Source organism: Punica granatum, chromosome 7 (assembly GCF_007655135.1).
Source record: "Punica granatum isolate Tunisia-2019 chromosome 7, ASM765513v2, whole genome shotgun sequence".
Classification (NCBI taxonomy): domain Eukaryota; kingdom Viridiplantae; phylum Streptophyta; class Magnoliopsida; order Myrtales; family Lythraceae; genus Punica; species Punica granatum.
The window spans coordinates 6183759-6322645 of NC_045133.1; the positions used below are offsets into that span (position 1 = coordinate 6183759).

Here is a 138887-nt window from a genome sequence, read left to right on the forward strand (position 1 = left end):
GTGTCTACTGACATTAGTTTCTGGCTAGAGATCGATTAAGGATATATATATATATATATATATATATATATATATTAGTGTAGTCTACATGATCGATTTCAAGTCATGCTCGCGATAGCCTTTTTGTTTAATAATTCTGACCTTCCTTTGTTTTATCTGCTCTGTTCTGCACGTCTTGGTGCTTTTCAGGGGAAGAGCCAATTATTCATCATCCTCATCTTCTATTCTTTCGGATGGAAGACTGGATGAGGATTGTATTACTATTATAATACAAGAAACTCGTCTATCCGCTTGATTGATTAGTTATTAATTTTTATTAGTAATTATGTAACCGATATAGTCATCCTTTTTCCTCTTTTTTTTTTTCCCTTCCCAAAAAATTACTTCCTCTACAGAGTGTCACTTTTTAATGGTCCTACTGCTATAGTATGCTTGGAACATCACTGTAACCATCATCATATATACATATACAATCAATTCCTAGCTACCTGATGGCTTGAAGACTAGTCCATTTCTATATCTTTAATTTGCCCCAGCATGCACCATTATTCCACGGGGTAATGTAATTTCAAATAAGACAAGGTTTATTTTTAGTACGCGCATTACTCTTCGGACGATTCATGAATGGATGTTTCGTTTTGATGTGATGGGAGAGCTGGGTAGTGCTAGAATGGTGACTCTAGACTTGTGGAGATGAATTGGAGTACAGTCGAATTAGCATTTCATCCGGGGCACGAAGGAATTGACAACTAAGAAAATTTTACGTTCTTGACCCTTAGTGTTTGTTCAATTTAGAGTGTAGACTACGGCAGAAGAGGCCGAAACTTTTGAATGAGGAGGAGGCCCCAGTTGGCGAAGGTTTGACTAGTCGTTATACATTGTCGAGGCATTGTAAGAGACAAAGTGCAAAGCAAAAAAAAAAAAAATCAAATTGAGAAAGCCATGACAGGACACGGCAATTGTCTGCCAAGGCCTTCTTTCTTTTCCTTATCGGGCCCACCAAAACTCACAAAGTTAGATTGTTTGTCTTTACACGGAAATAAATTGAGTTGAGCCGAACCATTTTTGGTTGCCAAACACAAATCGCGGAACTGTTTGTCAGACTAACTGTTAATGTAAAAGCACATGAATCCATTCCTAATTGAAGACATATGTCAAATTTGAACCCACACTATAGAATATCACTCGCAATAAGGAGGAATCTAATAGTCAGTTGCCTTAGCGTACACTTCAAATTGAACCGACCTCTACGGCGAAATGTCTTAGTCTAAACTCCAAATTGAACTGACCTGCACGGCAAAAAGTCTAGCGTCTCTGTTCATTAACTCTAATGCCAGTCGATAGTCGCCTCCCCCATTACATCCAAACATCCATTCCTTCATCATCAACTAAGATGCCTCCAAAAAGCATTGCATTTACTAAAAACCCACCATTTCTTATCCAAAAATGATCTCCTGGAATAATGGAGCCTCTCTTAACTGATTGAATGCTTCCATGACTTCATATAGAGACAGACATTTATTCTGTTAGCGAAGAAGACGTCATCTCAAAAGCCAGAGGGCATCATCTGATGCTTGGATCCTTGTGCGCTTGATCATAAGTTTACGATTCTCTCTCGTTTACTTTTCCCGTTTCAAGTTTAACTTGGAAAATGGTCTAGTAGCTCGATTTCCGCTGCACGATACATTGGCGTACGTAAGTTTTGACATGAGAAGAGGAGAAACAAAAGGAAAAAAAATATGAAGAATGTATCATGTGGAAGTTCCTCGATGATAAAGACAATGAATCCATATCAAAGCCAAGGATGGCTTCGCAGATCCTGCAGAATGTAGTATATGGCCTAATTACAGGATTATGAACATTCCAAAAAACTGTATGTCAAAGATTATGTAATAAGTGCTCTGAATTTTTCTTTTGAGTATCTGATGGTGGGTGGTGGAATCGGGAGTGGTCCTTCAAAATTATTATTAGCTAAGGCAATGAAGATGATGATGATGAAGAAGAACAATTCTTGGCTCCTCCCCTCCCACTTCCACTTCCTCCTCTCTTTCCAGATGATCTTACGCCTTACTGTGATTGCCGTTGCTGCTCCCAGCAATACTACATACTAAATGCACTAATTAAGACAAGATCCCTTGCGAAATTGAAGAGGTATGTCATAAAACTATATTTTGGATGTATCCATTTTTAATGGAGAAATTTCTTTCTATGATCTTCAAGGCTGCAAACAATAAGGATGGAGCATCCATTTCGTTTTATGACTCTACTGATTATGTATTTCCGATTGACCTTTTTAAAATGTTATCAACCATTACTTCTATGAATCTGTTTAAGACAGGAGGAAGCATATGGTAAAGGCTCAAGAAGAATTGAACGAACTTCGAGGAATTCTATCTTACTCTTTTTTTTTTTTTTTTCTGTCTCCCTTTTTCTCTTTCTCAATTTGAGTTGGTTGCATTATGACTTTTAATTAATTTCTTTCTTCGGTGCATTTACAGAACAAATGTCACCTTGGCGTTTAAGTGTGTGTAATTGATAACGACAATGTATTATTTTTAAATTATATAGTCCAACGGAATTAAGATTCCTCATTACCATATTTATATCGAAATTTAGATGTGCAAAAAAGATTGAGGTTGATGAATAAATTAATTGCTTGGACTTAATGAATTTAAAGTTAAAGGTCACGGCATGAGTGAGCAGTTATTCTTTATTGTGTACATTACCAGTAAGATGGATCAGTATTCTAAATGCCAAATTTTATAGCGTAACACTAGGAACGTGTCAATCAATGATTGAGTATGCTCCCAGCGCGAACGCAATCGCGCATGTGCGAAGTGCGTGTGTGAGGGCGAATGTTACTAATACATTTTAGATAATGTTTTGTTGTTTCACTTTCATAATTAAAAAATATTTTCATTACCTTCCATAAAGCTAATAATGAAATATTTTTTTCTCTCGGAATTTTATTTGTAATGCTCAACCATGAACAAATGGGTGCAATTAAAGAAAAATTTAATCTGAAAAACTTTTTTCTGAATATAGAGAGAAAAAAAAAAAAGAAAAAGGAATAGACATGAGGGAGAATGAAACGGATAGAGAGACTGGAAGAAGTGGAAATCAGACATGTGAAGGGAAGATTTGTTTTCTGAGATGATTTCATAAATTTGCCCTACATTTATTGTATTCTTCAATTCTTTTTGTGATTAGAATTTATAAGAGTAACTCAGTAAAATTAAATTAAAAGAACTGCAAGAGGGACAATACTTTGAATTGATTGTCATCACCCGAAATTTCAGCGGCATTTCCCTCATGTTTGTCAATATCCCATTTAAGAAAATTAATCTGCTAAATAATTCCATCATTCTAATCAAATAGACAACTATTCAGCAAAATCAATTCACAACTATATCCCAAGAAAAATAATTCATCCAAACGACCTTCTAGTATAATTCTAACATCCCACTAAAGGCTAATAAAAAAATTTCATATCGTAATATACTACTAGCAATCTATACATAACCTTAATACCTGTAAGATATAAGGTGTTCGCTATAAGTCCTCCAAGCTGATCCCGATATCAAAATGGTTCTCCACATGCAGCCTCTAGCTTAGTCGAATACCCAAAAGTATCTCATTGGGTCGATCCTTCGAGGTACAAAACTCAATTTCCATAATCCCTCAGGCTCACTCTCTGTTTTCTCTGTTTGCTCATTCCTCTCGATCGTCCGCTCTCATTCCTCCCTATGTTTCAATTCTTCAACCTCTCACCTTACCCTTTTCCCACCATCCTCGTCTTCTTCCTCTACCGTGAGCTTCGACCAAAACCTCCCCAACCTCTATCCCAAAAGCAAAATGAAACTATTAGAAAAGTCAAAGGAATGAGGAAGGCGGTGGGAAGCTCATTTGGGCTGAGTGAGATCATGGATTGGGCTCAAGACCCACTCCAACAAATCAGGCCTAAATGATTTATTTAGTTATTATTTATCTGTTCATTTATTTCGTCGATGCACCTAATTGAATATATCGATATACTATATACGTGTGTCTGTGTGTGAATGCCATCAATAAATTATGCACACTATATATATACATACATATATATATGTGTGTAATTGTATGCATGTGTGTAAAAGGCCGGGTCTCACATTGATTTAAACAGTTTACGCACTTGTTTTCCTAAGCAATTATTTGGGTTCAAGTCATATAAATAAAAAATATATATAATTTGAAAGAATTTTATCTTTTTAATGGATCAAATTGAATTAAACAGTCTAATTGAGTTACGGATATTAAGATGTCAATAATAAAAAAAAAAAGTAATGGTTTCTTCTTGATGTAAAACTGTTGGGGGTGTCGTTGATTTTTTAAACATATAGAAAAGGGGAGGAGTGGGGGGACATAATGGAGTCAACCCTAAGTCCACTCTTTGTTTCATAATTTCTCATTACAATAGTTAAAATTAAGAATATAGATGTGGTCCGGTGTGAAGTGAGTTCCACATTAATGAACTTTTATATGTGAAAGGTTATGAAACCCGTACTAATGGATAGAATTAAATAGATGGCAGGACAAGAATCAGTCTCACCTATAGCTTCGAAAATATGGATACAAATTTTGTAATAAGTTATTTTGACCAACAAAGGGAATACGCTATAAAAAAATGATTGAAATCATTTATGTGCGAATGTAATTATTATTTTTATGGATGAAATTACAATATATTTTTAACTCGTTGATTTAGACTGATTTTGATTCGGACAACGATGACAATGAATAAAGTGCTTCCAAGGATTTTAAAAACTACATTACATGTAAAATTCACATAAAAGTGCAATTTACTAAGGGCACTGCATCTCATGGTTTCTGCACGACAGTTGTTAAAATCTTTTTATGAACTAACTTTACTAAACAATATTGGGTAAATTGCACTGGTAGTCCAAAATATTTTACAAATGTTTCATTATGGTTCAAAAAGCTTTTTTCGCTACATGATGGTACAAAATGTTTCAAAGTTGTTTTATGATGGTACAAACCGTTAATTGGCCCTAACAACGTTATTATTTTGCTGACGTGGCGTGTCCTATGTGTCACTTTTGTTACGTGGAACCAATCATAATGCGCCATGTCATTTAAGAGAAAATAAAATTTTAAAAAGTCCAAAAAATACAAAAAATAATTAAAAAAATACAAAAAAGAGTAAAAATTTTGAAAAAAATAAAATAAATTTAAAATTTTAAAAATTTTAAAAATTATTTTTAAAAAATTTTAAAAATTTAAATTTTTTAAAAAAATACAAAAAATAATTAAAACATACAAAAAAAGAGTAAAAATTTAGAAAAAATAAAAAAAAATTATTTTAAAATTTTGAAAATTTTAAAATTATTTTTAAAAATTTAAATTTTTTAAATTTTTTTAAATTTTTTTAAATAATTTTTTTTTAATTTTTTAAAATAATTTTAAATAAATTTATAAAAAATTTAAAATTTAATATTAAAATTATTTTTAATTTAATATTAAAATTATTTTTAATTTAAAATAATAAAAATTATTTTAAATTTTAAATTAAAAGTTTAAAATTATTTTTAAAAGTTTTTAAAATTTAAAATTATTTTTAAAATTTTAAAATTTTAAAATTTTGAGAATTATTTTAAATTTTTTGGCTACGTCAGCGAGGAGATGACACGTAGTAGCCACGTCAGCGTCGGCTTGACGGCGTCAAGCTCGAGTTGACGGTTTGTACCATTATGAAATAACTTTGAAATATTTTGTACCATTATGTAGCGAAAAAATTTTTTTGGACCATAATAAAACATTTGTAAAATATTTTGGATCACCAGTACAATTTACCCAAACAATATTATAGTTTTGAGATTATATAATTACTAAAAAAAACTATCCAAATATTTTCAGAGAGAATTTAACTTCAATTCGGAGGTTGCTTGCGAAGAGGGATATTTGGAACCTGATTGGGGAAGCGCCACATACCAATTTTTTATGTGAATCCCATATCCGAAATTTCAATTGAATTCCGACTAATCTGATCCAACCAGATCGACCCAAAAAAACTTTGGCAGCGTGAATTTCCGATCAGGAAGCCGTACAGAGAAACTCCCTAACAGTGGAGCCGAGGACTGGACTGGAGCAAGAGAGCTCCGTCACAGCCACAGGATGATAAACTCACTGGCCTTTCTTCCTCCTCCTTCCATCTCTTCTCTCCCTCTCCCTCTCGTCAAACCCGCAAATCCCCACCTCCGAAAATTCAAGTTCTCAGTCACCCGCTCCTCTTCCTGCCCCAAATCCGTAAGCTTCTCCAGAATTCCCGTCGTTTCCGCTGCTGTTCTCTTCTGCTCTGCTCGATGTCGGTTCAAGTTGGGAACAAGAGAGCTTGCTGTGTTCAATTCAACCGATGATGAGTTCATCGTTTTCCACAGGTCGAATCCGATGGGATTGCTGAGAGAACTGAGTGCAAGCCCGGCCCCCTCGATGACTTGTTCCTCAATTTGTTCCGCAGGAAAATGGTCCGGGTGAGCTTTAGTTCACTATCCCTTCATAAGGGTCTCCGTTTTATATTTATGTATGTATGTATGTATATATATATAAAGTTGCTACCTTTTGGAGCAATGATTGGGCTGTGATGAGATGATGTCATGCTGATAGTTGTTTGCTTTTAAGGGATAGAACAGGAGGTTGGATGGGATTCGGCGAAGCCCGGGTATGATGGTCTAATCGAGGTTGCGAATCGGCTTATGATGAAGGGCAGGAACAATTCCGATACAAGAGATGCTGCGGTATCAGTTTATATTTGTCGTTGCCACTCGCTTTGTAGTAAGAATTATCAAATGGATTGGCATTTGTTTAGGAGGAGGTTAGTGACTGATTTCCGCACAATGATGTTTTATCGGGACATTGCCTGTTAAATTCTAGGGTGATGTCAATCGATCCTCTTTTACATGTTAATAGAGAGATTCAGAATATGCTGTTAGAGATGGTTGGAAGCTGCTGGACGGAATATTAATCTATACATGGGAGACTGATATCGGAGATTACATTTATCGGCTGAGTCACAGAATATTAGATGACGTTGTTTTGTATGGATTGCAGGTTCGGATATTGAGATCACTTTTTCCTCCTTTTCTGCTAGAGCTTTACCAATTGCTCATAGCACCTCTTGAAGGGGGAAAAGTGGCTGCAATGATGGTTGGTAAGTTTTAGTATTCTTACGTTTGCTTCTCGAAAGTTTTGACTTTTGTGTGCCCTGCTGAATGCACTGTCTCTCCGCAACTGATCAATATCGTTATATATGTCTAATTCTGAAGCAAGGGTGACTGCACTCACTTGCCAATGGCTCATGGGTACTTGCAAGATCAACTCTGTCGATCTTCCCGATGGAACTTCCTGCGAAAGCGGGGTAACCTTATTATTGGATATTCAAGTCCTCTCTTGTATGTCTTACTTTTGAATGGCCAATCAAGCAATGATTTGAGGGACTGTTTTTCTTTTTACGTTATGGCTTATGCAGGTATTCGTAGAAAGATGCAAGTATTTGGAGGAAAGCAAGTGTGTAGGGATATGCATCAATACTTGTAAGCTTCCAACACAGGTTAGTGATCCCCATTTACCTTTTGTCTAGTATTTGCAGTATGATAAGGCTTTGTGATGATATCTTGATTTTCTCTTTCACATATCATAATTTTCGAACATCAGGTTGGGGTTTAAGTCAGAATTAGAGGGAACAATAATCCCTCTTTCTCGGCCAAAAGCACGAATGATCCCTCAGCTGCAAACCTTTTTTATGGCTCCTTTCAGTTCTACCTAGTCAATTCCCCCAGCTTTACAGGAACGTCCCATTTCAACCCATAGCACACTTGGCCATAGGCTGCCCCCGTTGGCCGAACATCGATTGCGTAACCCAGCCATTTGTAGCAACCTTAACGGCCTTTCCTGAGGTTTCCCTGCCATTTGTAGCAACCTTAACTGCCTGCTATTTGAACTTCTTTCTTTCTGACAAAAAGGCTTGTTGGCAATGTTATTAGACCTTCTTCAAGAATTATATGGGGGTCCCTCTGCTCATGGAGCCAAACTTCGAAGATTATAGCTGTCAGGTCAGTTAGTTACACTGCTGCAATTATGTTCAAATCAAATGCCGAAATTTTGATGTACTCTTGCTACATTCTCGATATGGATGGGCTGATGAGCATGATTTGTCTCGACTATGGCAGTTCAAGTTTGGTGTGCTTCCGCCTCTGCCTGAAGATGATGCAGCTCTCAGAGAGCCATGCTTGGAGATATGCCCAAACGCAACCCAACGAAGAGAAGTTGCACAGGAGACAGAAATTGCGCAGTGCCCTAAGGCATAATATATAGATCATGCAAACCAACATTCATCCAGCAAAAGTTTTAGGAGAAGTTAAAGATTTTTATTCTTCAAGCAGCAGAGAATAAAAGTTTTCCCATCAGTACATCAACCTGTTGATATAGGTTCGCTTGCTATATCATTCAACCAGAAAATTTGACAACGAATCCCAACTCGAATCCCATGAAATTGCAATTTTTCTACTCGAGGAAGAACCATTATATGATCCTTTTACTGTACGGACAAATATTGCATTGAACTTCGTAGCACGATGAGAAGGCACAATCCCTGACCAAAGAAAGGCATCTTTAAGTGGTCTTTTGTATCATATCCTACACCGAAACAGCACCTACAATTCTTCACAAAACAGGTTGAACTGAACTCTACTCGCAATTGAAAATAATAAAACCAAAAAATTTGCTCGTCTGATCTCTGGTGGAGACCCTCCTTTATTGCAATTGAGTTGTCAACTGAAACGCTATGCCTCTTCTCAAACTTAAACACCAAAGAGCTTGGTCCTAAGAGGCTCCAGGAAAAGCGAGATTTGACAAGGTGTCAAGTCTCGACGAGAACTGTAGGAACAAGATGAATAAAGACAGATGCCATGGCTCTTCTCTACCTCGACTTCTGCTGGGTGTATCTAAGTATCCCATGTACATCTACAATGCCTGGAGGGAACACGGGGTCCGTCGCAGCTCTAACTGCCACCTTTGAAACAGCAGTGACATTGACAGGGGTAGTGAATAGGGGCCCGACGAGTGGGATCTGGGTAAGTGGCTTAGCATGTTGAAGGACCTGGAAAAAAAATATATAGATAAATTTACTTCAGATAGGGACACCGTATCATATATGGAAAACATCTTCAGTTTAGTGAAGTTCGATTTTAGGTCTTCTTCCGCAAGCAAAAATGTCATTCACCCATCCATTTAATTCAGAAGTTGGGGGACTCTTTCTTTTCCCTCATTTCTTGCCTTTCAAAGCATATTAAAGGAAGAAACATATTGAAAGAGCGGAGAATGTACCATTTCCATAGGTGAACCAATGACGCCAAGAGGTATCTTCATGCTTCCAACAGTACGAGTTCCATAAATGAATCCAGGTCTCAATATTACTCCTGCATGGATTTGATAGGTAGAACAGAATCATCAGATTTTCAGCGTAGATCAAGGACAGCTGGATCAGGATTTCTTTCCTTCGAGTTTACAATCTTAAATGTTATCTTACAAAAATTGTGAATGAAAAATTGCTACTTGAAAATATCATAAACAGAACAGAACGAGAATGAATCACCTCCATAAGGAAATTTAGTAAGCAACTCTGTCTCTGCAGCCCTCTGCATCAACAACATTTGACAGGTAGAGCATGAGACATCCGGGACAAGGGAAGACCATAAATATCGTACAAATTACTCCTTGAACAGAAAGATGTCCTCATGCTATCATCTACTCCTAAGCCAAGGAATTGTTCAAATTCTCTACGAGGTGATGAACAGGTTAATAAACAAACACTAGAATGAAATATTCCCAGTCCCATGTCAGTACCTTTCCCTCATAGTATCCCTGTAGTAAATAATTTGCTACACCAAAGTCAGCAGCGGAGATATACACGAATCTTTTGACACCTAGAGGCACAGCAGAAAGTCAATCAGAAAATATACGATCTTCCAAAAAGAAGCATAACCATCCAACAAAAATAAAAAAAACCCAGAGTTTCACTACATTATAAACTAGATAGCATTGCTAGAAGAGTAAAGCAAAGCAAAACTCTTTGGTATAAATATTGCCTTAAGGATTTTAGGAGAAATACAAGCCAAAAAGGCTTTATCGGTCAAATAAAATTCAAAAAGTGCAAACATCAGTAAGAAGGATGCTTTCAAGCACAATAAGTTCGATAAAATTATTAATGACAGTTAAAGAATTCAACGCCAAAAATTCTGCATTTAATAATCACATCAACTAGCTTAAGCGGAGATTTTGAAAACCATTCAAATGAAACTATCTCTCAGTGATTATCATGGAATCAATTGTCACAGGGAACTGTAGCTTACCCTACTAAATCTAAATTGAGCCAAACTTAAGGGCAAAAATGTCCAACAAGAATATTCATTCAAGTAGCACACAAGCTAATTGACTAGCAATGGCAGAAGGGATGCTCCAAACGATCGAGATGTCGTTTCGCCCCGTCCCCGAAGATGGGTAATTTATATACATAACCATATAAAACACAAATGACATAATGTATCTGATGTTTACTGACATTATACTCAACAATTTTGATAATAAACACACAGAGTCCGTGAAGATGCAATAGACTAACCTTGTTCTGAAGCAACTCTAATGGCATTTATATTTGCAGTTCCATTAATTTTGTACATGTAGGCATTGGATCCGAACCCACCGACACATGAGATCTAACCAAAATATCAGGGTAGAAAGTCAATCTTTCACAATGCAAGGGAAAAGATATAATATACAAAATCCTAGAACAAATCGTTTTTATTTTCTTTTTCTTTTAAATTTTTTGAGGTTGGCCAGTATGCTTTTCATGGATGAGCACCCAACTTATACAATTTCCCCATTAGTCAAAAATCAACAGACAAGCAATAGCATGGAATAGGATTGCAAGGTTCTACTGGCACTATTTACTTTAGTCCATGTTAATATTTTTTTTTTCTCCCTGTCATCCTCGTAAACAAAATAACGCATCAACAAAATATCGCAATTAAGTAGTTCAAATACAGCAAAGTGCTACAAACAGGACTCTCACTCTCCCTATGTACACACAAATATTCTGCCAACCATGTGTTATGGCACTTGAAAGTGCAAAAATTTAGCAAGATCATAATGTCTTTTATTTGCCACTCTCTTCCTATAAACAGGATTTAGAACTTAACTATCTCAAAGGCCTATATATTAGATACACAAGCCTTAATCTCCACAAAGGTTTATAGAAATAAAAATATTGCATCATGCACAATATATAAGTTCCTTGATTATTAACAAAGAAAAATCACAAAAGTAGTATTTGCAAGAAAGTTAACCTTACAATAGTTTACAATTTAAGCTAGAATTAGAAACGTTCACATCATGGATCGGAAAGATGTCTATAACCATAAGAAGGAATAGAAAAGAACATACAACTGCAGTGACCCCAGACAATGCATCCTTTAGTGACTCAGGTTCAAGAAGGTTTCCTGAAAAATACAATTCAAAAATTAGATATATAATAGTAGTACTCAGACTATGCCAGAACCCAAGCACGGATTTCTAGTAGCAAACCTTGATACCAGGTCACACTGTTGGCCCAAGAATCATGCAATTTCGACCTCCCAGACCTGAAATACATAAGCCCCCATAACAGTGAATGTAGCCTAATCCAACTATATGTTCCATGTGGTGAATGTATAGCGACTGATGCCACACGATCCCAATCACAACAAACAAGTGGAGCCTTGAAGAAGCACTAACATGATTGAACATTAATGCAATCAGGCAAGAAGTCGTGTCACATAGTTCAAAACACATGGAATTCCTACCTGCTGAGGCTTGCAACAGCCACTCCACGATTTAGGGCTTCTCTGCATATATGTGATCCGACAAATCCATTCCCGCCCAGCACCAGCAACTAATCATAATTCACATAAAACCAATCAATGAGTGAAACTGAACTTATGCATGAAATTGACTACCCACAACCACAAGGGGAAAAATACCTTCTCTGTGGGAGGTGGAGGGGCGTCGACAGTCTCTGCTTCCTCGACTTTAAAAGGTTCATCAACCTTATTAGATTCTGTGCACAGGTATCTTCCATTTCTACCAGCAACTCTACACATTTATAGGACCAAGAAACAGTAAGGCAAACATATAGGAAAGAGGAACGATGAGTTCGTCCAGAGAAAATTCACGGGAACTCATCTCTTCCATAAACATATCATACTATCTGTACAAAGAGAGAGCAGTTCTTCCACTGGCAGAACTAATCTATTTCGGACTCATAAAAGACATGGCAGGGCATCTTATGTACTTGTAACAAGAGCCAAAAGAACAGCAAGAAAATGCTCGGGCGACCAATAAATTCTACGATGTAGCATGGTATACCAGGCTGCCGCGATATCCTAATTCATTGCAAATCTTTAGCCTAAACATTTCACATCATATCTGAGATTATCCGATGATTGAGCATCACTCTTGCGCAAAACCCGGAACGAAATCAACACCCCGAGGGCTTCTTTACCTCGCCACAGGTCACTCATGGTATACGCGTATATACATATCTTCCATGCTTGTATGGGCACCAAGCAACCAACAGGGTGAAAATAATGAAGGGCTAGCGCAAGAAATGACGGGAAACCCAAATTCAAGCTCCACCAGAAGAGCTTGTCATCAATGAAAAGCTTACAACTTTGAACGAATGAAATATATCAGCGTCATCACACACATTACAGCAAACAACAGCCCGCATGAAATGATCGGGGGAAACTCACTGGAATTGGACCGCCAATGAGTTCGAGCGGATCAGCCGCGAAACAACCGCCCTCATTGGAAACCTTTACCCCTTTAATCGCGACGGAATGCTGGCGCTTCGAGGCCTATTCAGAACTGCGTCAGTCGGAGCTCGGAAGGAGAAGAAGCGAAAGGAAGGAATAATAGCCTGAGTGAGAGAGAGAGAGAGAGAGAAGGGGCTGGAGGAAGGAAAGAGGAACGCGTGGCGTGTAGAGAGGGTAGACAGCTCTGGAAGCACTACGTGGTGCTTTCTCGGCCTCGCTCGCCCGATCGAACGCTCCCACAATTGGAACTCCAGCGGCGCTTCCTCCTCCCTGAAACTATTTCATCGTCCCTGGCAGGATCAGCCCGTCTGACCCTTAAAGTGAAGTCTCAAATTCTAGTCCCCATGAAAAATTGGATAGCTTTCGACCCATCTCGACTATATTAATATAATCGGGACCCAACTCGATATAAGGTTCACCCCGAAAAAAGAAAAATAATTTTCTTTTAGTGTTTTGCTGCTCAGTTATCTTATTTTGGGTTTAATCACAAAGAGATGGCTGAACTATGTTCGGCTCTGCAAATCTGCCCCTTGGCCTCCGAACGCGCAATACTGTTACGAATAAGCATCAGCGTATTCCATTGCACAAACTTCACTCTATCCAACCTTCGGCTGGAAAAAGTTCGTATTCCAGACATGGATTTGCTTTGCTTTGTACCATAAATAGATTCGTTTGGAGGGGGCTTGCAACGTTTCTGAGGATGAGAAATTCTCGGGACCTTACAACCCGCAACAGCACATGATAGCAAGGCCAATACTTAACCTGATAGCAGTGCCCCCCTTCAGTATGAACCCCTGCACCAACCCGACTCAGAACGGAACCAGAGATGCTCGAAGAGAGAATATAAACTCATCTCCGGTAATAAAGCTAGCTGAGAAGCAATCAGAGGCACTTCATATCATAAGAGAATGAATGCCAGGGGAGGAGATAAATGAGGAATGGGGGCAAATTTCATGTGCTCTTTCAAATGCTCAAAACAAATTTGTAAAAGTTCTGTACATGGATAAGACTTATTAGGGAAGAAAAGAAAATGATGAACTACAAGACAACAAACAAGAGTCAAGCTCGTAAGACATCCCTTCAATTTGGACTTAACATGAAATTATGTATCTTAACTCAGCTTTTGGTACAGAGGCGACAGAATTCATGTCAGTGCACGAGCTCTCGCGAGTGTAAGTAAAACTACCCACCTAAAATGTTGAACACAAACAGGTCTTCAGACCATGAAAAAGTACACGCTGAATCCAGTTCTCACCGGTCCCAGGCAGATGGCCTACGCCTTTCTCTGGGTCTGTCCCTATTGCTGCAGAAAGGAGAACAAAGAGAAACGAATGAATCAATACAGAACTCAAGCCAAGAAGGCATGAATTGATGGAAGTACGCCAAACAAAGAAGTCAAGCACCTATCTTCTTGCAGCCAAATGTTCCGAAAATTTTCTCAGATTTTTCTCCTTTTCAATTCTATTAAGGATTCCTAAGATTGTGCTTTAAAGGAAACCGGAAGCCATTGCCTTCCAACTCTAATCATATACCAGATGGGCCATTTAGCTTGTAATCTTTCTCATCCTCTTTCCTTTTCTTCCAAGCATTAAGATTGTACAAGCAGAAACTTCAAAAACATCTCGTGATAGATCGTAACCTTAAAGTAGGGATGAGGAGTTACTAGGAAGAATGAACTTATATAAATGTGTGCTAACCTCTCCGAAGTCCTCTGGCTCGAATTTACACCCGAAGCTTGTCCGCTTGGATTTACTCCAGAAGTGGGAGTATTCGACGAACTAGTGGTCTGACTTCTCTGTACGTCTCCTCCAATAATACCACCAGATACAAACCCGGACGAACTGGTGGTCTGGCTTCTCTGTACGTCTCCTCCAATAGTACCACCAGATACAAACCCAGACAAAGCTGATCTCTTATTTGCAAACATACTCGAACTGCTATTCACGCCTTGGTTCTGAGAATTCGAAGAAGCAGCGACAAAGCTGCTTTTGAACTGCGCCATCATTCCTGTCCTCAACGAGTTCACAGCTGCAGACCGACTCTGACCGGAGTGAGAAGAGGTGCTATTGGCTTCAGGAGTATACCCTATGCCCAGACCAAAATCCACCCCACGGACACCTCGCCCTCCACCTCCCCTTCCCTTACCCTTCTTCCCACCTACATATAAACCCCCAAAAGAGAAGACGTTAATCCCACGGGAAAGCTCTTAGAATGGGAGAAGCATCTTCAGAATCTTAAGTACAGAAAATTCAGCATATATGAAAACCGTAGACAAGTACATGCAAGCCAAAGCAGTCATACCTCTTCTTGACTCGCGTTTGGATCTGAATCTCCCATCCTGTTTGATTCAGATGCAAAATTTATCATTTAGAAATATGTGGCACAAGTCAAATGTGTGCTGAAATTGTCTTCATGCGTGCAGAACAATACCAGCATTTTCTAAATCAACAGTAGAAAGCCATAAAGGTTGCAGAAATACAAATTTGAATTACACACACACAGTGCAAAAATTTCAGAAGTCGTTCTGAAAGATCCAACATATATTTAACCTTAAAGACTGTCGAACAAAACATGGCCAAAAACCAAGACATTTGCTTCCATCAAGAAAAGGAAGAAGTAGTACGAAGTGGACCAGCATAGTCTACAACTAACAACCATTCCATTTTCCAGCCGATGATTCTTGTTCAAGCGCTACAAAGAATGTCACAAGCTAGTAATACTTGCATTTTTGGTGATGGCAACTGACATAAAAGCTCTCTCCTGTTGAGTAAATACTATTGAACATGTAAACCAAAGTGATACTAAAGCACGACACCAGAAGTTCTGCATGCCAAATACAGTAAATAACTTCTATGTGAAACGGTACTAATGATATCCTACTTGTAACGTGTTGGCAAACTAGTCAGAATTACCACGTCCCGTAGAACAAATGATTTAATGCATAAAAGGAATACATTCAGAGTCACACATGTTCATGGAAAATAGATGAAATCGCAGCACATAATCATGCAATCATGTGCTCAACTGGCATAATCCGGAGGGTCTTCAGATTCATTATTACCTTCATTGCGAGATCCATCAGCTCCATGGAGACATTCTGACCAGCAGCAATCAAACTGTTGACTAGTTCCCCTGCAAAGCGGGCTTCCTTGTGGGTTACTAGAGTGTATGCAGTGCCATCCTTGTCACCCGCACGACCTGTTCTACCAATTCGATGCACATGCATGTCCATGTCTTTCGCAATGTCAAAGTTCACAACTGATTTAATAGACTTGATGTCAAGGCCTCGAGCAGCCACATCAGTTGCAATAAGAACATGGTAGATGCCGGACTTAAACTTCTGCAAGATCTCCATCCTAGAAGCTTGGTCCTTGTCACCGTGAAGAGCTGCAACCTTGAATCCTTTTTGAGCCAACTGTTTTTCAATCTCGTCCACAGCAGCCTTCTTCGAAGCAAACACTAGAACATCACCCTCATCAATCATTGGAGGTAGCTTATCAACAAGCCAAGGCAGTTTCTCAGCATCAGAAGGGATCACATGGACAACCTGTGTGATATCTTCATTGGCCATTCCAACCTCCCCCACGGTGACTCTAATGGGATCAGAGAGAATTTCTCTTGCCAACTTCTCGACCTTGCGAGGCATTGTTGCTGAAAACAGCAACGTCTGGCGGTCTGGCCTAATCTGACCGACAATGGACCGGATTTGTGGCTCAAAACCAAGGTCAAACATCCTATCAGCTTCATCAAGAACCAAATAAGTTGCCCTCAACATCGTCAAAGCCTTCATCTTCACCATGTCTATAAGTCTACCTGGAGTAGCAACGACTATCTCACATCCCGCCTTCAGTTCTTTGAACTGATCTAATTTCGACATTCCACCATAAACAGCAGAAACACGAATCCCGTGTGACTTTGCGAATTTCTTGCACTCCAAATATATCTGATGGGCCAATTCTCTGGTGGGTGCACAAATGACTCCAATAGGACCCTCTTCTTTTGCAAGTTCAGGTTGGTCCATAATATGGACAATCATGGGAAGCACAAAAGCCGCAGTTTTCCCGGAACCAGTTTTGGCTATACCAATGATATCCATCCCAGAAAGTACGATCGGCAAAGCTTGGCACTGTATTGACGTGGGCTTTTCATACCCTTGTTTTGCAATGGCATTCTTTAGCTGTGGAGAAAAGCTGCAGTCATCAAATGTCTTGATAGGCCTCGGAACGTCAAAACCCGAGACGCGGATGGCCAAACTCTTCCTATACTCGGTGACTTCCTGCTCGGTCATCCCTGGAAAGAAAAAACCAATATCAGAATAGCTCAGCATTCTAGTTATAATTCATCAATCACTACAAAGCTAATACATCAACTTCAGCGCAGAAACCTTACCTGAAATGGACTCCTTCTCTTCATAGAAATCCTTATTGAAGGGTTCGTACTCGACTTCACTATGATCGAGAGCTGGAATTGGCTCAATCTTCCGCTTGTCGAGGACGACAGGGTTATCGTCCGAATCATAATCCAGCATCCCGGCATCCACGGCTTTCGCCGCAGCATAAACCTCCTCGTCGGAGTCATACCCGGCGTTCAGAGCGTCGGAAGCAAGCGCGAGCCCCACGTCCTTCTTAGCCCGAAGAAAGCTCTCCACCGGGTCGTCCTCTTCATCATCGTCCCTAAACCTCTCGGCCTTCTCCGTCGGCTTCGGAGGCGGCGCCGCCTTCATCTCCTCGTGGATCCCCGCCATGAAGGCATCAAGGGGGTCGACCTCGTCATCGTCCGGGGCGGTGGAGCCGCCGGGAGCTGCGTCGGCGGCGGCGGATTCCTCGTACTCGATGTTGTCGAGGTCGGTGTCCTCGTAGTTGTCGTGGCCGCGGTTGCTGCGGGAGGAAGGTGGGACGTAGAGCCGCTGAGGAGCCCGCGACTGCTCGAAGTTGTAGGTCGGCTGTCGGTTGATGCCGAAGCCCTCGAAGCCGAATTTCCTCTTCGACATGGCTGCAACAGATTGCACTTGCAGAGTTTCGTCAGGCCAAAAACCCTAATCAACCGACGAGCTCAGCTCCTCCGTCGCGACCGATTATCGAACAGAAGGTCGTTCGCTTTACCTGACAGTGCGAGAGGAAGAAGACTACCGACCGAGACGATGGTTTATGAGATTATCGGGTTCGGGTTTCAAAACGGGTTGACGGGCGGGCCGATTCGAGCTTTGGAGATGGGCCCTGCACGGCCCAAACAAATAGTTTTGGATAAAGGTTTCGTGCTTTGAATTATCTGCTCTCATGAATCCGGAATCTCTTAGATATCGGGCGACGGCATGCGTCACTGCGACTTTTGAGTGGGGAGTATTCCTTGGTAACCTCTTGTTTAGCATGGCACGAGTAATCCTTCGTTAAAGCTAGACGCCACTCTACGATTTCCGAGTTATAGATTGACGGTAAATTATATATGTTGCTGGTCTGATTTGAACGAGTGAGTTTAATCTTCAGGGTCAAGGAGACTACAGGGCGAAACTCGGCATGCATGACAGATTTTCTTAGTGCTTAACTACTTACTTTTAACCATTTGTTAACTTATAAACTCACAAGGCATGTCATGCCATGGCTTCTTAATCTCATCAAGCTGTGGAAATCTTGTTTATTGATCAGGTGAGGCCGTGACAGTTGACGACGAGGTGGTCACGATCGACAACATGCAGCATTGTCCTCCCGAACGAAACTCTCAACGTCAGCGTCCAGGAGGAGATAAATCCTATCAGTAACTCTCACTGTCCGTCTCTCCAACGAGTATTATTGCCTTTACCGATTTTATGCTGCCGAGAAGATATGCATCTTCACTTATTAGAATCCCTTGCAGATGAAAAATATGATCGACGAACTTTGAGTTCAGAAGCAGGGAGGGTTCTCTTCTCATCATCCACTGAGCTGAGCTTCACATATGTTAGTCATCCTTAGCTGTTCGAAAGCCTTAAGTGACCAACTTTATGGAGAGGTTTAATGTGGTTTAATCAAAAACAATTACTCTGGTATATTCTTCTTTAACGATTTTTTATATTACCACGGATGGCGCACATGTATTATCCTATATACGTATAAAAAGAGGAGAAAATACATAAATAAACACTTAAGAATATGAGAAAAGTAGCAAAAACAATGATGAAAAATATGTATAGAGTACGTTCTAAATTATGCAAGATAATACCCCCTATTAGGTACCTTGTACGTATATGTGGCCAAATTACAGTATGTCCCAGAATGCAATCGAACAATATGTCTCATAAAGTTGTAGGGTATTCATGAGAGTCGTAGGTAATAATCTGCCGAAATTTGGAAATATTTCGTTGTTACTTATTCTACAAATCGTGATATTGAAGACATACTTCTTGTTGTTCCAATTGCAGATGATCCTAGCTACCGCTTTAGGATGCAAGGGAAATCAATGTAAATAATCTCAATAATACACGTACATTTGTTTCCTAACTAGCTGATGACTCGAGACTATAGATGAATCTATATAGAAAATATTTTCATATAGATTGTCCTAATTGAATATATTAATAATATTTTCTTATTTAATTTGTAGAATATATAACGCAAAGGAATATATATATACATTATACACAAGGCAAGAATATACAATAGAATATATACATTATATATACATCACCTAGTATAGAGATTATATGCAATAGAATATAGCTCAAGGCATTATAATTTGTATTGGCCATGTGCATATATATAGATGCCATTTGCATGACCCTTCTGTTCTTTATATATATATATATACTCCATGAAGTATCAAAATTAAACATAATGCTTGAATCTATTATTTTAAAAAAGAACAATCTGGAGTGCAACGTAAGCAAAGGTAATTATGACCAGTCATAAAATCATAATGCGACAAAGTGTGATTATACTGGTACAATGGAAAATCTCAACTTTAAATTGAAACAATTGTTTCCTAGTAAAAATTGAAAAAGTAAAAAAATAAATATAATTTGTATTTATATATAATTTTAAAATAATAGAGAAGAAAATTTTCTAAGAAAAATTATTTCATTTTAATGTATAAGTATACATTTTTCTTAGCTCTCCATATTTTATAACTTTTTTAAAAAATTTGAAGAATTCTCTAAACAGATTTCCATGTCTATATATTATATTATATAATTTAGATTCATCTCATGACAACTCATGAGAGCTCTTCATTTGATTGTTGAGGAGTTTCATTTCGTAACTCTGCTCTTGGACAATCAACCATTCACATCCCTGAACATTAATATATACCTAGATTTTTTCATATTTTCATGATTAATTTTTTTTTGAACTTTCACAATGTATTTATATTAGATACTTTCGAGAAGATTATTTATTTCATTTTTTTGTTAAAATAAAGTTTATAAATACAATAATATCAATATAAAATAAAAACCGTAAAAGAATTCGCGTAACGTGCATATCAGATGACTAGTTATAACCATTATCGTTCTTTCGATTAGGTATAGGCAAAGATTAAAACAAGAACTTTGGCCCACCCCCAAAAAAAAATCTGTTATTCACCAAAAAAAGAAAAGAAGAAAAAAGCTCCGCTTACCCGAAAAAACAGAAAACAAAAATCTTCCTAAATCTACGCAAAAACTCTTTTTCTGTTTTTCTGTTTTTCTTTTTTTTTTTTGGTAGGTTTACGATAAAACTGAATAACTGCCCATAACCTTTGCTATTTACGTGCCCGAGAGCCCTCCCGCACTCCCAAAGCCATCTCTCGTCCATTCTCCCCGGCAAAGTTCTTTTTCCTCTCTTTTTCGACCTCCAAGAGATTTGATCTCAGCCGACTTGAACAATGGGGCCCAAGACTCTCATCCTTCTGCTCGCCGTCTCCGCCTCCGCCCTCTTCCTCCAATCGGAAGCCGTTGTCATCGCCATCCCCCGAAAGGTCGGACCCATCGCCCGCTTGGGTAAGCCTTCCTCTCATCCCCCCATGCTGGGTTCTCTCTACCCATCAGGGAATTGCTATATATGAGCATGATCTGAGGGAGCGACTTTAAAATCTATCACGACATCGATCAACAAAGCTTGTTTTGCAAAATGCCGTTGAATTTCGGGATTCCAAGATTTTACGTGCCAGTTATCTGGCCTAGTAATATATATATCAGTCGGCGCTATGTCTCTAATAACTTGTCTGAGCCCTCGAATTATGATATCGATTGCTTGCAGGGCGGCTTAGAGAGAACCCTACCCTGAACAGCATTTGCAAGAAGACTGATTACTTCGTCGAGTGCTTCTCGACCATCGCTCCGCTGCTGAAGGGCCGCCCGATCAACGCGATGGTGGCGCTCAAGGCTGAGATCCAGGCTGCCAACATGAAGTTCAGGGAGGCGAAGCGGCTGGTGGAGAAGCTCACCGCCAGCCCCACCACCTCCAAGACGACGAAGGAGTGCCTCTCCGTCTGCACGGAGAATTTCGACTCTGCCCTCGAGAGCCTGCAGGACTCCCTCCAGGCCATTGCCCAACGGGACCGTGGCAGCCTCAGCAGTCAGCTCAGCGCTGTGACCACATACGTCGAGACCTGCAACGATGCTTTTACCGATTTCAACGGGCATTCCCCCATTTCCGTCGCCAACTTGCACCTCGCCAAGATCGGCAGCAACTGCTTGGCCATCGCGCAACAAGTCCGCCTGTAAATAGTAATGCCCCCGATATCAAATCAACTCCTTGGATTAATCAGGGCTCAATTGAACTTCTGAATATCATGGATCACACTAAAAAAATGCTGGGAGAGGAGAGGACAAAATTGGATGTATACTTTTTTTTTCCTTTTTTTTTCTTTTTTTTTTCTATATGTAATTAGGGTGGAAAAGGCGATGGAGTTAATCGTTATTTCCCCTAAGGATTATAGAAAAACTGAAATTCATATGTGTTTCTCATTATACGAAATGGGAAATTGAGTCCATTGTTATATATAATTGGAGGGAGGACTAAGCTGGACATACTTGCATCCATCTCATATAATTATCACGACGGTTAATTACGTTCATCGTCACGACCAGAATGTCATTAGGGAGCACCAGATTGTGTTATCTATATGAGTGTGGATTGTCTTTAGATCTACAGCTATCTAATTACTCACTATTATTCGTAAACAATTAACTAGCACAATCATCTACATGTCATTGTTGTATTGTAGATAGGGGTGTGCAGGTCTAAGTACCTTGTATTTTTCATGGTATTCGGATTGTACCTTATAGGTAACTAATTCTAAGATTTTGGAATCGAATCTTATCATGCTAAGACCTAGAACCGAATCCTACATAGAACTTGTATTATACCACAGGTTTCAGATACTTTATAAGAATCGATATATATATATATATATATATATATATATTTGTTTTCAAAAACAATAACTAAAATATATAAAACCGAAAGACTTCATCCATATTATCCACAATAGCAAAATAAAAGTATACATCTACAATAAAACTAGTCCGGGCTAGTGGAAAAGACCAAAGGGAAAGAGCAAGAGAAGAGGAAGAAGAGCTAGGCCGACATTAGAGAATCATGGTTTAGACATATGACTTGACTTGAATTTTTTTTTAAATTCTGAATTTATTATATTTATTAAATATGAAATACAAATTTACTATAACATATAAAATGAAAAAAGAAACAAGGTCTCGGTACATGTTCCGATTCAGATTTTGGGTACCTTGTGTAGAGCAACCAGAATCGAAACCTGTTTTTACCGATTCCTTAAATTGTTATCCGGATCCTATCTTGTTTTTAGTTGGATCTACATAGACCCTACCATAACAAGTAGATTCCAACAAGTTCCCGGTCTACTTGATACTTGTGCACACTCCTAATTGTAGAGTCATTCTTTGGATAATAAACATAGAACGAGGTGTTCATATTTATATTGGTATCCGAAATCCCCCCGCACATCTAATGTCTGAGGGATTTTTAGGCAATTCATATCCATATGTCATATTGATTACTTTTAATAAGACACAACACCTCATAGCATAAATAAGGGCGTTACTTGGAGGAGAAAATTCACAGAGAAAATGCTGAGGAGGTGGAAGGCCAAGAAAATGCTTCTAGCTCTGTAGACGAATGGGCAAATGCATCTACAAAGGAAGTTCAGCTGGGGGGAAAACGCCTTCCAAGAAGTGCATCGAAGGGAGTCGCTCAGGTAGTCTTGAAAGTGCAGGGCACAAGGAAGTCAAGGTCGAGTAAAGGAGGTAAACCTCCAAAATAAATTAATGTTTGTAGCTTCATGGAATGTTAGAGGGCTAAACGATCCTCTCAAACAGAAAATGGCATATAAATTTGTCCAGGAGTATGATTTAGGAATTTTTGCTATTATTGAAACACGTGTTAAGGAGATAAATTGTAAAAAAATAGTTGATGGATGGAAAGGTTGGTCTCTTTTTGAAAATTACCAGTTTGCTAGTAATGGAAGACTTTGGATAACGGTACGGGAGGATTTACAAGTGCAATTACTCGGTAAATCCAACCAATTTATTCACCTCCTTTTTAATGTGCCCAAAGGAGTTGGTTGGACTGCAATAACCTTTGTTTATGCTTCAAACGATATACTGGAGAGACGGGTGCTATGGCAGGATTTGCAAGCATTGGCTGTAAACATGAGACACAGCTGGGTATTGATGGGGGATTTCAATGCGGTCAAGGGCACTGAGGAGGTTAAAGCTGTTGGGAGAGAGGTGGTCATCGACCAAAGCATGAGGGATTTCTCTGATTTCATGAATGCAGCTGAGCTCATAGACCACACTTCTATTGGTTGTTACGTTACGTGGAGTAATAAACGACAAGAGGGATTCCAAGCTAGGAAGATCGACAGAGTCTTCGTAAATGAAAAATGGTTTCAAGGGGACACAGCTTCAACTGTAGAATTCCTTCCCCCTGGTATCTCCGACCACTGCCCAGCTTTGTTGAAATTTGGAGAAAAGGAGAATGCAGGTCCTAAGCCATTCAAATTTTTTCACTTCTGGATTGAACACCCGGGGTATATGGCACTAGTTGAGAGAGTCTGGTCCAAGACTCAAGAGGGTACCCCAATGGTTGTGCTTTACAAGAAGTTGAGATTCCTCAAGATGCAACTCAAGGATTTCAACAGATCTGAATTTGGGAATGTGCACACACAGGTCACGGACCTACAGAATGAACTTGCTCAGGCTCAAGCTACATTGATGGAAAGCGCTTGCGAATCTCCAGAATCTATCAAGAAGGAAATGGACTTGAGGGTAAAGCTACTAGCAGCACTTGACAAGGAGGAGAAGCTCCTGAAACAGAAATCTCGGGTGGCATGGCTAAAAGCTGGAGATCAAAACACCTCATTCTTTCACAAAGCAGTAAAAGGCAGAAATGCAAAATCCACTATACGAGTCCTATACTCCACTTCGGGTGCCAAATTAGAAGGAGTGCAGGCAATTAAAGCTGAAGCAGTGAATTTCTATGAGGGTCTTATTGGGAGGAAGGATGACTGTATCAGGGAGTCTCGGCCTCTATGCTTTCCTCCATCTTCAAGAGGAAAGTTCCCGCTTCCAAATATCAGATGCTCCTGTCTCCTATAGCGGATGCTGAGATCAAAGAAGCCTTATTCTCGATGGGTAATGACAAGTCATCGGGCCCGGATGGTTTCACAGCTTTTTTCTTTAAGCATGCCTGGCACATCGTTCAACATGACTTCACTAAAGCTGTGCAGTACTTCTTCTCCTCAGGAAAGCTTCGAAGGGAGGTAAACTCAACTATTATTGCCTTAGTTCCAAAGAAGGAGAAAGCTGATTGCATGAAAGATTTTCGGCCTATATCGTGCTGTAATGTAGTTTACAAATGCATTACTAAGGTGCTTGCCAATAGATTGAAAGAAGTACTCCCTGATATTATCAGCTTAAATCAAATAGCTTTTGTGCAAGGAAGGAGAATTTCGGATAATGTTTTACTTGCCCATGAGCTTGTGAGAAACTACCACAGGCAAGGAGTATCCCCTCGATGTGCTATAAAGATAGATCTTATGAAGGCCTTTGACTCTTTAAGTTGGGATTTCATTCTCAACAGTTTGGAAGCCATGGGATTTCTTCCCATTTTTCTCTGGTGGATTAAAGGCTGCATCACCTCGCCTTATTTTTCTGTGGCTATTAACGGATCCTTAGCAGGATACTTCCCAGGCCAGCGAGGAGTTAGACAGGGTGACCCACTATCCCCATTTCTTTTCGTCATTGCCATAGAGGTATTTTCACAGCTTATGGATTCAGCTGCAGCTGAAGGTAAAGTTGGCTATCATCCGAGATGTAAGTCACTTCAATTAACCCATCTATGCTTTGCGGATGATTTGCTGCTATTCACAAATGGTTCTAAGACGTCCATTGCTGCCATTCTTGATCTGTTGAACACATTTTATCATTGGTCTGGCTTGAAGTTGAACCCTGAAAAGTCTGAAATATTTACGGGAGGCATCTCTGGGGAATCTGTGCTTGATCTGATGACTTGGTCTGGTTTTAAAAGAGGTGTGCTCCCTGTGCGTTATTTAGGTCTCCCCCTTATATCTGGGAAACTCTCTTCAAGGAATTGTGAAGCCCTAACTGAGAGAATTGTGAAAAGAATCAAGAGTTGGTCTGTGAAGCACCTGTCTTATGCAGGTAGATTGCAATTGATCAACTCTGTCCTCTTTAGTATGGCCAGTTACTGGTGCTCCCACTTCATTCTTCCGAAACAAGTTGTAAAGCTAGTGCATCAGAAATGTCGATCATTCCTCTGGAAAGGTCTCGAACAACACACAGGTGGGGGCAAAATCAGTTGGGAGACCGTTTGTCTTCCCAAAGCTGAGGGAGGCCTCGGCATCAAAGATTTAAGTTTATGGAACAAGGTTTGTGTGCTGAAAAACTTATGGTCTTTCCTAGCGAGTTCAGGGTCCCTTTGGGTTGCGTGGGCCAAGAAGCACTTAACAAAAGGCCGAAGTCTTTGGTCTTTACGTATACCTGGAGATTGCTCATGGAATTAGAGGAAACTAATGCAACTTAGACCTCTGATGTTTCCTTATGTTACTTGTGAAGTTGGCTCTGGTACAACAGTCTCATTTTGGCATGATACTTGGCTTCCAGTCGGTCCTTTGATCAAATTTTGCTGCAGAGGACTTCAATGCTTCCCTTCTCTTAGTGAGCATGTAAATATTAGCGCTGTCCTAACGGAAGGCCATTGGCATTGGCCGAGGAGCTCTGACCCACAAGCCTCTTTGATCCGAGACATGGCCGCTAATCTCGAACCTTCCAACCAGGATAGAGTTTTATGGTCTCTTCACAAATCGGGGCAATATTCTCTTGCTAATGCATGGAAGTGTTTAAGGCCCAGCAGTCCAAGAATTGAATGGAGCAATGCAATTTGGTTTGATGGGCACTTTCCTCGTTCTTCTTTTATTAGTTGGCTCTGTATTCATAACAGATTAGCGACGAAGGATCGTCTTTTCAAATGGAGGATTCAGCTTCAAGCAACTGAATGTGATTTCTGTCATATGCAGTGGGAGACTCGTGACCATCTCTTTTTTGATTGTCCAGTTACCCAAGGAATTTGGAGAAGTTTGTTGGCTCGAATCGGCTTACACCGAACACAAGTATGCTGGAGTACGGAATTTCGTTGGATATCCTCTCTTCGAGGCAAGAAACTTGATGTGATTTGCTTAAAGTTACTTTGGACACACTACATTTACAGCATATGGCGAGAGAGGAACGCTAGAATCTATCAAGGACAAACCTCATCTACAGCGGCTATGGTTCGAAAGATCTTTGCAAACGTAAAAGCAAAGTTATATGTACTCCCCCGATTCTCTCACAAAATTGTAAACTCTGTCATAGTCCATCACATCTTTTACCCTCTTGATAATGCTAATAGTTAATCAATTTTTTTTTGGGGTGTAGACTGGGAGTCCTTTGATGTTGGTGATGATGTACAGGGTAAATGGTCTCTTGATGTAAATCCTTTTGATTAATGAAACTCTCTACCATTTATCCAAAAAAATTCACAGAGAAACTATTGATTTCTCTGTACCCGACTCTCCACTCGAATGGGAAAATTTGCATCCATATTGAAGAAGATGAAAAGGTTTAGCTAAAAGATATGCCAATTTTAACAACTCTTTCTCGTGTCCTTAGCTCTAAAGGAAGCTGTAGGATGTCATTGAAAAGAAGGTAAAAGTAGAGGGACCATATTATAGGAAGTATAAGGATGAGCAACCAAAGTCAATCAATCAATGACTTTCGGGTTTCAACGGTCCGACCCGCAATCGAAACGGGTCACACCGGCGAGTAGAAGAGGAGATAGAGAGAGGGAGAGAGAGATTCCCAATAGCAGCTAGCAGGCAGTCGCTGTAGCTTCGTTCCTTCTCGCCTCTTCTCTTATCCCGTCCTCTCTCAGCCGTAGCCGTCGTCGTCTCATTCTCCTCCTCCTCCTCAATCCCGAGCTCGTCGGAGAAGAAGGCGCTGGAAAATTTCGCTGCTTCAGCTTCAGAGTTGTAATTTGTTCGTCGAAGTTGGAATGGCGCATACTTGTGTGTCCACCGCGGCTTCCTCGCTCCGGTTCAAATCGCTCGCTCTCTCCGGAAACCCTAGCTCGTCTCTCGATTATCAGAAGCTTTCCCTTCCCTTCGAGCCCCTTCGTTCGAGGTACGTACGCGCTTGGTGAATTTTGTTTTGGTATAGTTGAAGTTTGAGCGAAGAAATTAATTTAGAGCCGCGGACGGGTGAAATTTGTTGCCGTGGAGTTCGGATTTGGAGCTTGAGCATGCTTTGATTGAGAATACTGTGGATGTTGCTTAATGGAGGCGCTCAATTGAGAATAGAGCTGTAAAAGACTGAGGTTTTAGTTGAACTGGGTCAAATGGATAACTCGGGTATCGAATTATAACAGCAGTGGAATTGTGTGTGCGTTCTTGGTCTGTTTTGAATGACGAAAGCTCGAACCTTGAAGTAAGGAGCATTGGTTTTGACATTCTTTAGTTAGTTTCGTAGTTTTTCTTTTTCGGAAATTAACTTGTAGTCGTACTATATCGAGAAGATTTAATCATTGGAAATTGCCTGATATTTCAGCATAAACTGATAGTTAGGTTGAAAATTATATTCCTTTCTATAGCCATGAGGGATGTTCGTTTATCTTCATGATAGTCACATTACATGGACTTGATGGGAGTCCAGCATCTCTAAAAAAGTACAATATCTCGAGCCTTGTTAGCTCTGAGAATGAGTATTGCTGCTAAAAGTTGCATCTTTGCATCATTTTAATTTTCTCAGGAAACTTAAGAAGTTAGTCACCAATAGAAAGAGCAGTCAGCACACTCCAGCGAAGGCCATATACTCTGGTGATTCTTGGTCTCCTGAGAGGAGTTCTCGACAGGGCATTTGGTCCATCAGGTGAGATATATTTTTAATTTGTCACCTATTGACACCAGCCCCTACTGACCCTTCTAACTGCTGCATTTCATGGTTTTGTTTTTCTAGAGATGATTTGCAAATGCCATCTTCGCCCTACTTCCCCACATATGCACAGGGACAGGGGCCGCCACCGATGGTACAAGAGCGTTTTCAGAGCGTTATTAGCCAGCTTTTTCAATATGTAAGGATTGCTACTAAGATAGGTTTCTACTTTTGTGTGGCTCGTATTGTTGTTACCTCTTTCATGATTATGGTGCTTTAATATGAATGGCAGAGAATAATACGCTGTGGAGGTGCTGTCGACGATGATATGGCCAACATTATTGTTGCTCAGCTGCTTTACCTTGATGCAGTTGATCCTACTAAGGTGTGATTTTGGTGGCTTGATAAAGTGAACAGTTTTACATTCATAGCTATTGGCTCATTACTAAACTTTTAAACATGAATAGTTGAAGAAGTTAATAGATCTAACATAATTCCCATGAAATACTACTTTTCACAGTGTTGTACATACTCCATGACAGTCTGCTCCCTTTATTTAACAAGCACTTCAAATTTGCCAAAACTTGTTGCAAGACTAACAAGTTTGCTGTATATACCTTTAATAGGATATTGTCATGTATGTCAACTCTCCTGGTGGATCTGTTACTGCTGGTATATCACACCACAAACATATATATTCATTCATTTTTTATTTTCCCTATGGAGTGGTTTGCCTGAGTTGTTCGTTTACTCAGGTATGGCTATATTTGACACGATGAGGCACATTCGACCTGATGTTTCAACAGTGTGTGTTGGTCTCGCTGCTAGGTAATGGTGATATGGATTATTCTGCTGTGGCAATTAATCTCTGAACTCTTTTATTGGTTCATAGGAAGAGAGAAATGACATCATTTTTTGCATTACATTGTTGAGGAACCACTGGTTGAGATTTAGATGTCATCTAATTCTTTTAAATTTCTTGGGCAGTATGGGTGCTTTCTTGCTCAGTGCTGGAACTAAAGGTAAATAGTCGTCTATTATCTCCTGTCAATCTCTCCATGAATATTTTGTTCTCCGACGCTTTTGTATATCGTTCTCTCTGATGCAACTGCAGGGAAAAGATTCAGCCTGCCAAACTCGAGGATAATGATCCATCAACCACTTGGTGGAGCTCAAGGTGGACAAACCGATATAGATATTCAGGTTTGTCTATCTTTGTATCACATGGATCTTTTTTCATATCCTTGCTTTCTGCAGTCTTTACTGCTACTGAATCTTCAATTTAACTGCGTACTTTCAAAAATTCGTAGATTAGTTAGTAAACAGAAGTCAATCTTTACACTTTTGCATCTTTTGATCCCAGTTTATTTGTTGCCAACCTCGAACTAGTCCATTTGACTCCTAAGATGACTTCTATAGGATGATTGTAGTGAGAGTTCGAAACTGAATATACGGATTGATAATGGAACTCTTATTTGTTACGTTAGTCAATCGAGCGATGGCTGGGCATATTTTCCAATTGAATGGTTTTAACCGATGCTTCTAATCAACCCAGGCCAATGAAATGCTGCACCACAAGGCCAACCTCAACGGGTACCTATCCTACCACACGGGACAGAGCCTCGAGAAGATCAATCAGGACACGGACCGCGATTTCTTCATGAGCGCGAAAGAGGCCAAGGAGTACGGACTAATAGACGGTGTGATTATGAACCCCCTCAAAGCTCTCCAGCCTCTGGCAGAAGCTGCAGGACAGTGAAAGATCAACCCGGTGTGTTCGTTAAACCCTTCAGTCCATGTATGTTTTTTATCTATAGATCCTCAATTTTGATGCTGAATTATCGGTAGTTACTTTGCATCATCTTTATTGAAGCGGCTTGGAGCATTTCCTTGCTTGTTGCTGTTGCTAATGCTGCCTGCTTTTTTTTTTCTTTTTCACAGAGAAAATGACATATTCTGAGCTAAAATGCTAATTAATCTATAATCTATAATAAATACGTATTTGAGGGTGCCGATTGCTCGTTAATGCGTAATTGTGATGTTTAATTTAGCATCCATGGGCCCCATTCCATTCAGTGGGAGTGGAATCACTCTCACATGTTTTTCCAAAAAATAAAAATCTGAGTATTTCTCTAACAGGTATATCCATAACACTTTTTTTTCAAGGATAAAAGGAAAATTTCCGTTTACCATCTCTTTACATAACAAATAGCATAACCCCAAATATTCTCTTAGAACTTCTCTTCTGTCAGTGGAACAATGTGTTTGGTAATGTGCTTGTCATGTTCTACATGGAGCGGTATCTTTGTACCGAAACATCATTTGGGACAATAAGAGCCTCTTGAGCCGAGTACCGTCAAGTGCTGCTGTGGCAACTTGACATAGAATCTCGACTCAAGCTAAAAGAGCCAAGAGTTTCGATTTCAAGCAGATTTTGAGATGAGCTTAAAGTATTCCTCGGAGTAGCTTGTCTCATCATTTATGTGCTGAAATATCACAAAAAGAAAGGGAGATTTGTAATCTTTGTTTCGGTGGGCGGTTGTTCTTGTTGTGCCTCCTCTCGTTCTATCCTCGGTTTACGGTTATTATCGGATGCATCGATGTGTTTCTTGAAAGATGTAATAAACTTTTTAATGTGCAATAATATTTGCACTTTTTGGAAGATAATTGTCCTAATCTAATCAAAGCCTAGATAATGAGTAGGAAGTGGAACAATCTCCTCTTCCACCAAACTTTAACCACTTTGTACCTTTTCACCTCCACAAAAAGATACTTTTGTTTCCATTCCCCGTGAACCTCGCGCCCGCTTTTCGCAGGTACAAAGAGCCATCGGCAAATATCTCTAGCTCTCTCCACCATCCAAAAATAATCCACGGTAGATTCGACTAAATATCGCTAATTCGCATCATAGATCGATCGAGTACTATCATTATCTTCAGAAGTGACCAAAGTTATTTCTTTGTACAATGACGGCCCTAGTCAATATAAGAGTCAGCATTCAAGGATCGGCATTCAAGGATCGGGATCGATTTAACGCCATATTTCTATCGGCCTTTCATATCAGATGAGTCGGGAATAATGAAAGAGGGACATGATGACATGTCCCATTTTCATGCACATATTGTAAGCCTGTCCCGCTGATTATAAGGTAAGAGTGACACTCATCCGCGTGAATGTGACCAACAATCGCCCGCTAATGCACGTTACCTTAAGGTTTTGCTAAATATCTCACCTTTCTTTTAGGTTTCTCGAGTCGCGTATCATTCGAGTTCGGGTTGAACCATTACGGGATTGGTTCGAGTGACTTCAAACCGCGATCTACCTTCTCCACCAATACAGTCCAGTGGGTCCTCGTGATCTTGTTAAGAGAGAGCATCAAAGGCCTCCCAAATCCCTCCATATCAGCAAAATGATGAAAGAATTATCTCTAACCCACTAACTTCGTTTAGGCCAAAAAGCAGAGCCAAAGTCATCACCTCATCTGTGTTCGTCCTTAACCGCGCCGAGCTAAGTTTTTCTACCATTGGGTTATTCCTACATCGAAGATCAGTTTCATACGAGGTAGAACTCATCGCAGTAGGCTTTCGAGTAATACGAAAACAGGATCCAGGATGGTGAAGAAGAAGAAGAAGAGAAAACTACTATTAGTGCGCCGTCCATGCCTTTACACTTCAAAATATTCGCAGAGAAAATCCACCCTTCCATCCTTATAATTTTACACATTTCCTAGAAAGCCAAAACCCCACTATTTTCGCAGGAACCAAGAAAAAGGCAAAAGACAAGAGGCATCATCCCCTTCCCCTTCACCGCACGAGCTGCTGCTGATGATGACGACCATGGTACCCCTCTCGAGAGAAGAGACTGACTGTCGGATACAGCTCCTCAAGCTCGTCAAAGAACCCATAGTATTCGTCTTCTTCAAGCTCTGATCTTGCTGGTCCTAGCGTCGTTGCAGTCAGGCTGTCCGTGGAAGAAGGAACACGAACGTGCCCTGATTCTTCTTCCAGCAAGACCAGACCTGAGCTAACGTTATTACCTGTCGTGTCCAGTTGGCACAGTGTGAAGAGCTCTCCTCCTCCCTCCTGCAGGTACTGCGAGTAGTGGAACTCCTCTGCTTCCATGGCGGGTCTGTATGTGCCCTGCTGAGCTTCTTGATCTTGTGACGATGATTCCTCCGGTTCTCGTCCGCTGGGGGACTTCTGTAGCTGCTGCCCTGCCTGTTTCGGTTTCCGGGGGTTGCAGCCGAGTCTCTCCGGGTGGTTGTGGGAGGTCGTGTAAGTGACGACGAGGACCGAGGCGTCAGATTTGCACCTCTCCACCTGTTTCTTGGCTGAGCAGCCCTTCGCGGTGCTGCACCTGTAGTAGCCCCTGCTCAAGAACTCGGCCGGTCAGCGATGTAACCGGGATCCCGAAAACATAAAACCGAAACTTGAAATATAAAAGAGACTTGGATGAGAAGTTATCAGAAATTCGAAAATTTAGGACGAATGACTTGTCATGAAACATCAACCTAGGAGGAAGCTACTAATTATAGTTAATGTACTGAAAAATGATGTCCCTGGTAAATGGGCATCTTTTTTTTTTTCAATAATAAAGGAGATCCATAGACCTGATCTGATACGGTAAATGGGTAAATGGGCATCCTTCAAAATCAAGAATTGTCTTACCAAAATAAGAAAAGAAACAAAGAAATAAATAAGACATGAAATGGTTATCTCAAGATTGAAGACACATGGAAGGAAAAGGCAGAGATACTTCTGCAGAAAGTTGGGATGGGAAATGTTTCGACTAACCTTGGGTAAGGGGAGCCTTTGATGGGCTTCTGGCCGTACTTCCTCCAAGACCAGGAATCAGAAGGTGGGCCCTCATTCTTCTCCCTATTCCCAATCCTCACTCTCACCACTGTCTTCTCCACAACCTTCCTGCCATGCATATATCATCAAGAGAGTACAACAATCAAAATCCCGTCACAGATCCATCGCGTCGGGACAGCGTCCCGCAGCCTCGCCTCGACCCATGTATCGAGTGAGGAGTTAATGCATGGAAGAGGGGATAAAAATTTATGGGCAATTCACCTCTTCTTAGCAGGGGGTGTTTGTGGTTTGAGTTCATCTGCAGCTGCAGCATCCTCGTTCATTGTAGTAGACAAGGAAGCTTCCATGATTACTATGTACTTACCCTCCTCCTCCTCCTCCTCCTCCTTCTTCAAGTAGGGAAGCTGGGAGGTTATTATAAAGAGGAGATATGGATCCAAAAGGAGGCAGGGGAGCTTTAAATTTTGATGGAAGAATGAGTGTGTGAGAGAGAGAGAGAGAGAGAGAGAGAGAGAGAGGGTGGGGGGAAGTGAAGTGGGGGGTTGGGGGGAGAGAAATGACAAAGCTTTTCTCCTCCAAGTGGCTCCCCTCTATTTTATTTTCACTCGTTTAATACAAAAGCTATCAACAACACCAACACCAACACCAACAATCACGCATGTAATGCAATGTAATGTCACCACTCAGCCCACCTCCACTCCCTTGCTCCCTTACATGCTTCCCAATCCATATCCATATTTGATAAATGAACCTTCTCTTAGAATCTGGATGTCTCATGAGCTGTTCGATCGATGTATTCGCATCCGATGGTTCATTAGTCGACTATCGTGACTATTAGCGGTTCTTGATATTTTAATATGAGCCGACTATCGTTAGAGTAAAGGTCTGATTTAGTTTTACACACCATTAGTTACAAAATCATGTTGTATGTATACTATGGTTACAATTGGTTGGCGTCATACCACTCATGTCGGTCGGGGTTACTCGGAACTTGGGGTATCATTTTGGGAAGTATTTGTTGACATTATACTCTCCTCTCCACATTTCTTGATTCAAGCAAATAAGTCAGTCTATTTAAAATCTGACAATGCGTTTGTTTTCGGAGTTAAAGTCACGAATTTGTGATTGTGATTGTGATTGTAGAAGAAGACAAAAATATATGGGGCCTACCAGTTTGACTTTTGAAATATAAAATGAATGGAAGGTAGAGATAATTAATTATAATGAGATTGTATTTTAATAATATATGGGGCCCACCAATTTGACTTTGAAATGTGTGTTTTGTTGTGTAGTGTTTTGAGTTAAAGTAAAAGTTAAAATCTTAAATCACGACTTTAAAAACAAACGGAGCGTGAATGTCTCATTAGTTGCTTAGCTGTATTCAGTACTTCTAATTTCGCATCTAGTGACTTTTATAATTCCGCTGTAGACCATTGTTACAATCAACTGTTATCAATCTTGTAATATGAGCCGACTATTGTTAAGACAAAGGCGTGTTCTACGAGCCACTAAATTACTTTGATGTCATGGCACATGCTATACGGCTGCAAATGGTCCGTGTTTGCACCAATCATGGCTCACATTGCGGTACATATACTCAATTGTTCAGGAGTTATGGACCAAATTAGAGAGAGGAAGTGAAATCGAGAGGAGTAGCGAGTCAATTCTTAATTTTCCAAGTTTTTTTGACAATTTTTATGCGTGTTCTTGGGTTCTCGAAACATTTTGCACGTAATAATGTAGTCGTTCTCAGTCAAACCGTGTGCTCGCAGACCCCTCAACTTGTCCCTTGTCTTAAATTTCATCTCGACATCAGGAGCCCATTTGTGTACCCGCTGAGACCGGCATGTACGCTGAACATTTATGAATGGATGAATTGTACCGGATAAGAGATATTTTCTTCATCAGACATATGGTCATTAATTATTCAAGAAAACTCCGACGGAGCTCGATCCTGACCAAATGGGCCGGCCCCCGGTGCCAGATGTGTGGCCCCCCGCAATCCCCGCTTGCCACGTGGACATCAGACTTCCGTCTGCCAACTTAGACTTTTCTCAAATCATTAAATCCACTTCAGATAACTCGGGAAGTACCATGAATTTTAATAAAAGGGAGATTCACGAATCTAAAAGAATAAAATATAAATTTTAATAGTGAATAAAGGATATAGGTAATCCTATTACGAGATTATCGAGCTATTATTTTTTTTTACCTCTACGCTACACTCTCTTTTTAATTCGAGAACTCACTTTTAGTGCACCAATCAAACTTGAAGTAGAATTAATTGGAAGTCGTTAAACTTGTAGATTGAGGTAGCGCACGTTCAGAAAAAAGGAAAAAAAAAATTCAAATCCAGCCAGCCTGAAGCAAAATCTAAGAGTATGTTAGGATTGAGGGATTGAGAGGGATTGAGAGGGATAGAGTGGGATGGGAAAGAGTAGGATTACGTAACTCATGTTTGGATATTTATTTTAGAATGAGGGGAAGGGCTAGGAGGATTTAACTATGCCTCCAAACCCCACAAAAGTTCATTCCACAATAGAATGGTGGAATTAAGAGGGACATGATTTTTAAAATATTTTATATATGAAAAAGATTAATTATCAAATAAGATACAACATAGTGGCTCACTTTCTTGTTTAATGATCAATAAATTTCAAGTTCGATACTTAGATGAAACTACACGTGTCCTATTATTAGATAGATTTGAGATTTTCATTTCATTATACTAGACTCATAACATCCCCTGTAATAAATAAATAAAAAAGATTATCTACCCTACTCCACCCACCTTATAATAATGTAAGGGCAAAAATGTATTTTCATAAAGAAACCCCTTGCAATTTTAAGTTTTTATTCAAATAGGAGGTGGCTTATCTTATTCCACCTCTTCTTAGTCACATTATACTTTCTTTTTTTTTTTTTAAATCCAAACATGGGATCAAGTATATTGCTCTTCCTTTCCTTTCCCTTCCCCTCACCTCCTTATCCTTATCCTTATCTTCCCCTCCCCACCCCACCCCTTCACCCTTTTATATCCAAACGAGCTGTAAGACATGCTCTATCAACTGCCAAATGGAAGGGGATTAGCCACAGCGAGAACGAAACTATATCAATCCTCTAAAATATATATTTTGTACAAGTGTTAAATTATTGGGTAAAATGCAAAGATCTCCCTTAAAAATTGAGTTAGCACTTATTAACCCCATTTGTTTAAAAGATGTGGACTGCAACTGACCGATTTGAGCAAATGTTTACTTTTTGCAAAAATAACGATTGAAGTCATAATTTTTGGGTTTCTCTTTTCATAAGGCCATTCAATTATTTATTGCTGAATAAGATCACCATTTTACATAAAATTTTCATATGAACCCTTCATATATTTTAAATATTTTCTTTAATATGAGACATTAAAAAGAATAAAAATAAATACACAAAAACAGAAGTTGAGAGCATTGAACAAGAAAGAGAAGTAAAGAGAGGAAACGCGGCGGTGGTCCGCTGCCAGCCAACATAATCCCAGGGGATGTCAGCGAAGGGTGCCGAAGACCTCGCCTAGCGTGAAGGTGGCCTAGCCCATTTCTTTCTTTGAAGAGAGAGAGGCATAGAGTAAGGGAGGGCAGCCCCAAGCGAGGTCATCAACAACCTTAGAAGCCAACGACTACCTCATCTGGTTTGACAGTGGTCGGCAACAACACTCCATTGTACCTCTCTCTCTTTCAAGAGAAAGAAAAGGGGGGTGTTGGTGGCTCGTCGTGAGCCACCACTTGTCCACACAGCGCTTGACTTTTCTCCTCTCTCTTCAACCTTTTTTAATATTTTTATTTTTATTTTTTCTTCTCAAATTAAAGAAAATATTTACAACTAATAAGAAAGGTTTTCTACGAAAATTTTATGTAAAGTAGTGACCTTATTAAGTAATAAATAATTGTATGTTCTTAAGAAGGAAAAAATCAAAAAATTATGACCTAAATTGTTATTTTTGGAAAAAATAAAGATTTGGTCATACCAATTAATTGAGATTATGTGTATATTTTTCATATAAATGGGATTGAGGGTCATTTCCTCAAATTTCAAGTAATATCTTTGAAAATTTTTACCCTAAATTATTTTATTTGCTTGATCAGAAGAATCGCTTTTGCAGCCAAGTCTGCAATCAATTGGAAAGTCCTTCTGAGGCATAAAAGTCGAGTGTCTCAAAATCCACCTTTGAAAATGAGCTAGTGAATATTGCCTTGGTTCGTTCACTCAATATGGAAGTTATTCACTAGTGTTACTTCGAGGGAATTATCCCGGTGCTTCATGACCAATTTCATCCACACTACCTCTCCATTATGATCTTGCGAATTATACAATTTGCCCCCATGCTAAGACTAACTCGGTGTTAAATACTGGATTGGCTTTGAACATAAAGTACTTTCAATAAATTTCTAATATCTTCAATTATAGGTAACACTCATATGCCGAAAGCTCAATTTGTTATTGAATTACATTTTTGTGATTAGCAATATATTACGGTTTTGGTTGAATGTCCTAGTCGACTTAGCCCAGCAGGTATGACTATCAAAAAAATTTTCTTTTGTTTACTGAGCTTCGGCTCCAATTAGCCTACCAAAAAAAAGAAATTATTTTGACAGGATTTAGGTTTGCCCAAAAAATTTACAAGAAATCCTAAGTGGAATTTCCATTTACCTCTAGAGAATTTCTCAACTATAATAACAATAAAACAATAATGGCTCTCTTCTAAAGTCTAACATTATCCTTTTTCGGTAGAAAAGTCTAATGTCATTAATGCCTGTGCCGTTTAATTGATGCCAGATATCTTATGCCAAAAAAAGAAAAAAGAAATGATGTGAAACACACGAGCCACAGTTTTATCCAAAAGAATATGTATTCCATTGTTTCATGCCTCCACGCCCTCACAATCAATTCACCAACCCCCACTGCTATCTCTATGATCGATCTGTGTGCTTAATTTTTATATGCCATCTAATTGTCTATTATAATCAATAAACTATATAGAAATTGAGAAAATAGACAATGTATGTTTTAAATTATTATAAATATATACACACACACACAGACATTACTTGGCTGATTATAAAGAGAATAAGAAGGACCATGAAGCATGTTCCCCGTCTCTGGCCTTGGAAAAAATGAACAATTAATGGACGTGGCCAGCACTTGTTATATAATTTCTGCCCATTGACTAAACATCCATACTTATACATATACGCGCGCACATATATATATATATATATATATATATATATATATATACACACAAAAATTCTCTTCTGAACATTCTCTTCCTCATCTTCACGCAAAATTCTTAGAGAGGACACAAATTTTGTTTGGAAACTCTAAGAATGAGACTTGATTGGGAAGCAATATTCTCTTCAACCCTTAGGAGGCCATTCCATGTCCTCACCATAACTCTCCTTAGCCTCTTGCTTCCCCTCTCCTTCCTCCTCCTTGCTAGGCTCTCATATGCCAACTTCTCCTCCTCTCTGTACTCTTACCAGCCCCCACAAGTCACCTTCCCCCTCTCCCTTTTCTTCCATCCCAGAAACCTGAACCCCATCCATGCCGCCGTCACCTTCATTAGCCTCTCCACCCTTCTGCACGGCCTGACTGGCCGGAACTCTATCCTGGCAGAGTCGCCTGCCAGTGGCGTGCAGTCGTCCAAGTTGTACCTAGCTTGGGCCCTGCTATGCATGCTGCAGGTCTCGGTCGGGCTTGGAGTCGAGGGCAGCATAGCATCAGGGATCGGGGGCTTCCCCAGCCTCGACCCCGGGAGGAGCCTGATGAGCAGGATGTTCTTCTTCCTAGGGCTACATGGTACGATGATGCACTGGTGCTCGGCAGTGGTCAGGCCGGTTGTGGATGACACGGTCTACGGGGCGCCCGAGGGCCAGCAATGGCCGGAGAAGTTGGCTGTGGCGGCTGCATATGGGGCGCTGTGGTGGTGTACGCTGAGAGATGAGGTGGAGGCCATGGTCATTGTGCCTCAGGTCAAGAAGGAGCTACTGATGGGAGTTGGGATGGTTGACTTTGTGGGGTGGTGGCTCTATTACTTGGTTGTCACCATTGGGATGGTTAGGGTTGTGAAGGGGATGATGTGGGCTGCCACCCTTTTGCTTTGTTGGAGGGTAAGACACAAGTTTGGTGCCTCCAATGATGAGCAAGACATGGTCTAATTTGATTTTTATTTTTTAATTTTGTTGGAAATGGTCTAAATTAAATTGACCTTTCTAATTTTGTTATGTCGTTTATGTAATCAATGCAAAGTCAAGGAGATCGAATTATTTCCCCTTGTATTATTTCTTGGATCGTAAGTTCATGTTTTCAATTGTAATTATGTTGTAACTTACACTGTCAGAGGACATTTATTCTTGTGGTCAACTGCATTTCATTCCTTGCTCCAAGCCCACCCCTTTTCTTCCTATTTTTTTTTTAACATGAATTTTGTATAAGAATTATTGTCCATATAATACAAATTCAGAAGTATCATATCTACGATAAGATTGAAGGAAATAGTAGAAAAACGACAATGCTAATCAAATAAGACTGCCAACAACCTGGAGATCAGCCAAAAGATAAAAGGAATCCAAATTCCATTTCTGACGGCCATTATGACAAAGAATCTCAATTCCATAGGGAATCAGTCTGGAAGATAAAGCTGGTTTGCTAGAGCGGGCAAGTCATTGCACAAATTATTTTGTCATTATTTTTTAAGAAGAAGCAGTGTTTTTTTATCGGAAACCTCAGACCGACAAATTCTCTGGTCCAAACTCTAAAACCACGAAATTAGTTCAATAGATTGAGAGCAAACCTATGTGAGAGCGGTCAAATGGTTGAGGGTCAGTTACAAGTTGAAAACTTACATGTACTATTGCAGATATTATTATTTAATTATTAGTATTATAATGTTTTGTATTTGATGAAAAATTAATGGTAAATTTTTAAAAAAAATTGAGGACGTGGATTTTTGGAAATTAAATTTAGTGTACCATAAGAAGACCATTTAATGGGTTTAAAACAAACAAGATTTTGTAGTCACTAACATTTTCCACGAAGAAATATTATAGGACTGAACTAGTCGAAACTCATTGGATTTTCGAATATCAAAATATACACTAAAAAATATTATATGCAATAGCTAATGCATTTCCATCAATTGCTATAGACATATAACATTGTAGCCACAACGATGATATCATCATAGTTATAATTGCTATGGTTACTAGCTTCGATTATACATTTCGTGCAGAGCTTTATCACGGAGGCGCCGAATAAGTCTCAGATTACCGCGTCAAAAAAGTCTTTTCATTTACCACAATTTTTCTTTGGCAGAACGTTTATAAAAAATTAGAAACCTATATCTATTCTCTGGGCAATTCTATTTATCGAGCTACTGTAATTTTTCTGGATCATCATCAATTAGTGGTCGGACAGTGATCTTCTTCTAACTGGAGTGAATTATTAGCCCGTTCAACATTTAGCCCAAGTAGAAGGGAAAAAGGGAGATGGTAAAATATCATCTGCCACAGCTCATAACACTCGCCAACGGGTTGCCAACATTATTCACAGTGGACAGATTCCAATATCCCTTTAGAAGTATTTCGTGGTACGTTCGAGTTGGGGTAAATTTCAGCTAAATAAGCTGAATACGGGGTAAATTTCAGCTAAATAAACTGAATGCACTTCGTAATCTCACCGTAAAAAAAATGATAATCTCAGTAAAGAAAAATGAAATGCCTGTTTCATTCGCCTCAACATTTTCTTAAAAAAGAAAAGTACGTAAAAACAAATGTTCTCGATGAGTGCAATTTATAAATAAACACAACTTTACAAAACTGTCAAAATCATCATATATATACAATGCAAGACTGCAAAAAATTAATTTTTCATCATATCTCTCAAACAAAATTGATTGGTTACAGAATAATTACTAATTTTGATAACTAAATTTATACAAGCTAGGATGGTGCCTTAAGTCGTCTTCTATATCTACAATCAAATGTAACAACGCTTCCTCTTACAATCCCTTGTTGCTGAAGAGTCTTGAATACCTTTACTTGTAGATGTAAAAACATGCTGCCGCACCAAAGGTCCCCATTCGACTTGGTTATAAGACATTCAAAGAACAAACGGTCTCTTGATTCATCGTCCGAGTGATAGAACTCACATGATGCTAAGCATTGAACACATACCCAAGCTTGTACTCTAGACTTAGTAGCCAACCGATTCAGCACAGCAAGTCATGATGTGAATGAAAGCTTTAGGAATATGTTATGAAAACCAAACAAGTTTGAGCCATAATACTTTAGGTTTCTTAGACTTCAGATCTTGCCAGTTAAACTTCAAATGCAATGAACCAGGGCCTAAAATTCCAGAATATTTTATATGTGTCGGCATATGGAACAAATTATGAATAACCAAGCCTTTAACTTCCTCAACTTTGGACATTAGAACTTCTAAGCCAGTTCCACTCAGCATCCTACATAAAATATCTTCGTTTTGTCAGAGGTTTTCACTCTTATTCAAGATTTCTCTTTCATTATACTAGGTCTTGTATCTCTTTTGTAATCGAAAAATAGACAACAAATACAAGAAGATCATCTACAAAACTCAGGTATATCAACTGAACAGCTTTACATTTAGGATAAATATTTTGATTTTTGCTAGTTTATTATATTAAGGTTGTACTATATATTCTGTACAATAGTTTGCTAAAATTCTTTGTATTTTATCGTAGGAAATCATATGTGAGAAAAGTTTATCCCTACTCTCTGTACATATGCTCGTGTTCTCCATTGAATACAGAATTAGAAGATGCTTATCTATCAATAATTTGAATTTACTTGTAAGATCACATGATAATGTACCTCCTTAAAAGTTACGCACTTAATTATTATATATGTCGTGTGCTTACGCTCAACAACAAATGCTATATATTTTAAGCAAAAATTAGTGTTAAGCGGATAAACTTTTCAATTAACTAGCAATAATTAATCCAATTAACGCGTACGTACGTAGTACGTGACGATCACTTGGCAGGTAGTATGCTATGTTCGACAGGAATAAGGACTCATTTATATATATATATTATCATTTTTTTTTATATTTATCTATATCTATATATAGATATATTTATAGAAACGTTATATACATACGTAGTGCATGCGTAGTATGATATATTAATGAAATAAGAATTAAAATTTATTCTATTATTAATCAATTCATATAGAAATGTTGAACATTGTTTGAAATAAGAATTAAAATTTATTCTATTATTATGCATGATTGTGATTAATAAATTATATCAATTCATACAGAAATATTTGACATTGTTTTAGTGGCAAGTGTATTCTCTTCTTCTTCGTAGATTTCATATATATATTTTTTAGATATTCCATTGGATATCTCCACTTCTTTTCTCTTGAAAATCTTTCTGATAATTATTTTTCAAACATAAAATTTTCATCAAAAGTTCATAAAATAAAATAAAAAGAATTTTTACCTTTTTGGCAAAATATTTGGTTTTCTTAATTTGAAAATTTTGTGAGGTCAAATCAAATTTGAATTTTGTTAGAAGTTATATTTAAAAAAAATATAATGAAATAAATCAGACCAGACGGTGGTCCTGTACCAAATAACATGATGGCAAGGCACCTTATTCCAAGAAATTAATTTTCTGCAAGAAAAATACAAATTCATGAGCTCTATTTTTGCCTATTTTTCTTTCAACAGACCCTAATACGAAGGGTCATGTTGTATTTTAAATGAAAAAATAGAAAATATATCTTCATTCGTTGAATGAGTGATGGAGTCTAGGAAGATGACCACGTACATTGAATCAATAAAATATGAATTAAGATAAGTGTCCACATACATGGAAAGAAATTTTGAAATGTGAAGAAACAAAATAATGAACTCCAAACTTTTATATATGTATGTAATAATAGATTATATCTTTTATTATTGAGGATGGCATATCGTAATATTTTAGTCCCCTTTTCTCCTTCCCAATCCATTTTCTACATGCATGCTTACATACGTAGTGCAAGTGGTTTGGCACTAATTCCATTTAGATAAGATCGCAGATTTGAGTTTTGTGAAGGAAAAAAATCTATTTTGAAGAAAATTTTACCTTCTAATAGACAAACCTGACTCAAACTGCATTAGCTGATATCCATTGGGCTATTATCTAGATAATAGGATATACATCAGAAAAATATTATACATGTCTATTGCATGAAGTTAGAATATTTATATATAGCATGTATATATATATATATATATATATGTACATGTAGATGTGTATAAACTATTAAAGTATATTTTAATTCCTTCGTGTTCCTTTCACCCCGTTTGATATTAGCTGGCCGAGTTTCTAAGGAAAACCTTATTATATATAGCGGAATCAACAATTTTCCTCTTGTCTCGCCCAAAAGGACATCAAAAGATAATTGTGTAGCTTTCATGTCAATAAAACTAATTAATAATTAACGCCTAGTTGGACATACCTACCCATGTGTAAATTTGAAAGTATCGAAACTCGATGTATTAATATTAATCAACTTGAATGTACGCGTCATCGATTACCCCACGGTCCCACCAAGGTCATCGATTACAAATGATCGTCGTTGGGACAAAGCTGGTGATGCATATTTTAATACCCTATATATAACCGATTGGGAAACATCAATTTCTTAACCAAACCAAGAGCAATGGCGCCCCCAAATGTATGTTTCTCCTTCCCACCATTTGATTACAATGGAGCCTATGATGATGATGATGATGATGCCATTGAAGACGTAGAGAGGGAAGATCAAAGAGTGGTCAAAGGGAAGCAAATTGAGACTAATTCTCCATTGTTGGATTTCCAAGTCTTCAGTCCCTTCTTCCCTGATTTTGGAATCTGTCACCAAAACCCACCAAACCAGACATCATCCGAGGTTGTTTCCAAGGTCCATCCCCAGACATTCCATGAGAATCGCAAGCCACAGAACTCCCTAGACCTCCTCACCAACTACTGGACCAGCATGGTCAAGAAGACGAAGCCCTGGAAGCCGCCTGAGAAGGCCCGCGATGAGTTCAAAGCCCCGCACGGGAAGTTATCGACCCTGGAGATCATCCAGGTCGCGGGTACTAGGTATGTACAGTTCCCAGACCAGAGCGAGAACCACTTCTCCATCCTCATGCACCCTTTCGGGTCGGCTTTCTCTGGGCTATGCGAAGAGGACACAAAGGAGATCGAGCTCGTGCAGTTCCTGCTGGCCGCCACAGAGAAGGTCGGGGACCAGCAGTTCGATCGGGCCAGCCGGCTGCTCTCGTACTGCGAGCTCTTGGCATCGAAGGGGGCCAGCCCGGCCCAGCGGGTTGTGCTGTACTTTGCAGAGGCCCTGAGGGATAGGATTGATATGGAAACGGGGAGAGTGGATTTGAAAGGTGGAGGCACAGAATGGTCAAAGAGGGATGAGAGCCATGACGTCAAGCAAGGTCTGGGCAGGAGCTTAGCTTCACTGACTTGCCACAAGCAGACCCCTTTCACCCAGGTGACGCAGTTCGTGGCCATACAGTCGATAATGGAGCACACCTCGACAGCGAGGAGGATTCACATAATCGACCTCGAGATACTGAGCGGGATCCAGTGGATCGTCCTGATGGAGGCGCTAGCCGAGAGAGCCAGGAATAATAACGATAACAGGGACGAGACGGTCGAGCTCCTGAGGATAACCGCAGTCGTGTCAAACTTGGAGTTCCAGAACCAGGTCGAGGAGACGGGGTCGAGGCTGGCCAAAGTGGCGGATTCAATGAACCTCCCGTTCTCTTTTAAACTCGTCCTAGCCCCCGGCATGGAAGGCGTCCTGGGGGACACATTCGGGACCGAGCATGGGGAAACGGTGGTGGTGTACGCCTCGCTGGTCCTGAGGACGATGATAGCGAGGCCTAACAGGCTAGAGGGCCTGATGAGGGCAGTTAAGGGCACGCACCCGGCGCTGATGCTCGTCACGGAGGTGGAGGCAAACCACAACTCGCCGTCCTTCATGACGAGGTTCATCGAGGCGCTATTCTTCTGCAGCGCGTACATCGACTGCCTCGACGAGTGCATGGGGGAGGGACGAGACAGGCATTACAGGAGGGCGATAGAGGGGATGCTCAGGGAAGGGATAAGGAACATGGCAGGGAAGGAAGGGGAGGAGAGGGTGGCGAGGAGTGTTAAGGTTGAGGTGTGGAGGGCTTTCTTTAGGAGGTTCGGGATGGCGGAGGTTGGCTTAAGCGAGAGCTCACTCTATCAGGCAAGCCTTGTGGCCAAGTCCAAGCAGCAGTTTGAGAGGTCTTGCAGCCTCGAGGCCAGTGGGAAGGCGCTGCTTGTTGGGTGGAAGGGCACCCCCATCCTCTCCCTCTCCGCCTGGAAGTTCAGCCAGTGAAAGTACTTCCCTGGCACCGGCCGGCGTAAGATTGTGTAGCATGTGACGAGAAGTGCATTCGACCGATACGCAAGGCATTTCTCGGTCGATTGACATCGCAGGACATTGATGAAAGAAGGGAAAAGGTAGAGGATGGACTTTAGAATCAGATGTAGCCCGAATTTATTCAGCGGTCCCAAACCGAGGAACGGCGGCTCGATTCATTTGGTTCGTTAGAAGTACGACACAGAAGAGGGACCGCGGGGCAGGAGAGGCTCTACGGAGGAGATTTGTTTGGAAGATAAGGCTATATATGATCTTTGTGTCTAATACATACATTAGTATTGTAATTTGCTACCCCGGGGATATATTGATAGTATCTTGGACATCAACTGTATAATATACACATTCATATATGCATACATAAGTATGCATTAACAAGGGTTGTTCTTCAAGAATGTATTGCGCGGCGCAAATGAAATGTCGTGCAAAATCAATAAAAGAAAATGCCTGTACGTTTGCTTTGATTCATTTTTAATCAATAATTACATGATTTGATATTTGTCAGCCGTGGTACGAGTTGGTGCCTAGTTTGTAAAAAGGAGGAGGAGGAAAGTTTTGCATAAGCATGACGTCAGGGCTGAGGCAATGCCTGGGGAAGATCCATAGAAGCAGGTCCATGAAAGCCCGAGCTCACGGAGACGGTCACTAGCCTCTGGGCGATCATGCACCTGGTCCATGCAAATATTCCATCTGGAAGAGATCTTTACTTTAAGTCACGTCACTGTTCATGACACGTGTCGACACGACGTCTAACAATGACACTTGAAACGATTCCTCCTCGCCTTTTCCTTCTCCCTTCCTCTCCGACGAGTCTGGTCATCGGAGCAAAGCAGAAGCGAAGCAGAGCGGCGGAGAGGGCTACTATGGTGTCGAGGGCGGCCGACGACGCTCCCTCCAAATTCAGCGTCAGTCTCTCTCTCTCTCTGTCTCTCTTCTCCCCTCTCTCTGTGTAATTTCCGATCATCGCCTTTCGCTGACTTAGCCGATGAGACCTTCCAGTTACTGTTGATAGACATAATTCGCGAATTTTAACGTCCTCACATACTTTGAAGTTCCGAGCGATATGATGTTTCAGGCAAGCTGCTTGTTTGAATATGACTGAGTGAACTTGCGCTTGGCGATCACGCAATCATGTCGGGCAAATAGGGGAGCGTTCGGCTCAATTTTGATCGTGATTTCTGGTTCGTGAGCTCGGTTTGTAAATTTAACTGTTGAATTTGATCGTGGCTTAGCAGAAATGGCCGGGCGAGAAGTCGAGCGAGTGTCTGGGGAACTTTGCATATAGGATAAGCCAGCTCCACAAGGAAATTCAGGCCGAAAGAATCGGCTTCGTCAGAGTAAGTCGCTTTTTCGAAGGTAAATTATGTGGCAACGCCATTATCAAAATAGTTTTTTTTTTAAATTATTTTCCCGAAGTAATTATAGGAGACAGTAGTTCGAAAATGAAGAAGGACAATGCGAGGGCTTTTTCCTTTTTCCCCTTACAATTTCTTTGGAAGGCAATGCATATACGTGACTGAGAGTTAGGGCAGTTAGGTTCTGTTGTTGTGAGAAATGTTTATCATGAAACTTCGGTATCAGGATAGTCTTGTCTTGTAAGGCATTGAAGTTTCTTGAGGTTTGAGGTTGTTTTGAACCTTCTCATAAAATTTTGGGCAGACACAAATGCAATTGCTCTTTTTCGATTTTTCCCCTTTTTTTGAGGTTCTAGTATTGTTGTTGTCGTTTGAGTATTCATGTTTTGCATCTCATACAGGAAAGTGTTGAAAGAAATGGAAAGAAAGTGCAGAGTTATGCTTGTCAGCTCTTATTAGCAGCATCCAGAAATGGTGGGATTGCAAGAAGTCTTTCCACAAGAATAGATGATCCTTTGTGCAAATACGTTGGACTCGCTCAAGGATTGGGAGATAAAGATGGCATTGGAAGTCATGAAGTTGTGCCCTCCAAAAATATCAAACTGCCATATGTTGAGAAGTTGCCGCCTTATACTGCATGGATATTTTTGGACAGGTATGATAAAGTGGTGGCACTGCTTTGTGTCCGTTATAGGTTTCAGTTAGTTTGTCTAACTTTTTAAGCAGTCACTTATTACCTTAAGAAACAGCAAATTGCCAGGATTTTCTTATCCCGCTCTGTTTCATATATGTAGATAAGTTGTCATCATCTGATCAGAAATTATCTCACACGGCACAGAAATCAGAGAATGGCCGAAGACCAGTCAGTGGTTGGAAGGAGGCGAATATACTATGACCAGCACGGCAGTGAAACCCTGATTTGTAGTGACAGTGAAGAAGAGATCGCTGAGCTTGAGGAAGACAGGCATGACTATTCTGAGGGTGAGGATAGAATAATATGGTAGGTTACCAATCTCATGTTACTTTTATTGTACCAGATTCCTAGTTTGTAAAATGCCTAATAGCGACCTCATCACTAGAGTTATGCAGAATTCACGTGAGAGAGCTTAGATGGATATATTTTTGTCAGTCATTGATAGTTTCAACTGGGAAGGATTGGCATACAAGTGGAATGATAAAATCAAAAATTTGAAACATTGAACATAGCTCTTGCAGTATATTTTCAACGAATATGTAGTGGAAAGGATATGTTTACTTGTGCAATTTATATCTTGATGGCCAGCTTGTCCAGTTGACATATTCCATGTTTACCAAGAATCACTATTACGATCTAAAATTCGCTGCTAATATTTCAGGACGGCATTTGAGGAGTATGGCTGTACTGAGGATGTGCAAAATATTTTGAGCCAGTTTGTTGGCGGCACTGCTCTAGAGATTCAGGTAATTTCAATTGAGTGTGTTCTGTGGAGATTTTTGAGCTCTTTGATATCTCCATTTAGAATTGGTACGGTTAGGATTTGTGTGTTCCAATTTTCTTTCTTCTGCAGCTGAGAAATGTACTTCTTTTGGACTTTTACAGGACCGATACAAATTGCTACAGCAGCAGTCCCATGAAGATCACAATCTAAATGTGAAACATCCTGCTGCCATCAACCATGATAAGGGAATATCTTTGGAGAAGACTCTTAGTGCTACTCTGGATTCTTTCGACAACATCTTTTGTCGCCGTTGTTTGGTATGTGTTGAGGTTCTGTGTTCATATATGACTGGTTTTCATATATTCACGGTGTTGCTTTATAACATGTCTGTTAACTTTCGTATTCCAACAGGTTTTTGATTGCCGTCTTCATGGCTGTTCCCAGAATGTTATTTATCCAGTGAGTTGGGCTGCATCTTTTGTTTATAATGTTATGTGAGGTTTATTTTAATCTAACTAAGATGAGACGTTGTGCAACAGAACGAGAAGCAGCCATACTTCTATGAGCATGATAATGATTGGACACCTTGCAGTGATCACTGTTACTTACATGTACCTCTCTCTCTCTCCCTCTCTTCTCTAGTTGTTTTGTTGTGTCTGTTTTTCTGCAGCTAAGTGTAATAAGGTTTTGCCTGCTCATCTGGCTAAATTAGCTCGATCATATCCTTCCATATAAAATAGGCATTGATGCACAGATAGCAACTCAAGCTATAGATAATTCTCAGCCCAACTGGCTTCTGATATTTGTTATTGTGCTTACTTCAGTGTTTCTATTTTGGCTAATATGAAGTTGATTGTTTCCGTTCATGCTCGTCATTTGCAGCTAAGAGCTGCCAGAAAGTCAACAGAAAGTTCTGCTATTAGTTCCATCTATAGGAGGAAAGGTAAAAGTTCGCAGGGGAAAGAGGAAGTTGCAGCATCCTCTAGTGCGGAAGAGTTAGATCTAGACATCGTCTCAGATCAAGGATGCATTTCTGTTAATATAGCACCTGTACCACATATTTCAACAAGGGACACCTCTGGAACTGTTGCACACCACCTTGAAAAGCAGAAGGATGTAGAGGACAACATTACAGCACTAGATGATCCAAATCTTATAGGCGACAATATTTCTCAAGGTTATCCTGTGAAAAGACTGAAGAAATTATCATCTGATGAAGATGAACTTCAGAAGTGCACCCATTTTGAATTGCGTAAACGTTCCTCTGAGAAGATTGGGTGTTCTGATGAAACATCCAATGAGAAGTGTGAGGATGTGGTCATGGCTGGAGCAAATGATGCCAAAGATCTGCCTCATGAGGCACCTAGTACTTCTGGCAGTCAGAACACCATGAGGGATGAAACAGAAGTTGTCGTAGAGCTACCCAAACCGGAGCAACCTTCTATTATGCAGCAAAGTCAAGGGAAGTCATGCAGCTCAGAGTGGAAACCTATTGAAAAAGAACTCTATCTTAAAGGTGTTGAAATATTTGGGAGAAACAGGTACTTAAATTCATCTACTTCTGCTTTGGGGAAATTAACATTTTCTTGTATAAGCCACTATTTACATTGCAAAAGTCGAGCATAATTTTTCTTTATTGCTTATAGTCAGTCACATGATGTCCTTTCTTTCCTGATTCATCCCTCACTGAGTGACAATATCAGTTGTTTATGGGAACTTTTGTCACAAGAGAGAACATAAATGGTGATTGATGAACTTTCTAATCGTGATTATTGAACAATAAAGAAAGACTGAGGATCAAATAAACAAAATGTGAAAAGCTGAACACATTGATATTGTTGAGCAAGACTTGCATTAGTGGCCTCTCCCATTTAAGAGCGATGCAATTGACAGTCTAATTGGAGGCCTTTTAGTGTGTGTGTTTGGGTGGGGCTGGGATGCGATCTTTATGTTTACTATAGAATAGTGGCATAGCTGCATCAGTAAGTTATGTAGCATGACTATTGTTGGAAGAACAAAATTTGTTAAATTGCTGCAATGTTAGAAGAATGTCTCTGATGAAGCAGATTGGTGGTGTGGAAGATTCATAGGGTGACAACCATATGGTATGTGGTGTTTTGTAAAAGTGATGTTAAAACTGCAAGCGTGAATTCATTTATCCTTTTGGCATTCAGGTGGAACTCTGAAGTACGGTAAAATACCTATTTGCTGCTTTGATATTAATGGGAATCTTTTATGCAGTTGCCTAATAGCAAGAAACATGCTTTCTGGCTTGAAAACATGCACTGAAGTATCTAATTACATGCACAATGGTGGATCTTCAGTGCCGCATAGATCAATTGCTGCCCCAACTTCACTTACAGAAGACAGTGGGGATGCTGATATGACATCTACAGTAAGTATTGAACCTCCTAATTGCAAATTTCAGACAGAAGGAACTCATAGTATTTGTGTTGTAATTGGTATATGCTTAGTTCTGAAGAATGCTATAATGATTTGAATAAATGTTTCTTAGGACTTGAATTTGAGTTACATGCACCGCTGGATTTGCGACTTGACTTTTAGTTTAGTTGATGATCTTGGCTATTCAGTCGTGATGTGACATTGGTTTTGACTTTTAAAATTTCATAGTTCACATGAAGATATCAGGTTCAGCAATCCTTTGTGGCATTCCCTGGCTTTCCTGGAGGGTTTCAGTTGTTATTTTGAATTATTTATATATATATTCATATATATGTATGTATGCATAGACATGGTTTCATTGTCTCAGGAGCAAGAGAATCCTATAAGAACTCGTTTGATACGTAAAAGAGGAAGAGCACGGAAGCTTAAATATTCATGGAAGTCTGCTGGTCATCCATCAATTTGGAAACGAATTGCGGATGGGAAAAATCAATCTTGTAAGCAGTATGTGCCATGTGGATGCCAGTCTTTGTGTGGGAAAGAATGCCCATGTCTAGATAATGGAACTTGCTGTGAGAAGTACTGTGGGTATGTCCAATCCTAACCTACATAATAATGCTCCTAGTAAGTTTGCATATGCATGCAGATTTATTGATCAACTACACATGCAGTTTTTGAATTGTTAAGTGGATATTTCTATTTGAGTTTTTTTTTTAGTTAACTTCTAGTTATCTAGTTAGAAGTTATAGAAGGTCCAGCCCACTCTAAGGAAAGGATAAAAAGAAATAAAAATTATCGGTATTTGAATTGTTAAAGTGTACATTCTCTTTGGAAACTTTTGATGTTAACTTATATAAAATCTAAGCTAAATTGCCAATGTCCAATTCCAGAAAGCATCCCTTAATGAGTGCCCCAGTCACTAGTTAAGATTTTTCCAAGATTTATTGCCTGCAGTGTCGATTGTGATGTCAAAGAACCCTCTTCTCTAGGAGATGAAAATTTCTTGGCTTTCTTGGCTTTCTTTTTTTTTTTTTGGGTTTGAAAATGAAATAACCTCATGGGCCTATGAAAGTGTCAGTTGTCAAATTTTAGTCCGAGAAAGTGAAGGCTGAAAAATATGCAAGATTGATTCCATGGCTTCCTCTAGAGAAATGATCTTTGGTTCTGATGTTGTTTTCTTCCGCCATTCAATTGAGTATGTGTGTAATCTTGTGATATAGAGAATGAAGAATATAGTTTCAATCGCATAATTTATTATTGACTCTTCAGATGCTCAAAGAGCTGTAAGAATAGATTCAGGGGATGCCACTGTGCAAAGAGTCAATGCAGAAGCCGGCAATGCCCGTGCTTTGCTGCCGGACGGGAATGTGATCCCGATGTTTGCCGAAACTGCTGGGTCAGGTAACTAACTTTTCTAAACTCTGAATATTTTCACATGCTTTCGCTCTGATTAATTTGGCAACCGTATAAGTAATGTTCCAATGCTTGTCACATGCAGTTGTGGAGATGGATCTTTAGGTGAGCCTCCTCGACGGGGAGATGGCCAATGTGGAAACATGAGGCTCCTACTGAGGCAGCAGCAGAGGGTGAGCATTATATAACTTTTCACACCTCAGTCAAAGTCGTAGAAAAGATTGCCTTCAGTTTTAAAATTTTTACCTTGCTTCTTCACTTCAGATCCTTTTGGCAAAATCCGACGTGGCGGGTTGGGGAGCTTTTCTGAAGGTTGGAAGAAACATAGCCTTATTTCTTTGTTTCTGATAAATAAATGCGTTATTGTTACTGATCGCGGCACAATTTAGAGAAAGTCCGACTAGTTCTTCCTGCTTCCAATTGGCTACTCTCTAGTTAGTGACGACTCACTTCTGCGTTGTATTTGGATTCTCAGAACTCTGTCAACAAGAATGATTATCTCGGAGAATATACTGGTGAACTGATCTCTCATAGAGAAGCCGATAAACGTGGGAAGATCTATGACCGTGCTAATTCCTCGTTTCTTTTCGATTTGAATGATCAGGTAAGTGACATCATTCTCTCTCGACAAATAAATTGCTTGGGGTGGAAAATAAATAGTTGTAGACATCGACTGAAAGCTTCCTCGACTTAATATGTTATTCGTTGCAGTATGTCCTAGATGCATACCGCAAGGGAGACAAGCTGAAGTTTGCAAACCACTCCTCAAATCCGAACTGCTACGCAAAAGTAACCAGCAAAGTCCTGGTTTTACTTGGTTACTTCATCAATCTAGTTGGACATTTAGTCTAAGCCCATGCACTTTGGCTTGCCAGGTGATGCTGGTGGCAGGAGATCATCGGGTGGGAATATTTGCTAAGGAGCGCATTGAAGCTAGCGAAGAGCTCTTCTACGATTACCGCTACGGGCCTGATCAGGCACCTGCATGGGCCCGGAAGCCCGAGGGTTCCAAGAGGGATGACTCTTTAGTCTCTCAGGGTCGAGCTAAGAAGCACCAATCTCATTAATGAATGAAGCTCATCAAACTTGTATAGTCACCTTTCCCGCATAGGGTATACATCCAAAGTTCAGAGATAGCCTACACATCTATAAATTAAGTTGCTGCATACAGAGTTCTCAAAGATAGCAAGCTTATGATGGGTCGAGTTACATTTTGGGGATCGATCCAATAAGTTTAAAATGTGTTCGGGAGTCCTGAATGGAGATCAGAACTGATTATTGATGTTATAAGAAGATGCATCATAATCCCGGGAATAAGTTTGAAGAGATGCATACACATCGTCAACTCTCCGGCAAATATATGTAATTTGCAGTATGGTTGATGCTCGGCTAAGCATGCTGATCTTGATTTTTGAATACCTTCCATTTTGTTTTATATTATACCTGGTGAGGGGCCTATTTGCGCGACTTTATAGCCCAGGGTTGACGCCCTCGCCGCCGAAGCCATGCCATGAAATGCAGCTCGCTTGCGCTCATTAGGTAAGGTCCGGCAGTCGCGGGATTTCTGCACGGACCTTAGGGCATTCTGTGATTGGATGAGAGATTCGGTTTCCATAGGGGATCAAGAATTCATTGGGTCAGAATCCATGGAAAATGAAGTATCATGAATTTGGAACAAAGCTAAAAATACGTTCTACATATGGTAACTCAATAATACGTTACAGGCATTTAAATAATCAACATTACAATCTCGATTCCTTTTAGAACATAAGTTAACGATTTTGATCACAAGCTTCCGAGGAGGACCCGAGGATCCAATGAGGTACGCTGCCTTCGCTGAGGATCCAATGAGCACTGTATCTTCATGAAGAAAAGACCGCTTCAACAATGGCGTGCTTCTTCTTCGGGTAACCGATCCCGAACATGTGGTTAAGATAAACTATCCCATCCTTCACTGTGGCAGCAGTGGCCAGCCTGTGTGCTGGTCCTTTGAACTTTGCCACCACAGAGGCGCTCTTCCACCCATCGGAGCTTTCCACCAACCTCCCCGAAGGGTTCCCCGCAACAACTAGCCTAGTTGGAGAAACCAATTCCAGACCGTCTCCGAATGACAATGAGCCTCCCGTAACATCTATCAACTTAACCGTGTTTCCGTTTGCTAAATCGATCTTGAACAGGTTCCCCGTGAAAGTGTGGATCACAATCAAGTACCCATCAGGGTGGTAGACAATCCCGTTCAGCCCCACTAGGGCCTTGTACCATTCCTTCGGAGTGAAGAGCGGGTCCCTGATGATCGACAGGAACTCGCCCTCGGGACTTACCTTCCAGATTTTGCTCGCCTTTCCATCGGTTACATATATGTAACCTTCTGCATCTACTGCAACATCGTCCGCAAAGGATTTCTCGTCACCTGCAGAATTCAGATCATACCGTGTTAAGGAGATGTGAAACAAAAGATAATCTACAGCTCGGTTTACCGTTTTACAAATTTATGATTGACAGCGAATTTCGAATTACAAATCGTTTTCCAGAAACAATTCTCTGAAGGCATTGTTTTCCAGGAAAATGCTCCTAATTTTCCACTATTCAAGAGTGTGGGGAACGTTCCATCAATTCAACATTTTCTGTTGTTTAAGGGACAGCCAAATTGGAAAACCATCAATGAGATGTTCCCAAGAAATGGAGAAATCAAAACCGTTGGGTTTTGGTGAGCAGTGGGCCCACTACATGTCCGTCCCATACTTTAAATATTGCAATGAATGCCTACAAAGTTCAGTCAGGCAAACAGTTTTCCAAATGCACTCTAAACGGAAAACATAACAGAAAAAGGAGGCAGTTCAATGTAAAGTAAAAACGGAAACGGTGTTCCCAAGATCAATTAGCGCTGCCGAATTCGGTTGACACGGATAACCATCTAATGAAGACTGCTCCTTTAACGATGTTGGCCACTTCAGATAAGTCGTAACGGTTCGAATTCCATCAGACGGGATGTTAGCAGGAAAACGACTTTCCTTTTTGCTAAAACCGTTGATGAAACACATTTTTCTATCAGAGGGTGGACCAAACGCGCAATCGAGGTCTGTTCATTGATCTGCAACAGTGTGTCCAAGAGCTGCCCATCACCGGTACCAAACCGGGATTCGAGTCTTGAATCCAAATACTGAAAAGAGTCCCCAAGTCCTCTCCTTGGAAGTATTTGAACTTCCCAACTACTTTGCTCAATGATATGACACCAGAGTCCCAATTTGCTGGGAACTTTGTGGTAACGGTAAAATCGTCAAACCGGACATCTAACGTTAAATGGAAGTATCATCTGACTTTTACCAATTTCATCACTGATGGAGTTCTTGTCCTTAAAATCGACAATCAACCCTCAGTTCAAATCCCGAGCTCAAATCCCAGTTTAACGCAAATTCTCGATCAGTTCCAATTAAACTTAAAAACACAAAAATTACGAAAACGAATAGATAAAATTTCAATTTTTTAAGCATTTGGGCTAAGAAGACAGGGCATAAACATACGACGTGAAATGATTCAATCATTTCGTCTTGGGATTTGACTTACTCGGGCCGCTGAGTTTGGTGAGGAACAGCCGCTGCCACGTGGACAAGTCATACGCCGCCACGGCGGAGTAACGGTTCCCGATCACGTCGGCGACGGCCACGAGTAGCCGGTTCCTGGGGTGGTCGATGGTGAGGCCGAGGGACGCGTTCCCGGCGACGTCGGGGTCCCTGACCACCACGGACTCGTCGAGGACGGCTCCCGGGGAGTGGCCCTCCGGGACGGAGACGGCGCCGACGCCCCCCTCGAGGAAGGAGACGAGGAAGCGGCGGTTGGGGGCGTCCCACTTGGCGCACTCGCGGAGGAAGCCGGAGCTGTGGTAGTGGAAGACGTGGGTTGCCGGCGGGGCGATCTCGAGGGAGATGATGTAGGCGACGGGGACGGCGGAGAGGAGGAGGAGGACGGCCAACGTCCTCGCCGAGCAGATCGCCATTAGAGAGAGAGTAGTGAAGTGAGAGTCGGGAGGGAATCCGTGGGAGGGTGGGAAGTGGGAGGGAGAAATATTCTGATTTTTTTTTTGTCTATTTATTCTGTTATTATTTTTATTTATCAAATCTAATTATTTTATTTATAAAGTATTATTGGTTCAATTAATTTTATTTATTTTTGTTCTTGGTCTAGTCTGGTGGGAGCTGATTCCAATATCATGGGTTGTTGGACTAACGTTTGTCCTTGTCCCTTTTGTTTCTTTACATTTGAAATTTGAATGTATTAGTATTACTAATCCTATTTAATAAAAGAAAAATTTATGGAAATTGGAGAAAATTATCACTAGAAAATACTACTAAATTGTCAAAAGGAACTGCAAAGTCTTATCTGATATAGCCACCCAACTACGATAAGAGGCCAAACTTCGACGAGGATACGACGAACTTGATATGAACTTAGCCTATGAGAAACTATGAATCTTCTGACCATAGAGGGTTGGGATCAATGGGGGTGTAGCCGATGACAGGCGATTCCGATGGTCCATGTAGCTCAAGACAAACTGTTGGGTTGCCATCACTGAAGGATCTGAATTCAGCAAATGGGCATGGCAGAAGTGACTTATCGGCACCTTTTGAAGGTCAAGATGGCAACCCAAATCGAGATAAAGTGCATAGGAGTAAGGACTGATATGAGATATAGAGAAGAAACAAATGACACGTGAGTGTCTGGCTTGGTCGACGTATGGTTACATAAAAAATTTGTGAGGTGAAATCATGAGGAGAAAATGCATATTTGAGTCGATTTTTATGTCTCATAACTTGCATTGGATCTTCTTTTTAATTTCTAACTAACACGCATCTTGATCCCACATCGAATACAAGGGTCTGCATATCAATTATTGTCATTCCAAGTTGTTCGATGCGGGTAAACCGAGTAGTATGAATTACTTGTAGAAAGGGAAAAAAGTGGAACTACAATTATCTTCCATTAGACGCTTCATCATGAGCTAAGAGAATATGAAAAACACCTACATGGGAGGATTTCGTGGAAGTAGTTTAAATTACATTATATATGGTTTGAACATTATTGAGATTGTAGGCAATTAAACTATTGCAAATTAAGACTGTTAGAGGGAAGAAAAAGTCTCAATGAGGTTGGCGAGATTATACATATTTATCAGAAAAAAAAAATAAAGGGATTAAACAAACTCTAAGGGTTTGGTATAGTAATTAAGGAGGAGCTCATGTATCCATCTGATTCGGGATTCGAAACCCCTTTGAGCAAATGAAGCGTCTTTGGCGTGATTACCTACCCTGTGCATCGTCGGGAGTTCACGGAACCTCGAAAATTAGTCGGGCGAAGCCTGGACTCCCCCAGTTAGGAAAAAAAGGGACTTAAACGAGCAATATCTATATATATATATATATATATATATATGAAAGCAAGATACGAGATGGGCCTGGTCAGATGGCCAGATGGCCGCTCCATTTCTGAATTGAATTTTCTCGATTTTTTGAGTTTTTAAAATTTTAAAATATCTATTATTATGAAATTAGTAACAAAATCTTCTGTAATTATTTTCAATTATAATATTCCATTTAAAAAGATTGAAAAGATCATAAAATCTTTTGGATATTATGGTGATCTCCAATTAAAGAGAATATGAATTTTATGAATGGAAATTTCTAGGTTTTATTTTTTATTTTCGGAATTCTTTTTAATAAAAAATATTTTTAAAGATATCTCATCTTAAAATACAATTTCTTGATTTCTTTAATTTTTATAATTTGTACAACATAATGTAATTGAAAGAAATGATAAGATTTTATTATATGCATAGATATTATTTAAAAATTGATATTCAATTACATAAATATTAGTAGAAAAATAAGATTATATTAGTATAAATTCATACATAATATAAATATATTATATATGATCTTAGAACGCTCGGTTTCTGAATGGAATCCAATAAGTAATATTAGTATATATTTTCTAAAAGGAATTTTCCAGTTTCTTATTTATTTATTTTTATTTTCGGAATTATTTTTAATAAAAAATATATTTTAAGATATCTCATCATACAATTCGATTTATAGATTTTTTTAACTTTTATCATTTATGTATATAACATAATGTATTTGAAATAAATGACAAAATTTATAATATGTATAGATATTATTTAATAATTTTGAATTTTTAAAATAAAAATTAATATTTCATCACATAATTATTAACATCAAAATAAGTATATATTCATACATGGTATCAACATATTAATAGATGGATGAAACTTTCTCGATTTTTTGAGTATTTAAAATTTTAAAATTATCTTTTATTATGAAATTAGCAACAAAATCTACCGGAACTATTTTCAGTTATAATATTTCGTTTAAAAAAACTGAAAATATCATAAAATCATTTGGATATTGTGGTGATCTCCAATTGAATTTAATAATCTTGAATTTATCTGTAGATATTATTTGATAATCTTGAATTTTTTAAAATAAAAAGTAATATTTCATCACATAAATATTAACAGTAAAATAAGTATTCATTAGTATATATTCTTACATAAATATTAACATCAAAATAAGTATTTATTAGTATATATTCATACATAATATAAATATATTAATATATGCTTACATGTACAACATTTAGTATATAGTAAAAAAAAGTATATATGAATTATATGTTTTTGCAGATATTTATTTTTAAAATAGATTACATAATATTTTATAGATATATACAAATTATATTTTCTTTTCAAAATAAATCAAATTTGTTCACAAAAAAAATTAGGTTATATTTTTTTTCTGAATTTTGTACGATAGTTATAAATAGGGATTATCATACACATAAACACGGGCATATTTAGGTCTTAAAGAATACGTCTACAACTAGATGCAAGTTTTTGAAACCTATATTTATCTCTAGATGCAAGTTAGTTGATTAAGTTATATTATGATTTTTTTCTCTCATTTGTATTGTAAATTTTCATTTTTTATTTTTATGTAATTTTTTCTCATATTCTTTTTCAAGATTGGTGATGTGAGTTTCAACTCTTAAAAGGTATTGCTACCCCTATTCGCAAGCTCTTAGAAAGTAAGTTCGTCTACCACTAAACGTGAATGTTTATTTTATTCTTTTGTTTCACTTATGATTTCGAAGGAGTTTTTCTTTTTAATTTTTTATTAGGTTAGTAAAACTATCTCGTGCAACGCACAGACTTCACGACTAATATTATATAATAAGAGTAATGTTTTTTTGCTCATTGAAATGAAAGAACTATTGTTAGTTTAGATAATTCAGCGATGTTTCCTTTAAATAAATTATTGAGTTCAACCATTATGAATGGAGATATTTCTGCCCCGTTTGGATTCAGAGTTACTTGATTTTAACTTTAACTTTAACTTTAACTTTAACTTTAACTCAATACACTACACAACAAAAATACACATTTCCCAATTCAAAAATTTTAATTTTAACTTTAACTCAACACACTATACAACAAAAACACACGTTTCCCAAGTGAAATTCATAATCACATCTCATTTGTCCTTTTTCACAATCAAAATCAAAATCAAAATCAAAATAACTTTAACTTTGAATCCAAACAGCGTTTTCATGATTGGGAAAGCTTGGTTGATATTAGGTTTTCAGATAGATATTAGGTGGCGCACCCCAATAAAGGACATGAAAAAAATGATAAATAGTAGAGTTGGGAAGTTTGACCAATAGGGCTTGAGTCAACGCACTCTACCTATCGGTCGTTTGGTAATTTAGTCAGAAATGATCAGCTCCGCTTCCACTTCTCGATGAACGAAACTCGTCTTTCTGACAATTCTGACATTTTTCTTACTAGGAAAACTCTCGTGGTGGTCGTAAATCTAATACGATTTTCCGTACGATCTCGGGAGGAGACTAAAGAGTAAAAGACCACCAATCTCCGTTGAGATCCCGGGACCAGATTTCGGTATAGATCCAACGGTCGAGACCCAGGACCTGATCGCAGTGGAGATCTAATGGTCATGGGAGACGGGGTCGTGACAAGTCTAATAACAATAGTTCATTGAAACTCGTATCGTCTCAAAAAATGTAAAGATTTTTAATCTAAACTTTTGCCTAAAGAAAGAACCTTCTTGAACACCGAATATTGATTGCGGAGTAGACTGATCCGTCGTACCATACTAGAAATGTCGGTGAAGTTATGGCAACATTTAATGATAGTTTTTCTCGCATTACGTAGTTTCCATCGTTCAATCATTTAAGATGTCCGTACCGTCGGAGTAAGGATTTCAGGATTTGAAAGGATCAACAGCCTACAGAGGAGCTTCTCCAAGGAGATCCATCTATGGTAAGATCTCAAGAATGGACCACTGGAACAAGCCGGGGAAAGTCGGGCATCTTTCTCAAAAGGTCGATAAGAACGCAGCGCTTCTGTTCTGTCAGGCTCCTGTCCATCGAGCAGCGACCTATTCTTCCTAGTCACGTCCATCCCTCTCTTTAAGGTTTTCACAATCGCAACAGCAACCTAGCAGGTAAGCAAGTCGGTTTAAAAAACTCAAAAAAAAGCTCGTTCGCGATTTTCACGAAGTTGTTTCCGACAATAGATGAATCACTCACCGGGACAAGACAAGAAATGAGCACGACCCTGCGAATTCAACCTCCTTTCGGTTCTCTGCAGCTTCAACATAGTGCATGAATACAAGATTTCGTGTGCACATCATTATTCTGTAGCGGCTCAAATTTTATTGCACACAAGAGTACACTGAAGTCTTAAATTGCAAATTACAGACGCCAGGCGTTACACAGCGTAAGAGGCCACTTATCACGTAATTTTGCCGCAGTGTAAACACGGATCCAGTGGAGAACTGTCTGATCAAACAATGTGTGTGCAGCTGGATAGAAATTGATTGTGAGCCGCTCGATGGCCAATATTGTAAATTACGGACTTCGGGAGCAGTTTTGTCCCCATCATCAGCCAGAATTTGCAGGCGAGATACTCTTCATAAGAGTCAGACAACTATTGAGAGTCTCAGACTGTTCACTACGTCATTTTCAACTCTCGGTACTAATTCATCTTGATCTCACGGGGAAATTTGAAACTCTACAAAGATTAGCGATGCAAAGTTAAAACTTAGAGACCACAGTCTGAAAAGTTCTCCATACAGATTAAATGCAATCTAAGCCCATGCTTATTTACGATTTCATGACAGAAGTTACGGAGAAGTATCTATTGGACGACCAGGAAAAAGCAACTATGGCACGAGAAGTCTGTGACCCACTGAACTAGTCAAAAAGTTCTTTGAAGATCAATCAACAGCATGAATAAAGAAAAAATCCATGACAAGATTGAGATCCAGTAAAGGGCAAAGAAAAGTTACCACAACAATGACCTCTGTGTGCATTTAGATTTTTCGTGCTCAGAATCAGCCAGCTCTGGGTTCCCACCGCCGGTGGCAGCAGCTGCCTTCTTTTCTGAATCTGCAGCGTCCTTATCTGCATCATTTTCACTTTGAGCAGGATCTGCACTTACGTCAGCAGTATTCGACACACAATGCTTCTGTAACCACCGGTCAGTCTCCCACAGTACATGCATTATGCTTTCCCTGGCAGAGTAGCCATGGCTCTCAAAAGGAAGAACCACAAGGCGACATAGAGCCCCATGACCTTTTAAAGCATTGAAGAAGCGGTCTGACTGCCGAATAGGAAGCAGCAATGTAACAAGCCAGGAATAAGACAACTCCTCTTGGAACTTTAATGAAGAAAGAAATGGTAGACAAGTTGAAAGCTCAAAGACCAGAATATACAGTATCTCTGCACAGAACAAACTACTGATCAAAAAGCTTATCGGTTGGTTTACTATGCATACCTGCATGGTTAGTGTGCCGGGATTATTATCTTCTTCCCCATGGATAAGCAAGATTGGCTTCTTGATCTTATTTGCTGACATGAAAGGACTCATTTCTACGTAAGTATTAGTTGCCTCCCACAGAGTTCTGTCCTCATTCTGCAACAACGAAAATGATAGTGTAAGGGCATCATTTAGATTTAAGAAAAAAGTCATTGCAAAAGGAAAACATTATATTAATAGTTGTGTGGGCCATAAGGCAGGCTACCCTGAAGTTGCAAAATTGAATGTGTGCAAGTAAATAAGCTCAAATTTCTTCACATAGCAGCAATTCAGCAGTCTGTTACCTGAAATCCGAAAGGAGTAAGCGTTCTGTTGTAAGCTCCAGAGCGAGCAATCCCACAACAGAACAGATGAGGAGCATGTGCAAGAAGATTGGCAGTCATGAATGCCCCATATGAATGTCCTCCGATAGCGATTTTGTTAGGATGACCGACCTGGCATATGAATACCACAGGAAGGGGGAAATAGAAGCTCTTCTCAGAATTCGTTCATGTCTTCCAAGTAAAGAATCACAATTTAACTTGTAAAGGAACTTACTCCCCGTCTTATAACTTCCTCTACAGCAGCTTCTGCACTGGCAACCAGTTGCTCCACATACCTGAAAATGAAATCAGCAAGTTAATTACTTGATATTCTGAAGCTACAGAACGCTCTTCGATGAAACGTCCAACAAAAGCAAGGCAAAATAAAAATCAAAGAGAGATAAACATCGTGATCCTAAGATACTAGGTAAAACAAACTGGACAAGACAAAGTGTCCAGCTGATCTCCTGGCGAAAGTGTAGATTCCATTCAGGGGAAATTGCTGCCAGGGCCTGTTTTAGGTAGTAAAACTAGAGTAATGTTAAGGCAGCTGCTGATTCCCATGTCTGCTGGATTTTTGAAGCTATGATTCTACAATATAATCTATTCAAGACCACAATGTCTAATTATATTCTTATTTTGAAAGAATAAAGCTTTCAAATTCTCATTCATTTCCTAGTATAAAGCCAAAAGCCAAAGAAATTTTCCGCTGATAGCAAAACTATAAAAATAGTGGAAAATGCATCCCCCAAAGAAAACCGTATTTTAGTACGTCAAAATGGACTACATTCAATTTTGATCTATGTCTAACTGGTGATCATTTCAATTAGAGTGCATAAAAAGCAAAGTGCTCTGGTAAGAACTCTAATCACCTATCATTTGCTTCTTCGTCACCCTCACCAATGATTGGAATCGTTGGTCCTGACAATATTGCAAACCTGCATTATGGAAATTGAAAGTATCACGCACTGTTCCATAAAAAAATAAAAAAATAAAAGTACCATGCACTGGTTGTGTACATCTGTCAATTAACCCTACAAGGAAGATTGAAGTTATCTTCATGAAAAAAAAATTTAGGAAACCATATAGCACAGAAAACGAAAAAATGGAAAAGTTGGAAAACCATGCCTTCTTGCCAGCCAAAGCAGAGCTGATGTAGGACCTATTCCTGCAAATTCATTAGGGGAACCACGAACTTGTCCTGCAGCGTCTTTGCTCTTAAATTCTCCCGGATATGACCAGATTAGACAAGGAAGTGGACCATCTTTTGATGGATCATAGTTTGGTGGCAGATACAGTGTTGCAGTCAATTGGACTCCATCTTTTCTTTGATATCTGACCATCTCTTTTTGCAAAGAAGCTAACTGAGGATAGGGATGAGGAAAGTCGGTGATTTGGCATGCTTTTTTGTCTGGCCAACTCAAGATATAATACTGGGTGTTTTCAGTTTTTGACTCTTTTGAAGTCAAGATTTTTAATTGATTGATACATATGTCCCCCTCATTTTGATCGGACATTAAAGCAACCACCGTTTCATAATACTTTTCTTTGTCGCTCTGCCAAATTCGTTCCTTGCTGCCTGTATTTCTGAACGAATTTGAGTTAGAAACCATCCTAATTACCAAAAGGGATGCTTTGAAGGAAAAATAGTTGAATTAGAACTGCTCAAAACTGTTAAGCATAATACACTTACATCTCAAATAAATCTAGGAATGGAATGTTTCCTTCTGGAGTAGCACCGCTTCCATTGAGTAAGATATAAGTGCCTTCGTCATTTTCCTTCTTTACTTTTGCAATGATGTAAGTTCCTGCTGGAGTTCTCCTAAACATAGGAGAGCCAGGATCGGAGTACACATCCTCTGAAGACCTATCAAAAAGTATACGTGGACTAACATCCTTAGAATTGGGAGATATCACCCATGTTCTTGTTTTCCTTGTTTTGTACCAAGATTCATAAACAAGGGCCATCGAATCATCACACCATGAAATTCCCCTGCGACAGAATAAAGAAATGTTCTTCATTAACATTGCAATATAAAGCTATAGGTAGACTAGAACTGAACAGCAAGCATCCACTAAATAGATGAACTGCAGGAGTTTACTCAAAAAACTAGAATTAACCAGAAGACAAATTTCAGAAGATGCCAATGGCCACAGTCCCTAACATATGTTAGTCACACCATCTAGACATAGCCAATTGAGTGAAGTACAAATATAAGAATGAACTAGAATAGTTGATTTTCATACCCATAACGAAGATCAAGCTTGTGTAGAATTTCCGGCTCTTTCCCTTCAAGAGGCTCAGTGGGTTGCGTATAGATTATATCACGGGGAGAAACTTCAACTTTCGCATCACCACCATCTTGCGTCTCCGCCCTAAACACAATGATCACATTAAGAACCAGCTAAATAGATGCCAAAAGCAGTCATATATGAATGGGATAATTGTAGTCCCAGTCAAAAATTTAGAGGGGTATCAGTGCAAACTCATCATTCTGATTGCTGTACAAATATGGAGAAACGAGAATGTAAACTTAAAATTACCCACAGACAGAGAGCATGTTCACGCTAAAACCCAACGGTGAACAAATACGATTTCTAGATTCCTTGTATTAAACTGGGAGGCTCTTACGGTAAGGATGGTTCAGGCTAATTCTTCAGTAATTTGTTTATGCAGAAAAAAAAATGTCAGAAAAAGTGGAAGCAAAAACAAAGTGTTGCTTAGTCATGTACCAGTATAAGGTGGAAGGTTTATCTGCTCTCCAGTGGATAGAACGCATTCCTTGGCGTACACTATTGAATGCAATGGGAATGTCCTCAGCAAGGGGCAGATCGCAAAGTTCTCTGACAAACTTACCATCAGCAGTCCACACATCAACCTTCTTTGGAAATCTTCCACAAGGTACAATGAAAGAATATGGTCTATGGATAGAACTAATCATGAGGTACTTCCCATCTGGGGAGGGATCCACTGATGTATATATAGCAGGTGGACCAATTTCCTTAACACTCCCATCCAGTGAAGCCAAAACAAGTTGCGAGGTGGTGTAGTACTCAAACAAATCCTCATCGTGCTCATCCTTTAGTAAATCTTGGAATGTTCTTACTTGGACAACATTTTTCTGCTCATTGGACTGTATCTTTGGACCAGAAGGGACCAAGGGTTTCTTTGGGGGGTCTCCACGACCAGAAGGTATTGTACAAACTACAAGTGTAGAGTCATCTACCCAAACAAAATTGTCAAAAATTGCATTTAGGTGGACCTCAGTTGACTGAAACAAAGGTCTAGCTATTCCTGTTTCCACATTAGCAACCCACACCTGAAGCTTACTACTACTACTGTCCTCCTCGTCAACTCGGATACTGAATGCTAAATGCCTACCATCATTAGACCAAGTGACAAAATTTATCTTTGCACCATCAGGAAAGCCGTGTACCTCCCTCTCGGACCCAAGTTTACCATCAGGTAGTAATTGATGGATACCAATTCCGGTGTAGAACGACATCCGACTCCTGGTATTGCACTTTCCATCAATCCGGATACCAGCTAGCTTCTCCTCCGGTCTAGCGAGTTCTGCCAGTGGAGGCAAAGCTCTCCGCTTGAGAAACAGGATTTTATCACGGTGTGGGGAGAATGACAGAGCAGGAAGTGGTGGGGCATCGACAATGTCCCTGATTTCTGGTGGAGGAAGGCAGTACCCACATCCCAGTACTGAACCATCTGCATCATAAAGTTACAACTCAGCCCAACTAAGTAATAACAGTTAAGTTTCAAAACGAACATAATTACTGAGAAATAAAGGAGCCGCACAAACAGGAGAAACAAAAGGAGAAGAGACTTGACAAATGAAAAATTAGTCAAGTCCAGATAGATTCTTGTGCATGATAAGATGCATCAATAAAAATCCCAACTCTTTTTCATGGAGAAAACAGGATAGTTGACAAATTATCACGTGACCTTCACCAAAATGTTACCTTTTAGCTTCTAGAAATCGATCCATTAATGTTGAGCACTAAACTACTCTGTTTTATCACCGGTAAGCTACTTCACCAGTGGATTTACTCCATATCGACTCAACTACCAGACGTTACAAACAGCGGGAAAGATGTAATCCGATCGAATATCCAGCACTTAAGTCAACTAAAGCCATCGGCTGTTGTCTTAATACAATTCAGAAGTAGCAGTCATCTTGGACGCTATAGATTACGCTCCTAGAGTTCGTCACCGGACATCAAACCGATATCAAGCTCCCAATTCGCAAGTCCAGCAACTAAAAACCTCTAATTTCAATAAGATGAACATCCGAACATCTCCGCATAGAGCAATCAGCTTCCGATAATTCAACAAACCAAGCAGACAGCAGAACCCAAACCGAAGATAGCAAATCAACACTCCGGAACAAATGAGCTGAGCTGCCTACCTTCATCGTCAAATGAGTTGACAGCTGCCGCGGCAGAAGCAGAGCAGTTGGTGGCGCCGCCATTTTCCGCGGAGAGTGCAGCGTTGATCGGGACGAGGCTGCGTAGCCTGGAGGAGGCCATAGCGACGGAGCGAGGGACGCCGCCGCTCAGGTGCCTGATCCTCAGGCGGCCGGCGGAGAGGCGGCGGAGGCGGAGGAGGGGAGGAGGCGTGGGAGACGGAGAGGGAGGTAGAGGGAGGAAGGAGGAGAGGAGACACAGGCGATGGTAGGCTTTGGGATTGGTGGAAGGCCGCAACATCTCATCACTTCTCTTCTTTTGCTTTGAAAGTTGGATTCCTTTTCGATCGATTGGATTTTTGACAATATTCCCATTTTCTTTATGATATCAGTCTATTTCAAGCGTGGCGTGGAGCGTTGTGTTTGGATATTTTGAGGATCATTAAGCCAATGCCATTCATATCAAAAGAAGAAAGTACATTTATTCTACCTCCAAGAGAATATTTTCTTTTTCTAAAGTTATTTTCGGATAATATTTGAAGATAAAATGGTCCATTTTTACGTCCGTTATTTATTACTACGTGGAAAATGTTATGATATCCACAATGTTGCATCTCGAGTCGATGCATACGACTGTCTAGTCAGGTCACTCGGAAGTGGCCATCGCGAGAGTTGGATTCGCTTTTGTTTATCGAGTAGCCGATGATGCATGGATTTTTCACCTTCTCTTAGGGAAATAGGATTGGGTGCTCTTTTTTCTTTTTCCTTTTTTTCTTTTGGGAAGGACTGGGTGATTTGATATGGACAGGAATCACATATTAACCCGAAAACATTATTTATAGTCATTGGCCTCATGAGGAAGTCAAGTCATAATTTCCTACTTTAATAACCTTTAATAACCTAATAACAAACCAATATGAATTGGTTCAAATAATTAACTACTTACCTTCTCTTAGAGAAATAGGATTGGGTGCTCTTTTTTCTTTTTTCTTTTGGGGAGGACTGGGTGATTTGATATGGACAGGAATCACATATCAACCCGAAAACATTATTTATAGTCATTGGCTTCATGAGGAAGTCAAGTCATAATTTCCTACTTTAATAACCTTTATAATAACCTAATAACAAACCAATATGAATTGGTTCAAATAATTAGCTACTTATTTCTTTTAAATAAGTCTTGAATTCGAGTGTTTTAAATGAAAAAAATTTACAATTCTATAGTAAAAAAGCTTAATCACTTAGTGACCTGATTAGATTCGAAATGAATTGATCGAAGCCCATTAAATTTCCAGATATCAATATACACAACAAAAAAATAATCCCAATAACAAAACAGCCCATTCTCTATGCAGTCCATGGTGTCTAGCCAGTTTCCATCTGCCTCTACTAAGATTAATAAAGTATGATTGTTTGATGCATATCGAGATACTATTTAATTTATCAAGAATACATTGTATTTTTTGAAAAAGAAATTAAAATCTATGTTCACTAATGGAAAAGAGCTTTTATTTTCTAGAAATATTTGCTACTTTCAGTATAATAATTGATGTTCAAAATTTCATTAAAATCAAAGGGTTCAAAAAATTGAGATAAAATGGAGGAGTCATGGTGCTTTGGATAAGCCATTAGTAATCCAAATGGAGGTCATGAGTTCAAAACCTCTCTCTTTGGGCAAGAGAAGATTTGAACCCCTGCATTTGAAATGTAAACACCTTTTCCACGGTAGCAAGGCTCCTTCAGTTAGCCATAAATTTGTAAATTTTATCATTTATTATATAATAGTGTTCCCAACAACTTTGTCTTTCAAATTAACATTTGTTTTTATTTTTCAAAATCTTTATTTTCCTAAAGAGTTCCAATAGGATTTTTGTTGAAAATATTTTTTAGAATGTTAATGGAAAATTATTCTTTCAAAAAGGTATTTTTTACGACCAACATGAATTGATATAAGCGGTTCTGCACTTGTTCCTTTTAAATAATGTCTCGAATTCAAGTTTTTTGAATGAAAAAAATCAAAATTGGAAGAGTATCCATTAATGGACCGACCTCACTCAAACTTGATTAATTGGGGCCTATTTGGACTTCTTGATACTAAGGTGCACAATGAAAAAAAAAAGATTTTCTCTAGAGAAATATATATATATATAACAACAATATCTCAAGTTGAATTCTCACATCATCACGTGTTCAAAAATATAAAACAGAGTTTTTCCGCGTTACCACGTCATTATTATCTATATGAAGAAAATTTTATATTTTTTTATCAAGAAAATATTATCATATAGATTGTCCTTTATATTCATAATATTTACAATACTATCATATATATTGTCATTTATATTCATAATATTTTCTTATTTACTATTAAGGAAAGTGAATGTATAGTAGAATATACAATATACTATTCTAATTAAGTAGATGCCATTTTGTGTGTGTGTGTGTGTATAGGTACTATAGTAGAGTATTTTAATAAAAAAGAAAGGGAATTTTTTTTATTAATTATTAAGGAAATAATTTTGCATATATGTCTTATCTCGAAAATATAAGATTATAAGAAAATTTTGAAATATACACGAGATAATATTATTTACTAATTTGGGTTTAAAAATGAAATCATTCATATGTGGTGTTTCCTATTACGTTTTCTTAACTCATAATAATATGAATTCCTATTAATCATGTGATATAATTCCAAACTTCGTGTTTTGTTTGCTCTAACTTTTACCTCTATCTTTAGACTCTTCTCTTCTTTCATACGCTATTATTGTCAAGCTTATTTTTACACGTAATTTGTCATTTTATTTTGATGAGTAATCACACGTTTACAAACAAAAATAGTTGAATAGTTTTAATTTTTTATCAAAATTTGCATAGTTAGGTTTATATGGATTGAGAAACAATTCAATTTCGAATAGTCAATATCGGAGAAAAGATATATGACTGATTTTATTGGTATATATATATATTTATTTATTGTAACTATTCTTTTGATCATAATTTTATTAAGCGATTAATATATATATATATATCATGTTTTTTAATTTTAAATATAAGGAGATAATTTACTCGATATTAATCATCATCATCATCGTCGCCATTATTATTATTGTTGTTGTTATTATTATTATTATTATTGTTGTTGTTGTCGTTGTTCTTATCTTTGTTTAACAATTATTTTTTTCTAATTAATTCGAAAATACAATTTTTATAGATATATACTAGAATCTTATAAAATTTTTTTTTACCAATCCCGCACATCACACAGGTCATCATCTAGTTTCCATAAAATTTCATAAAAACTAATTTATATTTCAAAACAAAATTCTCGACAAAATTTCCATCCTATATTTCATAAAAAATATTCCGATGTATACCCATTAACCGGCTTATTTTTGACAGAATTTCCATCGGTATTACTTTGGAAAAGGTAATTATTCTTGCCGTACATAGGTGATTATATATATATATATATATATATATGTGAAAGCAAGAACATGACAAACTTAATTAGATGATCTCAGAACTCGATTTTTTTCTTTTTCTAATTTTTAGATATATAAATATTGATTTTTGGGAACGTTTCTTTATTTTCTCAAATGTTTAGCTTTCTTTAATTTTTTTATTTTTATTTTCAAAATTTTTAAAAGATATAAATATAGATTTGTGGACCAGTTGTTATTTTCTTAGGTTTTTAAGCTTTTCGCAAAAAAATAAAATTTTCTTTTTCTTAAACATATAGTTATGCGTGTAATATAAAGTGGAGCTATGTTGAGCTCAGCTAGGTAGCATCAAAATATTCGATTTTAAATGGAATTTTCTCGATATTTTTTATTTTTTTATTTTTATAATATTTTTTAATCAAAATGATTTTTTTAAATTTCAAAGATATCTCAAGATTCTTTTTTGAATTTTCTCTGTGTTTTTTGGATTTTTTTTCTAGATACACTTTTAATTTTTGAAAGATATTTTTGAAAGACATAATAGAATATTTTGACATTTTTTTAGAATATTTTATTATTATCTATATAATATTTAATAATCTTGAAATATTTTTATCTAAAGTAAAAATAAATATCTAATAACATGAATATTGATATTAAAAAATATTAAATATAAATATATAAATATATATTTCTTCTGATGATATATGGTTACGTGGATGACTTTTAGTATAATTTTTACCCAATATTTGAATGTTTAAAATTGAAATAATATTTTTTTTTATAATATATCGATATAACAAGATATTGAAACTTCTTGAGAAGATTTTACTATCTAAATAACATTTATAAATCTTTTATTAATATAAAAATTTGTATCTTAATTGAATCAATATTAATATTGAAATAAATATATACTAATACTTATATATTTAAACATATGATATAAATATATTAAATAAAATAACTATATATGTATTTTTTATAATATATGGTTGGAGCGGCGATCCTTAATATAGTTTTTTACTTATTTTATTGGTGAAACTCAATGAATATAAGTCATATAATAATATATTTTTATTGATCATAAATTACGATTTGAAACAGTTTTGATAAAAAAAATGAATCACATTCTACCTCATGCATCGCATGAACTCCACGACTATTATATATCTATATATTTGGTAATCATAGAGGTAATTATATGACTTATTTAGATGGGAGTTTGGTAGAAAATGCAGTGAAAGGTTTCAAGAGAAGATCATTATGTCTTCAAGTTATTCTATTGATATGGGAAATATTTTTGTCCAGTATAAATTTAATAAGCATTAAAAAAAATAAAGTTTTTTCTTCTGAATAAGGGATATGGAGCAATAACATTTACCCTCCGAATCATCACCCTCCCTTTCCCTCCAAATCCTTCTATCAACAAGTCATTTACTTCTAAATCCTTTTACTGGTACATATCTATCAAATTTGACCCGTATGCAGTCTAACTTTGATACGATTAGCGTAATTGTAACCGTAATGTGGAAAATAATTGCTCATTGTCCAAACTTAAATAATCTTACACCTTGCACTATGAAAGCTCAAATCTTGGCCCTCTATTATTTATAGTGATAAACTGTATTATCGGCCGAAACCTAGATATAGTTTTAATATCAAATATTTGAAATAGATCCACCCAAGCTCTCCAAATCCCCACCCCCAAAAGAGAGAATATTATCACTCTTTCTAATGGAGAGGATATAGCCTTCCTAATGGGGTCACTGCCATTTGCTTGTCGATATGATCTTCTAGGATTGGGCTAACCAACCAAACAATAGGGATTGGACCAATTCATCCACTCTTTTTTTTTTTTGGGTGAAACATCTATTTTATTTTTAAATTTTCTGCATTTCCCACTTGTACATAGCAGTCCTAATTAAAAAAGTCGTAACCACCTTAAACTTTTATTCATTATTTTTCATTGTTAAAATTTTTTTTTTGCCAGATATATCCACCTTAAACTTGCTAGTTATATACTTATCGCCCGAGCATTTAATAGTACTTCGTGATAGCTTGATATATAAGTCTCTCAACGAAATGACATCCATGACAATGTAACCAAATGACATCCTTGGCCAAAGGATAATGCGCTTTAACCTAAAGTTCAATTCAATATTAACTTTCACAGTCTCATAGTTCGAGTAATCTTTGTAATCTGTTACTGTTTAATCTCTTTACTTCTTATCTTTTATAAATTTTTGATTGATATGATTATCATCATCATTCTAAAAACAACAATATGTAGATGGCATGATTTATTTTTTAATACTCATCTTTGTATTTGGAAGCCCAACGGACTCCAATTAATTCAGTTCAACTCGAGTCGGTCATTAAGCGAGAAAGCTATTATAATCAAGATTTTTCTCTATTTACAGGACTCGAATCATTTAAAGCGATAGAGCTCTAATAATTAAGATTTTTCTCTATTCACAGAACTCGAATCATTTAAATCAACTCTTGTAGTTGATGGCGTGATTTAGAGAGTTTTAGATTTGTTTGTTTATCAAATCGAGATTAACTTAACTTAATTTTACTTTACTTTAATTTTTTTCCTTATTTCAACAATATAATTATTACTTTTCTATCTTTTTCTTGAAATTTTCTCATGTTTTTTCTTATCTATTATCATAATAATTTTTTTAATATTAAATTCTCTTAATTATTCAATACTTTATCATCAATTCAACTTACAATCATTAAATTCTCTCTACTATTCAATATTTTTTTTTCCATATTTCAACAACACAATTATTACTTTCTTCCCAACTACTTTTATTTTTATTTTTTCAAATCAAACTAAATAAAATAAAATTAAACTTAACTTTATTGTCAAATGCAAACTAATGTCGTGTTTGGTTTTAAAGTTGACTTTTGATTTTAATTGATTTGTAATGATTGTGTTGTTAAATTAGGAGAAAAATTGTGAAAAAATAATGAATAATTGAGGGAAAATAATGATTGTGTTGTTGAATTATGAAAAAAATAAAAAATAATTGAGAGAATTTAGTATTAAAAATTGAATTACATAATTAAAAAATTTGAAAAAAAATAAAAAATAATAATTATGTCGTTGAACATAAGTTCAGTTAAAGTGTAAAACCAAAAAAAAAAAATTTCTTTTCGGACAAGATGGGATTTTGAATTTGTGACCTATTACTTGTTGATGATAAATAATAAAATATCTCCAACCTGGCCGACGTGGAACCTTATGATTGGCCCACTGCCGATAAGAAATATGTGCTCGGAATTCCATGCGGCTCCCGATAAAGACCATCGTCCCCCAATGACCTGGAACTTCTTCAGCAACTCCTTCACTCAAAACAATCCTTCTTCTCCGATCAGCAATGGCGGCAACCCTGAATGGACTCACCCTCACCGGTGCCGCCCCCAGGGTCTCGCCCCGGTCGCAGGCCTCTCAGGCGAGGTCGCAGTCCATGGCAGTTGCGGTGAAGGCGGAGCCGTGGGGTGCCAGCTGGAGGTCGATGAGGACGGGGAGGCAGGTGGCGGCGGTGTTAAAGGCGGCGCCGGATCGCCTGGAGGACAAGGTGGCGGAGAGCATAAAGCAGGCGGAGGAAGCGTGCTCGGAGGACCCGGCGAGCGGGGAATGCGCGGCGGCGTGGGACGAGGTGGAGGAGCTGAGCGCTGCGGCTAGCCACTTGAAGGACAAGAAAAAGGCCACCTCCGACCCACTCGAGAACTACTGCAAGGACAACCCCGAGACCGACGAGTGCCGCACTTACGATAATTAATCAAATTAATCTATAATTAATTAAGATTTCACTCTAAATTAAGATTATTATTGTTAATTAACTAGGGCAGGCTTCTTTTAAAATATTTTTTATGCATAATAATAAAAAGTTTTGTTTTCTGAATTAGGTTGGTGGTGATGTGAAATTAAAACTAAAGATGAAGATGATTGTGGCGTATTTTGTTATTTTTGTACTTTATTATGCCAACTATAATATATTGTGATGGTTAAGTTTCCACTTGTATTGTCGATCCCGGTACATTTATTTTTCGGTTCCATCCGGTCGTAAGAGATGCTCGTATGATCAGAAGTAGATGGTCGCATTCGGGATGCGGAGCGTGAAGCCAAACCTATAAATTGATAGCCGGAATCATGCATATATCTGTACACTGATGATATTTTATTGTATGGGTTCATAGCATGTACAGGCACGTAATCTCGCACGATGACTTTTACTACCGGTAAGATAAGGTGGTCTCGATCCCGATCTCTGGTCCGACGAGGCTGATCAAGTAATGAACAAGATCGGTATATCCGATAGTTCTTGCTTCTTTTAGAAATATTATGTCGGGATAGCGGGGCTTCCAACTTCTGCCTTTAGATATCACTGCTTGCGGCTTACTTTTATGTCCGTGGGGCATCTGCGCATTGCTACTGTTCGCATAAAGGGCTCCCCATAATTTCTCGACGATAAATTACTGTGATAAATATTTTTTCACATTTATTTACAGTGATAAATACTAATGTTTGACGTTTGTGTCGCTGTAATAAAATTAGCGATGGATGAATTGAATAGGAAATAAGATTTTAGGTGTCTGCCCATGCGACTGAAACATGGATACTGTCTGTCGCTGTGCCATAGATATGTCACAGACAGAAGCATCCAGATGCTGGATGGCAAACTGGGATAAAGACTGAGCAGCTAACAACATCAATTATCATGCCGATAATATAAAATTAGATAAATAAATTTGTAAATATCTCCAGACGTTCATATGTGCGGATCAATTTAAAATTTTATAAATATCTTGTAATCAATGAATTACTTTCCAGAGAGTTCTGTTGCTAGGCAATACATTTTACACGTGACCTCAGAAGCAGATGTCTTTTTCATCCTCAATGGCCCAACAAAAATTTAATTAACAGTCCGAATTCACAGCCCGAAATGCAGCATTCATTGTAGAAATTACAAGGAACATAGAACATCTGATTCATTCAAAGCACAACTTGAAAGTTTATTCAGTATCATTCTGCTGAAAATTAGTCCTAAACACAACCAGACACAAGCCACGGGACACATTCGCTAACCGATAAACGACAAGGACAAGAGAGCGACTTCCAGGGGCAGGACACTCGACTGGTGATCACCAACATTGCTACGTCAATAGTCGAAGATATCGACATTCGCTAGTATTGGCTGGATCGGAAAGGGAACCTGCCACGGCTGCTTCATCAGGGGCTCGGGGATATCTGGGATATCAATGGCGAGTCTGCTCACCTCCTCCACGATCTCAAGCACCGAGTTCAGCGACCGGAGCCGGTCGGTGAGCTCCATCAACTGGGCTCTCAGGACATTGCTCTTGGACTCGAGCTCCACGTAGTTCTGCGTGGTGACATTGATCTTTGCTGTGAGCTCGCTGTTCGTGCTCCGCAGCTGGGTCGCCTGTCCGATCAGGTCCCCCAACCGCTTCTGCTTCCTCATTCGGGACCGCCGCGAGGATTCCCGGTTCGACTCCATCCTCTTCCGCATCCGCTCATCTTCGGCCACATTCCGGGGGCCCGGGTCAGAGCCCGGTCCCAAGGTTACCTGCCTTTGGGGTGAAGCCATTGTATCCGGTCTTTTTCCAAACAATCTCAACCGAAAGGACAAAACTGTGGATTGCCTAACTAAGCGTTGATCAGGGAGACACGACTGAGCTAGTAAAAATTCGAGATTGGCAGCGTTACGATCGACACTCAAGGGGCTGACTCATGAAAACACGTAGAACCAGTACAAGAAGACAACCGAAAACGAATGCAGGATTCGAACTCGGAGCATCAAGATGGAGAAATTCATAAATACTACTAAACCGGAAATTCCCACGTCTAAAACACCTAATTGATCTCCACATTCACTGATATTCGATTCTCGATTCCAAATTCAAAATTGGGACACAGAGATCTAGACAAGGGGTAGTTGGCAAACTACGAGGGTCAAACTGAGACTGGTCCTTAAAAATCTTTTGGTATTTTCTATTTTTTGGTAAATTAAAAATAGGAAGTTACGACGTAGTTGGGTCCCTGGCGGTGCGCGTTGGGACTTGGGACAATAGATATATAATCTGCAAATTTGGTTTGCAAGGTTTCTTTAGATGAAATCTAAAAAATTAAAAAAGAAAATCACACAATAGAAATTAATTTTTCTTTGTAATGTTGTTGATAATGTTCGTTTGTAGTGGAAATTTCGGTGAGTTGGGTACTTTTTTTTTTTCCCTCAATAAATGGTGAATCGATACTATTTTGTTTATAATAATATTTTCTTATTGGGACCTATAAAAAAAAATTCTTATTGAGAGTGAGGATTTTTTGAAATGACATACATTTATTCTTCACGACCCATCGCAGCTAAATTAGTTTCCAAGTTAACTGGTCGTAGCTAATTTAAAAAGTTACAAGGCACAATGTTTGGATGATGATTTGTTTAATAAAATTAGTGCTTCACCTTATTCCCTAAGAACAATTTTTGCCCCTCTAATATTAGCATAAAACATCTCATCTCTCGCTATATTCAATGTAATATATGACACCAACTTATTTTTATTTTTTTATATAACGAGTGTCGAACTTCGCATGATTAATCACATGATTCATGTAACCATCTCGCAAGCTCATGAGATATGTAAATTTGGCCACGAGATCGTGCATGTGGTTTAATAGGCTAGTCCTATTGAGTTCTAGACTTCCCTAGGTCAAAGAAAGCCATACCATTTAATTATTAGGCCAATCTTATTGAGGTAGCTCTTATTTTCATGAAACTTACGTAACAAAAAACTGATCTGATAATTATAGGAAATTCTTGGAAAAAAATCAGAGGCAATTTATTTTTATGAAAATCACGCCCATAAAAAGTTGCTCTGATAATGATAATTACATGAGATTCCTAAGGATACGAGAGAATATTCTGCCCCTGCGAAGAATTTTATACTCTAGATATATAAATATCAGTTTGACTGCGAAGTAGAAACTGGAAGGCAGCATGCCGTCTTCTTTATATTTATATTAATTATTTTTTCGTTTTTGGTTGAATTATTTTTGTAGTTTGGATTGGAAGGCTTGGCAGGTTGGGTAGGTAGGGATTAGGGACGTGCGGGTCTGGATATTCTTTTTTTCACGATACTTGAATCCTATCATATAAGAGATATATTTCAATATTTGAAACTGGATCCTATTCTGTTGAGAATTGAAATTGAAACCTATTCGGAACTTGTGTTATATCGCAGGCTTCGCGTATCCCATTGAAACATGTAAATTTTTTTGTTTAGCTAAATAAAACCAAAAATATCTCATCCATAATCAATAATTGTGCAAAACAGAATGTCATTATAGATTTAGAATTTTTTTAAAAAAAGTAGTGATTATATTTTTTAAATATAGCAATATTTGAATATATATATATATATAATGGAAGAAATTATTATCCGAATCGAGGTATAGGTTTTGGGTACCCTATATGTAAAACTGAAGTTGTAACTAGTTTTCACCGATTTCGTATTTTAATACCCGGACCCTACTCTATTTTGAATACGAGCAAATAGGTTTTGACTGGTTCCTAGTGTACCCATATCAGTGTACACCCCTGGTACTAGGCATTAGGTTTCAAGTTGGAACAAGAATCACCAAAGGAAGATTACTCTTTGGTCTTTTCCTCACCTCAATGAAACTCCCTAATCAGCATATTGCCTGTTGAACATTTTTTTTTCACTAATCCAGTGAACGCACATAAAATGTTTTCGGTTTCTCACTAATCTATTCAACACGCATAAACCGCACAGTGTGTCTCACTACATTATACTAATTCCTCTCACGCATATATATATATATATATAGATGTAAATATCTTCAAACGTTCATATATGCGGATCAATTTAAAATTTTATAATTATCTTGTAATCAATGAATTAATTTCCAGAGAGTTATGTTGCTAGGATATACATTTTACACGTGACCTCAGTAGCAGATGTCTTTTTCCATCCTCAATGCCCCAACAAAAATTTAAATAACAGTCCGAATTCAGCCCGAAATGCAGCATTCATTGTAGAAATTACAAGGAAAATAAAACATCTGATAAATTCAAAGCACCAGAGGTACGAGTTCGGAGCCGACTTGAAAGCTTATTCAGTACCACTCTGCTGAAAATTAGTCCTAAACACAACCAGACACAAGCCACAGGACACATTTGCTAACCGATAAACGACAAGGACAAGCGAGCGACTTCCGGGAGCAGGACACCTGACAGGTGATCACCAACATTGTCACATCAACACTCGAACATATTGACATTCGCTAGTATTGGCTGGATCGGAAAGGGAACCTGCCACGGCTGCCTCAGGGGCTCAGGGATCTCTGGGATATCGATGGGGAGTCCGCTCACCTCCTCCACGATCTCAAGCACCGAGTTCAGTGACTGGAGCCGGTCGGTGAGCTCCATCAACTGGGCTCTCAGGACATTGTTCTTGGAGTTGACCTCCATGTAGTTCTGCGTGGTGGCACTGATCTTTGCTGTGAGCTCGCTGTTCGAGCTCTGCAGCTGGGTCACCTGCCCGATCAGGTCCTCCAACTGCTTCTGCTTCTTCATCCGGGACCGCCGCGCGGATTCCCGGTTCGACTCCATCCTCTTCCGCTTCCGGTCACCTACGGCCACATTCTGGGGGCCCGAGTCAGAGCCCGATCCCAAGCTTGCCTGCCTTTGGGGTGAAGCCATTGTATCCGGTCTTTTTCCAAACAATCTCAACCGAAAGGACAAAACTTTGGATTGCCTAACTAAGCGTTGATAAGGGAGACACGACTGAGCTGGTAAAAATTCGAGATTGGCGACGTTATGATCGACGCTCAAGGGGCTGACTCATGAAAACACGTAGAACCAGTACAGGAAGACAACCGAAAACGAATGCAGGATTCGAACTCGGCGAATCAGGACGGAGAAATTCATAAATACTGAACCCGAAATTCCCACATCTAAAACCCCTTACTGATCTCCACCCTCACTGATATTCGATTCTCGATTCCAAATTCAAAATCGAGACACAGAGATCTAGACAAGAACCTCAGAGCGACACAAGATCGAATCAATCTAGGGCTTGGATTGGACGGATCACGAACGGGACTGGACCGAAGAGAAGGTCAGAGGGAGGCAAAGCTCCCGAACCCTAAGCTCTATGAGCAGAAAGAGAAAATGCAGAAAACGAAAGGGAAAGGGAAAGGAAAAGAGGAGAGGAAGAGAGAAGACTTAGCTGATCAGAGAGAGGCTTCCGGCAAAGGGATGGGTTTCGGCGGGAGGCGAAAGAAGGTTAGAGGCGAGGTCGAGGGGGGTATTTATAGAGGAGGCCGAGGGTTCTGATTGGCTGTCCGATGTAATAAAAAAAAAAGAAAATTCATAATAATAGCGTAATAATAAAGCGTTTTAGGTTTGGTCACGTCTGTGTTTTGATTGTCTGTTGGCTTGTCGATTTGGTTTTGGGGTTGATTTCATAGTACTAATTTGACCCCCTGTAGTTCGTGTATGTTCTCGATGAGCCTCGTATGTTTTGGCACTAGAGCTGCCTTCACTCACTTGAGCCTGCGTATGCCACTGAAGGGTCGGATGAGGTTATAGGGAGCTCGACCCCTTTACATTCCCGTTCAAGTACTGACATGATGAGTCATAAAACAAACATACCGATTCACGAAGAGATTCAAATTGGCACGTCTTTCACCGATGATGAATGAGGTTGAAATCATAGTTGGATTATGCGGTGCGGAATGGAGTCACAGAGCTATCCCTCGCCTGAAGTCACGGTAAGATTTTCACAGGTCCAAAATCTTTCGAGGTTGGACTGTGCGTGTGAAAATTAAAGGAGTGTTTTCGGGGTAGTTGGCAAACTACGAGGGTCAAATTGAGATTGGCCCTTAAAAATATTTTGGTATTTTCTATTCTTTGATGAATTAAAAAATAGGAAGTTTCGACGTGGTTGGGTCCCTCTCATGTCATTGCTGGCGTTGCGCGTTGGGACAGCTAATTGGTTTTCTACAGCCACCTTGGCGGCCACTTCTTTGCTTTTTTTCGCCTTGTAATAATATAAGTCAAATTGGTCAAAAAAAATCTATAGATGAAATCAAAAAAAAATTAAAAAGAAAATCACACAATAGGAATTAATTTTTCTTTGTAATGTTGTTGATAATGTTCGTTTATATTTGAAATTTTGGTGAGTTGGTACTCTCTTTTTTTCAATAAATGGTGAATCGATATTGTTTTGTTTATAATAATATTTTCTTATTGGGACCTATAAAAAAAAAATTCTTATTGAGAGTGAGGATTGTTTGAATGACATACATTTATTCCTCACGATCAATTCGCCGCTAAATTAATTTCCAAGCTAACTGGTCGGAGCTAATTTAAAAAGTTACAAGGCACGATGTTTGGATAATGATTTGTTTAATAAAATTAGTGCTTCACCTTATACCCTAGGAACAATTTTTTGCCCTGTAATATTAGCATAAAACGTCTTATCTCTCACTATATTCAATGAAATATATATAACACAAACTTATTTTATTTTTTTTATATACCGAGTGTCCGAACTTCGCATGACTAATCACATGCAATCACCTCGCAAGTTCATGGGGCATATAAATCTAACCACTGGCGGTGCGGGTGATTCAATAGAGATTATTTTCCTGCATAATTTTTGAAATGATTTGTATTCGAGACTTTCTCAAGTCAAAGAAAGCCGTACTATTTAACTATCGGGTCAATTCCATTGACTTGGCTCTTATTTTCATAAAACTTACGTAAGTTGATCTGATAATTATCGGAAATTCCTGAAAAAAACTGAAGGCAATTTATTTTAACGAAAACCACGCTCATAAAAAATTGATATGATAATTACATGAGATTCCTGAGGATAGGAGCGAAAATTCTGTCCCTATGAAGAATTTTATTCTAGATATAAAAATATCAGTTTGACTGCGAAGTAGAAACTGGTAGGCAGAACGCCGTCCTCTTTATATTTATATTAATTAATTTTTCGTTTTAAATTTTTTTTTGGTTGAATTATTTTTGTAGTTTGGATAGGAAGGCTTGGCAGGTTAGGTAAGTAGGCATTACGTTTCAAGTTGGAACAAGAATCACCAAAGGAATATACCTCTTTTGTCTTTTCATCTCATCAAATGAAACTCCCCAATCAGCATATTGCCTGTTGAACATTTTTTTTTTTATCACTAATCCACTGAACGCACATAAATGTTTTTTCTGTTTCTCACTAATCTATTTAACACGCATAAACTACACAGCGGGTCCCACCACATTATACTCCTTCCTCTAACACACACATCTATCTATATATATATATATAAACAATATAAATTTTATTCATAAATGCTCTGTTTATGAATAAAATTTTCTTTATTTTTGAGTAAATTTTTTTATTTTTTGTTATAAAATTATTAATAAAATCTTCTAAATAAAATCTTCGGAAATTATATTTTCTTCCTAAAGTGTCGAGTTTTATAGATCAATTAAATATATCGGAAATCCCAAGTTAAGTAATAGATATTCATAATTCTCTATATATAAATCCAACATGCTTCTTTTTAATAGAGATGTGCTGGAGGTTCATGATCAGAGGTTTGCATCATCGAGTCTCCCGTGCTTTTTGCTTCTTACTAATTTCACCGTTCTGCTTCCATAGACATGCAAAACCTACAAGAAAATCACAACTACGTCTCTTATGCACGAGAATCATGATTCATATTTGCTGAAATTCTTTTAAAATTATTTTCATTTCATGTTAATATGATTTGATCTTAGCGTAGCATGACTTAGCATTGCATGTTCTAAAATTACCATTTAATTAATTGGCATCTCATTGACTTGCATGCTAGCTATATATATATATATATATTTCTTTTGGGTAAAACCATATATATATATTAATCCTGCCATATTTAAATATTGATTGGTTTTATAATTTTCCGTTGCAAATTTCATAACTAAATTCATTTATTCTTGACTCAATATTAATTAATTGAAGTTCATTATTATTTATCTTTCCAACTCTAATTGCATATATATATATATGTATATACATATATAATAATAATTTTAGCTGCTCACCGCATGTATAGTTGAGGAAGGCAATCGAATCGAGAGATGTTTATGTTGCGTTTGGTTTCATAATAGGATTTTAAAATTAAATTTTGATTTTGAAAAAAATGGTATAAATGAGACCCACCCTTTGACTTTGTATGAGTTATGTTGTTTTGTTGTGGAAAAAAGTGGTATAAATAGGTCCCACTCTTTGATTTTGTATGAGTTATTTTGTTTTGTGGTGGGTAGAATTAAGTTAGAATTGTGATTCTAAAATAATACCCTAAAACAAAACAAGATATTATGCTCTATTAATCAAGTCTCTCTGTTTTAATGATGCATGATAGTTTTGCTTGGAAGTTAATCATCATGGCATACATATATATATATATATATACTGTAGTTGTATACTTCATCGTATTAATTGAAAAGAATAATAAAGGATGAATTAATTTTATCCTTTTGGGTGTATTAACTTTATTCAAGAACATACTTATAAAAATAATTTTTTTTCAAAAGCTCTACTATAATACAATATAACACCATATGAACATCGACAATGTTAAAGATCAAACATGTCTATTATTTTGCTAAAGTAGACATGAACTCTTCAATTTGTCATTTTTTTGACAAGAATTATTTCATAATCTTTATGATCAAAGCTATTATTTGATCTCATAAATAATAATATTAAAGAAAATATAAATTATAATGATATATATTAATATTAATATAAATAAATGTTTAAAACACTATATTATAAAATTCTTCTAAAAAAATTATCAAATTTTATTTCGTGCAACGCAATGACTTCATGACTAGTGTATATATACGTATAATCACTAAAGGAGGGAATAAAAATGACTATCTCAATAGTGAGAGGCGGTTAGATTAGAAGAATACCCCTTGACAGTGGAATAGGACCAAATTCTGGGCCTGGTTGAGAATTTACCGTTTCAGCCAAAACGTTCCATCTATGAGTAAATTTTGGCTTATCACCTTCTGTATGAGAAAAGGGGTTCCGCACACTAGTGAGGAGGATCGTGGCAAGCTACCTTTTCCCAACCATAATTTGAATCAACATTGTTAGTTTGATAGTTTCGGGAGCGACACTTGTATCTCCCGTGACAACAATAATATCGAAGCAAGAAATTCTGCAAGGAACCGTTCATTACATTGCATAACCTTGAGAAACAATCGCCAAGTACCCTCGCTTCACTATCCCAAACTTCCAGGAAGTTTGCAGGCTATAGAAACCTACATGAATGGTCTAATAATTTAAGAACTACCGAATGAATTAATGCACCTCACCTTGATTTGATACAGTTGATGGCTCCTGAATTAACATCCCCGGTGTTTTCCCGGACATTGAACTATCTATTTCTTCTTCTTAGCACCAGCAGCCTTTGACTTCTTGTTACTGGCTTCCTTAGCAGTATTCTCGGGTGTGTCCTGTCATTAGGCATATGACATATCAATAATCAGAGCTGATAATAACTGAACATGGTGAAATCAATCTTGAAGGATTATTGACTGCATGCAAAATTCTCATATAGCTTATCATAGTCCCTTGGGCATGTGACGCAGGATTAAGAAGAATAGATCGGGTTATATCAAAGGATTCTATGCCCTAATTGATCAAGAAATGCTCGTAGCAGAGACAGTTACAATGCTCGGTAGATTGCCAAAATAGAATAGCACGCGTTGGCTAGGAGGGTTCACCATGGGGTTTTCAGCTCCATGCACCTAGGAAGGCACCTCTAGCAGGAAATTGGGAGCACTTCAATCCTGAATCTATGGTTCCAACGTTAACTGGGCCAAGGATCTTGGGATGGGAAATTATACAGACTTGCAAAGAGAACACCTTAGGCTTGATTTCCGATTTGAGAGTTCGAAGAATGCACTTGCTTCCCTGGAAAGGAGTGCATGAAAGTTATGGCAGCCAGCCAGGCAGAAAAAGCCAGCAGTTAGAACCAGACCAGACTGGATCTGAACTGGCAAACCTTAAAAGTTTATATTTGTCATATTATCTTTATAACAATAATCTACAAGCACTCGGGTCTGTGAAAGGCTCTTTGGTTTAAAATCCCTTTCACAATAGGTACAAGTGGGGCCAGGCAAAAACATGAAAGTACAAAGAGAAGGCTAAAACTGAGGATCCAGAGACCCAAATGAGTCAATTATCCTTAGAATTGACCTCCGGCAGCATTTGCTTCTTATGATCTCATTAAACAACTAAATTAAGGGTCACATTTGCAGCAAACCAATTGACAGCAATGAAACATAAAAGAGGTATAGATGTTAAAAGAGGTATAAATGTTCACCAGAAAGCTTACCTTACGTTTTACAATTGAAGTTGTCTTTGCAGCGGGCTTAAAGAATGACTCTAACCTATTAAAATATTAAAAAGAAAGAAAAAATTTATGATAGACTTTAGAAAGAATACTCGCAAATTCATTTTCACTTTTTCAAGCATTACCTGCCCTGTGATGACTTGTTCTTAGCAGCTTTAATTTTCTCGATTGCCTAACAAACAGATGATAAAAGATCCCGTGTTACTATCTCTTCAAAAGATACAGAAAAGAGAAAATAACTTCCTGATAATCATCAATCTCTTGAATAAAGAAAGAGGAGGCCAGTGCCACACCTTTGTCACTCTGTCACTGTTGAACCCGTTCTCATTCACCAGAAAAGCAATCAAACCCTTTAAGAAGTAAATGTAACACATAAAACACATGTGTACGTTTCAAATCAAAGCAGTAAAAACTATCACTGAGGAGATCACTCACCTCTTCATCAGGAGCAGACCATTTGATCTCGGGTTCATCTTCTTCAGTAAAGACACAAGGTTCTTTGAAAAGCTGCCGAGCCTCCACATATGGCCAATCATCTGGTATTTGATACCTATAAGTGAAAACAAAATTCCAAAATTTTTATCAAGGGGCACTTGATCCTCAAAAGGCTATACCAAATTATTGGGGGAGCATAAGGGGGAAACGGATATGCCAAATATTTACCATAAAAATGATAGCTGCATAAGGTGATTGTGGCTTATACCACGTATATAGGGGGGAAAAGGATGAAGATATGACATAATAAATGAGATATCCATGGATAGTGAATTTCATGGAAATAAGAGGCCATGTAAAGTCGACAAACTTTCAGTTTACTGCATATCCATTAAATGATTAAAATAAACAAGATAATCTAGTCTTCTGGCGTCTCAAATAGAAAAATTAGACGGAGACCCAACCATCGAATTATAATTCAAGAATCCACATACTATAAATCTGGCTAAAGAAAAAAGAAATAAAGAGCATTTTCGTTGTGAGAGAAATCAAGCACCTCTCCCTATTAATGTTCTCTAATACACTTTCTATAGAGCCATGTTGTCTGATGAGCTTCAAAGCTGTTTGTCCCCCAATGCCTGTCGACACATACCAAAAGTACAAGCTATTGACTTCATTGATGAGCTTTTGAAACAAATACTTGGGGCAATACTACTAGGAAAAGGGAAAATAACTGAAGAGAATTGAAGATCAGGTAACTGGGAGAAAATTCCTTATACCTCGAATGCTGTCACAATAGTCACATCCGGACAGAATGCACAAGTCAACGAATTGCTCCATACTGAGATTCAACTCCTCCAGGATCTAAAACGATATCATGGATGAGACTTTTAAAAGTCAAAAGTTGGTAAAACAATGAAATGATTCTCGAGTACCTTGGAAACCTCGAATTCCATGACAGGGACTTTTCTTGAGCTAGGGTCCATTAAGTGGCGGAGAAATCTGGGAGCTCCAAAAGTAAGGGAATCCATGTCTTCAGAAGCCACTGCATAAACCTAAGAGCACAGCATGATTTTAGACATCAGTGCACTATATACCGTGGGATTAAGCTGGTGATTGCTAAAACAATATAATTTCTTTATCTTGAACTGAAATTTTAAATCCCGTCCACTTAGGGAAAATGGTTCCTGCTTTAGGAAGTTTAAAGGTACAATTCAATTCAGAAATTTCATGAACATCACACAAATTATACTACTAAGCTGAAAGTATGTTCATATCAATATCAACCAAAATAGGAGCACGAAGCTAAGTCCAAGGAAAGGCCAACCAGCTTAAATTAACAATTAATCAGGGATAGTAAACAATGAGACACATGCCTTTCCTGCTTTGCAAAGTGCAGCACACTGAGCCTCTGCCTCCGACGGAGCCTAGCATAAAAAGAAACAATAAGAATAAAACCATTTTTTGAAACTGCTACACATAAATTGATGTCTCAGAAAAAAAAAAAAGTTACCTCAACGACCGGTACACCCATGAGTCTTAAAAGTTTTTGGCAGTCTTCATTATGCTGCTTTGTCACCTATTAAGGTATGGAAAATATCAAAGTAGAAGCATGAATGGCTCGATATAATTATTTTATGCATATAGATTCCCAACTTCTTGAAATATAGCAAAGAAAGATGACATTCAGGGAAACTGTAACCAATGCTAGAGACAAAGTACAACAAAGAAAATAACAATGTTAAACTCCACCTTCACTGTTCTTTTGCTGAACTTTTCAATGTCTTCCTTGTTGCCAGTCTGCAAATATACCAAAAGGGCATCTACATGAGTTTCTTCTGCTAGTATCTTACCAGCAAAAAGGTCAAAAAGAGAACAACACAAGCACATACTTCGATTGCTGTAGCCAAATCCTCAGTGGCATCTGCTCTCTTTGAAAAACTGCATCAAACATATTTAATGAGGTAAAATCTATTTCAGCACCAAAGTGAAGAAACAAAGACAATGACAAACAGGACGAACGATCGTGGTAAGATACCGTTTGGCGAGCTCTTGCTTCTTCATTTCAGGAGGCTTCCCGTCAAATACGTAGCTGAAAACATAAAAAAACTAATAAGCTTGAAATTGCAACATCCTCCAGGAATGCAGCCACGGTGGAAAAGAAACCGAAACTCAAATTATTTGGTAAAGAAGAAAATTACACCGGCTTTATTCCAGCTTCCAAAAGCCGAATCGTCCGACTGAACATCCCTTGCAGATGACTGAGATGCACACAAGACCAATGGCCCATCAAGTTAACATTTTTCCCAAACAAAACACAAAAGCAACATCGTGAATCAAACTACAACATAGTAATTCTTTACCTGGTAACTTCACCAGCCTCATTAGTCAACATTTCCGTACCGCTTCGTCCCACCACAATCTACATCGAAATTGACAACCTTCAGCATTCAAATGACCTCCATCACTCAAATAAACCAACACATTACACGCGGAAAGAAGGAGAGAGTTCCGTTAAGAAGTAACAATAGCAATGCGGAACGGACGAGGAACTGGTAGATGCTCATGCTGGCGTCAATGGCGATCTTCCTGCCGAAGTAGCTCTCGAACTTCTGCTCCTTCATGGCCTTAGGGGCATTGTCCGCCAGCAGCTTCGTTAAACCCTAAAAAAACCCCACCACACCGCACCATTTCAAAAATGTCGGACGGATTGAAGGAAACTGCAAGAAGGACAAAGTCGAACGCCGCTACCTTAATGCCCATTTCAATGGAAGCACGGCAATTTCTGAGTGAAGGAGGATGAAATTGAGCTGAGCCTGCCTAGAGCTTCTTCCTCTCGAGATGAGAAAGGTCTCCGTGTCTCTAGGGATTAACACATAGAGAGAGAGAGAGAGAGAGCTTACAGTTCGTCTTCTCCTTCAAGTTCCCGCCTTCAATGGAGTCTGTGGCGGGTTGATGACAGAGGAAGGTAAGCCCATGGGCCGCTGTCTAAGCGTTTAATGGGCTTCTATTTGGCCCAACAACGGTTTGTGATGGGCTTGATGGGCTTCGATTCTATATAATTCACGGTTTCCCGATAAATTCCCGCGCTCGCCCCGTGGTATCTGGACGTACCAATGGCAATGAAATTGCAGCAAACGAGTGAATCATTGATAAGTGTGCGGTAATGTGTCTTTGTCAGCAGTGTCATGGGAATGATCATTTAAGATTTTCTCATTATTGATTGTTACTATCATTCGCATTGTGAATAATTATTGTTACGGAAAGTGACGGTAGAAGGTCAGAAATGCATCTGCAAGTTTCTGCTAACAGATAAAGGACGTTCGAGAGCGACGTTACTTGAAAGACATGTCTAGTGATATCAGAGTTTTCATCGAGCAGATAGAGAGAGTCCGAGAATGGGGTTCGAGCAACATTTCCGTGACACCAACATGGCCAATGATTTCCGCAAAATGTGCCTTTTCTTTTCTCATGTTGACGTATTATTGCAAATCACAGCCATTATTCCTTCTCCTCAGTACTTAAATTTGTACCACAAAATTAATCAACTTTATCCAAAACTAGAGTTTCTATGGACATGGACCGATTCCGAAGGACGGAAACAGATGGAAATAAAGAAAGAAAAGCGTGGTCAATTTGAGTTATCGGATAATACTGCCAGTAATGGGACCCTAAACAACGAAGAGCCTGAATCCGGTGCTAGTCGCTCGATCTATACTTTCAAACTGACGAGGGACAGGACTGCTATCGAATCCAACGCGCTGATGGCTGAAAATGAATGGGAGAAGAGCTCAGAAGCTCAAAAGAGTAAAATGCAGTCCCTACTGATATTCTCTATGGAAAAGAGTGGAGAATTTTGGATTACAGATGTTAGGGAGGAGGGGAAGGTCCATCAATTAAAGCATACCTAAAGGCAAGGCTATATGAGGGGGGGATGGAGGGTGGGGTTTCATGCATGTTAACATGCTTTTGGAAGCCTCCTCACTTTATTTAAAAAGGAAAAATTGATGGCCCATGCCAATAGACCCTGCCTGGTTGAACATTGAAATATAAGGGAGAAAGTAATGGTTTTTTTAGTAAAAATATAAATATGTATATTCCATGTATAGTTTCTAATATTTATTTTTTATAAGCGGCTTACTAAGTGTAAAGTACGCTATTCATATAGCCGAGGGGCTATAGGTTTTTCAGTTGTAGGCTCGGCGAGCACATATCGTAACAATCATTATGTCTGTGTTCAATACTAGTTTAAGAAAGTTAGTTACCAATAACATCGAGATGATTGTGCGCAACTGTAGAGATGCTTAACTGCATACGAGAAAAATGCGTAAAGTTTGATTGTTTATCAAAGCCTAAAATCCATGCATATGGGTCCCCGCTCGAATTAATTGAGGGGGGTTACCCCAATCCTTTGCTCTTGTGGTCAATCGATGGGACAGGGGCACGCTTGATCCTGCCCATTTAAAGTTGGGACCTGAGAGACGTTTGAGAGATCTTCAATTGATTCCACCTTTTCCTTGGATTAATATTTGAGTTCCTTTAGAAAATTAAATTAGTTTCTGGGACCCGTAAGTTGCACGGGTTAATTTCTTTAAATATCATATCATTCATTTTCTTAATGTATATATATTATCGTCATTTAAACAGTGACTATAATATTAAAATCTAATATTAACTGCCTTTTCAAATGTAATTTTATACTTTATAAGTACAACTATATATTTTGTAAAACTGATATATACATACACTAATAAAATATGTCGCTAAAAGTGTTAATAAAATTTTACTTTTCTCGAAAACGAAGACCTGGCTGATAGAATTACATTCGTCAAACAACTTTAAGTTTCTCGGGAGTCTTCACAATAAGAGTTACATGGGAAATTAAGATAATGAGATAGAGTAAATTGAAGATTGAAGGAGGGTCAGAGGCCATGAGTAGTTGAAGATTTAGCATATATATGTGTAACGAAAGTATGTAGCAATTCAAAATAAAACGTAATGTATCTATTCAATGTAATGAAATTATTATAAAACAAAACAACAATAAATGGAAGTAAGCAATTTCCTGAGGGTACTCAGTTTACACCTATGCTCATTAATATGTTCATTTTAATTAAATAGTAATATTCAGTAATCAGATGACAATACGACATAAAAACATTGAGAACTTTTAAATGTTAAGAAAAATTGTGAAATTGCGAAATGTTTTAGTAATTTCAAGATATTTTTTACTGATAATGCAGTAATTTTCATTAATTAGGAAAATGTCTGTTTTTGCTAATTCTTTTGGTATTCGTGTTGCTGAATATTAGTATTATTGAAATTCTCGCTTTTTTGTTTCCTTTGAATTAAAATTTATAAAAGGAAATTCATATAATTAATAGTTATGCGAGGATATTTTGAACGCAAAGTTTTGTTTGATAAACATTTTAAACTCATAGTTATCTCTTGAATGTAATTCCCCGTATTGATTTATCTCCCAGCCGTTAGGATTGAGTGTTAATATTAAGACTTTTAGTTTTGTTAATTTTATATAGAATAATTTTAATATTTTAAGTAATTAAAGATGCTTTGCTCAAGTCTTTTTCATAATTTCATTGGAGACTTGCATATCGACCTAGGCTGAACTGCAAATTTCCCGTTTAGTGGATTTTTTATGAATTTCGAAGCAAATCCATTCCATGAGATACAATTTCGATTTCTGATACAATACCATAATTGTTATGCATATATCATAGTTATGATGCGAAGGAAGGTAAACATATATAGTGTCCTCGTTTTCTCACAAATTATGTTTGTTTCACACGATGACACCTATACTTAATTACATTGGACTAATTCTACTTTCGGCAATATAAATCCATTTTTTCGGTGGTAAAGAAAGGAACAAACAATAATTTTAGCTAGTAAAGAATCGGGAAATAAATTTTATTTGTAAGAGCTGAATTTTTAGTGTCATGTTAAGGGTCGTGTCACTTTCCTCAAATCTTATTTCTCTCAGTTCTCGGCATCTCTGAATTTGCCCGCCTTTCGATATCAAATGATTAATTGATTTTATCATCAATATTGAATGAAACATCCACATTGAAGAATCTAAAATTGACTGCCGATGCATTATCATGCATACCCAAAGAGCTCTCATGGGGTTGTGTCTCGGAAACATCTCTATCGGGCTTTTCAATATTTGGCTCTTCAACCCCAACTAATTGCAAACAGAAATGGACAAGAAATTTTCTTAAAATATCTTTTGATTTCAACAGCGCAGAATAATTATTGAGCCTAAGTGCCATGAAACAAGACACGTGAAAAGAACTATTCCTAATCTTTGATTTGTCCGTCTCACCTAGTGACATCTAGCGCAGGACCAGAAAACGTACCTGCGGTTCAATTATGCTAATACATATATATGTGTGTGTGCACACGTGCATATGTATATTTATGTATGTATGTATGTATATATGCATAAAAACACATTGGTCTGATTGGCGATAACCCAATCTTGCAAAAGCCAGTTCATTTCTTGCTGTGATGATCATTACATGTATTTCATAAACAATGCATTATAATGCTAGCTAATCCATGCCCTATGTTCATAAAAAATTAACACCATTTTATTCAGCCAAAAAAAAAAAAAACCCATTCGTCAAATGAACCAAAGAGCTTGGATTCATGAAATCGTGCTCGGACAAGGGTTAAAAAGTGGTTTAACAATTGTAAATAAATAGCTAAATTCTTCAATTGCTCATAGAACTGTAAGGGATTGTTTTAACAGGACAATTAATTATGGTGACATACTTGAGACATTCTGTTAAAAGGTGTAGTTTTTCTATTTCAAAGAATACATAGTACTTTTAAGAAAAATGAAACAATAAATCAAATATTACACATTTGAATAGAAATATTACACTTTTCAACATAATATGCCACATTTACCACCATCACTAATTGTCATGCTATAAATTCCCGAAAATTAAACAGGTCCTAAGTTGATTAATATTTTATTTGTTATATAAAATTGAAATATTAATTTAATAATGAGAGACCATGAGCCTATTAAAAAGAGAAATAAAAAACATAAATGAATTGAGGTGAAAAGTTCCATTAATGAGAATCAAATATGAAATCTCTTGATTTATAACCAATAACGCGTGCCACCTATAATATATCCCTTTCTCATATATTATCTTTTAACAATGACTAATATTCTCTTGCCTGTTACTATGTTGAAGAAATAAATATTAGCCCACCACTTCTCATAATGCAAATAATAAATGATTCTAGGATGTTATTTTTACGGGAGAAGTGTAGCAGAAGTCTTATACGTTCGGACTTTTTGGATTTCTGTCATATAAGTTTCAATTTGGACATTTCAGTTCAATATGTTTGTTTTGTAGTACACTTTCGGTCCGTTAACAACTATTACGGATCCACTGACGTGGACTTCGCATCATCAAATCAGTCCTAGGTGGCCATTAATTTTCCACGTGGAAATTCTCGGTTGGGTGAAAGTTAAAGTGTTCGAAAATTAAAAAAAGAATTTCAGAAATTAAAATAAGAAATCCATGTGGAAATTTTCTATTGACTGATGGCAGTTTTCAATTGGCTAAAAATTTTAAAAATGGGAAAAGTTAAAAAATCAAAGAATTAGAAATAATAAAAAAAATCGAAAAAGGGGCGGTGGCCGACAGTAAGGGCCCTGATCGCGGCCAGCATACCTCTGAATGGGGTCTCTAGCTACCACAGAGGTCGCTGGTGACCCCAATTATAAGGTGGTGGCTGGGATCGAGGTTTTACCCACTGAATAGGAAGAACCCCTAATCGGGGGGGGGGGGTGGTGGTGGTGGTGGTGGCAAGAATTGAGGCCCTCTTTTGATTTTCTTTATTATTATTATTATTATTATTATTATTATTATTATTTAATATATATATATATATTAAATATTATTATTATTAAAAAATAATAATTAACTAAATTTTAATTTTAATTTTTTAAAAGTTATCAGCAAATAGAAAATTGCCACGTGGACTTCCTATGTTAATTTCTAAAATTCTTTATTTAATTTTCTAACATTTTGATTTTCAGCCAATAGCAAATTGTCACGTGAAAAATTAACAACCATCTAGAACAAATTTGACGATGTAAAGTCCACGTCAACAAATCTCTAACGGTTGTTAACAAATAAGACTAAAAGTGTGCTATAGAGCAAATATATAAGAGTGAAAAATTTGAATTGAAACTTATTGGACTAAATTCCAAAAAAGTCCAAGTCTAGAGGAGTTCTGCTGCAGTTCTCTCATATTTTTACAATAACATAAGCTAAATCATTTTGTGAAGTCATCTGATATTCCAAATATTAGTAAATAAATAAATAAAGTATATCGTACCTAATAAGGTCAATCTTTGAAGAAGGGGATTTAGTATAATAGTAATGACATAGACTCTTAATCAAGAGATCTTGAGTTCAGTCCTCATCTATGGGATTTATGTATTCTTTAATTTTGATTTATTTCATATTTTTGTATTTAAACCATGAGTCTCCTTTACAACTGAAAATAAGGTCAATCTTTTAGAATAAAGGTTAGGATCTTAAAGACTCACATATTATTAGACTGCAAGTTTGAAACAAATGCCTGTGTTTACTTCCCATTTAATGAAATTCCACGAATGGACTTCAAAATTATTCTACTCCAAGCAAGTAGAAGAAATATTAATATATATTGATGTTTCTTTTCATATTTGGACTATAAAAGTTTTGAAAGTTTATCGCATGGAATTAAAAAGAAAATATATTTGTAATCGAAAAAAAATAGAAATATGTTCTTAGTGAATAAATATATAAATCACGTATATAATTAGTATATAAAAACATAGATTCTACCAATAAAAATTTGGAAGAGTGGTAAGCAGTTACGATATTCTCCAGAAATAAATACATATATGCTTATAAAAAAATCAGTAAATAAAAATATAAATTACGTAGAATTACCTTTTAAAATAAACTATTGTGATTGTCTTAAATTTTCAAACCAAGGTTAATCCCTTATGTAAATAATCTTTCGTTGTGGAGCTAAGATTTCGTGAAAAAGTGAAGATCGCGACTTTTCATCAAAAAGCTCCACTTTTTATATAATAGATGTATATAGTAATTTTAACAAACAAAAAAGTATAAAGTAATAAATTAATTAGTAATATCCTAGTAATTATATTAGTAGGATATAAAGTAATAGTGAATGGGCCAATTCACCTAATGTTTAAGAGCAAGTTGACATGTTTTTTCTCATTACATTAATTGATTTTCTTGCGTCTGGTCTCCAAAATTAGGCTATAGTTACGTGAGGATTTTTAATCGAACCGATCCAGCTAGAAGGATTATATTGCTTCAAATCACAATGATATATGGTAGACACAGTCAAGTGAGATTTACAGGCTTCGACAAACTTATGAAATAATATCCACAGCATGATTGGATCAATCTCTTGGATTATGCAATAATTTTGCTTTTCTTTCCCCCGCAACCAAATTGGGCAGAGATCGCTAAAAACAAGAGGAAAAAGACCAGCTAGATTAAGCACCTAATAGTGTCCAACTCCAAATAACCCTTCTGGGAGCTGTTCCCTTTTTTTGGAAGAGAGGAAGGGTTCATTCAATACATTGAAATGACATTTTCCTTTTCATTTTCAAAACGTGGGGACAATTCCTCCCTAGCTAGCTTGGCCCTCAATCTAATTAACCCTTCTTTATCCTATCCAGTTGACAAATTTCAAATAATGAGGAAATTGTCCCTTTCTTTTAAATTACAAAAGAGATTTACCGTTCTAATGTAATAAAATAGAAATTCTAATCGTTAAAAAAGGAGCACAAGTAGTGTCACAACAATTATCGAACATATAACCTCTTAAATACTAGAAAAAACATATATCATTGCACTACACTCTCCTTTTGGATTAATTGCACTTTAACCTCTTATAATTATGGAGTGGTAAGGCAATTAATGTCCCTTCAAACGAGAGGAGAGAAATTCGAGTCTCTCTTGTGGTGTAATCTGAAGGCCCGATAGACTTGACACCTCCAAATTCCAATTACTCATCCATGACTGAAAGATAGGTTAGTCCGACTGTCTCTTAATGGTCCCTCCGTCATGAGAAATATTGGAGTTCAAGAAGGGTAGAGTTTTTTCCTGGTGCTAGGAACATACAATGTTGGGCTTTATCTTGCTTGGTAACCAAGAATTTCAAATTCGATATTCAATAGGACTACCCGTGCCTCTTTATTAGCTATTTGGATTTATATTTGATTACACTAAATTCATGAACCTCCATTTTTAACTGAAGAACATCAAGCCCTTACCATAAATATTTTTTTTTAATTTCCCTTTTAATAAAAAAAAATTGAGTACCTCTTATAATCTACTTCCATATTTTGCATCGTATCCTTACTCTTGACAGACGCACGACATTTTTTTTTGGGTAAATAACGAAGTCTGCATTAAACCAACTACTAGGAGTTCATTACAACATTACGAGCGTAAACCAACCCCCTAGCATCTTTAGACATAAATTCTAACAGAAATAAAGGGAGGCCCTCCAGAATGACTAGTTGTTGTTGCTGCTCTCCACCAAAACAATGAATTAAAAATGATGAATTAAAGATCAATTGGTAACCGGCCCAATCTAAAAGAAGATTATTTTTGCAACTTTCTAAAGCAACTATATGTACGTTTAGGTATATTATTATGATTATTATTATTATTGCTTGGAAAGTTTAAAGGGCATGCACATTATGGAGCTTTTTCTTTTGGGGTAAGTATGGAGCTTATTTTATCAATATCATTCCTTTGCAATTATTAAAGCAAATGCTAATCGTGCTCAAGTCATGGTGATTGGACCAATTAAATTCTTCCCTTGGGTTAGTATATGAGAAGAGAAACAGTTGGCCACGAGTATATTCTCTTAATTGTCTTGAAACCTGGTAACATGTTTTGCTCCATACTCCACATAGAGACAGGTCAGGAGAACGGCCAGCTATCCCAAGCTAAGCAACGTCAAAGGAGAAGCTAACGATATCGATGATTCTATTCGAACGTTTAGACACCTGAAAGAGGGGAATGCACAACTATGTGCCGATCCCTTCGATAATCACTGGGACACACATCTACAGTACTCTGTGCTGGATGGAAGTGAAATCGAGTTATCGATTATCGATCATGAGCCACTTCCAAATGGAAGTGATTTGAACTAATAGCAGCACAACATCCGCATATATCGGGAACTATGTAATTAATTTTCCACTAAACGTACAAGGGATTGGATCCATATCCAATACAAAAGTTCCACATGATTTATGACTGCATACGATTATTAATCCGAAGTGAGACGGGGACAAAAAATGTGGGAGGTGAAAAGCGATCTTTGACGATCAATTTGATGCCACCAACGTTGCATCCTATGAATTTTATCGGCTATATGTTCTTTGCACCCAAACATCAATCAAACTAAATCCACCTCTCTCTCTCTCACTCACTCACCTACCTATTATTCTTCCATCATTGTTCTTCATCTTCCTTGTCAAGCTCTCGAACATGGTGAATTTTAGTCTTAAAACTCTCGTTTCTTTCTCTGTTTCTCGGTTACAAACATTATCTGTTCGATCAGCCTCGAGTGAATGAATGAATGATCATTGCAGGAGGACGAGGAAGCGAAGAAGGAGACCCCGTATGCCCCTCTCAGCATCACCACCGAGACCAGAAGGAAGGGAGGGTTCAGGGCTTCGGGATTTATCTTCGGTGATTAATTGACTACCTGAAAACAAGAAACTATATGTAACTACTTCGTGTTGGTTTTTAATGTTCTGCGGTTGTTGCTTGGGACAGCCTTGACGGGGCTGGAGAACATGGGGTTCGTCGCGAACATGGTGTCACTGGTGCTGTACTTCATCTATGTCATGTACTTCGACTCGTCCAGCAGCTCGAACACACTTACAAATCTCATGGGCGCAACCTTTTTGCTCACCCTTGTCGGCGGCTTCATCTCTGACACCTACCTCAGCAGGCTCAACACCTGCCTCGTCTTCGGTTGTCTTGAAGTCATAGTAATTAACCTCACCATCTCCTGATACCGCACCCAACCTTTTGATATCAGTTCCCAAGTCTTATGACCGTTCATGTCGATGTGTGTATGAGTTCAGACTTCTTCATCAAACCTATAGCCTGTAAATGCTAATCCATCGAGTGCATGAGGAGGTCGAACATAGGAGATGAACCATGGCTCAATCAGCTCATTTTGTCTATTTGCAGGCGTTGGCAATGGTGACAATCCAAGCACGGTCAAAGCACCTCCAGCCCGACTTTTGCGGGGCTGGGAAATCAAGCTGCATCACTGGAGGTAAGGCCGTGTACTTTTATGTGTCGCTGTGCCTGCTGGCCCTTGGAGTTGGCGGCGTGAAAGGAGCCCTGCCAGCCCTTGGGGCTGACCAATTCAATGCCAAGGACCCCGTTGAGGCCAAGGCCCTCGCCACCTTCTTCAACTGGCTCACACTCAGCACCACGGTTGGGGCTGCTATCGGAGTCACCGCTATCGTGTGGGTCAGCATGAACAGAGGCTGGTACTGGGGATTCTTCATATCCACAGTTACTGCCTTCATTGGATTTCTCGTCCTAGCTATGGGGAAGCCATTTTACCGCATCCAGCCCCGCGGCGAGAGCCCCTTGATAAGGATCGTTCAGGTCATGAATCTCGCCATCAAGAACCGGAAGTTGACGCTCCCCAGGAGCCCTGATGATTTATATGAGAACACTGATAAGGCAGAGAGAATCGCACACACCGGGCAATTCAGGTGATCTTGGCAGTTCACTTGGTAGAATGAAAACCATTGACTGCTGTGACTCGAATAGTATTATCATTCGATTCAATTGAATTCGCAAATAACTGTTTCTTTTGTATGCTTGCGACAGTTTCCTAGACAAGGCCGCTATCGTCCCAAAGGACTCAAAGCCCGAGCCATGGAAGGTATGCTCGGTGACTCAAGTCGAGGAGGTGAAGATCCTGATGAGGATGCTTCCCGTCTTAGCTAGCACAATCCTACTGAACACGTGCATGGCCCAGCTCCAAACCTTCTCAGTCCAGCAGGGCCGGTTCATGGATCCGCAGCTCGGGCGCCTCAATGTCCCGACACCTTCGATCCCCGTCATCCCGCTTCTCTTTATGTCGATCCTAATCCCTATCTATGAGTTCTTCTTCGTCCCATTTGCCAGAAAGATAACGGGGCACCCATCAGGCATCACTCAGCTCCAGCGCGTTGGAGTCGGTCTAGTCCTTGCTGCAGTCTCAATGGCCATTGCCGGGATCGTGGAGGTGAAGAGACGGGAGAATTTCCACAAAGGCCATAAAATCAGCCTCTTTTGGCTGTCTTTCCAGTACGGGATATTCGGGATCGCCGATATGTTCTCTCTGGTAGGATTACTTCACTTCTTCTATAAGGAAGCCCCAGTCGGGATGAGATCCCTCTCAACTTCGTTCACTTGGTTGTCACTCTCTTTCGGCTACTTCCTCAGTTCCATCTTCGTTGATATCATCAATGCCGTGACCAAGAGAGTGACGCACAGCAAGCGTGGATGGTTGTATGGTCAAGACATAAACTCGAACAACCTCAACCTCTTCTACTGGTTCCTAGCTATCCTCAGCGTACTCAACTTTGGAGCCTACCTCTGTGCTGCTTCGTGGTACAAGTACAGGAAGGAAGAAGCCGACCCGATGACTCCAAAACCTTTAGTCTCGGAGTCGGATCCTAAACTGTCTGATGTCAAGCCTCTCATCATGAACGACAGTGCTCGGAAAGTAGCAAGTAAGACCGATGATGCCAGCCCTGCCCCTGCCCTTGCTGATGATGCGCCGAAGTCAGAAGACAAGGAGACCGAAAAAATGGCGGTGGAAGAAAAGGCTGCAGCATAGGCTGTTAGTATATATCATTTGACATCGGAAAAACTACAAGGCAACATTGCTTCTATGTTTCGGGTGTGCGTCTTATGATTTCTTTTAGCACGAGCATGATCTTCGATTGATATAATGTGTGGCGGTGCCTACATTTAGCAGCTTAACAACACAAGGTTGATACTACACTAAATTTTTGCATAAGCCTCTGTTGTAATAATATGATCAGTATGTATGATTTTTGTGTGTAAAAGTATATGCCTGCCTTATTGATAGATGAAAGAACAACTAGAGGATAACTTTTCGAGGGTCGTGAATTCCTGAATTCGCGATCTAGTGATATGGTAGGAAGCTCGAAATTTCTGCGGACATGACTACCAATAATGTCAATAAATACTACATATTTAACTTCTGATTGTGCAACTTCCCCTGTTCTGTTCTTACCATTAAAATAATAATAATAGAAAAATAGAAAAGTAAAAGCCTGACGGCCTCTTGGCCCAAAAAGATTTATTGGGCCGGCCCAAACTGGAGGCCCAACAAAATTTTCAGTCAAATGATAACAAGACCCCTGATCTTTTTATATGTTTTCAGAAACACCCTTTTCCTTAATAATTCACATCAAATGTGAGCAGGATGCTTCAATGAGGATGTACTTGCATTGACATGGCCATGGCCGGCCTTTGAAATGAACGAAGGAAACCTGATAATGTCGGTTCGCACTCATGTGTCCTAGTTAGGCTCGAGGTCAACTTGGCCTCACAAGGCCGAGAAGGGCCCCGGCTAGCTAGGACAAATCTATATATCCAGTCAAAGCCAAAGCTTGATGTCATTGTGGAGCAATGATCAATAAATGTTCACTTGTTCCGGCCTGGATCAGAGTTAGTTGTGGATGATGCGATTATTCTGAAATTCTCCTACTTATATTTTACCCTTGAAGCTTCGCTTATTATATTGCTCACTAGTCGTGAAACTCGTGCGTTGCACATGATACTTCTACCAACCTGGAAAAATAAATATAATAAAAAATTAAAAAGGAAAACTCCTTGGAAAATTATAAGTGAAACAAAAAGAAAACAAACAAAGATCTTCATGTTTAGGTCTAGTAATACTATGAAAAATTTAATAAACTAACTTACATCTACGGATGGACAAACTTTTCGAGAGCTCGCGTCTAGCTGTGTATGATAATATCTATTTATAACTATCGTATAGAATTTGGATAAAATATAATCAGATTTATTTTTCTTTTGTCCGTGAACAAATCTATTTTTTTTAAAAGAAATATAATCTATATATCTATAAAATATAATCTAATCTATTTTTAAAAATAGATATCTATAACAAAATATGATTTATATTTTTTTTTCTTCTTATACATATGCTAAAGGTTGTACACGTAATCATATATTAACATATTTATATTATGTATGAATATGTACTAATATATACTTATTTTCATGTTAACATTAATGTGATAAAATATTACTTTTTATTTTAAAAAATTCAAGATTATTAAATAATATATATTTTATAATAAAATTTTCTCATTTATTTTAAATAAATTCATGTTATATAAATTATAAAGTTAAAGAAATCAAGAAATCAAGTTTTATGATGATATATCTTTAAAAGATATTTTTAATTAAAAATAATTCCTAAAATAAAAGATAAAAAAACCTAAAAACTCTTTTATACTTATTTTGATGTTAATATTTATATGATGAAATATTAATTTTTATTTAAAAATTCAAGATTATTAAATAATATCTATATCTATATATATATTAAAATATTCTCATTTATTTCAAATACATTATGTTATATAAAGTATAAAAATTAAAGACCTCAAGAAATCGGATTTTATGATGAGACATCTTAAAATAATATTTTTTTATTAAAAATAATTCCGAAAATTATAAAAAAATTCATTTAGAAAATTCATATTAATTAAATTAGAAATAACTATAGTATTCAAAAGATTTTATGATAAGTTTTTGTTAAATGGGATATTACAACCGAAAATTATTCCAAAAGATTTTGTTGCTAATTTTATAATAAAAAATATTTTAAAATTTTAAAAACTCAAAATATCGAGAAAATTCTATTTAAAAGTTAAGCATTCAATATATAAACCATTTGATAAACTAATATACGTACTTATGAAACTGCACTAATATAATTTTTTTCTTTAATCTTGCGGCACTGTCGTGAATGCAATTCACCCTGCATAATTATTATTTCCTTCCATGATTATCCCATGAATCTGTTTTTCTTTTGGGGTTTGTGGACAAATGTAATTTAGATTATTTATCTAATCTTCCAGTAGATCCATACGCAAACGGTGCTTCTTTCCCGATGTCCACAACTGAAGATCAATTTTAATTATCTATATTATTAGAAAGGGAGAAGGAAAATCTAATGCCTTTTGTAAATAATTATAAAAAGTTACCGTCCATTATATCATGTAAAAGTTAGGAAATAATTAGTAATTTCAATTAGATTGTTTTATGCTGCGTTTGGTTTTAAAGTAAAATTTTAAAATTATATTTTGATTTTGAAAAAAAGTGATATAAATGATGCCCATCCTTTGATTTTGTATGAGTTATTTTATTTTATTGTGAAAAAAAGATGATATAAATAGGACCTACTATTTAACTTTGTATAGTTCTCTCCCTCTTTCTTTCATCTCTCTCCATGCGTTATCCTCTCATTCTCCTTTACATCCAAATCAATACACCATTCTCTTATGCTTTTCTTTATTAATTTTCATTAATTGATATTTCTAACATATAATGATATTTTAATTATTATAAAAAATAGATTATTACGTTGTAAAATTATTGAAATATTGACAACGTAACACCGTGTATAGCGCGGATTCAGCTCTTAATATATAAAAATCGAGGAGTTACCTGAGAATGCCCTTGAATTGACTTTTCTGAAATGACTAACTTGTGGTTGATCATTCTTTACGATTGTTCAAAGAATTTGTCTTCATCGAAAATGGAAAGGAAAAATTAAAATAGTTTCTTGAAAAATAAAGAAAAAATTATTACTTTTATGAACAAATATTAAATATTTCTTTGAAAACAGAAAGTTTTCTCAATAATTAAATAGTGTAATATATGAGCTTGTATTTAATTATGACTCTTAATTATTATATAAAAAATTCAAACAAATATTAAATTATTCATGAAAAATAAAATAAATTCTAAATTAGTGAATAAATCTTAATTTTATTAGAAAAGTAGCTTTCTCCATAAATTAAATAATTTTTTGATATATTAATTTTCTTAAACACCCGCACAAAGCGTGAGTCTAATATTTCTAAATAGAGACATGAAAACCAGGGAAAATAAAATAAAACAAAATAAATATTTTATACTGCGTGCGGACCATGATATATATATATATAAGCATATATATTGGATTCACTTCACTTGAGAATTTTAGATTCATTTATTTGCCATTATTTTTAGTAATTTCACCCATCATTATTATAGTAAACAATGAAAATATTCTGAAAATTCAAAAGAAATAATGACATATCTACTGTTTGTATCAAGCATGATTTGCCATTTGAAAATTAATTTCATGTAAATAAAACTGCTCGTCACATTCTGCAGAAACGTGACTAGCACAAGTTAATTAAACAGAATAAATAATAATCCAATTCTTAAACAGGATAAATAATAAACATATCCAATTCTTAGAGACCATGCACGAGTATTCGAAACTAAAACCCAAACACTACAAAGTGCCGAATCGTCGATCTTCTTGAAAGATTATGGTGTGTTTGGTTTTAGAGTTGAGTTTTGATTTTAATTGGGTTGTAATGATTGTATTGTTGAATTATGAGAAAAAGTGTGAAAAAAGTAATGAATAATTGAGAAAATTTAGTATTAAAAATTGAATTAAATATAATGGAGTTGTATGTGAATTTATATATATGACCCACCTTTTTGACTTTGAAGAGTTTATTTTTATTATGTAGTGAGTAAAATTAAAGTCATAATTAAAATTTTAAAATTTAATTGTAAAACCAAACGAAAATTAATGATAAGGTGCACAAACAATTTATTTCAAGATTAGATTTTAGGTCCTAGGGCTAGTGTACTATCATGCTGTGTGGGGCCGTGCATTATTTGAGTTTCAGCCTGGACTGCATCATATATAGATTCAGTTTGACCCAAAACAGTGTACTGCATTCTCCCATAAAAAACAACCATCAACGAGCAACTTTCAATGCATAGTTTTTTTTTTTGGTAAATTACGAAAAAAAAAACTAAGTGTTGCAAAAATTCTCAGATTTATTTTATATTTTACTTTGTAATAAAAAAAACACATACTTTGAGAATTGTCTCAGATTTGATCTCTCGTTACTATTCTATTAATATTTCCGTCTATTTGTCTATATGGACTTTATAGGACCTACCAAATTTACACATTATTTAATCATTTTTTATTTTCTTTATAAAAATAATATAAGTTTTCAGAAAAGTCTCAGTTTCGTTATAGACTTTGATTGGTAATTTTAAAAAATACATATTTTAAAATTTTCTCAAAAATGGCCCATGAGAGGAGATGCTATTCGGGACTGACTTTAAGAGCACTGCAAGGAGACACAAACAGGGAGAAAGGCTATTTCTAAGACAATTTATAAAACATATGGTTTTTTCATTACATACTAAATTTATGATGAAATTAAGATTTTTTTGAAATTTTGAATTTTTGTAACCTATCTTATATGATTATTAATGATGGTTTTATGAGGGGGTTTTTACCTAAAATGGCTCATGGTTTAACCGTTTTGTCAGATCTATCCCATGGTTTACTTTTTGCATCAAATCTATCCCGACGTTATTTTTTCCGTCAACATCTAACGGTCGTGTTGACGTGACAAGTGGAGAGATAGTGGGTCACACTTGCTACGTGGGCGCCACGTTAGTACGGCCGTTAGATATCGACGAAAAAGATAACGCCGGAATAGATTTAGTGCAAAAAGTAAACCATGTGATAGATTTGACAAAACGGTTAAACCATGGGTCATTTTAGGGAAATTCCCCTTTTATGAGTGTTGTTTATGAATGTGTAAAATGTCACATGTGTAATGACAGTCAATGATTTCAACATCTCTGTATCGAATAATCAAAGCAAACACTAATTGAAGATATTTTAAAATGACTTTTGCAGTTGCAACTAATAAAATACTCTTTCGAGAGACATATATATATATGCCGAATCGATGCCAAAATGTACCAAATTCAAGAGACCCGCAATCATGCCAAAAGAAAGCCAATACATGTCCAAAACAAACCCTTCTTGTCCAAAACATACCCAAGACCAGGCCGAACTAACCAAAGTTAGAGCTTTAATTCCCAAAAAGCCTAACTAAACATCATATAAACTACCTTAATGATGTTCCTACTCTTGATCAAGGTCCTATTGATGTTGTTATTTCTGATGGTACTTATATTGTTGTTGTTGTTGCTGTTAGTACTGTCGTTGCTGTGGTCCTCTTCTACTGAAATCATTACTCCATGCGTACTAATGTAGCTAGTATTTCTCCACGCATCTCCAACAATGACATTCAATACATTATAAATCCAAAGAGAAAAAGATAAAAACCCTCATTGTGGTTTGAGGTCAGGACAAATCGCACTATGTTCTTTTGTTTGGGACAATTACCCTCGTGTGGTTTGCTCTGTTAGACATAGGGGGTTACGTCGTTAATTTTTTTTGCATTTTCAGTCCTTTGTTCTAAATCTTTTTCTTTTATCATTCATATCCTCAACTTTTCATTTTGTGGGTAATTGTCCCAAACAAAAGGTCGCCGGTGTCCTCTGAGGGTACTGTCGACCTCGGTGGAGGGGTCGGGGTTGCCGATTGGGGGCCCCGACCCTTCATTCCCTTTCGATTTTCTTTATAGAACTAAAATGAAACAAAATGAAAAGTTGAGGATAGAAATGATAAAAGAAAAAGATTTAGAACCAAAATGATTAAAAGGCTAAAGATTGAAGATTGAAAATGAAAAAAATATTAACGTCGTAATCCTTATGTCTAACGGAGCAAATCACAGGGGAGCTAATTATCACAAACAAAAAATCATGGTACGATTTGTCCCGACCCCAAATCACAAGGGGAATTTTTGTCTTTTTCCTAAATCCAAACATTATATAAGCGAATTCAATAAGAAAAAATTAATCAAAAGTACTTACGTTAACATATGTCATTCTTGTGGCAGTGGTCATAAGTACACCGTGGCCTTTTCTCGCTTAAGTCATATCCTTATGCACAAGTCTCTTGATACTTTCCTCTAAGATTTGTCCCCTTGGACTTGTTACCTCTGGTACTGGCTGATTTTGTCATCCATCCTTCCTATAAACCAATGGTTATTATGAATTAATATTCAACAACAATTACAATAATAAAACATCAACAAAGATAATCATACCAATGCATACTCACTGGTATTTTTGGCTTTAGGCTCCCCAACTCCCTAATTACCCATAGAAGAGTGTGCTTGACTGGTCACAGATAACTGTTTTGGGAAAACTTCTTTTTGGGGCCTCCCTCTCTTTTTTACCTGCAACAATCCCAACAAAGGTAATAATATCGTTGCATACTCATTAGCATTTTTGACCTTAGACACTCTGTTAAGGATGGATGTTGTTGAACACATTAAAACACTACCTGTTGAGCAGCTTGTTCATGAACTTTAATAGTGGATAATTGAATATGCCGCTCACCAACTCCTTGATTATCCTTAGAAGAGTGCGCTTGACTGCTTCTGCCATTCAATGGCAACATAAAATTCTCGCATGCCATCATATATCTCTCCTTCAAATGCTTGTCCACAAAATCTTCATCATCTTTTTTTTTTTCATAATTAATGCAATTAATAGCGTGATGGCAATGGATCCCATTAATATCCTTCTTTTTACATATACATGCCCAAACGTTCAACTCCACCACACCTCATTTCCATGATCAATGACCTGGAACTTCTTATTTCTAGCATAAATTGGACTGTCAAATCTGCTCTTCATTTTATTTTATTCTACCTTCTTCCTTACTCTAGGGCATAATTTATCATTAGAATTTGCCATCAACTCCCTCTTCTGCACCATTTTCATCATAATACTAGTTTTAATCTTTTCAAGCATATCAATTAATGGCTTTGCCTTGGCCTTCAATATGAATCCGTTATAACAATCACATAGATTGTTATCTACAACATCACACTTAGGCATTTTCTTGATGGCATGCCTGCAAAATTTATCCACACATATACTATCAAAATCTACAGCTGCTTTCTCAGATAGTGACCTCATTTCATCCTGGCCTCTCTATAGTCAGCTTCATTTGTGCTTTTTTCAACTCTCCAGAACACCATCTTCAAAGCACGTCCACTGTGGTTCTTCCTCCAATTTGCATAAATATGTCGAGCACAATTTCTATGCTCAACATATGACAGCAACTCTAAAAACCATTTTCCAGACCCTACATTATGCAAAAATATAAATTATTAGTCAACACATATAATTAACCATGTAAAAAAATATAATAAGAAGAGAAAAGGATCATGAAATACATTTTGTTGATCACTAATGAGTGTCCGTCCAAGTCCATCATGGATTCCCAAATCATCCACCAACAACTCTAAAAACCATCTCCGTGAAGAATGATTTTCTCCTTCAACCACAACCCAAGCAATGATAAATATTTTATTATTCCCATCTCTGGCAATAGCAGTTAAAAGCTATACATCTAGATAAGTCTTTAGGAAAACACCCATATAATCCAATTATAAGCCTACACCCTCATAAGAACTCTTGCTTCAAACTATCAAAACCAATATATAATATCTTGAACCTTGCAGGTGCATGTGTCCTATCAAGAATTAAATCAAACAAGCTTGTCTTGTTCACCCTTCTCAACTCTCCAATGTAAGAGTGTAACAAGTTGTAATGTTTTTCCATGACCCCAAAATCATCTTCGAAACAAGAGGCCTAGCTCTACAACAAGTGGCTCTACTCACTTTTATTGCATACTTCTCATCTATCTCTACCATCATTTGATTAACATTCTGCTCAGGGCACAATTTAAACCTTTCCAAGTAAGTCATAACCAACCACTTAGTTGAAGCTTATCTATTCTTGAAGAGCTTATAACAAGAATGCATTGTATTAAGCTTTTTGACCGAAAAAAAATCATCTTTTTAGTGTACCAGCTAGCATAAATCCTCTATGGACAGTTAAAACTTAAAAGCACATAAACCTTCCATTGTTCTATCACAACTCTTCTTCCACTTAATAGCATAGCCATTGACAATGACGTATTGTTGAATAGCCTATTTGAATTGTTGTCTTGACTCAAACATCAAGCCAATCTTGAATTTGAAATTCTTGTAGTCACAATCATTGTTATATTTTGGATACTTTACCTTTTTGTAGACCCTTCATCCTCACTTCCTTCCGATGTTTGCACTTCTTTGCTAGACTTTATAGTCAATCAGCATCAATTGCAACCTCTTCAGCCTGTTCTGCACTTCCAGGTGGTAGTTGTGTGTCTTCTGCCCCTCCCAAAACATCCTACTCATCTTTGTTTCAACAAACTCCTCATATTCATCCTCACTCATATAATCTTCTTCATTGCTATACTCCTCCTCTTCATCGGCATCATAATGACGATCATCGTCATCATCATCTTCATAACTAGCATCATTAGTATTATGATCACCATTATCACCACCAACATTATCATCACCAACTGAAGTACCAATCACAGTATCTGCCTTTTCTTCTCAATATACATATCTACTAATCCATGCTTGACCCTATAGTCAGCCATTTTGCAGGCATCTACATTAGTTTTAATTTCAACCAAACCTTCTAAGAGAGAGAGTTGAGGAATTTTATACCAATATCTTCGAGCTCTCTCGTAGCGCAAATTGGGAAGCATTGATTTCAGATCACACAAGGACATCTTATTTAGATCTTCCCTTCGAATAACATAATCTGGGCTTGTATATTTCACACGAGGCTCAAACTCCTTGAAGCCACCATAGTGAGCACGTAGGTTGAAGTACTTATCCATCCTATAGATCAAACATGCACATCAGAATTTAAAAAAAAATGCTTGGAATCAATAAAATATTCATCAACAATAATTAGTAAAAAGGAATAAAGAATTGGAACTCGATAAAAATTGTCCACTTACACTTTGCGATAGATTTGGGACCACTACAATCGAGAAGAAGATTGTTGTTGTCAAAGTCAATGCAAACCCGATAGAATAAGAGAAGAAGAAGCGGGATAAGGATGATAAAAAACTCTGGAATAGCGATAACGAGAAGGAACGATTACGTTGATGTAGGAGTTAAGTTAAGATTGCACATATCGAAAGAAACTTCACTAATCAAAGGGAAGTTAGGGTTTTCATATTTGGGGGAAATTGTTCTTTGAGATGGAGAGGCGTGATATAAGGGGGAGAGGGTGGGATATGGTGATTTGTAAAAAATGGGTCCCGGAGAGACGAAGTTAACAATCCACGTATGCAAAATTGACAGAATTTATTATGAATGTCATTTTTGAGACAATTTAAAAAACTCATGGTATTTTCTATTACAAAATAGAATTTAGGTTATAACTGAGATATTTTAAAAAAAATTGGATTTTTTTCCCTATCATTTACCCTTTTTTTAAGGATAAAATTTTGAATTCTAGATTTTGATATAAACGAGGTGCGTAGGTAAACGATATCGTGCTTTATAAGGTTTTAGAAAACAAGACTATTATCTTCATTTTGGCTTTGATATTGATTAAAAAAATGGAAGTGCTAATAATTACCCTAGATTCTTTTTCTAACTCGTTTCATTTATCGGCCATATTCGGACGACCGAGCTAGAACGGAATATGGAAACACAATTCTAACTCCGATTTTGTCTATTTTTCATTTGTTCAGATTTCTATTTTAGTTGTTTTCATTTTTTTTTTCGGTGTATATTCTGGTATCCGAAAACTTAACGGATCCCGACTAATCTAGATCAAGCCAAATCGACCTACTAAGGAGGGTAAATATATCCAAACATGAATTTACTTAAGAGAAATAAATGTTGAATTGCTTAAATCAGTCCATATTAATTTTATTTTCATATCTTGAAGTTGAATTGGGGTGGCATTTTGGAGCCCTGAACGGGCATCCGAGAGAAATGAGAGTTCAGAATGTATTTCAACTTTCAAGCCCGTCTAGTGGGGTTGTAAACGGATAGGTGGGTCATTTTTGCCGAATTTGTGGAGTCCTTTTTTTCGGGTCGGGTATTTGACTTTGAAACCCCGTCAAGAACCAATTACAAATATGCAAAACCGAGCGTTATGGGTTTGGGTTTTCGAGTTGGGTTCTTAGGTTAACTCGAAATTACGTATATATAAGTACAATAGATTTTTATTTATTTATTTTTATGTCGAAAGTAGAAGAGATTTTAGATGGCTGATAGAGGGGTAAAGGTGTACAAGGATGGGTTTCTCATTTGTACTTATTTATTCTTAATAACATTAATAATAATTGAATTTTTCAAATAAAACTTAAAAATATAAAAATTAATAAACTGGGGTCGTGACGGTCCTGTCCGGTCTCTTTCTAGAACCCGACAGTTGACCCAAGAATCGAATTTGATGGAGAAAACCGCCGCAATTTTCTTACAAAAAAAAAAGCCTAAATTTCAAACAGTTGTTCATTTCTCGATTTTTTCGGTTCGGCCAGATCGGTCTATTTGTTGGGTTCCAGGTTTTCGAATTTTTGCTTTCACCACCGTCTGGTGCTTAATTTATAAAGATTTTTATAATTTATCATCACTTTGTTGATTCATTCAAGAAGACACATAAATATGACTATCTATGAGGATATGGTTGAATGGCAAATCGAGCTCACAATAGACGAACTTTATTAATAGTATAGGGTACTCAAAATCAAACTGTAAGCATCTTGTGGTAGAGCTAAACTGGCGGCCAAATAGTATCAATTTTTACAATTAATTTGTACACACCTGTAATGATTTGATCGGAAAAAAGAACACATAAATATAGTAAATGATGAATACATATCTATAGGGACATACCCCGGATTTCGATCGAGAGGGCAAATTCTTTGAGGGACACATAAAATGATAATGCTTCCGATTTAGGGAGATGGATATAATAATTTTTATATAATATATAAATTTTCTTATAATATTAAAATTTTGGTGGGCAACTGCCTCCATAACTTCTTTGGGTCCATCCCTACATGTATGTCTATATCCATATGCACACACGCTTAAAACTAGGATGGAAAATGAGAACCCAATTTACAAGGAAAGGTTTGCGTGAACGTAAAGCTGGGGTTGTTTATAGGCTTCATCAAATCCGTTTGGGAAATTGGAAAGTGCAAATATTTTGGGGATTGTGTACGGCTTGAAAAGGCAAGTGAGAGCGAGTGTTAGTAAGGAAAGGAGAGAGGAAGGGGTCAAGCTTTTTTTGCTCATTTTCGAACATTCCAACCTTAATTTTGGATAAATTTCGATAAAACTCTTACGCTCCGTTTGATTTCGCAATTAGATTTTAAAATTTTAACTTTAACTTTTAACTATACTAACTAAACAACAAAAATCAATTCTTCAAAGTAGAAAAGGTAGGCCCATACATAAATCCACATACAACTCCATTATACTCAATTCAATTTTTAATACTAAATTTTCTCAATTATTCATTATTTTTTCACACTTTTTCTCCTAATTCAACAATATAATCATTACAACCCAATTAAAATCAAAACTCAACTTAACTCGACTCTAAAACCAACCACATTATTAGATTTGTAGTTTCTAAAAATTAATGTTGCATTTGGTTTCAAAGTAAGATTTTAAAATTAGATTTTAATTTTGAAAAAGAGTGGTATAAATGGAGCTCACTCTTTGACTTTGTATGAGTTATTTTGTTTTGTTGTGAAAAAAGAGTAGTATAAATGTGATACACCCTTTGACATTGTATAAGTCATTTTGTTTTGTTGTGGGTAGAATTAAGTTAAAATAGGATTTTAAAATCCTACTTTGAAACCAAACAAGCCATTATAATTTATTAAATAACCAGCAACACTTCTTCCTTTCAAAATTAGTCATATATCACTCATCTTTTCGCTGATTCCTACTTTTTTTTTTCCCCTCAAATTGGGTCAGATTTGGTTTCAGTAAATATATCGGATAACATATCAGTTTATGAAGTTCCATAACATGAGCTTCACGTGACAAAATGAATGTTATCTTGGTGTCACGTTAGCGAAAAAAGGGGTGGTGTGTGACCAATTTTTGAAATGAGGGGTGTTACTGACCATTTCACAAACTATAGGGGTGTGTCGTCGAAATTTACCACTCAATTTTTGTTCCATTTTACACAAGACGCTGCCCTTTCTGTACTCTATGTGTCCCTTTACACAAACCCCTACTTCGTCGAATTGCAAAAATTGCACGCGAACATACTTCAGAAACTGAAACACACGCAATGATTGATATGAAAGGTCCCACCTTGTCGCGTGGGGGCACGTATTGAGAGCTGAAGCTTATTATAAAAATCTTCCATTAGAGAATTAATAAGAAAATCTTGAATTTATGAGATAGTCGGCTATGTCCATGTTAAGTCATGCCTTGCCAGTCTAGAGTGGAGACTTGCATGATAATGCCGCATGTCAGTCCCTCTATCACGAGAAAGGAAGAGTTTGCTCTCCTTGTGGTCTGTAATTCCCAGAAAGAGATAGCACAATACAAAGTATGCTTCACAGTCAGTTGTTGATGGAAGGTGTTTGTAAGCATGTCATTTGAGAATACGGAATTTCCAGTTGCCTAGCTGATATAAATTTTATAGCTCATCCTCGCGTGAAGGCAAATGCGGAATACACTATTTAAATTGCCATGTGAGCTATTGAGGGTTGAAGATTAAGAATCCTATGCTGGATAGTTAACATTAAAAAGCCTATGCGTTTATAAGATGACAGGATTCAATACTATTTTTCTTTTTCGGTGAGACAATGGGTGCTTTCAATCTATTAGTTAAAATTAATTTCGTTCAGTTATCGATCAGATTCTGACTTCAATGTGCTTTCGATAAGTCTCAATCTTTAGATTTTTGGATAAACATAGATTCATATTCTTATCTAATTGGAACTATAATAGTTGCTGTATTTTTTTTTATATATTTTTTTAATTTTTTTATCGAATAATAGTTGCTTCTTTTGTTAACTGGCCATGATACAATGTCCTATAAGCTCCTTTTGGAGCATTATAAGTTAGGGTGTAAAAGCAACTTACGTGAAAGAAAAAGAAAACAAAAGTGGGGGAAAAGGGGGGGGGGGGGGGGGGGGGGGGGGGGGGGGGGGGGGGGGGAAAAGAAAAAAGAAAAAAAGATTCTCTCTTGCTGGTTGTGGTCTCCATACTCGCAATTGCTCGGAAGCACACAAAAATGATTAATCAATGTACGCATCTATAAGTAACACGAGATTGTAACTGAAAAAAAAATACAAATATATATTAGATTGACTCAGATGGTAAGAAAATCTGTTCATCTGGTTGAGATTTCATGTTCAAATCTAGATTATTGCAAGTAATATCCATTATCCCATAAGTGACTTATTTGGACTGCAAGGGAAGGGATCGGCATGGCTTTAGCACATAAAACCTCACTGCTGCACCCATAATATATATGTGTGTGTGTGTGTCTGTATGTATCGTGGAAAGAAGAATCTTGATGCACATTGACACTACATGAGAAGAGAAAATTATAATATTCAGGCAACTAATAAAACAGGGTCGAATCTTAATTAAATATAATACTAGACTATTACTTCTATCATGAGCTCTACGTCCGATTCAGATGAGTTCAAGCTGGCGGGGTTGTCGTCGGCCCCGATGTGGCCTTTCGATGTCCGAATGGAGTATCCGATCGTAGGTGATTTTAGAAGGGAATACGAGAGAAAGAGCTAGATCAAGTACATGCTGCGACATTCACAGAGAGCTACCGGCTCAAATGACAATCCAGCGTTGCGTGCTCACTTGCTGTTTTTCCGTGTAGATAGGCGAGGTACGATGATTGGCGAGTTATACCGAGTCGATTATTTTCGGAACAAATAATTTACATACCTAGAAGAACTATATATAGCTTACATTACAATCACATGTGTTCCGACGTACGCTGTTGTCTCGAATTAAATGTTCGGCGTCAAAGGGCTTTAATTGCTCGACACAGACACAGACAATTTAATATGACCTATTTATGTTTTCTCGTTATTAGTTGTTCTTAATAGAGCAAGCACAACGACTAGCAAACTCGGGTTTTCTTAAATTATGTCGTTCTAAGAAAAATATGTATATATTTTGGTTAGATGAGTTTTCACAGATCCGCAGCAAGAAATAATTAAAAACGAAATACATGTGTTTATATAAAATTTAGTCCAATACGATACAACGCTAGCACCCTTCCAAAAAAATAATAATCTAAAATGGGTCTATAATTTTCGCATTTTGTCAAATCTATTATATATATATTTTTTAGCTATATCTCATTATTTACATTTTGTTTCAAATCTATCCCGCCGTTAGATGTCGACAGAAAAGATAACGACGATATAGATTTGATGCAAAAAGTAAATTATGAGATATATCTGACAAAAAAAATATGAGATAGATTTGACAAAATGAGTAAATCATGAGCCATTTGAAGTTAAAAAAAAAAAACTGAGCTGTTACTTAGTGCTCTAAATTGGGCTTTTATAATCACGACAAACATTGGTAAATAACACTAATTGCTGATTTTTTTTCCCTCGTTCTCGAGAATTGATATCGGGGATTCAAAACCTCTAAAAATGTGACCATCTGCGTTGTACTTGGTTCATGTGAATCGGGTGAGACAGTTTGCGTGCACTCTTTGAGTTCTCCTTTCAATAATCTCGATGTTGGAGATTCAGTTCTCGTGATGCTTTCAATATTCCCGTGGTGCGCCATGACCATCTGGGGAGGGTAAATATGGTTTCGACGATAAGGAGACCCTTAAGCCTAGAAACGAGACCCTTAAGTCGAAGTATATATCCAAATCATTTTAATCCCGCCACAATCACATGTAGCCGGGACACACTGAGGTGTAATACGGACTGGCAGTTAGGTTGATTTAGTTCTAATTAATCGAAAACCACAAAGTACAACGACACACGATAGAATTCGACAAGTCGAATTCGAACGTGTATAAAAATATTTCGTGATCAAGAAAATTCGATATTTGAACATATGACGCCCTAACAAAATTAAGTTCGATTAATAAGCTGAGAATAACTCTAGTATTCCATAAAATTAAAAGTGCCGCGAAGCAGTGAGAGTGGCGCCTGTCCGTATGTAGCCTTTATGACATGGTCTTCCTCCGTTCCCGTGTTGTGTGCAAGATTCGAAGCGTGGCTTCTTCCTGAGGAATACAATTCCTTCTCTATATATATGTATGTATATCTGTTTATATACACTCACACACTCCACTCTCTCTCTGTCTCTCTACTCTCTCTGCCATTAATCTGGGCTCCCTCCTTCCTCTTCACAGATTTCCTCACTTCACCATTAACCTTTCTTGAACCCAACCCCCAGTCTGCGACTCTGCAGATGTCTAGGCACCATTGACATTCAGCTCCTGCTCTGCATTATCAAACTCCCACCTTTCTCCTTGATATACCCACAACCCAGAGAGACAGAGACAGAGAGATTCAAGAATGAGAGTGGAGCTTGCTTTGTGGGTCGTGGCGGTGGTGGTGACCGGCGGGCTCACGCTGAGCTCACCGGTGAGTGGGCATGAGCTCGTGGGTCTCAATGGGACAGAGATGCTCCACATAGATTTCTACAGAGCTTCCTCCCCAGCTGAAGATCCTCTCATGGTGGGCCTCACCCTCATTGAATCCGCTGGTGCAAAGGGAGCCGGTACCAAAAACATGTCTCCCTCACACTCACTGTTGCATTCGTCCAATCTCTTCTTCTTCAATATTTCAAAATATTTGTCATTCTTTTGGTTAACTCTTTGGAAAGTGGGACAAGAAAAGGGAAATTCTTTACTTGCCGGGTTGGTGTAATGTTGTATATATTAAGTTACATTTCGAAATGCCGAATGTTGGTTCTCTTTCGGATGTTCTTTTGCGTAACTTTTGGTCATTATCTCTCATTGTATAATATAAAACGTGCATGTCCTGGTTCTTGTTGCTAGTCCGGTGGAGACGGGGCATGATACGGTCGAGTTACATGTGATTTGTATGTTACGGTAATGTTGTAAAAGTTTCGAATGTTTTGTGATGTTTAGCCGGTGTCCTTTTGCCTCTGTTATGTGGAATGCTTGACATCGAATTGAATTGCCTATGATGCCTGCTACTCTGCAAGGATTTTGGTTGATAAACTATATGAACTTTGTTAGTGTTCAACTTGGATCAATTGGGCAAATCTTGGGTTTGGAGTTCCGGTCTACCTGAATTCGGGCAGCAGTTTAAGCTGTCAAGATTCATTATTTGTCTCGCAACCCTGTCTTGATTTCCCATATCTTATGTTTTTCAGTCTGTCTCGATGGGACACTACCGGGCTATCATGTGCACCGTGGATCTGGATCGGGAGCTAACAGTTGGCTCATTCAATTGGAGGTACTTCTGTCTTAAAACACGCCTCTACGAGCAATTTGTAAATCGTACTTTGGTTTTCATGTTCAGAGTCCTCACGCAGAATTTCTGTTGCTGCTAGACATACGGTTTGTTATCGGCTATTTTGTTATGACATTGGTTTCTTCCTGCTTTGGGCTTATGTGAGATAGAGTTTAAAGACAGGACGAAAGTATGGCTGAATTCCTCACTTATAGTGTGAGGTGATTTCTGTTATAATATATAGTCATATACAATGTTCTATGTATGGAAACTATCTATGCATGAACTAAATACATGATCTGTCCAAGGTAAAGTATAATGACGATTATCTAGAATCTTTGACTACTCTATTAGAGTTACTATTCTTTTTTAGTGGCCATCATCAAGAGATTCTGACATGTTGGGCTGATACTGGACGAAGAAATGTTAGTTATTAAATTTCATTGGGAACATTGCGACAGGGAGGAGGATGGTGCAATAATGTCAGAACGTGTGTTTATCGGAAAACTTCTCGACGCGGGTCTTCCAAGTTCATGGAGAAGGAGATCCCATTCACAGGAATACTTAGTGGCAATGCTCAAGAAAATCCTGGTCTGCATCTCTCTCGTTCTTTCTGAACTCTGTTTAGTCCTTCAGTCTAGTAAGCCAATATCTTACATCTAAAGGGATTCCAAATCACAGATTTTTTCAACTGGAATAGAGTGAAGCTTCGCTACTGTGATGGTGCCTCATTCACGGGTGACAGCCAAGATAAGGTTAGATGGAACACTGAACTGTAGTCAATTTTCAAATTACTGACTACTTGCGCTTGTTGAAAAGAATCTAATATAAGTTTGCCTATTGATGCTTCTGATATGTGATCTCTAATCCCATATTGTTTGGATGCAAAAAGAAATTAATTACTCATTTCCGTTTGACTTCATAAGATTATTCAGATTATTCATTTAACTTATTTCATTATATAGGCTGCGGAGCTAGAATTCAGGGGACAGCGTATTTGGTTTGCTGCAATGGAAGATCTGATGTCGAAGGGAATGCGCAATGCCCAGCAGGTCCCATAATGCATAATAAATTGGGCTAATCTTTTGATAAACAATTTCGATTGTTTCGGGTAAATTCACATCATAAAATTCTTACGGCGTTCAGGCTCTTCTTTCGGGATGCTCTGCCGGGGGTCTGGCATCTGTACTGCACTGCGATGAATTCCGAGGTCTATTTCCTGCAAAAACAAAAGTGAAGTGCTTGAGCGATGGTGGATTGTTCCTCGATGCGTAATTATCAATATGCCATATAACTTCTCCTTTGATATTTTTTACAATGTTATTGGATGAATTGCTTATCAGTTTTTTCTTCACTCGGGTCAACAGGGTTGATGTGTCAGGTGGCCGAACCCTAAGAAATTTCTACGATGGAGTGGTAAACACACAGGTAAAATTGAAGCTTCAAACTTCTTATGAGTTTGCGCCTGAACTATGTATTTTACCATGAATCTCTGATTGTTTTTCCATCAAGAGCAAACTTTTGACGAAAATCTCTCGAATTGTGTGGCATTTACAGGGTGTGGAAGAGAACCTTCCCCGCATATGCACCAATCACCTTGACCCGACATCGGTAACTTTTCCCTAGATTGTTCACATGCCAAATGTGTGGTTAGCTAAACTCGTTGTAGGATGAGCTTGTTTTAAAACTGTTGTTTTTCCTTTTGTTTTCCAACGGCTACGCCTTTTACAGTGCTTCTTCCCACAAAACCTGATCGCGAGCATCAAAACTCCACTGTTTCTTCTCAACGCCGCTTATGATTCCTGGCAGGTAATGGTTCTTGTTCATAGACTGCATATATTTGAGAAAAGTTGCATATCGGTGGTTATCTTTTTCACTTGAGCATTTTTAATATGAATCAGATACAAGCAAGTTTAGCTCCACCAGCAGCCGATCCTGCTGGATATTGGCGAGAATGCACACAAAATCATGCAAAGTGTACTTCAGCGCAGGTCCAGTTTCTGCAAGGTAATGGAGTTCCCTTGAAGGACAATTCTCTTCTCTTCTCTTCTCAAACGCCATAAAGTTGTTCGAAGTAACTGGGTTTTTCCATTTTCATATTGATAACAGCGTTCCGGAATCAAATGCTGAACGTCGTGAGAGACTTTGCTAGGTCTAGCAAAAACGGGCTCTTCATAAATTCATGTTTCGCTCACTGCCAGTCCGAGAGGCAGGACACATGGTTCGCCGATAATTCACCTGTTATCGGGAACAAGGTGCGGTTATCTCCATTGTCCCGCAAAGTAACAAATTTCTTCTGACGAATAAGAACAATTTCCCTGAAATACATACCGTTTTGCAGGCAATTGCGATTGCTGTTGGGGATTGGTATTTCGACCGAGCTGTGGTAAAGGCCATTGACTGCGCCTACCCGTGCGATCACACATGCCACAACCTGATCTTCAAGTGACAACAAAAGCAAATTCGATGTTGTTCCAACATTCTCGATGCTCGGACAACCTCCGATACATCTGCAGAATTCCACCATATAGATATACAGAGACATACAAGGCTGCTGCAAAGGGCAGAGCAGATACCACCCAGATAGCCTCATCCAATTTTCATGCCTTTGTCCCATTTTCTCCCTTTTCTCTTACTAACGCCATTGTAATTCTGAGAACTAAATTAAGTAAAATTAGCCCTTTTCCCCCTCCAGAACTATCAGCTACCTCGGTTTTGTGGTCGAACTATGTCCGAACCACGACCAACTTGCGTCGGGAAAGTCGAACCTAAACTAAGTGCTTCTTCCTAGTTCGGTAGTTCTTTTGCCTATTTTTGACGTGGCATGAATATCGTCAAGTTTGGTTTTCCAGTACAACTCGAACCGGGACCGAATCATGCCAAGACCGATTTTTCGCAGTTCAGTATTTATACGGGCCTAATCCGGTTTAAGGGTTCCCAGCGGGCTGCGATTCACTGTACAGAGCCCACTGAATGGGCCTCACGGGCTTTTCTTTGGGCTTCATAGCTTATCTCTGCATAAAGCCCATAATTGAATTTGCAATAATACATCGCAACAGAGCTATTAACAAAACCGTTTTCGTGCTTTCTGACACTCGGACGGGGATTAGTTTATGTGAATAAGATAGAAATAACTCAGATTTATAAAAAAGAAAAAATGTTCTTTGCGCTTCTACACTTTGAAGAACTTGATCTTACGAAATCTTTTAATTTTCGAACTCGATCCTACAGAAATGCAAGAGTTCTACTGCAGCCTCTCGTGTCTAGAAGAGCATACCATCGGCTATGATCGGACAATCTTCATGCACTGCAATCTTCTCGATTCCCATCGTTGTATATGACACAAGTGGACAAAGATGTTAATTATTGTTAATTAATCTATTATTTAATCAAATTATGTCGTGTTCCAACTCATACACCGCGATAAAACAATGTCTCTAGTCTCTCATTGGCAGATAGAACATTTGTATAGGAAGGGCTGAAGGGTTGAAAACTGTCCCAAATAATTGGGCAGAAATATGGAACGATTTCCTAATCATGCATTACAAGAAATTAATCTATCCGGGGATTGAATATCTTTCTTTCTCATCGAATGGGAAATACATATCGAGCTACGTATCTAGCTCGATCCGAGCACAACTCTGAACTCGTTTGTGATGATACAAGATGAGAGGAAAATCAAACTTAGGTGATGATTGAGATAGGCTGGCTGGTTCGACCCACTTGAGATTTAAATTGACTTGAAGATAGGGTCGTATTATGTTTATAACTCGGAATAATTTTACAGTTAAAACTTGATTGGACTTACTATTTTGAATGTTAGCAGATAAATAACTTAAATCACGTCTTGTCTAACAAAATCAAATTTTTAGAACAAATAGTTGTGATCATTTCAGTTTCATCCTAATCAGCTCCAAGCTCAGAAAATTTTAGTTGAATTTTGATCGAGCAACTATCCATTGCACCCAAAATACCTTATGAATACGACCGAGTAACTTGACTCACTTAAAACCCTAATGTTTGCGCTTTTGTGTGTGTGTGTGTGTGTGTTTGTATTGTTTGCTCTCTTCATAGTTCTTTGTCACACTTGTGATTCTTTTTGTTTTTCAGCCTTTTTTCTTTCAGTTTTCTAAATTCACACGCTTTTCTTAATGGGGACAAGATATTATTTAATTAAAAAATTCGAGAATTTACGCAAAAAGAAATCTCGTAATGCTTCCATTTCATCATGCTACAATTGCTAATGCCCACTTTGTTTGACTCTCTGCACTGTTGTATTCTCATAATGATTGGAGGTCTCTATCGTAATTAATAAAAGAATAACAAAACATTAAAAACCCAATAATTTAGTTCACATGCCTTCAAAACTCATATCAATTAATTAGCTAGAAAATATATTTTGGGCAAAAATAAATATATATGTTTCTTCTCTAATTGATTTTTATACGCCTCCTTAATTCTTAATCATAGGAAGAACTATTCCTTCGGTGCGAGCACATGCACTGATACTGTCCAGGGGACTAAACAATTTTGCTTTGCACAATTGTCCCATAAAATAATATCATTACAATAATATTAACATTAGTTCTAGAAAATTAACTGCACCTAACTTGATAATTCGCCGTATTTATTTTCTTGATATTTTAATTTATATTCAGCACGATTCGATTTTCAATAATTTTGTAGGTTTGACAACAAAGCATTAACTGTTTCCGTCGATAATTCTTAGTTCAAATGAAAAGAAGATCGTGATCAATTGATATTCCTGTGGAGAAAACAACCGAGATATAGAATACGAGAAGAGAAGGCAGTGATGAGCATCAAGAAGAAGCAACATTGCTAAGATTCAACGAAAGATGGAAATTAATTTTGCACGAAATTGCCACTCAAATAAAGGGAAAATAAAATATATAGAATTGTTGGCTGAATTTTACTATTGCCTCAGAAATTTGAACCACACATGGCTTATCTCTTAACTTCTCCTTATAGTGAAGTTCATCATGTGGTATTCAGCAAAGGAAAAAAAAATTTCATCATGTGGTCTAGAGCTGACGGTTTCACTAGGTTTGACAAGAAAAGGGACCGTTAAACCGGAACGACTGAATAATTTTTTTTTTTTCCGTGTAAAACGGGTCGAAACCGTACTACCAAATAAATTTCGCCAAGCAGCATAGTAAAATGTCCTTGGTGAGGGCCCGTCCTTCAAAGGCAATGTTCCAAAGAGGACAATCTCCTAATAAAATGCGCACTGTTTATGCATCAATGTTTAACTTTATATATATGTATTGCATTTCTATGGAAAAGGCATATTGGAAGTTTCTTGCTCCTTTCGGTGTCACTTCCATGGAAAATCCACCAGGAAAAAGCCCCTACAGCTTTTCTGGGAAAAAGACTTGCTATCTCAGTAATTTCTTCGCGTTTCTACCTCTTTTCTGAACCACGTAAAGAAGTCGACACGACCCGAAAAAGACTCTATTCATCTGTACGTCCAAAACTGGTTCAGTGACAATCGCACCTTATACAGTACAATTGTTAATTACTAATAAATTAAGTTGATCATATGAGATTTCTCATCAAAAAAAAGAAGAAGAGATTTTAAGTCGTGTAATGAATATACGCATAATTGCAGAGCGAGGACGACACGTCTTCCGGATTAAAGTGTCTTATCCTTTCGGTTAAAAGGTCATCTGATGACTTAAACATGCCGTTATGCTGTTAAACCTCGCTTTTTCGGGAGGAGGCTTTCATGAAAGCTGCATATAGGTCAATGACAAACCTCATAGGATCCAACAAATACTAAAGTTTCCTCAGAAAACACAAACATAAAACAAAACTTATATATCAAGTGCTGCAGAGGAAGAAGAAGAGGAGGAGGAGGAGGAGGCGGCTTATGTTTGTAAGCCTACAGTGTTCTATGCACAGAGGATGATGATGACCAAGATAGACAAATATCATCTATTTAGATGTGATTATAAGTTTAAATGAAATAATAATAAAAAAGCAGCAAAAAAAGGGAAAAGAAAAAGAAAATGAAATATCTGTGCCAGAAATCATATACAAGGATCGATAAGACAAAGCAGAAAAATAGAAGAGACTATATACCACACACACCTGAAACCAGTTTATTTTTTTTGTTTTTTCGGTTGGGTTGGATGTCTTGTCCTCTGTTTCATGGCCTCTTGTCTTGGAAGAGTGAGGGCTGAAGTTGCATTCTTTGAGAGAAGCCAAAGGGGTTCTGCGGCTCAAAAGCCATGGCCAGGGAAGAAGCCTGTGAAGCCAAGGGGAGCTGGTTCTGGAGCCAGTTCGGGTTCAAATTCAGTATCTCGGTCGTCTCCTGTTTTATCTCGCCTTGCATTGATCTTGATGTCCCGATTCCGCTCTCCATGCCTGCTCCCAGGCCTCCCACCGGGTACGGTGTCCCGAGATACTCGGACCATTTCGGGTCCTCAGTCTCGGCCTCGAACTGCTGCATTTGGTTCAGCTTCCCGCAGTCCGAGAATATCCAAGATAAGGGCATGTTGATGCCCTCGAATGGACTCTCGCCCTGCAAATTCCCGGTTTCCCAATTCCGGGCTGCGCTGAACAGAGAGGACTCTGTGCAGGAACTATCGGAAGGAAATACCTTTGAGGGCTTCACGAGGGGCGGTTTCGGGGTGACTGGGCTTGGCAATGACGGAACTTTTAAGAGGAAGAAGTTTGAGTTGGGAACCATTTCATTTGGCCCGAAGCATAGCTGCTGGAACGATAAGTTCCCGACCAAATCGGAAGTTGAGGATGATGCTGCGGAGGAATTGTCATGGGCTAGGGAATTGGAAGTAGTAGTGGTCATCTTCTCCTGTGGATTCTCTGCTGTCGTTGTCAAGCTCCCAACCTCAGAGAGGGGCTTGTGAGTATTCGGATCGATACCTCTCTGCCTCAGCTTCTTTTTGATGCACGAGTTCCATAAGTTCTTTATCTCGTTGTCGGTCCTCCCCGGTAAATGAGTCGCAATCTGAGACCACCTAACACCCCGGGGGAAAAAATATATATATATTAGCAAGCTTCCATCAGAAGTGACGGAAAACAAAACCTTTTCAGGATGGAATAGTCATTCCTACCGGTTACCAAGAGCCGAATGAAGTTCGATAATGAGGTTCTCTTCTTCCTGTGAGAACGCGCCTCTCTTCAAATCAGGCCTCAAGTAATTAATCCACCTCAACCTGCAACTCTTCCCGCATCTTTGTAGCCCTGGCAAAGGAGAAGAACAAACCGAACATAGCACGAGAGCAATGAGTAACATTCTTGTCAGCATTCATGTATAGAGCTAAGGTTAGCCAGCTTACCTGCAAGTTTCGGGACAGAACTCCAGCATCCGTGCCCATACTTCGTGATGTAGTTGAGGAGCTTCTCGTCTTCTTCGGGAGACCACAGGCCTTTCCTCAACTTCTGCTTGTAGCAGCAGGAGTGCCTTCCCATGTATGTTTGAATTTTCCGCCGATCGAAAGCTTTGTTTGTTGTCTGTGAAGTGATGAAGAGGAAACAGAGGGAAGAGGAGGAGGAGAAGAGAGGCCGTGGAAGATGGGAGTTAGCTTATGAGAAAAGTCAGAAGGAAAGCTGTTGAAGAATGCTTGGATTTATGCTCTCTTGACCTCTCTGGGCTGGTCCGTACTGTATCCATACATACATTTTAACAGTCGATAATAACTGATACGAGATTAGAGATTAACTAATCTGTAATTAAGTCGGTGTACTGTGAAATGAGTGACATTTTCTTTATATGTACATATCAGTCCTCATCGACCAGTCAGACCGACATAAACTCGCATGTGGTCTATATCGGCTTTGTTAGGCCTTACACATTTTGAAGATCAATCTCGATCAGTCACCGTAAGTCGCAACCTCTGGGGGTTGGGTCCAGCAGGTGAGGAGAGAGCAGGAAGCGGCCAGGTGTGTCCATCGGGATGAAACTGAGAAGGGCATTGTACAGCAAGAGGGGGCTACATGTCCAATAATTTGACTTTGCTTATGTTGTCTCATCAAAAGGTCTAAATGAATTTTATCAGGCCAGTGGGGCTGTTCGACAGATATTAATGAATCATTACAGAAAACGGTTTATTGCTAACCTAATAAGCTCAAGAATTACCACCCATAAATAAACCGATAAATTAAATTTACTAGACGTCCCTGTCAACCCAACAGGATTGGCTTAGTGGTCAAACGGTGCGACTCTCTCAGTAAAAACTCGAGTCACTGTGAAATAATTCATTTTAGCTGTCCTGGGCTTGCAGAGTTTTCATGTGAGTCGTGATAATCAGTCAAGGGCAACCCGGACAACCCTCGGTATAAAAGAAAAATGTCGTTTTCAGCGGAACTAAAGCAGATTGGATTTTAGTTAATATTTGCCCTAGATTGCAGAAATCAAACCAGCCAATAGATGGAAATAAGGAAGAATTTCATGTAGGGAAGAAACCATAAGGATTGGTTAGGAAGAACCATTCTTGGTAAATCATAACCTCATAAAACTTTTGATCTGCAGAGGCTTTGATATATTCTGTTCACATTTGAAAATAATGGTAATGTTATTAATTGCTGCACCACTTTTGCTCTCAGTTTCTGGGCCTAGGCCTGTGCCAAAATCTACACTATCTTCGGCTTTTTCGGCAATTCTATTGCTTTCCTTGTCATTGGCTAGTTTGGGAAAGCTACTACTCTACACGAGTTCAACCGGATCCGTGAGTTTTTAATACCGTAGAGGATGCTGTCTCCGCTCCGATCTGACAAAGATGGACAATTGGGACTAGTATATGTTAAGGAATGGTTTTCCTGAAAGCTTAAGCTGGTGAGAACGCGAGCCAGCTATGCATATCGGTAGTCTGACAAGTACAGACATTATGGTCCCGTGCCTAGATGAGTAAACGTGGGACACAGGACGCGTGTCAAGCTTGAGTCTCTTGCAGGTTCTAACAGGGTTATCCTGGTTTAGTTCATGTTGTGTCTCCTCATCGGCATTTAATTTCATTTGAATCACTGATAAACTACCACCCAGGACGAGATCATCAAATTAATGCAGAGGGCCATAAGAAGGCCAGAAAGCAGAGAATTGTTGAGCAGCTGGGGATTCCTTCTTTTTCTTGTATCTTCTTCTTCTTGTATCTTCTTCTTCTTCTTCTGTTTATTTTTTAATGGAGCTGTCTGCTGAGCACTGATTGATTTTCCTTTTAGAGTTGGACAGTTTCTGTTGAATAATGGCAACACCGTCGCTTCGATCTTTCTATCTACCAATCTCTTGCAGACAACCTCAGAGGATCCCGAAGAAACGAAACAAACAGCAATGAAAAATTAAATCACAATAATAATAGTCAGCTCGGTGGCCTCTCATACAGTATCTCTCGAGGATTTGGATCATACACAGTCTAAGAAAAATAGACCGAGTCACAGGAACGTACATGCATTGCCGGCATCACATTCAAGAACAAGTTCTCGAGATCGGAAAGCTTTCGAGTTTGAAAGTTAAGAACTCCATGCATGGAAAAAGATGCCCTTAGAGCCAATATGTTTTCAGAAGGATATGACCTGTGTTTTGTGAAGTCAACAATTAAATTATTGTCTGTATCGCCTGTTATTCCTCTGTTCTTTGTCCTTGATCTGCACATTTTTTATAATTAATCCGAAGGAATTTTGTGTTTATCTCCTAACTACCATCTTTTCGTCAATTGGATGAGAGAATTACAATATTTCCATTAAAAAAAAGGAAAAAAAAAGAAAGAAAAATTGAAGTCCACAGAAGAATTTGCTGCAAGTTTGTATATGTTTGGTAATAACAAATCTGCAGATATGTACTAGCCTCCTAATTGGTGAGAGTGTCCCGAGTTTGTTGGGTATTCGGCTTACTAGATAGTATAGTCTGGCCTCATCTGGCGATTTCACGTATAATTGGTTATATATGCATCGTCCCTCGCGGGTCAAGCTTGGCAAATCGAAGTCCTCTGGATCGGTATAAATCATCGGTGGGCTCTGAGCATGTGTGCAGGGAGGCTCATCCTAACGGTTTTCATAAATAAACGTGGTTGTGATGAGAATTGTTATCTGTCAGATACTGAAATAAATGCATCTATAGCCATGCTTGCTGCAATTTGTTTTTTATTAGAAGAGAGGCTCATGGGTCTAGTAACAAATGGGCATGGAAAGTCTGGAAGTCCCGCTCGATGAGAACCAAACTCAGAACATTGGGGACAGGTCTTTCGATAGTTTTATTATGATATATGTGGGGTAAATATTGCTCGTCCTTGTCTCCTTTGGATAATTGAACGGAGTAACTCTCGATTTCTGATAGGTAGTAGACTCTTGTGAGTTCTCTATATCGCACCTATTGGTTGGGCTAGTCCGGTCGGCTCAGCCAGAAGTTACTAAACCTGATCATGACTCATTTCAAAAACATCGTTAACCATAGGATCTTGGTAAAGCAAGAAATAAAGAAAAGAGACATTAATTTCTTCTTCCATTTTCCTTTCTTTTTCCCCAGCTGATTGTAGGAGTGTCCTTATTTAAGCCCAACGTAAATACTTCATAATCCGATCTAGCAAGCCATCCATCTGTGTCAATTTACCGTATTGATGAGAATTTACTATTCGCTGTAATTTACTGACAAGATTCGAATCAAGACATTAAGAAAGGGTGAATCAACTCTTTTGTCATCTGAGTTAATCTCTTATGTCCATAATAGAGATATCGAAGTGCGATTTGTGAAAGTGGTTGTGATGGGAAAATTCATTATCTATGTTCATTCGAAATTATTGAAAGGGAAGAAAGGGCTTTAAGGATGAGTAATCAAATTGTCAATTGAATAGAAAGGGGACATAATTCATGTGTCCTTGAAATTATGAAGAAGGCTAAGTAAGTGCTTCTTTTCATTATCCTTAAGGGCCATATCTAATGAGCTCTTTCGTAATGCAAAGACAGACAACTAGTGGACAAGAGAGGCCTCGCTAGCTGTCATTTTTGATGCCACACACTTTCTTAATTCTTAAAATATTGTTAATGTGCGTGCTAAATATGATAATGTTCACTCGAAAAGATGTTCGGAATTCTGAATTATGTAAATTTCATGATTGGAGTTACTATACACAATGATGGAACTCAGCTCTATCATGTCACAGGTTTTAGCCCCATAAACTTACCATCTTCTATGAAATATACATATAGATACATTTTCTTAAATTTTTGATAAATTTTAAATAATTTAGTCGAGAATATGGAGGAGGCAATAGACGTGGTGGCTTTTTGCAGATCTCATGAAAGTAATAGTGTTAGAGTAAATTGAACTACCAAAAAACAATTACAATGATCAGCTTAACTATTTAGGCTAAAATATGAGATAAAAATTATGACGCAAGAAACTTATGGATGTGCAAATTTATACATATATATAAAATACAAGCTCAATTCTTACGTCGCCACATCATAAAAAATAAGAAACGAAACTTTCTCGTTTTGCCACATCATCATATATGTGTTAAGGAAATTTTTTTATGATTAACTATGTAGTAGAATATATATTATTTGCATATAGCCTAACAAAATATATACAAGAGAACAAAATATGCAGTAGACTATTATATTAGATGCTATTCAAGAAATTTTATATTCTTTTATGATTAATTATGCAAGTGTATACATGATGAAATCTAATTAGGTTCTTTTCAAAAAATTATGGTTAAATTAGTTACTATTTAGGAAAAAAATTTATATTCTTTTATGATTACTTCGTGAAGGAGGCTTATACACCGTTAAAAATTTCAAGATATAATTTAATATAGTCCAATATATAAATTATATACAATGAAATATAGTTCACATTGTATGCATATATCATATATATACAGTTTGCTTATATATGTGCATGTATATGCCGTTTGCAAAATTATATATATAATCTATATATATATATATGTGGTTTGCATATATCTATATATACATACGTGTGCAGTTTATGGATTATATATGCTGGTTGCATATATAGATTATATATATACCGCCTGCATATATGCATATATAGATGCCAATTAAATTATATACAAAAATATATGTAGATTATATATGTAAATTTGACTCTTCTACTCTTCATATATATATATATATATATATATATCCTACCAAAAATCAGAAATCGATAGTGCTTCGATCTTTTAAACAAGAACATCATTCTGGTGTTCAATGTGAATAAAGGTAACTATGATCTCTCCCTCCGCTTAAACTTGATCGAGTGTGTGTTCTAGACAAGACTAAATTCATACTCACATGTGACTATAACTGTTTTTTTTGTTAATTTATCTTTTCTATATGTAATATTACGGATTTTGAGGCGCTAAAAAGATTTATTGTACGATGAAAGCATTGAGACATGAAAAACAGAGAGAGGTTCACAAAATTAAGAGATGCCGTGAACACAACGAGTAAAAAAAAAATCATTAATTTTGACATGATTTTCCTTGATGAAGAGGTATGTTTGCGCTTTTTTACTATATATATATATATTTCAATAAAAAATTGTTTATTTATAAATTATTACTTCTAATGAAATTACCGCTATGTAAAATCCCGAAATTTGTAAGATGAAAATCGATTAATATTGATCATTTTCCATACATATAATGTATATTCAGAAAATTACAAATTCGAACAAACGAGTAAAAATCCTAATAAAATGCCCCGAATCCACCGTCATTTTAACCTGTAAAACACTGAAAAAATATATTTTGAGGGTGAGCTTACGCCCAGTGAATAACCATAACCTAAACTAATCGGATCATAGCACGGGTGCAATAATATTGTAAAAATGTCGTCGAGACCTTCAGACCTTAAATCATCCCTATGCCCCTTCCCAGCTTTCGACCACAGTGCTGGCTCCACACTGGCAGCCTCTCTACTTTTGGTAGCTCTTTTCTACTGCTCAGCTTAGGACTCTCAAGGCGCCACGTGACTCACCAATTTCTATCAATCCTAGTTGCACAATTCAAAACCTCACTACTCATTTTCAAATATCATAATCGATAATATAAAAATATATGCATGATTCGTGATACATACATGACCATAACAATGTAGTTCTAATAAACTAATTATAATTACGATAAAAATATCATATTAGGAATAGGTTATTCACATTGTCAGGTCCCCAAACCTCATCAAAACCCAATGTTTTCTATTTTCTAGAATTTCTCTCACATTTTCTTCTTCCTCTTGGCTCCCTTCCGATTTCGCATAAAAATCACCCTTCCTCTCTGTGTATTTTGGTTGTGCAACTTAAAATGGCCGAGAAGAATGAATACAAAATAATTTAAGGAATGGCAAGGCGGTGGAATTGAATGAGTAGCAGCTTAAAATTGGATGAGTCCACAACATTGAAAGATATGATGATATTGGGAAAGTTAGCTTGGGAAGTTTATCTCCTTAAAGAAATTTTATTGATTAATTAATTAATAAGTCTGGCTTTAAATTGCAAATTGGGAAAACGTACGTGGATAAGCATATGAAATATTGGGATGTTAATGCATACAAGCATAAGAAAGTCTCAATCAATTTGTTCCAACCGTTATTTCGTGAAGGAGACTTATACGCTGTCAAGAATTTCAATATATAACTATAGCTTCATTAAAATACCGCCCAATAAATGTCGATGTAAAGAGCTATATGTTAGTGGATCAATTTTATCCAATCAGCATGAGTAACAGTATTACACTTTTCTTTCTTGGATAGCCATTCTTATTCCCTTTTAATTATTATGTTTGAACAATTCAAAAATATTTGTTCTACCTTATAAATTTAAATAAAAGTAAGTGTGATTTTTAAAATGTTTAAATTAATTATAACAATAATTCTTTGGAAAAAAAAGATATTTGTCAAATATAAGTTTAAGACACAATAAAGATTGTAGAATTATGTGTTATTATTTATATAGCAACCAAAAAATTATAATCACATATTATAATATAATTAATTCAATATTCATGTGAAGAAAATTAGGATATTATTATATTTAATATTTATAACATTTAATCGATAAGGGCACCTGAACGATGCTCAGGAATTCACCTAGTTTATATGAATACTAGACTATAGTTCTTGCGCACGCACGATTCTATGTAAAATAATAATTATTGAGTTTTACGTATTATTTACGTACTCTTTAATTTGTTAATAGCATCATCTACTTCTTGAATTAGTTGGTAAAGACCCACCCCATGTTTCAATCAGAATGAGTCCCGGGACCTCGGGACATTGGCTTGCCCCAAAATTCGAAATTAGTCTTCAAGATGATTATACTCCAAATCATTAATTAAAATTTATGAAAATGAAATGGAATTTACAGGAAAAAAAAAGGTGATATAGCATAGAATAGATTATTATTGTCGCCCTCCACTTATTTATTTGTCACCGTTTTTGCCCCTGATATATTTTTGCTATCAGTTACATCCAAACGTTGGTATTCCGTCTAACATTTATACCTTTCCGTTAACATCCGTGACGAAAAATTCATGGATGGCGTTATATGCCATGTCACCTTTCCGTCATGGAAATGTATAAATGTTAGACGGAATGCCAACTTTTGGGGCTAATTGGTGGCAAAAATATGTCAGGGACAAAAACGGTGACAAATGAATAAGTGGAGGGCGACAGTGATAATTTACTCTATAATTTTTAGATTTTTAGAGGAAGTAGCGGTGCAAATGAGAGAGAAAAGTGGAATATAGGATGAGTAGGTGGTTAAAATATAGTATGAATTGATTATCTCCAATTTAATGGCCCAAAATATTTAGAAATTATCAACAATGATGTTATTGAAAAGTGAAAATTAGTCCAAAATTTTTCTTCTCTTTTGTAGTAGCATAGATATAGATGATATAAATTAAAATTTAGATTGTATATATTTGTTATCTAATACATTATTTTTATAATAACCATAAAGTATATTCCTCACCACTTTTTGAAAAAAAATTCTTGAGCTTATTCATTTAGCCTCTACTGTGAACATGCTAACTAATATATTTTCTTTTTCTTTAAATAACTTCAAGTAAAAGGTCCAACATAGAAAAAGAAAAATAGATTGGTGGAGAATAATGAAGGAAGAAAATTCAAGAAAAAAAACCAAAAGAACAATATATATATATATGTATGTATGTATGTATGTGTATATATATATTGAACTAAAAGGAAGGAAAACAGAAAATAACATAAAAGCATGAACAATGTGTGAAAACGAATATGAGATAGACAACTTAGATAATTATCTTAGCTCAATAAAGACCATGTCTTGCCAGATTCACGGCATCTTTGGATCGTCATTTTCAATCGTGCGGCATTTCAAAATAGTGCTCATGCAATTACTCATATAGCACATCAACTATACAAGGGAAAGATCCTAAGTTTGTTTACTGTTTTATAGGTAGGCAAAAAACCGTAACGAAATAACCAAATTAAATCAGCGAACGCCATTTTTCCAAGTTTGGCCGAGCAGAATCACGACGTCAATCCCAGTGGTCAATCTATACATATAGCCGTGAAAACCGGAAACTAGACTGCCCCAGAAAACCAATCGGCCGGGGCCCTCCGTTTGAGATATCAAAGGGACCTATTGGCCTACACCTATCTGGAAGTTCCAATAAATTCAAAAGGCCAACTCCGGCTCATGTTAAAAAGCCATAGATATTGTGTTCTGTAGAACCATCCTCGTATATTTTCTCCCATAAGAGATCCAATGAACTGTGACATTTCATATGCAACTGTCAAGTATGGATGATCGATTATGGGTACTTTGTTTCTTTTTTTTTTTACGATACTCGGACCCTATCCTATAAGGGATAAGTTTCAAGATTTTGGAACTGGACTCTACCCCGTTGAATTCTGGAACTGAAACTTACCCGGACCATGTATCATACCAATAAGTTCTGGGTACCCTGCTGGAACCTATAAATTTTATTGTCTAGCTAAATAAAACCGAAAATGTCTCATCTATAATTAGTAATCACGCAAATATACCGTTCTTTGTTTTCGTAAAAAACACTTTGCCACAAACAGGTAATAGCTGCCATGAGAGTAGAGTATTAAACTTTTTTCTGTAATGATATATGAACCTTTTGGATTTATGCACTCTTTGATATGCAGCGAGTTTGATGGAATCAGTATACGAATCATTCAAGGACGAAGATGGGTTCCTGAGTAATCCGACCCTATATCTAACCCAGACCCTCCTTTGTTGGGTTCTCCACCGGCCATTGCACCATGACACTGCCAATAAGAAAAAGAAACTTTACCTTGGTGGAGAGTCGGAGACCGAGGAGATCTCTGGAGAGTCGGAGATGAAAATAGAGAGCGAGAGAGAGAGCAGAAGGAGATTGGAGAGTCGGAGACGGTTGGATTGAGAGAAATCGAGAAAGGAAATGGAGATTACTCAGATTAGAGAAAAGACATACATAAGAGGAAGGAGAATGGATATTTAGGTTTACGTTTCTCCCTGTCTCGCCCGAACCGTGAAATCTTGAGGGGGTTTCTTACTGCTAGAAGATCTCTCCCGCAAAATATAGAGAAATCCTTACTTTTGCCCTATTATGTTTTCTGAATTAAGTAACTTTACTCCTTTTTTAAAAAATTAGTAAGTATCATACGGTTTCGGGTATCCGTTCCGGTTTCGATTTCGGTTCCAGTTCTGGATACCCTGTAGGTAGGAACCGGAATCGGAACCGATTTTTACCGGTTCCTTATTTTAATATCCAAACTCTATTCTATTTTCAATATGAGTTATCCGGACTATACCATAACGGGTAGATTCTGACTGGTTCTGGATATATCCGGTATCCGTGCACATCCCTACTGTCAAGTGCCATACCATGACCGTAAAACAATGGAAACTAAACAAAAATCTGGGCATCTTTCTGTTTAGTCATTAGTCCCTTTTTTCTCATCAATTCTTTTAATGATTTGAGATTACTAATGTCAGAAGATGATGATGACACATGTACTGCAAATGCTCCTTAATTTGGCCCATTAACAGTAGAGGTGGGAACACTAGCACATGCATGCCCCATAAGCTTTTTGGTTTAAGTCACTCAAGTTAAAAAAAAATAAAAAAGAAGTGAATTAAATTGAAATCTCTAATCTTTGTGTCTTGTCAAAACGCAGGCAAGGCCTGGAAATGATGTCATTAACACCACTGAGCATCACCATCATGACAAGCGGCTTACCCTAAATGGAAGCTTAAGATCTCAATAACAATCATTATTTGCCCTTAATCCTTCTGATTATGAAAATTTGAACCAACTTTATCAGCAAGACAGCATGATAAGAAACCAGTCTTTCAAGGTTTGCTTTTCATCACATCAGCTCTTAAAACCATTTGAAGGCCCCCTTTGAAATCATCAATTATCAAGGGAACGGACAAAAAAAAAAAAGAAGTTGTCCGGTTGAAAAATTCCAGCTTCCCTTCCCCACCTTTTGCTATGGTAGTGGGGAGGGATGTGAACATGATGGTCAACTTTCTTCCCATCATTGCTCTCTCTTCAATATCTTAGCCCGCGGCCCCCCCAAAAGCTTGTCCTCCTGTATCATCGGTCCTGAGCTCGTGGTCGAGGGGGCCCTTCATGGGCCGTGGCCTTTTCCTTGGGGTAGCCGTGTCCTTATTGCAAAAAGGGTCTTCTTTTGTTTTAGTGCTGATCATTGTTATGTTCATTGAGAAAAGCTGCAGCCGCCAATGGAGTAGTAGTGAATTGTTGGGTTTCACTCTGATGAATAATTGCTCGACTGTTCTGCTCCGTGGCAGAGCTTCTTTTTCTAGTACTTTCGTTTTGTGCTCTTTCTCAATATTCTGTCTGTCTTGATCCCGACTCCCTAATACCGCGCTTGTTTGATTCGGGATGTGAGGCACCATAGAAATCCAAGCAAATGATCGATCTTACTCGTGATTTTGGGAAGAATTTGGCGCCGGATATGGCAGAGTGGGATTTACAGCAAACCAGCTACACCGAAGTAAAAACAACTCAGTGCAAGAAGGAAGGACGACAACATCGTGTTAAAAATCCGATGGATATTTAATGAAATAAGAATCCCGTACTTTCAACTGTGAAGCGTAAAACCAGAGAATCCAAACATGTATTGAAAGAATTATATTATCATCAATAAAAAGAATTGCTGTCAATTACACATTGAACATTACACAGTTCAAGTTATGAGTAACCCAGAAAGGAAAAGCTATCTATGTTAATATACAAGTCAAGAGTAAGATCCTCGATATCCTCTTGGTTCCATAATTTCCAGTGCAACTGCGTAACCCTACAATCTGGATATCCAGTTACTGTTGGTTATCACCGAAAAAACATATCCAGCCTGCCATTCTAAGTAACTTTGCCTAGTCAAAATGGACATCCCGAGATTTCGGGCAAAAGCAGAAGCTTCAGCACCTGTGATCAATTCTGTCAGACCGGTTTCTCTCTGTAAAAGGGAGATCAGAGTGTCAAATATAAGAACCTCCCTGCTTCTCGAATAAAAAGAAAAAGAGAAGTCTAACTTACTCATTAGCAGCTGTACTTGGTCCGTTATCATCTCTGGCAGTGGTAGTCGAGGCGACAGCGCCATTTTCAGGCTGTTCACAACCACTATGTTTCGATTGGTACTGAAAGTAGGGAAAAGAAATAAATGAAAAGGTACCGAACTTATTAAACTGCTGGATCTGCAGAAGGCCATTAAATTAGCTCAACAGCATGATAAATTTACGGCAAGCACGAGTTTTGAATATGAGCTGATATAGCCCCCGACCCGATATATTTGTTCATTTGTTATGTCTATCACATTATTCCAGGTTAGTTAAGCTTCCAAGAAAACCTGTCAAGTTTAATCGAGTAATATATAATTGTTGCCTGCGACACACTAAAAACCAATACAAGAGACTTCATAAGCATATTTCATATATGCATTCGTGAAGATAAGAACTTGCATCCTCAGGGAATCCTCTTAAAGTGACAGCAGTAATGCATGCAAACTTGAGCTTTCCACGTGATGATGCAAATGCGTGCTCAGAAATTTGTTCTGAACCATTACTACCTACAATTGTACACATACTTTAAAACCCTTCTGGAACCCGAGAAGATGAATATTTGCTCATTTCTGTGAAGTACTGTGGCACATTTACTACCATGAAATGATGGGGTATGGAATGGGATATGATACTATGGAATTGCATTTCTGCTCTACTCCAGCTATAGCGCAAAACGAGCAATTCATCAGTTTGTTGCAAAATGATCCTGGTTTATAAGACAATCTCATGTCCAAGCCTTTCCACTCCATTGCAGGAAACATAGAATTAATGATAACGATCATAAACATCACATATGAAGTTTATTGATACAAACCTCACTCAAGTTCTGATTCATTGAGGAACTGGCACCATTGATAGTTTCGGCTGGTCCCTTCGAACTAGAGGCAAAAGCTGCATCAGGATACTCCATATGACCTGTCATACCACTGGCATTTAATCCTGCATATGGTCTCAAAGGGGGACCACCCGGGAAAGGAACCGAGGGTGGTTGCTGTGGCATCGATACAGGGATCCCTTGTCCTGGAAGTCCCATGACAGGAAAGTTGGGCCCCACCATTCCATGCAAAGCTGGATGCCCGGACATGATAGGGCTAGGAAAATGGGCTCCTTGCATGGGGGGTACCCGGAACATTGGGCAAGTGGGTGGTCCGCCATGGGGTTTGACCATACCCATCCTGAAGCCCAATCCTGCGGCCATTCCTACACCCATTGGTGAAAATTGGGCCATATGTGCTGGTAACATCATTGGTGGCACATATAAGCCTGCTCCCATTGACATTATCTGCAGTATTACCGATAATAACTTCATAAACAATCTGATGTACCAAGCTCTTGAAATTTCCACAATACCCACCGTCAGCTGATCTAAAAGCTTTTAAGCTAAGGATATAAAGGTGTGATAGTGTATTTATAATCGAACACTCTCCCATGTGTGGACTAGAAGAATAAACTTGCCATGCATCAAATTGATTTAAATGGGAGGTCAATGAAGCTCAGTATAGGAGAGATGCTTTTACCTGAACTTGGAGTTGAAGCGTCTTTAAATACTCAATAGCCTCATCAAGCATTGATGCTTTGTCCACCTTTCAATAACCAAATTTGTGTGTCAGCTATTATTTCATAGCATATAGAAACATTTGTTGAATTAGTTTTACAGAAATAATATTACTCTGTGGGGTTCATGAATTTTTTTTTTTTTTGGTAAGTTAAGGTTAAAACTAGATTATCTAAAGTGTTGCCAAGTCAGATAATGAAGGAGAAAAAATTGAAGTAAAGCTTAAGAAACTTGCATAAACATTCAAAGAAAGTTACCAACCTTGTTACAGTTTGGAATGAGTTCTTGCAATGCACGCATCTTCTCATTGATCCTGTCCCTTCGCCTCTGGTTGTTAAAATCCGAAATTCAGCCTCAGAAAGAACACGACCTATAATTGTTATGGGCAAAAACTGTTTCCCTCTGTAAATAATTGAACATTTTTCTCACCCTTTCTGATAAATTATGCACTTCTGCAGCCCGGCTTCTCTTAGAACCACTGCCGCGAGCAGGAGTTGATTTCCTGACACCCACTGAATCTTCTTCAACGTCCTGCACTTAAATTACATGTTTACAGGAAATGGAAGGAAAACTGTACTTCAGCAAAAGACCAGAGAACAATTCTGACAGGCTAAAGGAACTTCTCGCCCCACACCACAGAAACCCACCCCACCCACCACAACCCCACCCCCCGCCCCCCCTCCTTCCCCTTCTCTCACTCTCTTTCCCCCCTTTTTTTTCCTCGATTGCTTGGTAAACTCAGTGTATTTACCAACAAAGATTTTAGGAAATATACTCTTTCAGTGAGAAATTTGAAACACATCACTCAATATACTTAGCAAAAAGATAATAAAAGACAGTTTTTGAAACTGAATCTGGCAAACCAGTTTCGTAAACAAAGTTCAGGAAGCACTTCCAAATGTCCCCTTCAATCGCTAGAAGAAACAGATACTAAGAAATTCTCACTTACTTCGCTAGGTGCTTCAGAGTCATAGTTGCTGCAACCTTTTCTTTTTAAATTACTGGGGGGATCATCTGAAACACTATCGACACCATTGCCTGAGCAGACAGAGGATGCAACCACGGGCTCTGCAGCATCCCGAGGCTCTTTACTTGTACTTGGGCCAGGACTTTCATTGCTCTGTTTATCATCTTTGGCAGCATACTTCTGTCTGATTCCCTCAGGTTCCTTCAAAGGAGGTTTCTCAGATGGCTTAGCTTCCAAAGATCTTGAGTCAGGTACTTGCTTCTCCACTAAAAACTGGCCATGACATCTCATTTCCCTCATTGGACCACAATTGGCTTTCACAGTTTTCCCACCAGGAGAAGAATCATTGTGCTTACCCGCACTGTCCAAACTCGAAGGACCAGAATCAACAGTTAGGCATTTATTCTCGACAATGGACTTATAAAGAGCAGCAGGTCTCGAGAAATGGGAGAAATTTACAAACTCAGTGCGACTACTCGAGGGCCCTGGATTCTGCTTCCCTGACCTTTTGCTGGGAACCCCAAGGGCAGAGTTTGTCAGCCGACTCGAATCACCAATAACACGGTAGTTATTTGTACTGGTTCCAGTGTTTTCAGAGACCTGTCTCATTCTACGAGACGGGAATTGAGTTTGTTGGGCAGGAGCATGGCTAGGCCCAGGTCTTATGGGTTCGCTCGTCACAGCCAGAGAAGAAGTCTTTGATGAATTCCTGTGGTCTAGACTCAAACCATCTTGCATCGAGTTGATATTAGAGTCCTTCTGAGGCTGATTACTACAACTACCTCTTTTCATTGCATCGAAATTGTTGTGAGAAGGCTCATTCGCCAGCGAAGAAATCTTTGATGTCCTGTGGTCTAGACTCAAACCATCATGTACGGATTTGATATCAGAGTCCCTGTAAGCCTGATTACTACAACTACCTCTTTTCATAGTGTCAAAATTGTTCTGAGAAGGCTCATTTGCAGTTACACTCGATATCTCGGGCAGGAAACCAGAGCAGTAATCATTTCCCAGAGACTCATCCATCGGATAATCAAACCAAGGCACAATATCATCATCGCTGCTCAAGCACATTTCCCCCAAGGGCACCGACATAGGGAGTTCATTCAAACCTGAGTCTGGTATCCGGAACTTCACCGAAGAACTTGGTTGGGGGCAACTGCTCAAATCTCTGTCCCTTTTAGGGCTGTGAGAAGGTATGCTGTAAGGCGGTACGCTGTGAGAATTATTAGCAGAAGGATTCCTTTTAGCCCTGCTGGTTTGCCCCTGCATCACAACCTGACCACTCTCCCATACTAACTCAACATGGTCATTCTCAGGTCTGCCACATAAACAAATGGGATAACATGTTAGGACATGAGCTGGGAGCAAAGAAGACAGACAATAAGGTAAAGTGCCACTCACGGAAATGATGGATCTGCTGAAACTGAGGTGGGTTTCTCATGGGCTGCACTAAGCTTCCCTCTAGCAGCCCTAAACAGCTCAAACAATGGCATAGTGAAGTGCTCAAAGCTGCCCCTTTTTCTGCTCAGAAATGCCCAGAGGCTAAAAGCAGCTGAATCAAGCCATTGTCAGGACCTCACAGAACCACAAGAGGACAACAAAATGAAGGAATTCATCTGTCCACCTGAAAGGAAATGGAAGAACAAGTTCTGCAATTATAAATTGGAGACATAGAATCATAAGATCTTCCTCTTTTGTCAAATAAATACTAATAAAGTCCTTATCAGTGAGGTTAATGAATTAGAATACCTACTTAAACAAAGAATAAAGTAATGGTCAAAACCCATTCTTTATTCTCCCTCCATTAGATTAAAAATCAAGAACAACCCCCACAAATTAGGCTCTTCCCCAGATTAAAAACCTTTTCTTTCTCACAGTTCCTCCATCACTGTCGCACCCCAACAACACAGAAACCCCAAAACAGATGACCCTTCTCAGCAAAAGCTACTAATCTCACCTCAATGATTGAGGGGAAAATCAAGAAACTCGGAAGTCAGCTTGGGAGATG

General features: G+C 37.8%; 19 protein-coding genes across 25 annotated transcripts in view; 9 read left to right on the plus strand and 10 right to left on the minus strand.

Annotated features, from left to right (window-relative positions):
• The first annotated feature begins 6043 nt into the window (after positions 1–6043).
• On the plus strand, positions 6044–8523 carry LOC116215283 (beta-carotene isomerase D27, chloroplastic). Its single transcript, XM_031550928.1, has 8 exons — positions 6044–6303; positions 6435–6527; positions 6687–6791; positions 7105–7204; positions 7320–7411; positions 7523–7603; positions 8037–8105; positions 8223–8523. The coding sequence occupies exons 1-8, from the start codon at positions 6172–6174 to the stop codon at positions 8358–8360; spliced, it is 810 nt and encodes a 269-aa protein (XP_031406788.1). The 5' UTR covers positions 6044–6171; the 3' UTR covers positions 8361–8523.
• Positions 8524–8579: 56 nt separating this feature from the next.
• On the minus strand, positions 8580–13252 carry LOC116215282 (uncharacterized protein At1g32220, chloroplastic). Its single transcript, XM_031550927.1, has 10 exons — positions 12840–13252; positions 12069–12180; positions 11892–11980; positions 11635–11690; positions 11494–11549; positions 10673–10766; positions 9898–9977; positions 9647–9689; positions 9379–9470; positions 8580–9151 (listed from the first exon to the last, which is right to left on the minus strand). Exons 1-10 carry the CDS (start codon positions 12893–12895, stop codon positions 8972–8974), a joined length of 858 nt encoding a protein of 285 aa, XP_031406787.1. The 5' UTR covers positions 12896–13252; the 3' UTR covers positions 8580–8971.
• A 580-nt stretch (positions 13253–13832) lies between these two features.
• Positions 13833–18024, minus strand: LOC116215281 (DEAD-box ATP-dependent RNA helicase 24). The gene is made up of 5 exons (XM_031550926.1): positions 17292–18024; positions 15964–17192; positions 15204–15240; positions 14600–15059; positions 13833–14205 (listed from the first exon to the last, which is right to left on the minus strand). Exons 1-5 carry the CDS (start codon positions 17890–17892, stop codon positions 14154–14156), a joined length of 2379 nt encoding a protein of 792 aa, XP_031406786.1. The 5' UTR covers positions 17893–18024; the 3' UTR covers positions 13833–14153.
• A 2608-nt stretch (positions 18025–20632) lies between these two features.
• Positions 20633–21881, plus strand: LOC116213359 (pectinesterase 3-like). The gene is made up of 2 exons (XM_031548245.1): positions 20633–20850; positions 21110–21881. The coding sequence occupies exons 1-2, from the start codon at positions 20736–20738 to the stop codon at positions 21574–21576; spliced, it is 582 nt and encodes a 193-aa protein (XP_031404105.1). The 5' UTR covers positions 20633–20735; the 3' UTR covers positions 21577–21881.
• A 5358-nt stretch (positions 21882–27239) lies between these two features.
• LOC116214321 (ATP-dependent Clp protease proteolytic subunit 5, chloroplastic) lies at positions 27240–30330 on the plus strand. Its single transcript, XM_031549734.1, has 9 exons — positions 27240–27570; positions 28195–28314; positions 28402–28516; positions 28610–28702; positions 28944–28989; positions 29073–29145; positions 29305–29339; positions 29432–29520; positions 29873–30330. Exons 1-9 carry the CDS (start codon positions 27443–27445, stop codon positions 30074–30076), a joined length of 903 nt encoding a protein of 300 aa, XP_031405594.1. The 5' UTR covers positions 27240–27442; the 3' UTR covers positions 30077–30330.
• A 1602-nt stretch (positions 30331–31932) lies between these two features.
• On the minus strand, positions 31933–33656 carry LOC116214322 (probable WRKY transcription factor 69). Its single transcript, XM_031549735.1, has 3 exons — positions 33393–33656; positions 33111–33239; positions 31933–32685 (listed from the first exon to the last, which is right to left on the minus strand). The coding sequence occupies exons 1-3, from the start codon at positions 33476–33478 to the stop codon at positions 32121–32123; spliced, it is 780 nt and encodes a 259-aa protein (XP_031405595.1). The 5' UTR covers positions 33479–33656; the 3' UTR covers positions 31933–32120.
• Positions 33657–38500: 4844 nt separating this feature from the next.
• On the plus strand, positions 38501–39331 carry LOC116214344. The gene has a single exon (XM_031549764.1). It carries the CDS (start codon positions 38501–38503, stop codon positions 39329–39331), a length of 831 nt encoding a protein of 276 aa, XP_031405624.1.
• Positions 39332–43841: 4510 nt separating this feature from the next.
• LOC116213071 (DELLA protein RGL1-like) lies at positions 43842–46074 on the plus strand. The gene has a single exon (XM_031547880.1). It carries the CDS (start codon positions 43868–43870, stop codon positions 45569–45571), a length of 1704 nt encoding a protein of 567 aa, XP_031403740.1. The 5' UTR covers positions 43842–43867; the 3' UTR covers positions 45572–46074.
• Positions 46075–46152: 78 nt separating this feature from the next.
• Positions 46153–53621, plus strand: LOC116213069 (histone-lysine N-methyltransferase EZA1). 3 transcript variants are annotated; one of them, XM_031547878.1, is made up of 17 exons: positions 46153–46518; positions 46849–46950; positions 47370–47623; positions 47807–47968; positions 48324–48408; positions 48548–48703; positions 48798–48845; positions 48926–48997; positions 49269–49927; positions 50628–50781; positions 51157–51377; positions 52059–52190; positions 52288–52375; positions 52467–52514; positions 52678–52806; positions 52914–52991; positions 53078–53620. In XM_031547878.1, exons 1-17 carry the CDS (start codon positions 46369–46371, stop codon positions 53267–53269), a joined length of 2730 nt encoding a protein of 909 aa, XP_031403738.1. In that variant the 5' UTR covers positions 46153–46368; the 3' UTR covers positions 53270–53620. The 3 variants fall into 3 exon arrangements, with proteins under 3 accessions (XP_031403738.1, XP_031403737.1, XP_031403739.1); XM_031547877.1 differs by having other exon boundaries at positions 46233–46518; positions 46846–46950; positions 53078–53621; XM_031547879.1 differs by lacking the exon at positions 46153–46518 and having other exon boundaries at positions 46846–46969; positions 47763–47968; positions 53078–53621.
• A 228-nt stretch (positions 53622–53849) lies between these two features.
• LOC116213072 lies at positions 53850–56279 on the minus strand. The gene is made up of 2 exons (XM_031547881.1): positions 55767–56279; positions 53850–54612 (listed from the first exon to the last, which is right to left on the minus strand). The coding sequence occupies exons 1-2, from the start codon at positions 56194–56196 to the stop codon at positions 54065–54067; spliced, it is 978 nt and encodes a 325-aa protein (XP_031403741.1). The 5' UTR covers positions 56197–56279; the 3' UTR covers positions 53850–54064.
• Positions 56280–60392: 4113 nt separating this feature from the next.
• Positions 60393–67202, minus strand: LOC116213814 (probable glutamyl endopeptidase, chloroplastic). 2 transcript variants are annotated; one of them, XR_004158130.1, is made up of 12 exons: positions 66836–67202; positions 65148–66135; positions 64662–64790; positions 64108–64407; positions 63543–64001; positions 63287–63352; positions 62650–62710; positions 62397–62546; positions 62071–62208; positions 61583–61896; positions 60822–60876; positions 60393–60729 (listed from the first exon to the last, which is right to left on the minus strand). XR_004158130.1 is itself a non-coding variant. In XM_031548893.1 (11 exons), coding segments are annotated over exons 1-11 (2904 nt in total). In that variant the 5' UTR covers positions 67134–67201; the 3' UTR covers positions 60898–61304. The 2 variants fall into 2 exon arrangements, 1 of the variants encoding a protein (XP_031404753.1); XM_031548893.1 differs by lacking the exons at positions 60393–60729; positions 60822–60876 and adding an exon at positions 60898–61305 and having other exon boundaries at positions 66836–67201.
• Positions 67203–73608: 6406 nt separating this feature from the next.
• Positions 73609–74313, plus strand: LOC116212661 (calvin cycle protein CP12-1, chloroplastic-like). The gene has a single exon (XM_031547301.1). It carries the CDS (start codon positions 73668–73670, stop codon positions 74070–74072), a length of 405 nt encoding a protein of 134 aa, XP_031403161.1. The 5' UTR covers positions 73609–73667; the 3' UTR covers positions 74073–74313.
• Positions 74314–75223: 910 nt separating this feature from the next.
• On the minus strand, positions 75224–76261 carry LOC116214860 (bZIP transcription factor 53-like). Its single transcript, XM_031550340.1, has one exon. It carries the CDS (start codon positions 75897–75899, stop codon positions 75453–75455), a length of 447 nt encoding a protein of 148 aa, XP_031406200.1. The 5' UTR covers positions 75900–76261; the 3' UTR covers positions 75224–75452.
• Positions 76262–78307: 2046 nt separating this feature from the next.
• LOC116215402 (bZIP transcription factor 53-like) lies at positions 78308–79627 on the minus strand. The gene has a single exon (XM_031551102.1). It carries the CDS (start codon positions 79029–79031, stop codon positions 78588–78590), a length of 444 nt encoding a protein of 147 aa, XP_031406962.1. The 5' UTR covers positions 79032–79627; the 3' UTR covers positions 78308–78587.
• Positions 79628–83429: 3802 nt separating this feature from the next.
• On the minus strand, positions 83430–88119 carry LOC116212714 (flap endonuclease 1). Of its 4 annotated transcripts, XM_031547366.1 has the most exons (18): positions 87935–88119; positions 87730–87846; positions 87547–87605; positions 87385–87444; positions 87222–87275; positions 87076–87124; positions 86936–86983; positions 86697–86762; positions 86560–86610; positions 86119–86238; positions 85963–86047; positions 85740–85821; positions 85184–85298; positions 85042–85098; positions 84874–84920; positions 84731–84785; positions 84117–84306; positions 83430–83846 (listed from the first exon to the last, which is right to left on the minus strand). In XM_031547366.1, the coding sequence occupies exons 1-17, from the start codon at positions 87944–87946 to the stop codon at positions 84127–84129; spliced, it is 1257 nt and encodes a 418-aa protein (XP_031403226.1). In that variant the 5' UTR covers positions 87947–88119; the 3' UTR covers positions 83430–83846; positions 84117–84126. The 4 variants fall into 4 exon arrangements, with proteins under 4 accessions (XP_031403226.1, XP_031403229.1, XP_031403227.1 ...); XM_031547369.1 differs by lacking the exon at positions 84117–84306 and having other exon boundaries at positions 84736–84785; XM_031547367.1 differs by lacking the exon at positions 84117–84306 and having other exon boundaries at positions 87935–88117.
• An 8468-nt stretch (positions 88120–96587) lies between these two features.
• LOC116215580 (protein NRT1/ PTR FAMILY 4.5-like) lies at positions 96588–99449 on the plus strand. Its single transcript, XM_031551340.1, has 5 exons — positions 96588–96765; positions 96867–96966; positions 97054–97271; positions 97477–98015; positions 98134–99449. Exons 1-5 carry the CDS (start codon positions 96763–96765, stop codon positions 99128–99130), a joined length of 1857 nt encoding a protein of 618 aa, XP_031407200.1. The 5' UTR covers positions 96588–96762; the 3' UTR covers positions 99131–99449.
• Positions 99450–114628: 15179 nt separating this feature from the next.
• LOC116212773 (pectin acetylesterase 10-like) lies at positions 114629–118492 on the plus strand. The gene is made up of 12 exons (XM_031547460.1): positions 114629–115091; positions 115713–115795; positions 116254–116383; positions 116474–116547; positions 116758–116844; positions 116939–117063; positions 117160–117220; positions 117350–117403; positions 117524–117601; positions 117694–117799; positions 117902–118047; positions 118134–118492. The coding sequence occupies exons 1-12, from the start codon at positions 114887–114889 to the stop codon at positions 118239–118241; spliced, it is 1257 nt and encodes a 418-aa protein (XP_031403320.1). The 5' UTR covers positions 114629–114886; the 3' UTR covers positions 118242–118492.
• A 3229-nt stretch (positions 118493–121721) lies between these two features.
• On the minus strand, positions 121722–123646 carry LOC116213028 (transcription factor MYB61-like). The gene is made up of 3 exons (XM_031547832.1): positions 123115–123646; positions 122890–123019; positions 121722–122793 (listed from the first exon to the last, which is right to left on the minus strand). Exons 1-3 carry the CDS (start codon positions 123245–123247, stop codon positions 121962–121964), a joined length of 1095 nt encoding a protein of 364 aa, XP_031403692.1. The 5' UTR covers positions 123248–123646; the 3' UTR covers positions 121722–121961.
• A 10265-nt stretch (positions 123647–133911) lies between these two features.
• The window catches only part of LOC116214258 (transcription factor PIF3-like), a 5297-nt gene continuing 321 nt past the window's right edge, over positions 133912–138887 (minus strand). Inside the window, exons 1-9 of the mRNA XM_031549639.1 lie at positions 138837–138887; positions 138281–138503; positions 136859–138197; positions 136339–136440; positions 136171–136236; positions 135872–135937; positions 135169–135636; positions 134332–134432; positions 133912–134251 (exon numbers count right to left, since the gene is read on the minus strand). The exon at positions 138837–138887 is cut by the window's right edge and continues 321 nt beyond it. Of these exons, the coding sequence (XP_031405499.1) occupies positions 134236–134251; positions 134332–134432; positions 135169–135636; positions 135872–135937; positions 136171–136236; positions 136339–136440; positions 136859–138197; positions 138281–138372 (2250 nt within the window). The 5' untranslated portion in view covers positions 138373–138503; positions 138837–138887 and the 3' untranslated portion in view covers positions 133912–134235. The remainder of the gene's footprint in view (positions 134252–134331; positions 134433–135168; positions 135637–135871; positions 135938–136170; positions 136237–136338; positions 136441–136858; positions 138198–138280; positions 138504–138836) is intronic.

What these genes read in the sequence shown, in the direction of transcription:
- LOC116215283 (XM_031550928.1), top strand. Translation starts at nt 6,172, where the DNA reads ATGATAAACTCACTGGCCTTTCTTCCTCCTCCTTCCATCTCTTCTCTC. An exon ending in CCTCTTCCTGCCCCAAATCC is followed by an intron (nt 6,304 to 6,434) that starts GTAAGCTTCTCC and finishes CGTTTTCCACAG; the next exon opens with GTCGAATCCGATGGGATTGC. An exon ending in TCCGCAGGAAAATGGTCCGG is followed by an intron (nt 6,528 to 6,686) that starts GTGAGCTTTAGT and finishes GGGATAGAACAG; the next exon opens with GAGGTTGGATGGGATTCGGC.
- LOC116215282 (XM_031550927.1), bottom strand. Translation starts at nt 12,895, where the DNA reads ATGAGGGCGGTTGTTTCGCGGCTGATCCGCTCGAACTCATTGGCGGTC. An exon ending in TCATTGGCGGTCCAATTCCA is followed by an intron (nt 12,181 to 12,839) that starts GTGAGTTTCCCC and finishes ATAAATGTGTAG; the next exon opens with AGTTGCTGGTAGAAATGGAA. An exon ending in CTCCACCTCCCACAGAGAAG is followed by an intron (nt 11,981 to 12,068) that starts GTATTTTTCCCC and finishes AATTATGATTAG; the next exon opens with TTGCTGGTGCTGGGCGGGAA.
- LOC116215281 (XM_031550926.1), bottom strand. Translation starts at nt 17,892, where the DNA reads ATGTCGAAGAGGAAATTCGGCTTCGAGGGCTTCGGCATCAACCGACAG. An exon ending in TGATGGATCTCGCAATGAAG is followed by an intron (nt 15,241 to 15,963) that starts GTAATAATGAAT and finishes TGAATCAAACAG; the next exon opens with GATGGGAGATTCAGATCCAA. An exon ending in CAAACGCGAGTCAAGAAGAG is followed by an intron (nt 15,060 to 15,203) that starts GTATGACTGCTT and finishes GTTTATATGTAG; the next exon opens with GTGGGAAGAAGGGTAAGGGA.
- LOC116213359 (XM_031548245.1), top strand. Translation starts at nt 20,736, where the DNA reads ATGGGGCCCAAGACTCTCATCCTTCTGCTCGCCGTCTCCGCCTCCGCC. An exon ending in CGGACCCATCGCCCGCTTGG is followed by an intron (nt 20,851 to 21,109) that starts GTAAGCCTTCCT and finishes GATTGCTTGCAG; the next exon opens with GGCGGCTTAGAGAGAACCCT.
- LOC116214321 (XM_031549734.1), top strand. Translation starts at nt 27,443, where the DNA reads ATGGCGCATACTTGTGTGTCCACCGCGGCTTCCTCGCTCCGGTTCAAA. An exon ending in CAGGGCATTTGGTCCATCAG is followed by an intron (nt 28,315 to 28,401) that starts GTGAGATATATT and finishes TTGTTTTTCTAG; the next exon opens with AGATGATTTGCAAATGCCAT. An exon ending in GCTCAGTGCTGGAACTAAAG is followed by an intron (nt 29,340 to 29,431) that starts GTAAATAGTCGT and finishes ATGCAACTGCAG; the next exon opens with GGAAAAGATTCAGCCTGCCA.
- LOC116214322 (XM_031549735.1), bottom strand. Translation starts at nt 33,478, where the DNA reads ATGGAAGCTTCCTTGTCTACTACAATGAACGAGGATGCTGCAGCTGCA. An exon ending in ACACCCCCTGCTAAGAAGAG is followed by an intron (nt 33,240 to 33,392) that starts GTGAATTGCCCA and finishes TATGCATGGCAG; the next exon opens with GAAGGTTGTGGAGAAGACAG. An exon ending in AAAGGCTCCCCTTACCCAAG is followed by an intron (nt 32,686 to 33,110) that starts GTTAGTCGAAAC and finishes GTTCTTGAGCAG; the next exon opens with GGGCTACTACAGGTGCAGCA.
- LOC116214344 (XM_031549764.1), top strand. Translation starts at nt 38,501, where the DNA reads ATGAGACTTGATTGGGAAGCAATATTCTCTTCAACCCTTAGGAGGCCA.
- LOC116213071 (XM_031547880.1), top strand. Translation starts at nt 43,868, where the DNA reads ATGGCGCCCCCAAATGTATGTTTCTCCTTCCCACCATTTGATTACAAT.
- LOC116213069 (XM_031547877.1), top strand. Translation starts at nt 46,369, where the DNA reads ATGACACTTGAAACGATTCCTCCTCGCCTTTTCCTTCTCCCTTCCTCT. An exon ending in AAAGAATCGGCTTCGTCAGA is followed by an intron (nt 46,951 to 47,369) that starts GTAAGTCGCTTT and finishes CATCTCATACAG; the next exon opens with GAAAGTGTTGAAAGAAATGG. An exon ending in GCATGGATATTTTTGGACAG is followed by an intron (nt 47,624 to 47,806) that starts GTATGATAAAGT and finishes CACACGGCACAG; the next exon opens with AAATCAGAGAATGGCCGAAG.
- LOC116213072 (XM_031547881.1), bottom strand. Translation starts at nt 56,196, where the DNA reads ATGGCGATCTGCTCGGCGAGGACGTTGGCCGTCCTCCTCCTCCTCTCC. An exon ending in CACCAAACTCAGCGGCCCGA is followed by an intron (nt 54,613 to 55,766) that starts GTAAGTCAAATC and finishes TGAATTCTGCAG; the next exon opens with GTGACGAGAAATCCTTTGCG.
- LOC116213814 (XM_031548893.1), bottom strand. Translation starts at nt 67,133, where the DNA reads ATGTTGCGGCCTTCCACCAATCCCAAAGCCTACCATCGCCTGTGTCTC. An exon ending in AAGCTTGATCTTCGTTATGG is followed by an intron (nt 64,408 to 64,661) that starts GTATGAAAATCA and finishes ATTCTGTCGCAG; the next exon opens with GGGAATTTCATGGTGTGATG. An exon ending in GACGAAGAAGCAAATGATAG is followed by an intron (nt 62,711 to 63,286) that starts GTGATTAGAGTT and finishes TTTCATTTTCAG; the next exon opens with GTATGTGGAGCAACTGGTTG.
- LOC116212661 (XM_031547301.1), top strand. Translation starts at nt 73,668, where the DNA reads ATGGCGGCAACCCTGAATGGACTCACCCTCACCGGTGCCGCCCCCAGG.
- LOC116214860 (XM_031550340.1), bottom strand. Translation starts at nt 75,899, where the DNA reads ATGGCTTCACCCCAAAGGCAGGTAACCTTGGGACCGGGCTCTGACCCG.
- LOC116215402 (XM_031551102.1), bottom strand. Translation starts at nt 79,031, where the DNA reads ATGGCTTCACCCCAAAGGCAGGCAAGCTTGGGATCGGGCTCTGACTCG.
- LOC116212714 (XM_031547366.1), bottom strand. An exon ending in TCAGCAAAAGAACAGTGAAG is followed by an intron (nt 86,763 to 86,935) that starts GTGGAGTTTAAC and finishes ATACCTTAATAG; the next exon opens with GTGACAAAGCAGCATAATGA. An exon ending in AACAAGTCATCACAGGGCAG is followed by an intron (nt 84,786 to 84,873) that starts GTAATGCTTGAA and finishes ATATTTTAATAG; the next exon opens with GTTAGAGTCATTCTTTAAGC.
- LOC116215580 (XM_031551340.1), top strand. An exon ending in GGCTTCGGGATTTATCTTCG is followed by an intron (nt 96,967 to 97,053) that starts GTGATTAATTGA and finishes TGCTTGGGACAG; the next exon opens with CCTTGACGGGGCTGGAGAAC. An exon ending in GCACACACCGGGCAATTCAG is followed by an intron (nt 98,016 to 98,133) that starts GTGATCTTGGCA and finishes TGCTTGCGACAG; the next exon opens with TTTCCTAGACAAGGCCGCTA.
- LOC116212773 (XM_031547460.1), top strand. Translation starts at nt 114,887, where the DNA reads ATGAGAGTGGAGCTTGCTTTGTGGGTCGTGGCGGTGGTGGTGACCGGC. An exon ending in GTTGGCTCATTCAATTGGAG is followed by an intron (nt 115,796 to 116,253) that starts GTACTTCTGTCT and finishes ACATTGCGACAG; the next exon opens with GGAGGAGGATGGTGCAATAA. An exon ending in CAATGCTCAAGAAAATCCTG is followed by an intron (nt 116,384 to 116,473) that starts GTCTGCATCTCT and finishes TCCAAATCACAG; the next exon opens with ATTTTTTCAACTGGAATAGA.
- LOC116213028 (XM_031547832.1), bottom strand. Translation starts at nt 123,247, where the DNA reads ATGGGAAGGCACTCCTGCTGCTACAAGCAGAAGTTGAGGAAAGGCCTG. An exon ending in TTCTGTCCCGAAACTTGCAG is followed by an intron (nt 123,020 to 123,114) that starts GTAAGCTGGCTA and finishes CTCCTTTGCCAG; the next exon opens with GGCTACAAAGATGCGGGAAG. An exon ending in CATTCGGCTCTTGGTAACCG is followed by an intron (nt 122,794 to 122,889) that starts GTAGGAATGACT and finishes CCGGGGTGTTAG; the next exon opens with GTGGTCTCAGATTGCGACTC.